This window comes from Aphelocoma coerulescens, chromosome 4 (genome assembly GCF_041296385.1).
Source record: "Aphelocoma coerulescens isolate FSJ_1873_10779 chromosome 4, UR_Acoe_1.0, whole genome shotgun sequence".
Taxonomy (NCBI): domain Eukaryota; kingdom Metazoa; phylum Chordata; class Aves; order Passeriformes; family Corvidae; genus Aphelocoma; species Aphelocoma coerulescens.
Window position 1 is genome coordinate 25,567,009 of NC_091017.1, and position 141,841 is coordinate 25,708,849.

At 44.0% G+C, this 141,841-nt stretch overlaps 5 protein-coding genes and 3 long non-coding RNA genes across 14 annotated transcripts; 2 read left to right on the top strand and 6 right to left on the bottom strand.

The window, feature by feature from the left end:
• Positions 1–9,022: 9,022 nt before the first annotated feature.
• Positions 9,023–43,062, bottom strand: LOC138109543 (uncharacterized). 2 transcript variants are annotated; one of them, XR_011150552.1, is made up of 3 exons: positions 42,688–43,062; positions 41,464–41,538; positions 9,023–11,070 (listed from the first exon to the last, which is right to left on the bottom strand). It is a non-coding gene; the product is annotated as an uncharacterized lncRNA (long non-coding RNA). The 2 variants fall into 2 exon arrangements; XR_011150553.1 differs by lacking the exon at positions 9,023–11,070 and adding an exon at positions 40,501–40,959.
• DAPP1 (dual adaptor of phosphotyrosine and 3-phosphoinositides 1) lies at positions 25,452–48,111 on the top strand. The gene is made up of 9 exons (XM_069013149.1): positions 25,452–25,513; positions 33,036–33,158; positions 37,168–37,301; positions 39,971–40,101; positions 41,401–41,448; positions 41,684–41,746; positions 43,702–43,787; positions 44,312–44,399; positions 45,348–48,111. The coding sequence occupies exons 1-9, from the start codon at positions 25,452–25,454 to the stop codon at positions 45,396–45,398; spliced, it is 786 nt and encodes a 261-aa protein (XP_068869250.1). The 3' UTR covers positions 45,399–48,111.
• On the bottom strand, positions 47,481–52,594 carry LAMTOR3 (late endosomal/lysosomal adaptor, MAPK and MTOR activator 3). Its single transcript, XM_069013150.1, has 7 exons — positions 52,491–52,594; positions 52,181–52,234; positions 51,939–51,973; positions 51,225–51,283; positions 50,213–50,346; positions 49,037–49,100; positions 47,481–48,335 (listed from the first exon to the last, which is right to left on the bottom strand). Exons 2-7 carry the CDS (start codon positions 52,187–52,189, stop codon positions 48,262–48,264), a joined length of 375 nt encoding a protein of 124 aa, XP_068869251.1. The 5' UTR covers positions 52,190–52,234; positions 52,491–52,594; the 3' UTR covers positions 47,481–48,261.
• A 1,503-nt stretch (positions 52,595–54,097) lies between these two features.
• DNAJB14 (DnaJ heat shock protein family (Hsp40) member B14) lies at positions 54,098–82,231 on the bottom strand. 2 transcript variants are annotated; one of them, XM_069013151.1, is made up of 8 exons: positions 81,873–82,084; positions 76,016–76,190; positions 66,405–66,550; positions 63,215–63,400; positions 62,765–62,859; positions 61,990–62,099; positions 60,563–60,735; positions 54,098–58,900 (listed from the first exon to the last, which is right to left on the bottom strand). In XM_069013151.1, the coding sequence occupies exons 1-8, from the start codon at positions 82,003–82,005 to the stop codon at positions 58,776–58,778; spliced, it is 1,143 nt and encodes a 380-aa protein (XP_068869252.1). In that variant the 5' UTR covers positions 82,006–82,084; the 3' UTR covers positions 54,098–58,775. The 2 variants fall into 2 exon arrangements, with proteins under 2 accessions (XP_068869252.1, XP_068869253.1); XM_069013152.1 differs by lacking the exon at positions 76,016–76,190 and having other exon boundaries at positions 81,873–82,231.
• A 1,173-nt stretch (positions 82,232–83,404) lies between these two features.
• On the bottom strand, positions 83,405–85,580 carry H2AZ1 (H2A.Z variant histone 1). 2 transcript variants are annotated; one of them, XM_069013155.1, is made up of 5 exons: positions 85,443–85,580; positions 85,019–85,096; positions 84,526–84,639; positions 83,950–84,079; positions 83,405–83,798 (listed from the first exon to the last, which is right to left on the bottom strand). In XM_069013155.1, the coding sequence occupies exons 1-5, from the start codon at positions 85,443–85,445 to the stop codon at positions 83,737–83,739; spliced, it is 387 nt and encodes a 128-aa protein (XP_068869256.1). In that variant the 5' UTR covers positions 85,446–85,580; the 3' UTR covers positions 83,405–83,736. The 2 variants fall into 2 exon arrangements, with proteins under 2 accessions (XP_068869256.1, XP_068869254.1); XM_069013153.1 differs by lacking the exon at positions 85,443–85,580 and having other exon boundaries at positions 85,019–85,144.
• Positions 85,581–92,274: 6,694 nt separating this feature from the next.
• Positions 92,275–101,141, top strand: LOC138109546 (sel1-repeat-containing protein YbeT-like). Of its 4 annotated transcripts, none has more exons than XM_069013156.1 (5): positions 92,283–92,733; positions 97,237–97,378; positions 97,535–97,580; positions 99,140–99,226; positions 100,307–101,137. In XM_069013156.1, exons 1-5 carry the CDS (start codon positions 92,605–92,607, stop codon positions 100,401–100,403), a joined length of 501 nt encoding a protein of 166 aa, XP_068869257.1. In that variant the 5' UTR covers positions 92,283–92,604; the 3' UTR covers positions 100,404–101,137. The 4 variants fall into 4 exon arrangements, 3 of the variants coding, with proteins under 3 accessions (XP_068869259.1, XP_068869257.1, XP_068869258.1); XR_011150554.1 differs by lacking the exon at positions 92,283–92,733 and adding an exon at positions 95,423–95,721 and having other exon boundaries at positions 100,307–101,134; XM_069013157.1 differs by lacking the exon at positions 92,283–92,733 and adding an exon at positions 96,306–96,856 and having other exon boundaries at positions 100,307–101,136.
• Positions 101,142–111,643: 10,502 nt separating this feature from the next.
• Positions 111,644–119,573, bottom strand: LOC138109547 (uncharacterized). The gene is made up of 2 exons (XR_011150555.1): positions 118,728–119,573; positions 111,644–117,283 (listed from the first exon to the last, which is right to left on the bottom strand). It is a non-coding gene; the product is annotated as an uncharacterized lncRNA (long non-coding RNA).
• A 2,468-nt stretch (positions 119,574–122,041) lies between these two features.
• On the bottom strand, positions 122,042–128,635 carry LOC138108983 (uncharacterized). Its single transcript, XR_011150178.1, has 3 exons — positions 128,507–128,635; positions 123,674–123,754; positions 122,042–122,642 (listed from the first exon to the last, which is right to left on the bottom strand). It is a non-coding gene; the product is annotated as an uncharacterized lncRNA (long non-coding RNA).
• Between the last annotated feature and the right edge of the window lie 13,206 nt (positions 128,636–141,841).

Below are 141,841 nucleotides of genomic sequence, written 5' to 3' on the forward strand. Positions count from 1 at the left end.
CGATCCCCGCTGGTTATGCGCAGCCCCTGCCACAGGGCCTATGTTTGGTCCCCGAGCTGAGTGCGTGCAGCGGCCGTCCGCAGGCATTTCTCACTGGGCTTACAGTAAAAGCCACCTAAAGTGCCTCCCACCCCTGGCAATGACAAGTGGGATCAAGCAGCCCTCAGAGCGAAGCTCTCTTGGGATGGAGGGGCTATATATAGGGGAGCTCAATAAACACCATTATGATCCACATGCGATGTGCCTGCCCGGAATTAAGGTCACATCCATGCTTTTGTGTGTGTTGCTCCACTGGCTCGCTTGGCTTACAAATTAAAGAGTTGCAGGTGAGAAACTGGCTACATAATCAGGAGTTATAACTCCAGCCTGTTTCCATCTGACAAAACCTTTTAGTCAGTACATGAGGCAATTGCAGAGGAAAGTAAGAATAAGATTTTTAAATCCACGTGTAAAATCCATTGTAAAGGTCAGGTTTATAAGGAGACCATCCCAAAACGCTAATGACATGACAGTTTTATGAGGCTGGAAAATGATAGCTTGGCAGAAGCTGAGTAATACTAGAGCAAGGGATTTATTTAAATTGGACTACTTTTATTTATTTATTTTTTATTTTGTCCTTGATCCTTCCAGATCTCACAGAGATGAAAAATGTGTAAGTATCTCCCCACATTCAGCTGATAAGTGAGGTAAGAAAAGGTTATTTATGTGAGGCATTTTTCTGTAATTTTGCCTTCAGGAGGTTTTATGTATTTTTCTGCAGAATATGTTGGCGAAAGTTATACAAATTTATTGCTGATACTTTGCAAAAAATACATAAAACATCAACTCTTAATAGGTAGCCTTAGAAACAGAAATAGCAAGAGTTTCTACCTGTACTTTTAACACAGTTTTAACTTAGAGAAACGGCATTTCTCCATAGGACAGGAGGACAATCTGTCCAGATGAGCTTGTAGTCAAATATATACAAATAATAGAGATGCATGTTCACCCTAAGAATAAGCCTTTGTGTATCTAACCAGAGCGAAAGTACTTTTTCATTTGCAATATAAAAATCTCTCTTAATACTGCTTCTCCAAAAAGCAGTATGAACACCAAATCTGGATTTGTTGGTTTATTTTTTTTTTACCTTGTGCAATGAATTAACTCACCCTCTAGAAGACTGCAAGCACCTGAACACATCCTTCATCAGCTGAGCAGCTCTCATCATGCTGAAGCTTAATGCAATTTTCATTAAGCTGCAGTTTCAGGTTTGGCCTCAAAACATACCACATCTATCAATCAAAATATAGCTGTAGAAACGCTGTAGCATATTATCTATCTATAGTTATACCAAACATACAATAGCTAGCTATAGCTATGCCAGATATTTGCTTATACACTTCTGCATTTCCCACAATTCTTTAAATCAACAGTGAAAAATAGGAATATTTTAAAAAATAGGAAAAACAGGAATATTTTAAACACAAAAATGGTGTATTCTCTTTTCTGCAAGGAGGCTGAGGTTCTCTCTCCAGGTCTTCTACTTTCCTTTACCACAGCATTTTGAGAACACAGACGGTGTCTTGGCACCTGGGGGTATGGGGTTTAGTAGGGTGCTCTGCACAGAGCGTGCAGGCCTGATCCTGTGAGGTGTTGAGTGCTTCCCAGGAAGCGATGAGCTCTCTGAAATCCCTGTGACTCAGATCCCCAGGCCAGGCAGACACTGACCACATCTCCCCCAACACCCTCCTGGGAATCCTCCCCGCTGCAGCGTCTTCAAGTGTTGCCTTTAGCGAGGTTCTCAATTAATAAATTGATCATCCTGGTAATGAGGCAGGGTGAATTCTGGGCAAATGCTGGCTGCTGTGGAGCTCCCTCTGCCAAAATACTGAAGTGTTTGTCCACTTTGTGACTGAAGTGTGTTTGGATGTATTTGCTCAGCTGTGAGGGCTGGTGTGCAAACCCTCTGGGGCAATGGGCTCCCTGTAGAGCCCAGCTGGATGCTGGGGTCATTTCTCTTCCCTCAGCCCCACAGCCCAGGGCCAAACCAACCCCCATGGGACAACATTCCTCCTCCAAAGAAGCCTCTCCTGCTCAGAGGCTCTTGCAGTTGCCAGGTTGCTTCCTATCCCTTCACCTGCACCAGCACACCATGGCCAGGGGATCATGGAACTGAGCATGGATCATATTCTGCTTTGGATAACTCTCAAGGCTGAGGGAAATAAGAGGGAAAGCCTTCCCTTTCCTGTCTCTGAATGGTTTCCAAACCTCCCCGCAAATCAGGTTTGGGAAAAGAAAGCAAAAAACCCTCTCTGTTTCAGAAAATTTGAACACTTAATAACTCTTTCTCCTCTTATGAACTATTTGCTGAACTTTACCCAAATTAGCAAATAGGTCTGAAGTGTTCAGTAAATAAAGTGTCCAGCAGGGAATTGTATTTGGCCACGCTCTAGTAATTGTTTTCTTTTACTACCAGTACAAGCCTAGATGGCACAAAAGGTTGCTACCCAGTGACACAAGTAACAACTGTATTAGCTGCTGGCTGCAGGGTGGCACGTAGCACAGAGATACCCGAGATAGCTTTGAATTGGCTAGCTGGGGTGCTGGCCATTTGTTCACCTGCAAAAGCAGAGCAGTTAAGTTGGGATAGCTCATCTTTGGATATCTTTATGTGAGCAACTTTTCCTCATCATCACAACACAATCCCATCTGCAACAGTGAAGACCCTCGAGGGTCAAACCTGAGAATGTGCTCCTTGTCAGAGAGATTTTGTTTGTTTTAGAATTTGTGATGTGAAAGAGATTAAAAATAAGTTAAAAAAAAAAAAAGAGAGAGCCTAGATTTTTTTTTCACAAAAGGTATTTCACACCTGCTACTCTGTGCTTCAGAAGACAGGAAAACTAAAACTTCAGCTGAGTTTTATCCCTCTACATATTTCCATTCTGGTGTCCTGACCCTGCCAGAACTAAGCCCAGAAGGGAGAAAATGATTCTAGAGTATAACTTTTCACCAAAACTTACAGAACAACCAGCAGAGTTCAACCCACCTAAAGTCCCAGCTGGTCTATCATTACCAGACAGTAATTAGCTTCTTATTTCAGACGAGTCACTTCAGTGCATAAAGGCATGTATTATATACATGTATATACATAAAGGTAAACTTCCTCATCTGGCTGTAACATGCCCTTGCTTCCCATTTACGTGGAAAAGCAAATGTTGTTTCCAGAGGGACTGATGTCCTGAGCCATTTTTCAGGACTCAGAGAAGTATGTGATATACCAGAAAGCCACTGCAAGGTCTCAATAAAAAGATCAACTGGATGGGTAGCTCTATCCAAACTAGGATCAGTGATCTGGCTGAGCCTATGTGGTTAAAGGGAAAGGAAATGAAATCCACTTTGTGCTTTGGGCTGTTTTATTGAACGGTATAAAACCATATGAGTGGGTTTATATGGAAAAAAATGTGGTTATATATAAGCTCAGTGCCTGATACCTTGACAGCACTGCAGGGATATATTTAGCTTGAATGAACTCCTGAGCCCTGGTTCGAGTGCATTCAAGTAGGACATGTTGCTCTCCATGCTGGAAAAAGAGGAGTCCATTAAGGTCTTTTTCTGGTGCACCAGCAGTTCAAGCCACTAAACTTTCCGTGCAGTGAGTCACATGAATTGAATATATAAAGCAAGCAGAGAACACAGCATAATGATTTTGTATCCCTAGCTGATAAAAGGAAGCACATGCTGATCTTCTTGGACAAATCACTGCTCTCAGCTGAAACCTCCATACCTCCTCCTGTGAGTATGTTGAAGAGGATGGGCACATAAAGTGATTGGGCAAAAGTCCAGCATCACTTGACAACAAAGCCTTACTTAACACGTATCCTGTTGTGGCTGTACAGTTGTTTTACTGATCAGATGCAGCCAAAAGCAGTTACAGGGATATGATGGCAACCTGAGAAGAGCTATGCAGTGATGGAGAGAGTACAGCCCATAGATTGAGCCGAGCAGACCAAAGCTGATCTCTACTGTACGTGGCCAGGCTCTCAAGTTACACCATTTAGGCCATTGCTTACCAGGGCTGGTAGAACTAATCACGTATGTTTGGGGGAAAGGCACGATTTAGCAGATCCTTACCCAGAGGTTCATGTTCTCTCCCTTTACCCAGAAATGATGGTCATCCGAGGTTACAGGAGAAGCAGCTGGGAGGTAGCATGCAGCAGCTCTGCTGGCAGCTGCCTTCGTCTGTTAGGCAGCTTTTCCACCCCACAGCACACAGTGCTTCAGCTGGCACAAAAGCCAAACAGGCAAGGCAGAGGCACATGTACAAAACCTTTCTGCCCCCACATGCATTAATGCCTGCTGAGGACAAGGCACACTGGGCTTTCAAGGGGAGCTCTCTTGGCACCAGTGTGGAAGAAGGTCATAACATTCTTGTTTTTAACAAAGTAGTTTGGTTCCCAAGCTTGGTTACTCAGGAAGTGGTTGGGGAGCTGAAAATTCAGTAGTGCCACAGTATGCTGCTGCAAGAGATGAAGACATGCTTGCCCTTTATTACATTCTGCCCAGATCTTGTTTTCAGATATCATATTTATAAAGTTAAGTACTAGGAGCAGTGAAAAAACCACTTAGTAAGAACATACTAAAAAATGCATCTATGTTAAAAGAATATCTCAAAAAGGAAACTACTAAAAGTTCAAGAAATAGCTTTTTCTATGGTGCTTATCAGAGGGTGATATGACCTATGACTGAAGCCAAAAGCTGTCTTTGTTTTGGGAGGACACCACCCTCCTCCTCTATTAGCAATAAGAAAAGTCCGCAGAGCTATTGGTATTCCTGATAATGCTTTGATTCACCAATTGATGGAATATTCTGAGTTGGAAGAAACCCACAGAGATCATCGAGTCCAAAGTTTTCTGCAATTGTATAGCCATGCTGGGGTTTTTTTTGTGCAGTTTTTCCCTCCAAATGAATATCAATAACTGGGAAAATGAAGGTAGAATTTCCTGAGTGATCAGCTGACCTACCAGAATACAGCTTATCTGATCTTCTCTAAGCCAGAGTGGCTGTCAGTACTTTATGGCTGTAACGGCTGGCCAGTGAAGCAGAACAAAAGAACAGACTTGTTAAAAAAATTTATATTGAAAATAAGAGATAATTGGTTGCCTACACAGAAGTAAAACATAGTGAGAACAGGCCTTTTGACAAAGTTTATCTGACTTTTTTTATTTGCAAATTAGAGAAATAAAACTAGAGCTTGGGCTTGTATGTGGGTACTTCCCATTGATCAGGAGCCCCTGAAGGAAAACTTCTCCCACTGAATGCCCTTTCTCCCATTTTGACCAGAGGAACAGCTGTTCTGTTGGTTTTACAGCAAATCTCTGAATTTACACCAGTGTGAAAGCAAAATTGCATGCTCGCTCCACCTGCTGAATAACCTGCAGCACTGGCTGCTCCAGCATTTTCACCAGGCACAGATGGATATTTCCACCCAGCTGGACATTACCTGACCTAAGTTTCTAAACAAAAGAGAACAGCACTGTGCCAGGTTGGATTTTTATTGACCAGGCAGCATTTTAGCAGCTCTCCTCAGTCTAATTTAAAATGCAGTGTACCATAGCAAGAATCCCCATTACCACCTTTGTGCTGGACAGGACCAAAGAATATCTCAGTAAAAGACAGGAAGAAGAGGAAGTGAGATGCACAAAATGTTTTGCCTTAAGAATCTGGTATTGTCCACAATGTCTTTGGTCACATTAATGTGGTTTTGTCACCCAAGTGTTGAGGCAGGGATGCAATAGCTGCATGAGGTATTTATAGAGACACTGTATAAAGATCAACAGATGTTTTCAGCACAGCCATGTACTCCAAAGGTTACTTGAGAAGTCAGAGCATTAGAAAAAACCATAATTCAGAAATTCACAATAAAAGCCCTGAATTGTTGAGGTTTTCTAGAGGATCTACCAGCTGTTAGGCTAATTGTGTTGTAGTCCAGCTGTTGGAGGTTACTTCCATTTTGATCAATATTGGTTTAAAACATGAAAGTGTGGAAAAAGTAAGCCAAAGTTTGTGATGCAGTCAATAATCACAGCAACACCTCAGACAAGGTACATGTTAAATTCTTGGCTCTTGATTAGAAATTAATTGTGTTGCCAATCCTAAACACTCAAAATTGAAAATTAGTCAGATTTTTTTAAACAGTGTAGATAGACATACTGGTCTGGAGCATCCATTGGTCACTCTCAAACTCTACTATTAAATCACAGGTAATTTTTTAATGAGAGCTGACACTGCAAACCAACCTACATATCAAAATAAACCACCCGGTTCTATCACCATCATGGCAACATTGCAGTGCAGCTGTGGGTTTTCACTATAAAACATACAGTAAGTACAAAGTATCCCCTTCAAAATACGGCAATTTTGGTGACAGACTTAATGCAGAATGCTTCCAAGGTGAGTTTCAGCTAAGTCAGTACAAATGCATAATTACTGGTTTTGTCCTTGAAGCTGGGTTTATTTTACCCAGTCTTGTTTGGTGCTAAAGACCCGTGCCTGATTTGCAGGGTGAGCTGTCTAAGCAGTAAGTTATTTCAGACTGCTTTAATCTGCAGGGTAAGTAAATGCACCATGTTTGCACAAAAGAGTAGGTAGTACAGGCTGAGCAGTCCTCAGGCTTCTACACGGTCAAGGCTTTTTTATAGGGACTAGGAGCTAAGTGTAAAAATGATCATCATTATCACTGTTAATGAAGGATGAAAAGCTCAAGCTAACCATGTGGTAGAGCCATCAGGAAGGATGTCAAAAATTGGCTAATAAAATTTAGTAAGTGTGAAGTTCATTTGATCTTTCCGTATGGAAAGTGAGGTCTCCGTACAGAGTACGCTCTCAGACCTGCCAGATGGGAGGAAATATCTGCTACAATACATTCCCTGCTCTCAGTTTAGCATGTTGAACAGAACAGAGCCTGTGCTTTCACACATCTCTCGTTACATCTGACAAGCAGCATGGATAACCATCAGGGAGAATACTCTGACCTTCATTAGACATTCACAGAATCCTGAGCCAGAAGCGGCCAACTTTACCAGCATCCTGATAAAATCCACCTCCTGCACTTGAAGGCAGCCTAGAGCAAGGCTGTGCTTGGGTCCTTTGCACGGTCTGCTTATGCAGTGGCGCAGAGGAGAGGCAGGTAAAAAGTTTCTGTCCAGAATGTCCCAGTGAGCCTTCATCAGGTGGTCACTATCCTTCTGCTGCACTTGTCCTAAACTGCAGTCCTTGTTGCTTTAAAACGTTCCATATGGTACAAAGAGACAGAAGGTACAGTTTTCCACTGAGGGATTAGAAGTGACCCCTGCTCAAAAAGCTTGACTACTTTTGCCTAGAGTGGGGCAAAGCCAAGCTGCCTTCGCTTTTGAAGGGTGGGGATGGCAACTTGCTTCATTTGAACCTTTTCAAATTGATCTCATAGTCTCATGGAAAATCCCAAAGAAATTCAGGTTGTTGTGGATTTCTCCAACACCTTCTTGTCCCTCAGCTGTAATTTATGGCTTATCTTCAATTTAGATGTTTGCCTCTTACAGGCAGATTACTACAATACTGCATGATGCAACTACATTTTAAACAAGCCAACACCTGGCATTCTCCTGGATGGGGCCAGTGTCTGCAGGGACCTTGCAGAGTCCCCTGCTAAGTAGCAACAAGGGAGATGCATTTAGGGGCACCTAAAGGGCAGATTGGCACCTGTGGGACAGAAGAGACATCTGTTATGCCCATATTTTAGCAGCACTAATCCAGGTCAGGAAGAGCAGGTTTGAAGCCCTCAGGGTTTAAGTCAATCATATTGAAATGCTGTGGGCGGTGGACGGTCTAATCAAGGTCTTCATGGGTCGTGTTCATTCAAGGCAGAAGACATTTGGGAATTTTAAGGAAAGCTAAACCCTTGCCAGCCATGCCTGGCTGAAGTAGGTGGCAAAGGGGAAGAGAGATCAGTTGCAGCTGTCTTGTCTTAGTGCAGGAACGCAGGGGTGCCTGTGCAGGAGCTATTTGAGAGGCTCTGGCTCTGGGCACGGGAACAGCGTGCATGGCAAGAGGTACACAAGGACACCCATAATGTTCCCACTCTGTGCAGGGCAGTGCAGGATGAGAGTGTCCCCCATCCTTACACATTCATACACCTCATGACCTTGCTGTGCAGCAGCACAGACCCCAGGGACAAGGACTGTGTCCCACTGTAACCACCACATGCATTCAGCCAAGGCAGCTCCCTCCTGCACAGTGCTTGGGTGTGGTGCCTGTATTGCCACTGACTCCAGAGCCAGCTTACCTGATGTTAACTTTGGCACCTTGACACCCTGCTCCCTTGCACGTGTGATCTTCGCTCATTGGAAACTCGGAATTTACTGTCGGTGCAAACAGCCTCAGTAAGGCTCACAGAGGCAGAGCTCAGGCAGCTTTTCTGCCTACAGCCTGGGAAACCATGCTACATCATGACTTGCCTTGCACTCCCTTCTCTAAGGAACCAATATATTTCTTAACATGCCCCTCAGCGTTCAGCAGGCCAGCCCAGGTAAGTAAATGCTACTGTAATAACACTTAGTGCCCACTGTACAGCACTGTTCATATCCAAGGGCATTTAAAATATCGAGTTTCTGCAGCTCTGAGGTAGAGACATTTATGATCCTTATATCTCTAGGCTGGAAAAAATTTCTGAGTATGGCAAAATGTGTGCAGAAATAATTAAAGAGATTATGGCTAGAAAGCCACTAGCATTTTGGGGAAGAATGTAACACATAGAAGTTCTCTGAAAGCAGCAGGACAGACCAGCTTTGGCCACATTTTTGATGAGAAAATCTTACATGTCTTGGTACAGAAATATCCTTTTCACTGCTCTTACAGTTTATGGATGTGATCACATTTCATTCATTCCCTTTACAGACCACAGGGTGGCAAAGATTGCTTGGTGCTTGGCTTCTGCACAGCGAGATGGCAAGCTGGAAACCGAGGTCCTCAGCTCTTGGATTGGTGGAGCCAAATGGAGCTCCCACTGTCCTGGAGTGAAGAGAAACTGCAGCCACAGCAGCATGAACTCCATTGTTTGGACATGCAGGTTACAGGCCCTTCCCATGGGAGGGACACAGGACAAGGAACAAAACAAAGATTCAGATGCTACAGCAGAAGATAGGATTCCAGGTGGAGTCCATAAAAGGCCAGGTCTTCATGCATTCCAGGTCTTCAGAGCCTAAATTGGACTGATGGCACTTCAAGGCCCCGCTGATGATTCATGCTGCAAATAAACTTCAGAAGGCAGCAGGTGCCAGCACTCATCAGAAGATGAAGTGCAATTGTTTTCTAGTCAACAGAGTAATTTGAAAAGTATTTGTGCCATCTTGCTAAAAACACAAACTGTGTCACTTTTATTTTTAGGTGCAGATATCCGTCCAGGAAGAAACCACAACCAGTTATGTCACACATAAATAAGAGCTACCTGCTGATACCATCACAGAACTTACTACAGTGCTTTTTTAAATGGCCAGCTACCCAAATCCAAGGTTATGTTTTTCCTTGCCACACGGCAAGGTATCCAACTTACATCTCGAAACTACCTGCTTTCTCAGGAAGTAAAATACTCCCTGGGATGGAGGTGTTGGGGAGGGAAGAGAGACTACGGGGAGCAGGGTTGCAGCCCTCCTCAGCACCCTTCTATCCCACACATTTGGCTTTTTAATCATAAAAATTATCCCACACTTATTTTAATCATGAAGAAACCCCTAACAACTCCTATATCAGCAACAAAGCTTGTGCTACAGAGCAGACACGTGAGTCTTAGCAAAGGATATGTGAATATACTTGTATACAAATGAGAAGGGTTAAGTCAAAAGAAAAAAATTTCTGAAAGACTTCCTTAACATTGTCCTTTTCTTCTTGTGTCATATGCTATTGACAGTACTGATTATCCATTGTCTCACACTTCCAGTCTTAAAAGGCTGTTTGACCCTCAGTTCTTTCTGAAAATAACCATATCATTCAAGGTTCTGAAATTATGCTTTCACTATTGTTACAAAAAACTAGCATTTTTCTACATCCTCCTCATTATTTTGGAAATTAGGTCTACAAACCTGGTGTGAACAAGCACTACTTAATTAATTCATTAATCCCAGTATGTTTTCTGACTACGTAAATAATTTTGAATACATAACTTATTTTGAATACTTAACCCAAAGATCAGGCACAAACCCACACATATCAGTTACATTAAGGATTCATAGCTGTGGTTTAACTCTTAATGCTGGGGGATTAAGAGTTAAGAGCACTGATGTCATTTTGTCCTATTTTTCCTCTGAATTTTTATCATCATCCTTGCTTTTTATGGCTACATAATGAGATAATTACGACAGAACAACTGCACTGACAAAAACTGTTTTTAAAAACTCATACAAGTGCCCTTGATAGCTGCACAGAGAGTGGGCAAGAGCCTTATGGATGGAAGTTTGGCTGGATGATCTCCACAGGCCCCTTCTGACTTTCATTTTCCCCTAATATTTTTATATGCTTGTTTATATGCCAACATTTAATATTACCTTTCTGTACATGAGTTCATCCAAACAGAGGTACCCCCACAGGGCAGACAGGCCTTGGAGGCTGGCATTGCTCCACTCCTCCTGTGCCTTGTCAGACCAAGCTCTGAGGAAAGGCACTGCGCTGTTCCCTAAATATCACATGGGCCACGTCCCTGGGGAGCCCACCAGCAGTGGCATCTGGGAGGATGGGCACACAGACCTGGCACCTATTGGCATGAAGTGTCCTGCAGAGAGAGCCAGTTCCTCCAAACACCAAACCTTGCTTTCTCCTTGCAGTGCAAGGACGTCACCTGAGGTGCTGCTATACATCATCACATCCCCTGGGATGAAATTCTCCAGCATGGGGGTATGCTTGGGATAAGAAGCACTGAGCAGGGTCTCCCCAGCTTGTCCCCTGCCGTCATACACCTCTTGTCTTCTACCTTTGTCTCTGTCACTTCACAGCTGTCAGTGGCCTCCTGACCCTGCTTCTGATGGAGTCTCACATTTCTGAAATCCCTTGTCTTTTCAGTCCAGCCTGTAAAACAACAGGGATAAGCCATTAGCACTTTGGCCTCTGTTAAAAGTGACTGTTCTCCCAAACGGGCCCTTCTGCACCATGATGTGGAGAATCATGGGCACTGTTTACATGTTGGATTAAGCTAATGCCATCCCTGTCCTGCTTCCCAACAGTGCAAGCAACGTGTAGTTCCTGTGTTTTCCAAGGTACAGTCCATCTTGGACACAGAACTATAAAAATAGAGAATTCTCCTGTTCCAAATGCCCACCAGCTTACCACCTGCCCAGCACCCAGGCAGCACTTTACAGGTAGTCTGGTATGCCTGCATCTTCCTCACACAGCTTTCCCTCTGTTCCCTTTCTGCTGGTGTTTCCCTCCTCCTGGGTACACACACACATCAGTGAATCCACATGGGGACTTCTTTGTTATACTACATCATTTTGTGAGCTACATATTGCAGTGGAACCTCAGTTTCTCTACCACAGATTGTATACTGCTCCAGAGACACTTAGTGTTAAGGTTGAAGATCTATATCATTGTAATTAAGCCAAAGATTAAGATTTTAATTCTCATTCTAGTGGAAACTTGTATTTCCTACCACCATTCTTGAAACAGTAATACTATTTCCTACTTAAACCCAGGAGCAAATCCATCAGATATTCTTAACTTATAGATTGCATTAGGATCCCCCAGATTGACACATGTTTACAAACTCCCTTTTTTATTTCTCCACAATGACATTAGCTTTGAGGAAGAGCAGCTGTTTATACCATGACCCACAGATACTGAAAGCTATTTAAATATAGCCTGGAAAAAATAATTTCTAGGACTACAGCTACAGCCAGTAATGAGGCTGTGGGCTTTCTCTTTTGTTATCTGCCTCTCACCTCTCCACTCCAGGTTATTTATTTCTTCCATCATTCCTTTTTCAGTACTTCTAGTTCCTATCTCCCCTGTCATTACTCTTTTGATAGTTTGTCTGGCTCCTGACCATCTGCCTGCAAGTTTGATGATGCCTGTCCTGTGCTGCAAGAAAACATCTGACCTGTCCTTTGCTCTCATGTTCCCCAAGAGTTCACAAACTGCTTTCAGCACCCAATACAAGCGTATTATTGTACTGCTTCTGTAGCCTGAGGCTACTCTCATCTATCTTTCCTCTGCTGGCATTATGGAAACACTTGTCCAGAGCATCATTTCCACCCCTCAACACAGAAAGCTTCAGTGATTTAAAGGCTCTTTCTCCATGTGGTATCTCAAAGGATTTTTTTCTGAGTGGTATCTCAAAGCATATTTTAAATGCACATAATTTTCCTACCCAACAGTTCAGAATTAGATATATTTTATCTGCTCTAAAGTAACTAGGAACAAAATACTGTTCTAATGCTTAGTTTTAAAAAAGTTATGCCATTGCCTGCATTTTTCTTTAGGTAACGATTTTTTTCTTCTTCACTGCTGCTTTAGTGCAAGTCATAAAAGCACTCACAGTGAAATTGTTGGTTAAGAAGTTAAAAGGTAGGAAAAAGGAGCGTGCTTGGAAGACCGTTTTCTGCCCTCATTAATTTCTGTACGCCTTCACTTCCTCTCATGGTACTATTCTTTTCCTAATTCCACAGAAATGCTCAGACTTTGTTTTTTATTAATGACTTACAGTGGCTTGACTTGAAAGGCATTTTTTATCCTGTCTTCATTGAGAAGATAGGGGCACAGCCTGGTGCAAGCAGGACTTGCCTTCATTAAAAAGGCAAACCAGAAGTCCCTGGCTAATCCCCAAGACACGGATGTGACCCTCTGAACCTCTCATTCTTTCCACTCACCTCCCGTGGCCCAAAGCAAGGCAGCCTGGAGGTCTAGGGGGAAAGTCAAGAACAGCAGCAGCCACGCTACATATGTTTGGTCTGCATCCTTTATTTTCTGTTCCTTCTGGGGTGAGGCAAGGATGCTGTGATAAGAGCACAACATCTAAATGAAAGCATACAACATCTACCTGAAATCCTACCTGAAACTTGCCTCCTCGTTAGAATATAAAACAAACAAAAAAATCCTGACCAGGTGATGAGAAAAACTGGGCAACTCTGTAGCTGTCAGACAAAGAAGGAAAATTCCATTTTTCCACTCCTCTGGCTTCAGACTTCACGTGCTAGCCCCAGCTGCAGAAATTTAAATCTGGTCTTTAAATTTAAGTGACAGGCCAGCTTTATGGCTTATCTGGACAGTTGCAACACTATCCCAAGTGGAAGGGGAGGGGGTTCAGAGCAATCACTTAGTAGCGCTTGATGAACTCTAAGGAAAGTTTCAGGACTCTCATACCCCTCAGAAATTACAAACAGTTATTGCTGTCTCTACTCTTTCCCCACTCCCTTTACACTTACTTTATTTCATATCAGAATATTAAAATTATACTCAGAATTACTCACAAAACAGCACGTGCCTTCATTTGTGCATAGAGCATTTGCCTTTCTGATGAATGCTCCCCAAAAAGGAGCTCAGAGAGCTCTGACTGTCACCACCACTACCACCATCACCCCTCCAGAAGCCTGTGTTCACTCTCCAGGGCTGACTGTGACTGGTTTCCCTGCTCAGGTGTCCATTTGCAAAAGCAGAGGTGGGTGATGCATGACTGCATCAAACCTGTTCTCTGTACCACTTGGAGGTGAGCCAGTTCTGCCCAAAATTAATAGTATGTTAGCAGGCCCATGAAGCCTTGTTCTCTCCTTCACTGCTATAGGAGCAGCAAGCCTTACAGTCCACATCTGCTGTGGCACAGATCAAAACAATGCTGTCATTGACAAAAGAGGTTTGTCCCAGCTTCCCTCAAAGAACACGCAGGCACTGAGTCCGGAGGTGGGAGTTCAGCGGTGGAAGAATTGGTGTCAGAAAGCAGCTCAAAACTCTCCCACCACAGAAACCAATTGCTAACTCATATTTGTGCCATCCTGGGGCCTGCCAGTGGCAGGAGTGACAGATAGCTGTCTGGCAGTATTTATACCACAGCCACCACTGCAGTATCTGGGGAGTGCAGTATAAATACAGACCCAGCAATAGCCAGGGAAGCCCAAAGAGTGGGCGAGGAGGGTGAGTGGCCAAAGCAGCTGAGAGACGTGCTGATTCAGTGCATCTCCCTCAGCTGTCCTCAGCAGCAGGTTGCCATGGATTAGAAGCTGGGAAGATTGAAAGAACTGATCTTTCTTTTTTCCACTCCCCTTTAGCAGCTTTCTCACTCTTCACTTGAGCCCACAATGTTCTTCATTTGAGTCCCCAACCACAGCACTTTGCATTACTACATAAACACATAACCATTTCTTCTTAGGAGATCATTTGGCTCACACCTGCCAGCCTGCAGCACTCAAAAGATGAGGTCAGAGTTGTTATCCCTGCCTTACAGATGGGGAAATCCATGCAAAGGGAAAACACAGAAAGCACCTTTCCTCAGAAGGCCTGTAGCTCTGCTCAGAGTAGAGGTTTATGTTCTCATTCAAAAATCCAGTCACAGGACTTTTAAGACAACAGGTAGAAACAGGTTTAATGAAAGGGAAAAGGAAATGTTCATTCAAGTAAAACCCCTGGACATGCATCTCTCAGTCACATGTTTAATTTCTTCCCAACACACATTAAAGACAAGTATTTTTCAACTGTCTGAACAGCTGACTTTCAGCAGTAGAATGAGTGAGAATTTGAAATACAAGCTTTGCAGGTTGATTTCTTTCTTCTCTATAAATAAATTACAATTCTCTATTCCCAAAGGAAACCTTTGAAATAAAATATAGGCAGGGAAGAATCCCTCACACAGACAGGGGATTTGCAACAGGTTTTTGCAGGCGTGTAGCTGGCATACAGGATCTTCTTCCCATCTAGTCTAACAATGCTTGGGTACCCCTCCTTGCTAGAGCAGGAAGGGCACTTTGCCCTATTTTCTCCACTTGGGATACTGTATTTTCTTCTGAAGGAATGTGACTGCCACAGCAGCCTATCTACTTGCTGCAATTCCCACAAGAAGGGTTTCTTTTTGGACTCTGCTGCTCTGCAGGAAGCTGGACTTGTCAGCAGCACCCCAGTACTCAGATTAAATACTTAGCACTACTTTTTGTCACACCTTCAGAGCCTCTTGTACTGATGGAAAGGATGGAATGAACTGTTCCTGAGGGTAAGATCAGATTCAGGAGAGTGAGATCAGATTTGGGAGACCCTTTTCTCCTGCAGCAGTGGAAATGGGGGAGTGCATGGACTGCACTTACAGTGCAAAACTTACCTATGGCTTATGGAATTATTACCATTTGACCAATTCGAGCTATTTCTTCCCTTGAAAAAAAATATTCTGCTTTGATATTGCTGGAAAACACTAAAATGACTACTCACCTCTTTGCATTCAGAAGGGCATATGGACATTACCTCTTGTGAACAGCATTTTTCCATCTTTCCTGGCTTGATTCACTTAACAGCCTGGCTAAGGACTCTCTCTCCTTGGTAATTTGGCACTCCAAGGTCTTTAGCAGATCACCATGGTGATCTGAAAACCCCAGCTTTATGTGAGGCCCTTGTTTCTCTGTGTACAATCACTGGGAGAGCTTTTGGGAAGATACCTTCTCAGCCCACTTCTCTGAGTAAGGTGCCACAGCACCAGCTTGCTTTGCCTTGGCTTGACTGCAATGCATGCTCAATAATAGTTTGCAAGTACAGGATATCTTTCCAAAATATCTCAGTCCTAGTCATCTTTCCCCCATTTTTGCAGCAGGCTTTAGTGGCAATTTCCACAGCGACTTTGCTGTGAATGCTACTTGTTTGCAAGATAAAAATCTGTAATAAGAAACACCTATTTATCAGCCTGACAATATGAGGGCTCCCTGAAGCCACGGGGTTTGATCATGAATGATCTGATGCAGCCTTTATTTCCCTGCAGTGTGTGCTCCTGTAGATTACCATCTGCTCCTGCATCAGTCTGAAGGGCCTGACAGAGCCGCAGTACCAGTTATGTGCCAGCTCCTCCTGGATAAGATTTCCTCTTTGCTGTTACTCACCAGTGTGAGTATGTGTTTATGCTTGGACGTCCCTGAAACAGCTCTGCTTCAATGTATTGTATTTCTATACGTTTCTAATGTTAAAGCAAAAGAGAAGGACAAAAAATTAAGGGGTTTTCTGGTGTCAAGCTGTTTAACTTGCAAAGAGTATAGTTTACACTCCCTGTATTTAGATCCTAAAGGAAGCTTTCAGTACTTAACTACTGGCTGGTGGCAGAGAGCAGCCAGCTGAACCTTTCCACAATGTGAAGCAGCCCAGAAATGTGAGCAGAACCTGCCACTTAAAAATCCAAAAAGCAGTTTTCACCTTGAATCCCAAACAAGCAAAAGCTCGTTTTTCAAAGCGCTGATAGGAGCTGCTGCTGCCTAGGTTATTTCTTGTCACCATGATAGCAGATGAAGAATCAAAGTGACATTTTCCTTCTTGGCATCAGCTAAACTGCCCCCACCTTCACCCTCGCACCTGACTCCACAGGTTTTTTTTTTCTGGAGATGCTGATTAAGATCCCTATTTGTGCGCTGGTGAGACATCTCCAAGGTATGCTGGATGTGCAGCTCCCCTTCAATGAACATGATTATGAACATGCAACTGTTATTTAAATGGATTTTTATCACTTGCAAAATATGCCACAGAATAACTGCTGTTCAGCTTCTTGGAGCTTTGTTACATCCAGCCCAATTGCTACAAATTTGTTGTCTGCATCTTTGCCAGAAACACTCTGATGTGACTTGTAACCGATACAGAAGTCAAAATAACATTCACTAACTCAAGCAGATAAACATTTTGCTCTGTTCTGAGATCTCTACATTGAATCTACATTTTTTATGCAGAGTGGTTTTGCTCAATGAACTTTTCATTTACAGAGTTTCAGTTTATTTCTGTCGGCCTCAGGAGTGCTATGAAACCTGTACAAAACCAACCACGAATTTCAGCAGCACTTCCTAAACAACTGAACTTCATTTTAGCAGTTTAAAAATAGTTTTGATCTCATCAATGCTTTTCTCTGCCATGCCATTTCCATCCCAGAAGACAATGACTTTCAAGCTTTCATTAGTGATACAGAAAGGGATTTCCTTGTAAAAGCACCTGGGTTCTGCTCCTGGCTTGCTTGGCTTTACCAAGCCACGTAGCCCACCTGGGCTTCTGACTAAGTATCTCCAATATTTGGTGCTATTCTGTGCCCAGTTTTGAGCCATGCCAGAAGCACAAAAGCTCACAGATCTCTGTCTGACGCTGGCACACCCTGTGAAACCCTCAGGTGGCACATTTCTGAGTCTTTCAAGTAAAACAGCAATATACATGTGGTGAAATGCTGCAGGCGCCTGCAGGAGTGCAGTAAAGCCTCTTTGCTTTGGAGGATGTTCAGAGTGTGACTTTTACCTGGTCCTCAGGAGTGTGAGGATGATTCCCAGAGGCAGGATCCTATGATCGCTACAGAAATACGGCAGGAAAGCCTTCTGATTTATATATGAATCTCTTCTGATTTTTGTATTTGTGCCATATTTAATTTTTACCCCAGTTAGTAAAATGCTTTCTGTGGGTATAGCATATATACTTTGGCCAGCACTATGTTTTTTACAAGGCTGCAAAGATCTGGGTTATTATAGACAAGAAATGTAGTTTAAATAACTGAAATTTCCCGGATATAAATGGGAGGTTTTGCCTTGTGCATAATTACACTTCTCAATAGATTACAGGCCACGGGGGTTTGGTTTTATTCCAGCTCTGGCAAACAGACTCCTGGACTATCAAATCCTTTCAAAGCAAGAAAAAAGTTAATTAAATTCTAGCATTCATAAAAATAATTATGTGCTAGAGAGCTAGCACCTTATGAATTTCATGTTTCAAACTTAGAATTTCCTGGGAGCTCACACATAGCCCCATCCTTCTCCAACCCATGACATGACCTAAATGTCAAAACTGGAGAAATGTCAAGAAATAAAGAGGTCCCAAATTCTGGTTCCAGGTACTACAACTTACAGTCTGTCAGAACTGAGAAAGAAAGCCAACTCACATACTGAATAAACATGCAAATTGAATTTCTGAGTTCAAAGAAGAGAGTCTTGACTTCCTGAAACCAAATCACGCCATAATAACAATAAGACCTCCATGTTTCTAGGAGTCCCCTCCATTTTCTTTACAGTATCAAGGCTGTCTCTCAAATCTCAGTTTCCTTAATTCTTCATCTTAACCCAGAAAAATCCTCACTGGTTCATTCTTGGGTCATCCACCAATTCTCTCTTTGTTCAATTACAGCTTATATTTCAGGCACCTGTACTGCAGGATACAACTGTCTTTTGATTAGTTTCGCCTATCTGCAATGAAATTAGATCAGTGGCTGGACTTGGAGCACACCCACAGTGTTGACAAGGTCTGAGCTATATCAACTTTACAGCAGTTAAACACGAGTGCAACCTGCTCTGCTCTAAGGTAACAGAACCAAAGACCACTACCTGAAAGCTGTATTTCGTTCAAACCAGAGCCGGTCTACTATGCCAAAATCATGGTGACAAGGACACATCTGAGCAAGCTCCCCAGCCCCTCACTACTTTGCTTGTTTATGTCAATCAGTTTGGAGATTTTTAACATTGGAGTTATGTTTATCTGAACTGGTTTTCAAGGTCTAATTATAACACGTGAAGTGGGGTGAGATCGCTGCTATGAAAGTCGCAGTATAAATAAGAGGGCCTGACGGGCTGATATGTTGGCACAGGCCAGACATGTGTGTCACGTGGGTGCCCAGTGCAGCTGTTGAGGTCCATGGTACAATAAATAGCTATAGGGAAGCAGCACAGTCATGCAGGATTTTTTAATACCCCCTACTGTGCTACTTGGCCAAGAGCACTCGCCTTGCAAAAAAAAAAAAAAAAGGAAAAAAAAAAAAAGAAAAAAAAAGAAAAGACAATATCTTCAATTTAAATACAGAAAAATGGCAACCCTGGTGCTTTTTGAAGGCTCTGCAGGAGAGTATGGCATAGTCGCCTGCCTCCACTGCCTTCTTCTCTTTTTTCACAATCCTCCATAGATGACCCAAACTTGGCTTTCCCCTCACCAAAACCAGCAGAGGACATGCTCTCATCCCCTTGAGCAGGGAGAGTGTGCCAGGCACAGCAACATTTACAACCTCTTCTGCCATTGCAGGGGAGATCCACTTCAATGGCCCCAAAATGGGCATGCACACATCATGCCTGGAAGCACGGGCAGATGGACAGCTCAGGTAAGACCAGGCTTCTGGAGAGGATCTCTATTTATAACCTGGGCCCTGCCAGGAGAGTGCTCTTGGGTGTTAATGTGACAGAGTGTTGGTTTTTAAAGTCGCTGAAGTGCCTGAACCTGCAATGCAAGACGAAACTGCTGCTGGCTTGCAAATGGTCACTGATGCCATGTGCTGGTAGGAGAAGCAGCCATCCATACCAGGCATTTGCAGTGCATTGAACACCCATTAGACCAATTAGAGTCCACAAAATGCTAGTTATAAAGCTCCTGCAGCATTTCCAAGGTTAGACTCTCATTCATTTTTGAAAAAAATTGACCTGCCACAAGGCATGTGCATTTTTAAATTAGCAACTAGCAGTGAACAGTGCTTTTGGCAAGGCACTGGAAAATGCCTGGCATCTGTAATTCCAGCAAGATCTCTTCTGGGATTCTATTATGCAGATGTGAACATAGCATGTTATACTCACATAATGTTAACATATTAACCCATGCTTCCTCTGCAAGGAAAAGGCACGATAATTGCAATCACTGTTCCCAGAAAGCAATCTGCATCCCCTTTTTGACCCAGATTCTCAGTATCCTGCTTTATGCATCAGCAGTGCCATAAAGTGCAAAATGATGCAACATTCAAATGTTTTCAGAGCAACTGACATAATATAATTTTATTTGGGTAGAATAATTTTTCTCCAAAGCTCCTTTCTACTCAGGTCTTGGTACTACTCCTAAAGCTTGTCCCTGTATCCATAAACAGTTGCATAAAGTGACAGGCCTATCAGATTTGATAGTGCAGAGATGCATTTAATTAATATTAATACTATATAATGTTATTGTATTATGTATTATATCTTAATTATTTATTATGTATATTATTTGTTATTCATTACATGTTATTTGAACATAAACTTTGAAACCACAAAAAGCAAAAATTAAAAACCCCAGCTTATGAACTGTAATAAGATCACACAACAAACAGTTTTACAAAACAAGTAAAACTGTTCTCAACCTTTTTTTCCCTTACTCTAGTTTGAATAGTTTCATTTTGTATTTTATGACACTTTTACCTAAGCCTAGCTTTTGATGAGACTTTTACCCAAGCCTAAAATCATATGCTGTGTCTCCATCACTTTTCATGAATGGTGGACACCTGTGTGCGTGGTCAGTCCTGTTCTGGATGCAGTCTCTACCTTAGGCTCGGCAAGAGGTACTGTAATGCTGTCTGTGAGGAGCTGGGAGCCAGGACAGAAGTGGAGCTGGCACCCTGGGCTTTACTGCAGGACAGAGTTGTGGGTTGGCTTCACAGGCAAGCAGGAATCCCTGGTGCAACTCCAGGTGTGAAGACATTCAGGTCTCCAACCTGAAGGTGCTCACCACCCCAGATCACTACAGCCAAGAGCCATCTTTGAGGGTGTCTGGAGAAGCTCCTCCTCTCTACATCTTTAATTACTGGGTAATCTCGGTGCACAGACTGGACAGCCAGGTCTGATTCCTCTTGGGCAGAGGCTGAGCCACCAGCAGGTCACTTGGCTCAAGGCACCACGTGGCCCACAAGAGGAGCTGCCCGTCTCCAACCTCGCCCCTCGCCCTGGCCTTTGGCAACAAGACCTGCTCTCCCTCACCTCCCCATATGTGCTGCCACTAGCAGCCACTGAAGCCCACATTTTCTAATTTAAAGATAATTTCTAGATGTTTAGGTTTATTTCTTGAGATTGTCTGGATAGGAAAAGAATTTGAAATACACATAATCTATTCAGGGAACATGACATAGCTCTAAAATGGGAAGTTTTAAAGAGACTTTGGCTGTGTCTAAGAAGACATGAAAAACAAATCGAAGGCTTCAAGCACACATGTATATTAAACAGTGGACTGACAAAGTTCCTAGAAAGTTTTCCTTGTAGAACTGAAACTGGAAACACATAATCTTCACATTGTTATCCACATTATTGAAACTGTGAAAACTAAACCACGTGTGATAACACAGCTGTTCTAGCTAGAGGCATTTAATCTCCCACCATCATCTCAAAATATACATGCTCCAGGCTCCTGGTTATGCACACAGCAATCAAGGACTAGGAAAAAAATGACCAAGCATCAAGGGAAACTTCCTGTACTTTTTACTTTGTGCCTGTTTAAGTTCAGAAACCAGAAAAAAAATCCTCCTGTACTTAGCCCTAGAGGAGTAGCTGCATTTCCTAGAGCAAACAAGAGGAAGAAAGTGTATTATGTTAGAAAGGATAAATATGTTTGGTCCCAAAAGTCACATCATGAAGAGTATGAAGAATGCTGGGGCTTTTTTTTTACTAAGGGCAGAGTTAAGAGACTTATAAAGCTGAATTATTAAATAAATATCTCTGGGATCCCATACATAATCATATTCCTATAGGACATGGCTGGGCCTGTCCTACTTGGCATGAAACTCCACAAAGGCTTAGGAGGTCATGGCTGTTCCATTTCTTGCTGTGCCTAGGTGGAGATGTGTTCCTAATCCAAGTCTGGGGAATGAATCCTGACAGCAACACAACTACTGTGATCTTTAGTTATAGAAGCCCTGCCCAGCCCAAACTGTGGAGAAAATGGGGCAGGAACAACACTTCCTTTTGCACAATTGGTCTTCAAGCCATTTTTCCCTAGGCATGTGGGTATTTTCAAATCCCTTTTCTCACCAGTGTTCTGTGTTTTCTCTATGAATAGATTGCAGACAACATAGGGCTAGCTGGCAGGTTTTGGAAATGTGTTGACTGTGGTCATTAGAAACACACCAAATAAACATGCCTCAGGTACCCCAAAATCCACAAAGTAAGCTCATCACTATGCTGATAGCTAGTATCTGAAGTGTTTTCCAGCAAAAAGATTGTTTCCAATGAACACTCCAAGACAATCTGTGCCACATTCAGAAGGGAGCAATCAGGTTAATTTCAGAAGATGGTATTAGCGTGCATCCTGTGTTTGAACACAGGGGTAAGATTTCTGTAGTTGCTTTAGAGGGTTTCACAGAATCCCATGGGATCATACCTGAGTGTAACAGGGATTAGATGTCTTGGGCACTGCAAAATTGTCAGATGCAGTTAATTTAAAAGGAATAAATCAATGGGCAATGCTCTTTTGTGTAGGAAACCTGTGCTCTGCAGGTGCCCACTCTGCTCCATCCCAGCCTGCCCCTCATCCCAATCATGTTAACAGTGGCTTTGTGTTTCTTTTACTTTTGTTTGGGTGAAATCACTCCCTTTAGGGTTTGCTTGGATGGTTCACAGCTATCTGTAATCTATTCAAGTTATTGGAAGGTGAAATGGTAAAATGAAAGAAATTAAATTTTCAATTCTTTCCTGCCAACTTCTGTCAAGTAACTGGAGTTATTTAATTATGTTTTTGCAGCAATCATGTCTATTTATTAGTCACATGCCTATCTAAGCTGAATTCTCCTTCATTAATTTATATTAAATAAAGTATATCTTAAAGTACAAAATTACACCTGCCTTAAAAAAATTTAAAACTTTCAAACAGTTTTAAACAACTGCTGCATAAAAACTCAAAAACCTGGAAGAACTATCATGATCCTGGGACCTGACCACTTACAGGAGACGTGTGATATAAGCTCACCTAGCAATCCCACAATTTCTGCCCAAACAGAACGTACAATCTCCAAACCCCACTAGCATAAAAGCAAACACCTGCTGGACTGAGAGATCTGGTGGCTGCACTGTAAAGCATTCACTGGGTTTTAAATCTGCTGGTAAATGGGGCATTCTGGAATAACCTAGTGTGACACATAACACAAGGAATAATGTATCGTACGTGTATCAATCATCATTAGCCTTCTCCTCCCCATTTTGATGGCCATAGCTCTCCTTCTATTTTTCATGACCTAAAGTTAAAGCAATAGGAGTTTGGCATTTGTTTCGTGTGAGATAGCACAGCTATTCAAGAAAGACTTCAAGAGACTGCTTTTTTAAATTAAATCACATTTTGGTTTGTAACTGACAGCTGTGAGGGGATGAGGAGAAAGCCAAACTGTCTTTTGGGGGTGCTCTGTGGCCAGAAGGGCTCGGGCTGAGCTGCAAGCACCAGAACACTGCTGCTATCTACAGGTCTGCTCTGCACAGCACTCCCACTGCAAACGGAGCCAGTCCTCCCACAGGGATGCCCGTACTTGGGAACAAGACCAAAACAGACACTGAAGTATCTGGCTTTGGGGAAGTGCAAGCTGGCAATCTGTAGCCTTTCTGTCCAGTGGCTAACCTGTGTTAAAAACCCAAGATCCAGTGGACTTTGCTAAAGGGAAAGCCAGTCTCTGCTGCATGAGAGCACAATTTCTGCATTTTTTTTTTTTTTTTTTTCTACAAATGAAGAGGGAACTTTGCTCTCTCAGGTGCAGAGTAAGAGGAAGCATCTGCTCCCAGATGGGAACCCCCTCCCACCACAGCACACTGGTGCACAAAACACAATGGTGTACACAGAACTGGAAAATACCTTTGAGCCTGCATTGCTGAACTTTGAAGACCATTTGTGATATAACTAGAATTTACTAAAATTTAGTTGCTTGGAATTTAATTAATTTTTCTTTCTGTGCCTTTTCATCTGTAACCCAGAAATTTTCATAACTGCTTTTCTGCCTCTATCAGTAAGACAGACAAGATAACCTGGAATGGGTTCATCACTGCTGAAATCAAACAGCAGCTTCCAGAACAGGAGAACAATAATAAATAAATCTATCCAGCAAAAACAAGCAAACAGTGGAGACATCAAAGTATCTATTTAACCAAATATTGTGGATTTCAGAGTCAGGTTACCAAAGAGAGTATCAGATCACAAGCTTTCAACAAGCAATAGAGGAAGGGGCAAACTCAGAAAGAGGAAAAAAGTATTTTTTGCCACTAAAAAATGATTTTTCCTAGTAAGGAAAAAAAAACCCAGTTTATTTGCAAAATCTTTATCTACAACTGAATGTCTGCCTGTTGACATGAACAGTTAAGCACAGAAGCAGAGCACCTTGCAGCCACAACTAGAAGCTCAAACAAAGGACAGTCTCATCTGGCACATGGAATCCCTCTGAAGCTTTTCCCATCTGGGAGGCTAGAAAAGCTCTTTCAAAACTGATTCCCCAAGACCAGCAGGAGCTGCAGGCTAAGAAATCCTGTTCCAAATGACTCCTAGCACCACACTGAGCATACAGTTCATATGACTACTTGTGGGAAAATAAGTAGATGTTCCATCCTCTTTAAATGCCAGTTTTTCTGGAAACAACTTATTTTCAGTACTGGATACCTGGTGAAAACTTCAATATGGATGGAAAAGAACACTCTTTTTTTTTTTTTTTTTTTTGTGGAGTCCTGTCTTTCTGTCAAAGAATTTTAGTAAGGAATTTGCCACACCTATAATGATTACTGCCCATGAAGTATCGGGGAATACAAATAAGCTCTAGCATTGCAGGAGATCGTTTAAGCATAGGAAAGAACAGACGCCAAACAACGCTCAGAAATTCCTCATCCACTGAGCTCACTCCTCTCGATACTTCCGAAGAGGGAATGAAGTTGTATCTTTCTGGCAGTTTATGTTCCTATTCCTGTTTCAGAAAGACAGCGTGAGCCCTTCAAAGCCTGCACGGAGGATCACCACGGAAATCAGCGGGTCGGGATGCCAGGGGCGGTGGCAGGCAACATCCCCCTTCCCTGGTAATCCAGCGGCAGGTCCATGGAGAGCTGCGCTCGGCGGGGCAAGCCACAACCCCCCTGAGCTCTGGGGGCTGGCTGGGGACAGGACTGAACACCTGACACTTACAGAATAATCCACAGATTTCCTCGCTGAGTACCTTGACGGACACAGAAGAGGCGAGGGGCATTCATTGATTGATTGCAGGAGAAAAACGAACGGACAACGAAATCCTTTGAAATACTAACTTCTGGGATGTGCAGATGAAAGCAATGAATTATTGTGGGGATAAACCAAAGCGTTAGCAGTATGGGAGCGTGGCGGCGCACAGCGGGCACAGCTGGAAGCCGGGGGGCTCTGGCCGCTCCTGCCGAGGAGGGGGGGTCTCCACCTGGGGCCGGGGCGCTCCGGGGCGGGGAGGCGGGCCGGGCCGGGCCGGGCTGGGCCGGGAGGGGATGGGCCCCGCCCGGGGAGGTGCCGGCCCGCACTTCCTCAGCCCCGCGGAGGCGGCGGAGCAGCTGCGGATCATGGCCCAGCTCCGGGAGCCGCGTCCCGCCGCGCCGCTGGACCGGGAGCTGATGGCGCTCGGGTAAGCGGCGCTCGGGGCCCGCACCAAGGGCGCCCTCAGTGACCGCCCTGCGGTGCCGGGACTGGCAGGGTGGGAGCTGCTGGGTCTGGCTGCTGGATTTCGGTGATGAGCGAGGGATGAGGTAACGCGGGGTCTGTCTGAGCGAGGTTGCCAAAGGGCTCCGTGGGTGCTGTGGCCCCTCGGACGGACCCAGCGCCACGTCCCGGTGGCAGGGGTGAGAGGCTGGCACAGGGCACGGGGAGAAATAAATAATAGTTAGGAAAACGAGAGCGAAGACACACGTTTCAAATGTAGCGGAGAGTTGGCGGCAGGGGTGCAACTTCCCTCAGCGAACCTCGGTGGCCTTGAAGCCATCGCCATCGGAGAGAGCCCAGGTTGTGCCGTGCCGCTTCCCTGCGTTTCCAGGGAGCATCACATCCAGAGGTTGTCCTCAGATCCCTGTCCTCCCTGTGGCATCCCTTCAGCTGCCTCCTTGTAGCTTGGCCTGGGCTCTGGACTGGAGAGCTGCTATCCTTGCTGGGCCCCCGGAAGCAGCAGGATTCCCAAAGGTGCCTGAGGCTTCAGGAGGGAGAGCAGCGGACAATTCACAGCCACTAGGAGGACATCATACTCACCGAAAGCAAAACCCCAGGAACAAAAAGGAAGGCTGAAGGTTGCAACAGACCCTGTTCCCTGTCTGATGTGACTCGCCCATTTTGTCTGCCAGTTAGTTTTGGTTTTTACAGAAGGAAGGCTTGGGTCACTGTCACCGGCAGCATTGCCGCGGGCAAGAAGGAACACGGGCTGGAGGAGCAGCACAGATGGGTGTAGGTAGGGTGGGATCAGTGGCAGCAAAGCACAGGGGAGGCAAAGCAGAAGAAAGGCCAGTGATCGTTCTGACAAGGCAAAAAGGCTCGGGTGTCACCTCTGCATTCAAAAAGAATTGTTGAAAAAAGAAAAAGGTGTTTTGCTCCCTGAGTACTTGTGGATTAGGACCAACTCATTGCTTATTTTTGCAATTCATTCACTTAGTGAATAATCGGAGCACAACAAAATGACTTGGAATTGCTATCTTCACACTGCTGCTACTTCCCAATATTTAAAAGAAGCTTTTAATGAAATGCTTATTAACTGAAGCACCTAACACTTGTGAAACTAAGTAAAGTCACTTTCCAGTGGTACTCAGAGTAGCCATTATATACTTTTTCTTTACATCTGTAAGATTATGCTCATCCTAAAACAGTATCTACAGGGAAGAAGGAAAGAAAAATTGGTTGCAGCTGTTCTGGGAAGCATGATTCCCAATTACCAGGCTTTTATTGATTTACACTATATGGTCTGAGTTAATATATGCCAGTAACATGTGCCTATAAACAGCATGGACTTCATCCCCATAGATGGTCTTGTAGAAATGCAGCTTGATGTGGTACTTAATGTGGTACCCATAAGAAGGAAAGAGTACAAATGAGAAGGCTACAAATATGCATTTTTAAAGCTGTAGCTACTTTCTTTTACTTCCACTTCAATGGAAAACCTAAACTTTTCACCCTTTTATAGAATACTACATATCTCCTTCAGGGAAGTGTGTTAAGTTAAATGCATTAAAGTTAAATAAGCAATGCCAGGCAAGGAGAGTCCCTTCCAATTATTAAACAAGGCCCTTTCTTTTCAGCTGGTACTAAAGCCACTTTTTTTCTTCTTTTTTTCCCCTAAAGATGAAAAAGAAGTCCTCATGCAGCAGACATTCTTGTAGCATAACCTGAAAGATGTCTTAATGTTCATACTTTTTCAGCTGTGACAAGTAGGTGTGTCACTCTAGACGATAGAATTAAATTTGCAGTCATCACAAGGGTTTTCCATCCTAAACTTAGTCCCATACTCTCACAGTGCAGAGTGCCCCTGACAGCTGATGCAGTATCTAACACAACTGAGACCCAGTTCTGGTGAGGAGTGTGTGTCCAACAGAGACAGCTTCAACATTTATGTACCTTTGGGGGGGAGATTTGAAGCAGTTTATTTTAAAGCTTCTGCTTTCTGGTTCAAAAATCAAAGAAGTTAGATGAGGTTTAAAGAAGTGTGAAATGGGAAGGACTTTACTCTTAAGAGAAGAGGCTGAGTATCAGCATATGCTCATAGTTTACCAGGTTAGCTGCTCAACAGACCGGAAAGTTGCAGCAGTATAGTAAAAATTCAGATTACAGTCAGTTTCATTGTATTGAAATGTATATGGGTGGACCTAATGCTTAATGAAAAGGAAGGTCAAAATCCAAACACACTGTTCAAAACTTGTTGCCTCACCCATTAACTTTGTCCCTAAGTCTAGCAAAATACTTAAAAGGGAACACTGAAGTTTGCCAGAAGATACATAAGCACCATGGCTTAAAGGAAAAGGAAACTGACAATGAGATTGTTCTCTGAAGACCTCTTTGGTTATTCCTGGAGTGAATCCATTTTCCAGTTGCCTTTATTGCTGTTAGAGCTGAAAGGACAGAAGGAATACTGCAGTGTGGAACTCCTGTGGCTGAGCACGTACTGCGTCAGTTTGGGGAATTCCACATTGTTATTTGTGCAAGAGATGAGAATGTGGAATATCTCGTCATCTGAGTAATTACAGGCTGGTCTGGTAGCACAGGTTCCCTCCCAATACAGCATAGTTTGGGTGACACTGTCTGTTGAAAGTGAAAGGCACAGGGCAAGAGGCAACAAATTTTTGTAGCCTTTTTTCCTTCTACAGTCCAAACTTTCTTTGTCACCCCTTGCAGCAGAGCTTTTATACTCTTCCAGGTTTGACAATACCATGACAGATGATATTTGTAAGACTGGACAATACATTTCATGCTTAGTTTGAGTAACAGAAGAGAAATTAGGTCACAGGCCTAGATTAGGTGATAATAAAGTTGAGGAATTGAGGAACACGTTAGACTGGAACAGGGTAAATTGTCATAAGAATTTTTTCATCTCTATTTTCTAATTTAAGCAAGAGAAAAATTAAAGTGACTAGAAAATGGGCCAAATAATGGGTGAAAATCAGAACGAAGGCAGTTGAAAGAAGGGGGAGAGAAAATGGAAGTGAAAAGCAGAAGCTGAGCTAGTGAAAGTCTACAGTTAGAAGACAGAAACCTTAAGACTGGATACAATGATGTTATTTCCTCTTATTTCTATTTTAAAATTATTTTTTCCCATATGATGGCATCCTTGCATTCCAACAGAGTACTTTATATAGGTGCATGATTGTTTCAGTGTAACACATTGAAAGGATGTCTAATAAATACTGATTTTGGTTGCCTGACATGTGTAACTTCTGTCTTAGAGTTCTTGCCCTTTTGTAGATTCTCTAGAGCTCTGTCAACTCATGCACCATTAAAAACATTGCCCAAACTTCACTTTAGTGATGTTGGGTACAGAGAACCCTTTTGCAATTTTCAGATGATAAGTAATGCTTCTAGGGTTTGATATTAGGAAAAAACTTTTCAAAAAATCTCAAACTACTAAACTTGACAGATAAGAGCTGGAAGTTGCTGAAATACAGAGTGCCAAAAATAGAGAACCAGTGAGTCAATTTTATAGTAATTTCTGGATGTTACGCAGTTTGCACATAAAAATGGCTCAGAAGAGAATTATCCAAGTCACTCCACATCCATCCTTTCATGGATGAGTGTTTGTGTTCCTTGTGTATTCTATTATTATTTAAAAATTAATGCACCTGATACCAGCTACAAGTTTATTCAGCAGCCCCTATTTACACAGGCAGAAATGTTTTGCAAAATACCCATATGGTTTCTTTGAAAACAGCATTATCAGAAATGACAGATGCCATACCTAAGGGCTCTCTGATCTGCAGGGGACATAGATATGAAGTTTCATTAACACTTTTCATTGGAACAACTTGTGTTGTTAAAGAAGAAATGAACATTTTGAGGATGATGTTCTAACCTGAAGAGTGAGTTTCCCACCCCAAACATTGCTGTAACATATTCCTGATTTCACCACAGTGCAGGTAGTTTTAGTCACTGCATTAGCTACACAGAGATCTTCTTAAGAAGAGATTTTACCGTGAGTGCATCCTGTTCTGGAGTTGTGATGATTAGCACAGCTGCAGGGGCACAGCTGGCCAGCACAGACATGGTGTGTACTGTAGCAGCCACCAGCTTATTCCACGGGGAAACCCCACTGGTGACTGGATGGGCAGACCTTCAGGGCAAGGCTGTGCGCTCTGATGAGTTTGAGCTCTCTGGGGTTGTCTCACTTCCTTCTCCTTTCCCATAAAAGCCGTGTCAGTAAAGTCCTTCCTCTAAGGTCACCAAAGCAGTCTGACCTAAAGAACAGGCTGATATCTGAAAATGCTTTCTTTTTCAAGGGCTAACAAAAGTGATCTCACTGGCTGTGCATGCCCATCCTAAGACAGGCTTTCACTGGCCATTCCAAAGAGCAGGAAGGACAGTGTGGTCATTCAAGAGCACACACTGACAACACAAATGTGCTTACATGGATGGGATAAAGAGATTTAGTGTTGTTTAGGATGAAGTTAAAGTAGCAAGAATGGATAAATGACAGCAGCTATAAATTCTGAGCCTGAGATTGCTAGTCAAATCATAGAAAAGGAACCCCAAAAAGTTGACTACATAGATTTTTTTTTTTTTTAATAGGAGAAATGAAATAATTAGAGAAATCTCCCAGATGTATATATATCAGACAGGAGGGTATACAGGGCCAAGGGCAGCCAGCAGAAGTGGCTTTGAAGCTGGTAAGGACTTCCATCTATCTTTCTTCTTGTATTTCTTCAGAGAAATCTCAATCAAGAACCTCAGGCAATTTTTACACTTCTGATTATTTTCATTCTGAAAGGTGTCAAAGTACAGAGCATATTTCTGGATTTTTTTGTGAATACAGGACTCTATAAAGATGACTTTTGGAAGGACCTTCAGAAACAGCCTGATTATCTAACATTATTCACCATGGTTCAAAAATCAAAGATTAAGCTTTATGAAGGACTTTTTAGGGGCTTCAAAGAGATGGGTGTTTGTAAAGCATTTTAATTTCCTTAATGCCTCATTTTAAGAAGGCATGAAGGTAGATACAGTATTGTGTTTTGTATCAACAGTTTCCTGCCCCAGGTGTAACTCAGAAGACAACCAAAATGTAAGCTGAAGGTGGACTCCTTTTACAGTTTTGCCAAATAAGCCATAACTCTCATCTTGATTTGCCTGCAAATTTCAGAGAACTGCTTAAAAGTTATTTTCTGAAACAGATAAATAGAAGGATTCTCTCTCTGACAAATACTTAAATTTACCTGAAGCATACCTAGTAATGTCTAACCACAAGACTGTTTTGGCTTCTTTTTAGTCCTGTTTATTTCTACTTGTATTGTCAGCTCAGGCTTGATTGTAAGAGCAGACTGCATAGGTGTGTATTTGTTTACCTTCCTGGTGGTCTGTGGTGTAAATTCTAAATTTTCTAAAGCATTTTAAAATTTTACCTGTGTTTATGCAATTGGAACGAAGCTTGTGTGACCATTTTCACAGTGGAATATCAAAGTAACCTGATTGAACCATCTGTCACAGTCAGGAAGAGAAAAAACCCAAAACTATGTGTAACAGTCCCTTTGACACCAAGATCTGCATTACTGTCTCCCATCCACTTCTATTTTTTGAGCTGAACAAGAGGAACACAGTAACGTTTGAGAGATTTTTGTCTGAGACAGCATATTTAGGCAAGAAACTGGTGAAGCCTTGTCAGCAAAGTTTTATAACTGCACTTTCAGACAACATTATTTTCCCAATCAAGGGTTTTGTTGCTGGTTTTTTGTTGGTTTACCTATTTTTTGCATAGTAGGAACATTCCATTAGTCACTAGCCTTTTATGTGTAAGGATAGTGGATTTAAATACAGTATTTTTGAAACTTGACTTCTTTTAAAATTTTAATAAAAGGCTTTTTTTTGGAAATAAGGTAACGACGCAGTTATGAGCAACTTCAAACTACGACAACGACCACTCAGATTTTCTCAACATCTGCTTCTTTTGCGCAGAAGTGAGCCAAGCAGCCTTACGAAATCCCACCCAAAACACAGTGCTGCATTCTCAGCTGCAGGTCTGGCCATGCTGATACGATCCTCTCCACATCAGGACAGATCTGACCTTTGCCTGTTACTTACTTGGGCAGTTAATCCCAAAGCGGATTTTGGCTAACAGGTGTTCTAGAGGATGACACTTTGATCTTTAAATATTCATTATTTTATTCTACTGTGTGATGGACCACATTCTAGAGCCAAAGCAGCAACACCCTGCCTGTATTGAGTTTCACATGGATCTTGTCTTCCTCTGGGTTAACAGTCTGCAGTCTCTCATAAAGCAATTTATCAGCCAGCTGGCCTTTCAAATAGGCAGCCGTCCAAATTCACAGTTAAAACTTTGTGTGAGATGCCAAGTTTGGTGGAAACTTGGGATGAACAGCTAAGGAGAAAGAGGATACAATTACACCTGGTTTCATTTTGAAGACTGCCACGATGCAAGTTCTGGAAAGTGCTGCATGGCACTCCTGCTTTCAGTGAAACTGTGCTTCTTTGGCTGAAGCAGTGACCCGCTTTGATCCCAACGCTACAGGCACACAGAGTTTAAAGGAAGGGAAAGGCACCACTCCACAGACAGACAAGGGAAGCTTGCTCCCAGCAGAGCCTTGGGTCTAGTATCCCTCCCTCCGCAGCTCCAACCTTTTATAGCTCCAGCTCTTTGTGTTCAGTCTCAGGTTCATTTCCAGCGAGATCCTTGTCTATTGTAAAAAATCGGGTGTTTCTATTGTGGAACATTCTGGATGGAAACAAACCCATAAACTACACTTCCTGGACTTCTTTGCAGGATTTTTTCCCTGTGATTTCCTTGCAAAAAATTTTTCATATAAAAATGAAATTAATTTTCACAGAAGATAAATTGAAACAGTGTTTAGATGTTTTCCTTTGCTGCTCAGACCATGTGTGGCCAAGTGGTAACCACAGCAAGATATCTTAATTTTCACTGAAATTCTGACACTTAATTTTGATCCCTTTAATTCTAAGCTTAGGCAAGCATGTTTAATTGCAGATCTTGGCAGTGAAGATGCATTGAGGGAAGTACAGAGTTTATGAGGAGTTTAAGTGATGCCTGTTTGGCCAGAAGAGGAAGTGTGCCAAAGAATATACATATATCAGGAAGTACAGCTTCTGAAAATAGACAAAGGATTCTGTATACCCCCCAAAACTGCTTTCACCTTATCAGCACCAGCACGGACCTGGATAATTTGTTGCTCGTGCAAGTAGAATTTGCAGAATTTTTTAGATCCAGCAAAACAGTCAGCTGTTTGTACAGAACTCTGCATCAATAAAAATGTTAATTTTTGAGCAGGTCAAAAGGAGGCCACTAAAAGTGGCACAAATCTGTGTAAACTGTGAGTGCCTGTGAGGAGGGTGGTAACTTAAAATTGTAGAGGAAGACTGCAAGTAACCCTGCTCCAAAAAGCAGCAGCCAGTTAAGAGCTGAGTGAATGGTGCTTTGACCCCTCGTGTCTCCCCAGGTGGTTCCATGACAACCTCACCCGACACGCAGCAGAAGCGTTGCTGCTCTCCAACGGGCAGGATGGGAGCTATCTTTTGAGGAAGAGTAATGAAAGGGAAGATTTGTACTCCCTCTCTGTAAGGTAGGGTATGGACAGAGTGAACTAATCTAATGCTGCACTTACTTCCATGTTTGAATGTCCCATGCTTTACAGGTTTTATTTTCCTAGGGCTTAAACAATTTTGAAATATATTTCTATTGGTATAATCCCACTGAATGACATTTTGTTAGAGGAAAACATTGGATTGGATTTGACAATCGCTCTCATTTTTCCAAATTATGAATTTATCTTATTGGTAGAAAACATAATTCTATAGAATGGCTGTAAATTTTCAGTCTGCATGGTAAAAATCTGCACGTCAGTTAAAAGAGCTTAAGAAACAGCTGATTGGAGTAAAAAACTTTTATGATGAGGATAGCAGCAAACAGTTAACAGGTGCTAACCACACTAGTTTGTGAATCACTGTATAGGAACCATCATCTCTGAAGGATGATCCAGTGATTGAATGGATGGTTTTACTCCTCTGTTGTGGGCTAAGGTTCAGTCTTAGCCAGGTCTGCATGACTGATTTGAACAGCATCTTGCAAGTGATAGATACCAGGGCCTTGAAGTCAATTACAGCAGTTTAGGACACAACTGTCCAGGATACAACCAATACAGAGCAGAGGTAGCCTGGCCTGGATATTTCACTACTGAATCACATTTAAATGATCTCCAAGAAGGAGAGAAGCCACCTATTTTAGCGAGGCAACCTAAGGACATATGCAATAGACACACAAGGAAGTCCATGCATGTCAGCTGGGTGGAGCTAACCAGCCCTAAATACATTCGTAGCCTTTGGCAACTGTGTGATACAAGCAGCCTTTGAGACCAAAATTTTAAGCTGGTGCATTCAAGCTCATTTCTGCTTGCAACCAGAGCCTCTGAAAAATTTGTGGCCACAACTCAGCTGAACCACAGTAACTTTTTAAAGTAATTTTGGTCTGTGTGAGGCTACTGGTTATTTACACCCCTGACAGGAGCACAGCATATGCCATAGAGATTGTGGCTTTCTGCATATTCAGTACCAGAAGCTGTTACAATTTGGAAGAGTGTTGCTTGGGAGCTGAGAAAAGTGGAATTCGCACAGACCCTGTTCTCCAGAAAAGGCAACGATGAGGTGTTTCACCCATTTCTGATAGACAATGTAGGAGCAAGTGTGCCTATACACACACTGTTGAAATTATTACCACTATAGGGAGCTCTATTTACAAGGAGCTTGGGGAATGCCTGTCAGATCTGAAGGTGATGTTACAAAATGAGTATTCAGGGTAGCGATGACTGAATTGAGCGCAAGTGTTGCCAAAAAGAATAGTGGCATTTATAAGTAATAGCTTTCCTTAAAAAAAAAAAAAATTAATTAATGATTGTTTTGCTGGTTAATATTTTTTTACTTCAAAATGTAACTAAGCACTATTTGAGATAACTACCTCAAAAAATTAAATAAAATTTATATGTATCTTGAAGGTAGTTTTAAAGAGCTTTCAGGAAACAACTTATTATAATAAACTGAAATTTAAATAGTTCTTTTAATAGGAAACAGAAGTGTTAGTTAATGAAAATAAATTTGCTGCTTTAACAGATTCTAGTCTTAGAAGACCTACAAAAGTCTATTTTGAACCCATTCCAATCTCTTGTTCAGCTCTTCGTGTAGTGAGAGTTAGCTACTGCATTACCGTATGAACTGAACAGCCCAGTCTGGAGTTTGATCTTTTATTCTGTTAGTCTCTGTTGTTTCTGGTGGTAAAGCTCCTTTGAATACTGATTTTGATTTTAAAATGTTTTACAATTTTCCTACTGTTTAATTTTATGTTTTCTTTTTTGACTAATATTAAAACTTAATTTTAGAATAATTCAGTTTTGTTCTGATACACTTCTGCAGAATACAACTTCAGGATAACTTCAGCAATTCTAGCTGTCATTTTCCGTCTGTCCTAAAATGTCTTCTGTAGCTTTTACTTTACTTTCTGCCTCAGCCTTACAAGGAACTTCAGTCATTATTATGGTTTGGGGTTTTTTTAAGGAAAAAATGCTTAGACATCCCTTGAGGTTTTTATTGACAGCTGTAGAAGAGAGATTGCATATTGCCTGAAATCCCCTCCCCCATTAGCCAGTTTGAAAAGGAAGTAGGAAGCAGAGTAGAATTTGCTCTCATTGCAACGTTGTCTTGTGAAATTAAACAAAAAGATGGAAAACCCTGTAATGGCAGCAGAGTCACAGCAGCTCCTCCCTGCTGTGGAGCATTTGCACTTGGCTTGTTGTGCCCCAGCTGACTGTAGCACAAAACATGTGTGAGGCCCATAGAGGCATCTTCTACAGTGTCATAAATACTGTTCAAAGATAAATATTTAAATACCTGTTTGAAATCATAATCTTCTTTGGAAGTGGCAATAAACAATGAAAGAGACTATAATTCATTTTCTTCACCACATTTTTTCAGTATATTTGCTATATAAGTTCTTCATCAGACAGAGTTTACTCAACTATTTTGGGTGCTAGTAAAATTAACAAAAGTAACTTTTTCACTGGAGAAATACTTGCAGTAAGTGCTTCACTGTCTTTTGAAGTCAAAATAATTGCCCACCCAGGAAGTGAGACCTTGCACACTTCTCTAAATGCCATCAGGTTTCATAAACAAAAGCTGTTACTTCCCTTACAGAACAAGGACCCTGATTCATGTTTGTCAGTGCCCATCCTAGTGGAACCAATCATCCAAGTACAGAGACAAAGCAAACAAATTCTAAAGCCCTAGGTATTTAAAACTAGGTTTTTAAACTCCTATTTGGGTGCAAAACGGAGACAGCCTATTTTTCAAAGGGAAACAGAAGACATTTTCAATGAGATTGGGATGCTACTTGAAAAGCAATACACATAGTCGGAACTGAAGGCGAGATGATGGTGATGAGGGTGTGGGTTCGGTCGGGCCCGGCTGGAGATGGACGGATGGAGACGTCTCTATAAGCGGGTCTTTGGAGCATGCAGTTTATTGCAGAGGGCGTGGGTACAGAGGCACTGCTTAGAGCTGCCAGCTGCAGCTCCAAGCAGGCCCAAGGTGTAGGAGAGAGAGAGATGAATCAAGAGCAAGAGGCTAAGAGCTAAGAGAGTAAAGAGCAAGAGAGATGAATTAAGAGGAGAGCTGAATTAAGAAGAGTTACTAAGAGCGTTACTAAGAGGAGAAGAGTTAAGAGAGAGGAGTTAAGAGAGAGGAGTTAAGAGAGGAGTTAAGAGAGGAGTTAAGAGAGGAGTTAAGAGAGGAGTTAAGAGAGGAGTTAAGAGAGCGAGGAGCTTGTTACAATACAATAAATCATCTTCTGTAGTGAATATTCTAATTCTCACTAGCCAATCTAATACAAGGTACAAATCCTATAGCATTTACATACAGCCTATAAGAGTTCTTACATTACCATAGAGTGTTACATTTTAACTTCTAAAAACTACTCCTTGGACCCCTTCTGCTGAGCTAGTAGGGTCTGCTCTGACCCTTGGACCTGTCTGCAAGCAGAGGGTATTGTTCAATCAAGAGGGGATTACCTTCAGCCGGCTATACCATTGTTTTCTAGTTGTTCAGTAACTAAGACATCATATCTCAAAGATGGCCTTCATTTCGATGTCGCTTATAGTTTTCATATTCCCAAAATCTTTTGTTAGGCAATCATATTTATAAGGCTTTCCTGTTTCATCTTCCCCAACACACATACTGAGTACACCATCAAGACTAAAGTCCAGTAAGTGAAGGGATTTCATCCTATTTAGGCAGAAGGCTGGAAATCTTTTTTGTGAGTCTTTTTGCTGATGCAAGGGTTAAATTAACCTACTAGGCCTTTCTAGGCTTTCATCATCTCATATCTGTAAATCAGCAATTAAAATCTGATGCTCAGATGTGTTGAGTGTTAGTGAGGGACAGTGATGGCAGTAGTATAACTACTAGGACAATGATCATCAACCTGTGATCTGGGTCAGATTTGCTGCAGTGAAAGCTGCTATTTAAGGATTGTACATGCCAAATGCCTTTGGCATTTATGTTATGACAAATTTTCCTCTTTTATTTTAGGGGAAAAGATTCCGTGAAACACTTCCATGTTGAACATACAGGAACTTCATTCAGATTTGGATTTAATGAATTTTCTAGCTTGAAGGAATTGGTCATGCATTTTGCAAACCAGCCTTTAATTGGCAGTGAAACAGGTAAGGAGAGCCATATTGTGTGTGTGAACACATTTATAGCCATGCTTCACAAAGACCTAACTAAAAGGAACTTCTGATGTGTTAGCAAATAGATCTTTTACTAAAGTGCTCCTCTTCATAAATTCACATTTGTATTAACCTCAGGTATCTAAAAAAAAATTCCACTCCAAAAAAATCTTTCAAGTTCTTTGAAGATAAACCACACATAATCTTATTGGGCTTTTGCTAACCAGGGCTCTGAGCTCCTTTTGATTTTTGAGAGGAGGAAGCATTTCAAAATACCGGGAGACATTCCGGTAGAACAGAACATTCTCAAAAATGGCAAAACCAAAGCACAGTGTTAGTGAGGAAATAAATATTCATCTATAAAGTTGAAATCCCCCAGTAAGAATAAATGGAAAAGCAACCTAAAATTGTTTTGTTTCACTATTCTTTGTCCAAGGACAGAGTCTCCAGTGTTATGTTCCTCCTTCCTGTAGGGAATGTGTTTTTAACCACCTCTCCTGTTCTGCCTACAGTGCATCACCATGCTGATGCCATCTGCCATCACAGCAATTTGTCTCACTTTTAAGAGGAGAGAGAAAAGCAGAGGTTTCTTTAACAACCAATGTGCTGCCTGAATTAAAGGTCAAAATATTAAACTTGATTCCTACAAGTGAACTGAACACCATCAGATTAGAATCCCTGGAGAAACAAAGTGGATATTCTCATGATAATGCCAGTTTTATGTTTAGCTTCAAGTGTAAGAGTTGAAGACATGTCATTGCAAGTTAATGCCAGAAACTTCAGTATCCTCTGTGGCAAGTGTATGCAAATAACTCAGAGCAGTACTAATTATATATGCAAGAGACCAGTTAAGTGATAGCTGGCACATGCAATAACTGTAACATGTCACACACCAAACATGCACCAGTACTCTGCTAACACAAACATTAAATTCAAGGGCTGCTTTGCCACTTTCTTCATGCAGTTGTACACTCAATATGGCACTTGTATCTTTCAAAACACTCTCTTTTCAAACTGCTTTCAAGAGTGGTTCAAACACAGAGCTCCTACATGTATCCTCTGTGCCAGTGAGCTATTTTTCCTGTGAAATCAGGCATGCACCCACAGGCCTAGCTCTGTAAAGATTTCAGAAGACATAAAACTTGTATTTCCCCATTCCTCACTCCCTCACTGCCTGTGTTACAGACATTAGTAAGCAAGACATTGGTTTTATCTGATCTCTATGGATGGGATCAACACTTGTCACCTTAAATTTTCCTAATCAGATTCTGCTGGCTCTGTGAAACCTCTAAGTCAGATGTGCTACAGAATAAAAAAAAAATAAAAATATAACAACATATTAAGAAACCTTCCACTTTACCATACCATGGAAAACAGTAGAGAGGAAGAGAAAGTTAATGCTCGGGCAATGTTCCTTCAGATACAGGTGTCAAAGTTCTCCTGGGTCATAACCATCTCTTGTCAAAAATGGGGTAGGGGCTCAACAGAGTCAACTCCAAGCCAAGCATCAGCAGATGCAGACATGGCAGAATAATCTTGCTACAGTGCAGCTTTTGCTAGACCTTGTGTATAATTACCAGATTATTCTGTACAAGTGTCTTTGTGGAGGGAAAAAAAAGTCCACAGAGAACTTATTAGAAAACAAATACAGTATAAAATGTTAAATTAGTCCTTCTAGTTCTGAATGGGGCTTTTTGCCCCTGGTGTACAGATGATGACACCCTGATTCTATGCAACAGCTTAGGAGTAGTTTCTCTAGAGTGCTGATGGAGCTGTTCTCAATTTTATTTTAAATGGTAAAGCATTATTTTTCTGCAAGGCCAGAGAGAAATAAACCAATGTTGACTTTCCACCTACAGCAAGTTGAATAGATCACATTTGCATACCCCCCCATGCCTGCAAACAGATTTCAGCTGGTTACTTAAAATACAACTTTTTCACTTCTCTTTTTAGCCCTTCCCATTACAGAATACTTTAAAATTACTCATACATCTGTAGGTTTCAAGTACAACTTGTTACCAATTCCAGCATCCCTCCTCTTTAAGAACTGCAATATCTGCATAAAATGCAAATGGAGTAGCATTTGGTATGCCGTGACATTATTTTTAAAGAATGGAGTTAGATGGTGGAGCAGTTACTATTTTAAGGGGGTTCTTCACTATTTTGAAAAGTGTGATAGATTCACTATTGAGAATGCAGTTTTTTCAGGGAACATGCAATAAACATGATCTTATTTGGGGAAAAAGGAGAACAGCTATAATGAAAATGTTTAACTGGAAAGAGCTGTGGTAAGAACAGTTGAAGGTGATGGTAACATGGCTTTACTGTTGGGAAGCCTGTGTCCAAAGCGCTGACAGATTGATTTAAGCACCAACTAGTGGGATGTTGGCAAACCCAATGGCTGTTATAGCCTCCTATCTAGTTTAGCAACCTGCCTAGCCTCCAGCCAGCCTCCTGGGGAGCAAGGGAATTTAATGAGTCAAGAGATTCCATGCAAGCATTTGCAAGGGCAAAGGTTTTGAAAAGGTATCATATATTTACAGTTTTCACGGTTGCCTTTTTAATTTCAGGAAAAGGTGAAGTTAACCATTCCTCAGAGATGTAGCTACTGACAAGTTGTTTTCTGAGGTGGTCTTGCCTTACTCCTGCTCTTTTCTCTCCAGGAACTTTAATTGTATTGAAGCATCCCTACCCACGGGAAGTGGAAGAACCTTCCATTTATGAGTCTGTCCGAGTTCACACTGCAATGCAGACGGGAAGGACAGAAAGTGACCTTGTCCCAAATGCTCCCTCAGTAAGTGGTGTTCTGGTGGGAGGGGTGCTTCTGGCCTGAGTCTAGCATGATTGCAGGAGTGAGCTATGGAGTAAGACTGGTTATTAATCCCTTTATGGGTTTGTAAATACAGGAGGTCTTTGCCAAACAAGGCAAAACAAATACAGATTTGCTCAGTACAGTCCCATGGCAAATAAAGACTTTTATAATTGTTGTCACTTCCATGCTGTCCCTGGGAAAACATTGTCTGCGGCTGACCTAGGTGAATATATGAAAGATTTTCATTCTCATGTTATCTTTTAGAATCCTTTATCATTATTAACATTATCATGAATTAAAAAAACAAATACACAAGAAAATCATCATATACATTTGGGCCAGCTGTTCTGACATTTGAGACTCTCTTGGACAGCAATTAGAGTCTCTAAATCCCTTGTAACTCATATCTAAGTAAGACAGGTGGTTTCTCCAGAACAGTTTGCTCTGAACAGAGAGGAAAGTATTTTAATTCTATGCTATATTTTTGGGGAAAAGAGGAAGAGTTATGCCAATATGGATTAATGAAGTTGCTAGAACAACCACTTCTGATGTGTCTCATAACCAACCCTTCATTGCCAAGTTACACTTTAACCTCCAAATAAGCTTGACTTCCACATACCACCAATAAAAAGGTAATATTTTTTCAAGAACAAGTGGTAACTTGGCAAGATTTTGATTTTCAGAGCTCTGCAGTCTCACAGCCAGGTCTCTACACAGAGTTTCAGTATCTGAGAAGTCATAAGGTCCAAGTGCCACTCATGATGCCAAGAGAAATAGTTCAAACCCCAATTTTTCTAAAAGCACATTGAACATAACAGGTTTTTCCCCTCAAGCATGGGCCTGTTTGAGAGAAGAGAACAGCTCAGTAAAACAGTACTTTCCCCTGTTTGCATTTGAGGAGCATTTTCTGGGGATAATTCCACTGTCAGTTAAACCCCGTCTGCTTCTGGTCACAACACGTACCGAGGCTACCATCCAGCTTCACTAAATAAAGTAACTGCAGCTATTTTGCTGTTTTTGGTTGAGAAGGTGCAGGCCAGAAGCCCACTGAGGGAGGCACAGTCTAGGGGGCTGCCTTCAGAGCCAGCACAGGTCCATGTTTACCCTAGTGGTGGATCCAGCCACCTGAGGGGTGTGTTGGAGTGAGGGCAAGTGGCTGTGGGGAGTTTCCCAAAGAACAGGCTGCTGATCCATCTTCCTGATACAGGAGAAGAGGGGGATGTGGGAAGTAGAAGCAGAGCTCAGTCTCTAACCCAAATCCCTTTCCTTGTTACTTCACAGCTTGGTACCAAAGAAGGATACTTGATAAAACAAGGAAAAATAGTCAAGGTAAGGAAAACTTACTCGTTGCTTCCACTCTGTGATCACCCACAGAAGCTAAAGACAGTGTGGGGCTGAAATTGGTTCACCTATATTTCCCTGCAGAGAGGAACAATATGTGTTTTGAGCAACAACAAAGCACAACTGTAAACCAGAGCAAGTGAGCAGCTTTAAAAGTTTTTCTTTCCTAAGAAGTGTCAGTAAACTCTCCCAAGACAGTTACCATCCGTTCTTGATCTTTCAGAACTGGAAGACAAGGTGGTTTACACTGCATAGGAATGAACTTAAGTATTTCAAAGATCAGACAGTAAGTAGCAAACACCAGTTCTACTGTTTAAACACCTCTACAGGCAGCTGCAGCCTCCTTGTATCTCTGGCTTTTCACATCTGTATTCACAGCTTCGCAAGCTAAAGCTTCCCATACTGTCAGAGGGCTAAAACCTGTCAAGTAAAGTCAGTTTTGCTGATGACTTCAACAAGAGAAAGTAAGTTTTACAGCTGGAAAACATTTACTGTGCTCTGCCAGTCTTAGCTACTGAATAGAGTTTGCAGGGCTTTTTTATACAGAATCACAGAATAGTTCAGGTTAGAAGGGACCTCAAGGAGCATCTCCTTCCAAGCCTTCCATCACAGGCAGGGACACCTTTCACTAGACCAGGTTGCTCCAAGCCGTGTCCAACCTGGCCTAGAATACATTTTTGGGTTGCTTTGTTAAGTGGATTTTAAGCTACCAGCGCAACACAACCTTTATTGGTAGCTTAGCCCTAACAGAGAGCATGCAGCTGAAATGGTTCTAAAAATACTGGTAGTATCCTTTGCATTCTTCGATTTCATCCTTTTATTTCAAGTGGTCTCACAATATACATAGAAAACCATTCATTTAAAAATTCCTTCTGACAAAGCTTAACCTGCGGCATCTGGGAAAAAACCTTGGGTTCTTACAGTCACTGCTCCATTTCTATCTTAATCTGAGTAAACATAAGAAACACCTCTAGAGTTTCTTTGCCCTTACAATGCCTCTGTTTGAGGTTCATTCATAAACACAGCAAAACTGTTCTCCTCTGCAACTCTGCCATGCCCTATTTCAAGCCTCTGAAAAGCAGACACAACTGTCTTCTCTCACCAAACATTGCCATTTACAAACAGGTTTTTGCAAGGCTTTCCATCAGTTTTTCTTTCAGTTCAAGACAACTTGAATTAAGTTTGCAGGATAGCATTTCCAAGAGCAGCACTCCATTAGTGACTTACCAGGCAAGGAGGTGTCTCTGTCAGGAATACAACCTCCTTCCAGGCAGCAGCTCCAGTGTCTCCTGGCACTCCTGTTGTTGCTGTGAGGTTGCAGGTACCTACAGGTGAGCAGCTTGCAGCTGACCCTGGGATGGCATTTGGTAGCACACCACAGCACAAAGGGGCTTTCTTCTAATGTAGGGTATTACTAACAGCCACTGAGCCAGCAAAAAAATTAAGGAAAGATAAGAAAGCAACAGACACCTCCATACACCTGATGAAGGACCATGGAAAACAGCTAAGGGTGTTTGGGCAGAAAGCAATTAAGCTGCCTCTTCTGAGAGGCATCTCCTAAGGGAGATGGGTTGCTGTTATACACAGTCTATGTCCCTGCACCTGGGCTTGTCCAAAGAAACTTTTACATATATATATATATATATATATATATATATATACACACACACACACACGTATGTGTGTGTGTGTGTGTGTGTGTGTGTGTGTGTGTGTGTGTGTATGTGTGTGTGTGTGTACACTTTTCAGGCAGCCAAACCTATCACTCCTGCTGCAAGCACTGCTTTAGCTCTGCTTCTGCATTTCTCCTTACCCAGCTTCATCCTTTTAAGGCACTAAGGAATTAATTAAATCTCCAACAGCTGGCTAGGTCTGATAAGACCTATACCATGCCTTTGTTTCTGAAAACGATACCAGATTTGTTGCTGTGTTAGTTACATTATAAGGCATCAGCCATGCCCTCAGCAGCCTCCATGTAGCTCAAACATTCCTGCAGTAGAGATCTCTCTTGCTTGTCCAGATGTGAACTGTTCTGCATTTTTCATATGAAACTCACTTCATATGATAATAGCACTGATGTTATGCTTGCTAGTTTGGGCTTATAGTGTTACAGCTATGGTAGCTATGCCTGGAAAAACCTATGAAGGTGCCTGTAAATGTCTAGATGCACTGAAGATGAACTGAGATAGCCTTATCTTCTGTTTTCTTGTGTCCACATTTTAAAACCACTTTCTTTTCAAGGCCACGGAACCGATTCGAGCACTTGACTTAACTGAATGCTCAGCTGTGCAATTTGACTATTCCCAGGAAAGAGTCAATTGTTTCTGGTGAGTTGTAGTACTTTCTCCATCTTGCTGAGAAGGTCAAAATAGAAAGGGAATTTTGAAATGTAAACAATGCATGCTTCTGAAAGGTCCCTTGGTGGTTGTGACCCTACTCATCCTCTAACTCACAAGTCTTTTCCTGTCAGCTAATCTGTCAGTCCTGCATGACTTTGCCAAATTACTCCTGGCAAAAGGTGGGCCCATGTGTAGTGGGCATTTCTAATTCTGTAAGCATCTGTAATCATCACCTAGACTCATGCATGGTGGGGTCAGACACTGCTACAGGTCACATGGTAACCTCTTCTGTGCCCAGATGGTCTTTTATCCTGATGGACCTGGGGCAGCATCTCCCTGAGCTGTAAACGACTGTCACCCATTCTTGGTTAACTCCCTGGTGACTGAATGGGAGCACAGCCTCCCTACCCTGCTCTGTCTAAGCAACTGTTGGTACAGGCCAGCTGAGCTCAGTTTTGGGGAGAACTGCCAGATGTGTTCTAGCAATTTAAGAAAGCTTCGTTTACTTACAGTTTGGTGTTCCCACTAAGGACATACTACCTGTGTGCAAAAACTGGGATAGAAGCAGATGAATGGATTAAAATACTGCGGTGGAAACTGGTAAGGTGATGTGTGCTGTTAAATGGCAGCAGCTGGTACTGCCATCATAAACCCCCCCAGGACTGTGCCACCCAAGTGCTACAGTGCTCAGCACCTGCAACAATGGAGTACTTGGCTGCCAGGCCAGCTAGACTGGAAGACACCATTTTCACATAATCACAGAATCAATTAGGTTGGAAGGGACCTCTGAAATCAGCAAGTCCAACCTTTGATCTATCACCACCTTGTCAGCTAGACACCCAGTCTTTTTTTAAACACCTACAGGAATGGTGACTCCACCACCTTCCTGGGCAGCCCATTCCAATGTTTAACAACCCTTTCTATGAAGAAATTCCTCCTGATGCTGAGACTAAACTTCCCCTGGCACAGCTTGAGGAGGCCATGTCCTCTCATCCTGTCACTGGCTGCCTGGGAGAAGAGGCCGACCCCTACCTGGCTACACCCTCCTGTCAGGGAGTTACAGAGTGATAAGGTCGCCCCTGAGCCTCCTCTTCTGCAGGCTAAATATCCCCACTTCCATCAGCTGCTCCTCATGGGACTTGTGATCCAGCCCCTTCCCCCCCACTGGCCTTTTCTGGACTCACTCAGGCACCTTCCTGAACTGAGGGGCCCAGAACTGGACACAGCAGTTGAGGTGTGGCCTCACCAGTTCCAAGCACAGGGGCATAATGTATCTGCCTGCAAACCCACTTCAGCATTTTTGGGATGCACTTTTAACAGGCATGCTCATTAGTAAGAAAAAATTACATCCATCTCTAAGGATGTTGTTATGTGCTGGTAACCACGGATCATCAGCACAAACTGCATATCCTAGGTCACGAAGGCAGGAATGAGAAGACAATGTAAAGGCTTGAAAGCACTACTTCCTAAAAACTACCAGGAACTGGGTTGGTTGTACTCACCCCCACACACACAGACAAGCAGTAATGGATTGTCTTTCTGTTGCAGTCACAAATAAGGAAGCAGCTGGAGGAGCGCAACGCCACCCTCAGTTCCTAGCTGTGTGCCAGTGCTCCTGCTCCACTGGCAGGAACCGCCTCTCTCCCAGGGGAAGGCATTGCTTACCAGAGGGCAGCTTCACCTCTCCAGTGCTGTCTGTGCCCCACCCAGATGTCACCCAGCTCTGCACACACGGGATCCTGCAGCTCTGGGGCTGCTGAGTCACACGTGGGGACAGTTGCAAAACCACAGTGTGGGTTCGATACACGTGGTGTACACCTGTAATGCACTTAATTCAAACACCTGCCAACCAATCACAGAAGTGGTCACTGCTCAAAACTTTTGTGGTTATTCAGAGCACTCTTAATAATTTATTGCAAGCTCCATCACAACTAACCGTTGGTATCACATTCTGTAACCGTGAGCCTTTTATTTAAAATGGGTCCTTTCTGGAAACATTAAATATCTTTTTATTACCTGTTTAGGCTTTAAACCAAAAGAAAAATGACAGAAGTAAGTACATTTTGTAAATAGTATCTATATTGCAATCCAGAGAGTATTTCAAGGCCCTTTTCAACATCCCAGATGCCATGACACTTAGATCTGGTTAAACACATTTTTACCACAGTGATGGCTACAAGTGAACACTTGTTTCCAACAGCATCTGTAGGTAATGGTGAGCAGCATCCTGCAAGCACACTTGTATACAAATCAGGGTTGTGAGAAACAGTAGCTGCTTCCTGGCACTCATAGCACGCCTGTTTAACAGCATTGTGGCTCACCACAGAGACAACAAGTGGAACCCCAGGACATTGGTGCTGTACTCAAAATAGATGTTCCATTTGGAAGAAAAGTTTGACACACTAGTGAGGCTCAAGACCAGCTTGACCCAGCTGCAAGATCCCCTGAGCAATCCTGTGCCTCCTCAAGGGGCGGGGAAAGAGGGGGGACCCTCTCTCCCTACATAATGCTGAAATTTATGCTGAAACAGCATCTGCAAACCTCTCCTGCTATGCAACACTGCGGCCTGTGTTTGGTAATGCTTGTGCAGCAGGTGTTTGATAACTGCCTTTACGGGGAGAAGAGTGCAGAAGAAGAAGGCAAAAGTACACTGGAAGAAGAAAAACCTAGACTTGGACCTATGGATAGCATTTTATTTCAGCTTAGAAATTCAAAGTATTTGTAAATATTTTTATACAGACTGTTTTCTGAGTAAAATGTCATTATAAAACTACCAGAGGTCTTTATATTCCTATACTGTATTGTTAAAGCTTTGTCCTCCTTTCTCCCTTAATGAAGCTTTAACAAACTGGCATCTCCCATTTAGTTAAAAACCTTTGCTGAGTTTGTGTGAGAAAGAGGCAGCATAAGGGGAAGAGAGAGATTATATTCTCCAACAGCATCACTGTTCTGTGAAAATGGAGCTTGTAGGGAAACCACAAATGCAGCCTTCCCTTTTTCACACCAACAGGCTGCCTCACAAAACACTGGAGACATTATTCAGCACATGGTGTCACGAACTGAAGCCAGTGAAAGAAACAGCAGTTGGGTGGCCGTGGAAGCTGTCGCAGACAGATGGGTTGAGCAGCAGCAAACAGCAAAGGGAGGCCTTTGCTGGAACACAAACATATTTTGCCAGAAATACACACACTTTCCAGCTGCTCCTGTAATGACCAGCAACAGAAGTCCCATTCCAGCTTAGTTTAAATGGAAGAGGGTTGACTGACAAGCTGTATTCTCTTTTCGAGCCAAGAACTCCCAGTTGTCATTTCCAGCACCACTGTTTCCCCCCCCATCCTGCCTGATGCACCAAACGTGGGTGAGGTGTGAACAAGGGACCACGGCATCCTCTTTCCCAGCCTGGGGCAGAGACCTGCAGTGCTTGGCAGCTGTCACAAGGGGACATGGGAGGGAACAACGGGGTGGGGCTGAGAGCACAGGATTGACCCCCAGCAACAGGATCTCTGCATTGCCCTAGGACTCTGTATCATTACTGCCCAACTGAGAGACACACTGGTTAGTTTTCAGCCTGTAAATTCATGGATTTTGGGCATTTACAAACAATTAAGAGACTTGTTCTCTCTATAGACAAGCAGATGTGCTGTGGGGTATTACAGTGCAACAGAAGAGTGGACCAGGCTCTGTCATTTAAAAATACTGTATTTTATTTATATTTATTTGCTTAAGAAAACCTAAGGGTAAATAAGCTGAGAGTGTCACCAGTGATGAACCCACACAAAGACTATGAGACATGAGATCTTCACAACCATATTACACAAAAAAAACCATGAAGAAGTGAGACATTGGGTGCTTTTAGCTAGGCATCATGAAAAATCCCTAAAGGAACAGCTTTTATAGAAACAGCTTTCTTCCTAGTGGAAGCAGGATGCAGCTAGCATCCAGATTAGTAGCACTCCCTTGCCAAAGTACCACCCGTGTAAGAAAGCTGGGACATTACTGATTGTACCGACACATCACCGCTGACACATGCCCTCGCAATGCCTCCAACCACATCTTTGCTCACTCTCTCCACCTGGTCTGCTTTCCCACACGTAGTGGTGGCCGGCCTGAGGACACACCCTGCCATGTGCCTGGTGCCCTGTAAAGCAAGAGATCTGGGGGTTGCTCCTTTGAGCCAAGGGCATCGCGCCAACCTGGCTCAGCTGGCTGAGCTAAACTCCATGGGAGCTATTTTGGTGGGCTCTCCAGTACTGCACAATACAAGAAGCATGGCCTAAAGTCACATCCACCTACAACACACTAGTAGATCTTTTCAGATTCAGTACTATGTACAATTTACTCTTACTTAGTATACTAAGGAGCTGTGGTATTTCTTCCAAGATGTGTTATTTGACTGATGATTATTGAATCTTTCTGTCCACTGGGCTGCAGAGGAATGCTGCACTCTGGCTGTACCATCAGGCTAAGAAACTTCAACAACCTGCCTCAGTTCTTCAAACAGGGGTGTGAGCTCCTTCTCTAAACTTACAATCAGCCCTGGAAAGAGAAGAGACAGAATATTTCATCAAACATCACTGAGAAGCCTCTCTCCAAAGCCCGCAGCTCTCTCCCCCTCCCAGGTCACAGGCAGTGTTTTTCAAAGCCTGAAATGTCCCACGTGAGCCACTCACTTTCCTGTCAACAGTGGGCAGCACCCCCAGGCAGGGTGTCTAAAGCCCCTGGCACTAAAAGAGGCACCCAGTGCAGCACACCTCTCCCCCACTACTGTGTTGCCACTTCCCATAGCTACTGAGGCCCAAGCAGCTGTGGCAGAATTAAATCCCTTCTGTTCATATTCATTAGCCAATGCCCTCATGAGCAAGGCTAGGGTCTGGCTGAAAGATTTCCCTATCCCACAGAACTGAAGACAAATCTGCACGTTCCTGCAGAATGTTAATTGACTGACAGAAAGAGACTGAACAGCTGGTTTGTACAGCACAGTACCTGCCAGTGCAGCAAGAGCAAGGTTAATCACAGGAGAAATATGCATCTAGAAGAATAACAACTTCAGCAAGCCACCTAAAATCTGTGAATTTTGACTCATACCTTTTCCTTCTCACCTTCACAATATGCTGACAAAATTCACAGCAGAGGCAAAGTTAATATAGCTTGAAGTGAATTCAGGGAATTTATTTTCAATTATTAAAATACTTGAGCCTTAAAATAGTGCAATATTTAAAATAAATGAGAAGACATACCTGTGTTGGCATTGCTGCTGGCAATGAAACTCACTACCAAAGGCAAGCGATTGAACTGCACCACCTGCAAGGACAGAGAAGTGCTCAGCCAGCAGCTAACACATGTTCGATGTCAGGGCTCTGATACACAAATGCTTTCCACCTAAATTCTTTCTGAAACAAGCAGCCTCCTCAGTTTAAAGGACAAACAGGAGCAAGAGCCACAGAGGTGGCTTTCCAGTGTATCTATTTCTTAAGATTCAGGGTTAAAAACACCAACAGAACTTACACCACAGTACAGGGAGCTGCACATGGAAAACCTGGCATTTCCCTCTGCCTCCACAATCTACAGTGTGTTGTCCACCAGAACCCTACCTCAGCTGCAACTCCTGCAGAGTACACTGGAGACCACACCCTCCACAGGAAACAGGAGGGCAGGCAGGTTTATTTTTCTAAAAGACTGTTCCCTGTACAGAAGTATCTGCTCTTCTATTAACAGGGAACTGGCACCTTGGGCACAACAGCAAGCTAGAAGCATTAAGAGAATCAAAGCAATGTATTAATGTGTGCAAACTAACGCATTCACCCATTTATTTTCCAAACAAAGCTTGACACACTGTAGGCTAAACAGCTGGTCAGTTTACTGCAGTCACAATAAAAAGCTCTTAAGACCACCAGAACTCATGAAGGAGCAGAAATGCAGTAGATGATGGGCTTCTGGACACAAATAATCAATTTGTGAAAAATGTGAGTGTATTTCAAAGCTTTCTTACCTCAAAGCCATACTGGCAGCAAGATTAGCTATGAAGTAGGCTGCATGCACTTAATTAATATTAGGTGTCCCTAATTATAAACAAACACTGTTTATAAAAGAGAACATAAACCCTTCATAACAGATTCATAAGACTATATGAGCAACACTGCAAATTCACAATTACTACCTGTTCAGAACACTTTCCCATTTTCAACCAGTAAATCTCAAGTTTTGAGAAATATAAGAGAAGTTTAATAAATAGTGTGAAAGTTTGGCTTCATGATTTAAGCTGTGTAAGAAATAAACCACAATTACTTCAATAGCAGCCTAGTGAAAATCCACCTTAAACAACTTAAAGAGCTTAAACAACCCTCTTTCTCTTGCTCAATGTAATGTAGGAACAGCTCAAGTCACTGAGGACAAGGCACACTGACATTACTCACCTGGTATGTATTGTAATAGCAGATGATACTTTTGTTTTTAGAGAGTCCTAATTTACTGCCCTGATCTGTGGCAAGGGCAAAGGTGGACAGAAAGCCAGGTCGCAGTGCATGTTCTGGAGCATTATCATTGGCAACTAGAACAAAACAAGAAAATCCTTATCTTTACATGGTGTCTCTGACTGCATCCCAAGCCCTCATCCAGCTTAGTGCTCTGCCAAAAGCTGATCTGCTGCTGGGGAACATGCAACACATCTGAGGTGCTCCCACAGGAACACAAGACAGTCTTCATGAGCAGTACATAATTTAATGCTCTGTGTATGATCAAAGCTCATTATACCAGCATCCTTTCTAGGAAAAGTCTTTTCCTTTAGGATAAACAGCCTGTGCTGATGTCCCTTTATTTCCATGTCCTTCACTGCACCCATTCCAGCCTTTGAACTGATTACTGGCATACAATCACTTGAGTGCAAACAGGTGAAGATGTGCAAGTTCTGCTGGGTGTTTCAATACTTTGGGGCATTAAGCAAAATAAGTCCACAATACTTAAATCTTTGTATTCCTAAACTATTGTACTCACAACCTGAAAACATCTGAAACAAGGACTGCAGAACATAAAAACCAGAGTACCAAAAAAGCCAACTAAACATGTGTAAAAGCTGGATACAACTCTTTCTGAGCACAGACCAGCCCAGCCAACAAAACACTGCCAAGCTCTCTCTACTACTTAGTATCAATCTGCATATGAGGGACTTGAAGATACAAGGACCTTAGCACTCCAAACCCCTATCACTGAGGAAAACTTCCATGGACTACAATTACTGAGGGCACAAACAAAAGGACATATTTAAAGAGGTATATAATCAACTACTGAACTTTAAATAGAACTCCAATTTAATTCTACCACCTGGGATATTCAGCTATTTGGAATAATCATGAAAATTTTTCTATACTTCTCCACCCCCTGCTGTTCAATCAGGATTTCAGCTAGAGCACAGTGAGAAGCTAAGGTTACCTTTGATAACAGGCACACCATCTCTATCTGAGACTACAATAGCATGAAGACCTTCAACACTAGGAGAAAAAAAAAAAAAGGAAGAAAAAAAAGAAGAGACACTATTTAAAAAGCACAGTAATTAGTAGGAAAAATTTTTTTGTGTGTGAACGAATGTGCAAGGAAGGGGAGAACATTGAAAAAAACTGATGCCTTCACTAATTCAGCAATTGTCCTGTTTAGTACAGGTAGTACAGGTCTGGTGGCCCCAATAACAAGAAGGACATGGAACTGCTGGAGCAAGTCCAGAGGAAGCCACAAAGTTGATAAGAGGGCTGGAGCACTTCCCCTATGAAGGCACACTGAGGAAGTTGGGGCTGTTCAGCCTGGAGAAGGGAAGGTTGAGCGGAGACCTCATAGCAACCTTCCAGTGTCTGAAGGGGGTTTACAGGGAAGCTGGAGAGGGACTCTTCATCAGGAACTGCAGTTATAGGACAACGAGTAATGGGTACAAATTGAAAACCGGGAAATTTAGATTAGACATTAGGAAGAAATTTTTTACTGTGATACGAGAACAGGCGAGCCAGGAAGGCTGTGGATACCCCACCCTGGCAGTAGTCAGGGCCAGGCTGGATGGGCTCTGAGCAACCTGGTCTAGTGGGAGGTGTCCCTGCCCATGGCAGGGGGTTGGCACTGGATGGCCCTCGCCGCCCGCCCCGCACGGCCCCGCGTTACCTCGGTAGCTTCTTGTACAGGAACCGCTTCAGGTCCTGCGGGCAGAGACAGGCGGCGCGTTACTCACGGCCGCTCGGAGCGGGCAGGGCGGCTCCGGAGCTCCCTCCCCGCCCGGCCCGGCCCGACCCGACCCGACCCGGCCCGGCCCCAGCCCAGCCAGGCCCGACCGCGGCATCCCCCGACCCCACCCCTGCCAGAAGCCAACCGCCCGCGTCCCGCCCGCCCCGCGGAGCCGCACTCACGTCGGCCATGGCTGGGGCCCGCCCGGTGCTGCTGACGCCGCCACCTCCGCGGGCCTGCGAGACAAGACGAGAGGCCGCCCCGTCACCGTAGGCGCGGCCGCCGCCTCCGAGGAGGGGAGCGGCCGGAGGGAGGCCGCGCGTTCTCTCTCTTCCCGAGGCCCGGCCGGCCGCCACCCCCCGCCCGCTGCCGTGGTACAGCCGTTCCCAGCCACCCCGGGAAGGGCGCGCGGCTCGGCCGAGACTACCGCGCACCGGGAGGGGGGTGCGGGAGGCTGCGCTGCGTTGCGTTGCCCTGCCCGCCCGGCCGTACCTGTCCGCGCCCCCGGCGCGCCCCGCACGGCTCCGTCGCCGCTTCCCCTTGGAGCCGCTGTCACATGAGCGACGGCACCGCCCTCCCGGCCCCGGAACCGCTTCCCCGCCGCCTCCGCCCCGGCAGCAAAACAAACCAAAACCAAAACAAACCGTAGCGTTTCAGTTAAAGAAAAACAACAACAAAAAAGAAACGTCTGTTTCTGCCGAGTAGAGTCACTGCCAGTTTTACTCTTCCAGTGTTGCCTATTCCCCCTACTTTTGGATCTAGTCCATCAAACGATGGAGCTGGAGGCTAATAATATAACAGCTAATGTGAAGAAATAAAATAATTAATTTAGTAGATCCCTACAGTGTAACAATGGTAACTGCATATCTGCCTTTAAAGTCTTGTATCAGAAAGCAGGACCCTCGTGGTAGATCTAAAAAAACCCCCAACCCTGCTCAGCATGTAACAATGCTTTTTCTCTACAAAAAGAGAGCTGCTACAGGCCAAGCACAGAATCACAGAATCAATTAGGTTGGAAAAGACCTCCCAGATCATTGAGTCCAACCTTTGACCGAACACCACCATGTTAACCAGACCGTGGCACTGAGTGCCACATCCAGTCTTTCCTTAAATACCTCCAGCAACCGTGATTCCATCACTTCACTGGGCAGCCCGTTCCAATATGAAATCACCCATTCTGTGAAGAATTTCTTGCTAACGTCTAACCTGAACCTCCCCTGGCACAGCATGAGGCCATTTCCTCTCATCCTGTCACTGGTTGTCTGGGAGAAGAGGCCGACCCCCACCTGGTTACACCCTCCTATCAGGGAGTTCTAGAGGTAAGGTCCCCCCTGAGCCTCCTCTTCTCCAGGCTGAACACCCCCAGCTCCCTCAGCCGCTCCTCATAGGATTTGTGCTCCAGACCCTTCCCGGGCTGCGTTGTCCTCTACTCATTCCTGTACCTCAGTGTCTTGTAGTGAGGGGCCAGAACTGGACACAGCCCTTGAGGTGTGGCCTCACCAGAGCTAAGTACAGAGGGACAATCCCTGCCCTGGTCCTGCTGGCCACACTGTTTAATGTTTTGCCACCGTTGATCAGCACCTCAGGTCCTTTTCCACTGGGCAGCTTCCCAGCCACCCTGTCCCCAGCCTGTGGCACTGCCTGGGGTTGTTGTGACCCAAGGACAGGACTTGGCCCTCAGCCTTGTTGAACCTCATTCCGTTGGTCTCAGCCCATTGATCCAGCCTGTCCAGATCCCCTGCAGAGCCTTCCTATCCTCCAGCACATCACCAGTGCCACCCAACTTGGTGTTGCCCATGGATTTACTGTGGGTGCACTCAATCCCCTCATCCAGATCATCAGTAAAGATACTGAACAGGACTGGGCCCAATACTGAGCCTGGGGGACACCACTGGGGACTAGAGCATTGTTGATACCTGAAGATTTTGCTTAGATACAAGTATTAAACTAAAAATTTAAGAAGTGTAAATTAAAATAATTATTAAAAAATATATTTTCACTTGGAAATTGCTAATATTTCTGAACATATAGGTCCAGTGAAGTTTCGAAAACGCCCAAAACGGAGATAAGCCACTTCTTGCAAGTAACAGAGGAAAAGGTCATTCAAAAGAACAAATTTATTTGAATACTGAGAATCCATACCTCCTTCTTAATCCAAGCCATGCACACACAGCAATTTGATAAGGACTTGGTCATATTAGAGAGATACTTAAAAGAGAACCCCATAAAGTATCACATGTGAGCTTCTGGTAGTATTTTGAAAATGCTACCTGGGACAACCTTGGTCTCCTCATTTATTAAAATATTCCCTACTATACACTAAAAATGTTTAAAAATGCAACTTTTTTATTATTTGCAGGCATGATGCTCAGTGATCGATTTTACTTCTTTCCCTGTAACATTTTAAATAAAAGCTATGCAAAAGCATCTATGAGGTGGCTCCTGTATTGCTATTAATGGAATTTATTCTTCCATCCCAATGACAGTCTTTCTATACACAGAATAAACCAGTACTGAAGGGAGAACTGTATTCTGCATGAGGGATAATGTCATCACTAGACAGTGTATTTCAGTATTATTTCTAAAAATGTGGAGAAGCCCAATACTCAAACCTAATTCCTGCAAGACTGAGAAGTATGGGAAGTATAGTTTATAATGGTGTCTTGCTTTCAGCTGGCATAGGGGAGTTAATTTTGTTCTTGGTAGCTGGTACAGTGCTGTGCTTTGGATTCAGTATGAGAATAATGTTGGTAACACACTGATACTTTGGTTGTTGCTGAGCAGTGCTTACCCTAAATCCAGGATTTTTCAGTTTCCCACGCTCTGGCAGTGAGCAGGTGCACAAGAAGCTGGGAGGGAGCACAGCCAGGACAGCAGACCCGAACTTGCCAAAGGGATATTCCATGCCATGGAGCATCATGGTCAGTGTACACACTGGGGAGGTTGGTCAGGAGCTGCTGACTGCTTGTCAGGGATGGGCTGGGCATTGGTCAGAGCATGATGAGCAATTGTACTGGGTATCACCTCTGTTTTGTGGGTTTAATTCCTCTCTCTTCTTGTCTCCCTTTCCATTACTATTGATTATTGATATTTGATTTTGTTTCAATGATTAAAGCACTGTCATCTCGACCCACAGGTTTTACCCGAGTTCGATTCTCCTCCCCATCGTGCTGTGGGGATGTGAGCAGGTGGCTGCACGGTGCTTAGTTCATAGCTGAGGCCAAACCACAACAAATGGCCTATTTCTTTCCTATATTTATTACATTACATTACATGTAAGTAAGTTATAGCTTGAGGGTTTTATTTAGTATTACCTGCTTTTTTAAAAACCAAAATGCTATTACTATTACACTTTCCTTCTCTTTGACAGAGCTACAAGACATCAGAAGAACAACTGCTTAAGGATGAATGAAATTTTTGAACAAACAACCTTAAAAAATATTCTTGCTCTCCCATTTTAATCCTTCTGCAGCGTTTGTTAAAAAAGTATATTAAAAATATTTATAATTTAAAGTTGCCTCTGCTGTCTATTTAAATGCATCTGTTATATTTTCTGTGCTGTAATGTTCTACCATTTCTTGGAAACTTGTAAAAGAATAAAGACCATTTAAAAAAAGGTAAAAAATTCCAATTTAGACTTGTTTTACCCAAACAGAGAACTTGCAGGGAAGTGTTCATCAGATGTGAACACTGAACTTGCTTGTGACTCAGGATGCTCCATAAATAGAACACATACTGATGTTGTATTTCAGCAGATGCAAATCATCTCCTTTTTTCATTAGGCTATGTCAGAGTCATGGCAAGATTTTTCACTCTTTGCATGGCTTTTCTGCCTGCCCTTTTAAAGGAAAAAAACCAAGAACCCATGCTTGTGCTATCTTTAATTCTAGATTAAATGAAAGGTAATGACTAAAGAAAAACAGTAAGGAGCAGGTAGCTAAAATGTTGAGAGATTTTTAGTCAGGCTGTTCAAAATCAGTTTTGTTTTCCCCTTTTCTTTCCAATATCTATTTTAATGAGAACTTTGCCTTCTGAAGAAAGGTCATCTGAAAAGATTTAAGTACTCCATCCTCTTCAATTTGCATTTTGCTCATGAGAAAATGAATCCTGAACTTTCCAGCAGACTCCTTCAACAAATCCAGGGAAGATATTGACATTTCTGAAGAAAAATACCCTTCAGACTTGAATGAAAAAAAAGCAACAATCATGAGGAGAGAAACACCCACTTGAAATATTAAAAGAATGTTTGCAGGCCATATTTAGAGCAGCTTAATCTTTATGCTACAGGAAATCACAGCAGCCTTTTGCACACTACTACATATTTCAAAGTGTGCAACTATTTAATTCATTAAATACTAAGTAGCATACTTCCACCAGTATAAACATATTATTTCCTTCTCAGAAAGTGCCAATTGCAATAGGTAGTCAAATAAAATGTAGCAGTCTAGGTGTCACTTTTAAACTCCTGGGATGTTTGTGTTGCCACAGGGCACAGCCACCACATTGTTCCAGTTTGCAGAGGAACTGATAGCAATCGAATGAAGCTGACCCAGCTCAGCATCCCTCCATTTCCCTACTTCTCACCTGCAACAGAAGAGGCTGCAGGGCACACACAGCCCATAGGATTATTATAGGCAGCTTTGCTAAGACCATCTGTTCACTCTGACTTCACAGCTCCAATATTTGATAAATGTGTTATATATCCTTCTTCCTGTTAACTAAAAGATCCCTTGCAAGCTCAGACTCATTTGTAAACAGGAAGGCCCAAGTACTTGTTAAAGCCTTTGGAACAATTTTCTTCTATTAAGAAGACACAGGAGTACCAGGATGCACTTTGATAGTTGGTTTTCATTAATATAATTACAATACATTCTGGACAGTTACAAAATCTGGGGAATCATGTTTTCTCCATAGATTTTGATTGCATATTTCAAACAATTGGATGCCTTTCCATTACGTCTGAACCCTTTTACCATAGTCTTAGTAAGGACATTCGGTACAGCAACCCTTTTTTGTTGTTGTTGTTTCAGCAACTTTTAGTTCTGTTTTGTACCTCAGGCTTTTATGTCCACCTTGAACGCTGGTTTTGCTGCTAAGTCAAAAGCCTGCAGCCAGTCTCATGTTACACCAATTCAAGAGAAGACATTTCCACTGGGACAGTTTAGAAAAGGGATATATGCAAAATGTTTTCTAGGTCACTTGGAGCAATAGCATTTAGCATATTTGTAAAGTCATATCCTGCTCTAGATCAGAATTGCAATGAATTCAGACAAAGTATTTAAATTTTCAATTTAGGAGAAATATTTGGCTCCACATAAGCTGATAGCATTGTTCAAAGATAGCAGTTTTCTCAAACAAAATATACTGCCCATAATACAAGCTATCTGGCATTCTCAAATACAAGAAACATTCCCCTGCATAACACTGTTAAAATGTAAAAAACATCAGCTACTGAACCTAAAAACATTTTCAACACACTTTGATAAACTTTAAGTACATTGTACTTAGCTGCTTCAGAACACCTCTTTGCATCAGCAGGTGTGGCTACATATAGTTTCCATTTCCAGGCCACTGAGTTACATGATCTTCTATGTAGGAGCCAAACAGTAGGCTTGCTCATTTCTAGGAGGTCAAGTCCAGCTACATTCTGGTCCCAAAAAATGCATACCCTACCTCTTCTGACAAGTGATAGGGCTCTGACCATAGGAGCACACTGCAAAGCAGCAAAGCATTTAAATAGTTGGCAAAAGGGTTGAAAGGCACATAGCTTGTCCTTAGCAAAATTTCCCTGCTCTACTTGCGGTGCCCATGGAGGAATCAGTGTTGGGACCTAGCTTGAAATAAAAAAGTAGTAAGAAAATGGAAGCCTGCCAGAAAAATAATTAGGTTGCCTTTTTTTTTTTGTGTGTGAAGATTTTAGTGCTGCATGTTTTCCTCTACCTTTCCAGTGAAAATTAAGGAAGCTATGGATGCATGTTAACCATATGTATGGACTTACTACTACTGGAATACCAAATGGTAGAGCTGCTGTAAACTGTTGCAAGTACTAAAAGCAATGTTTATAATGGTCTGTACAGCATTTGCAAATATTTACTTTGAAAAGAGATTAGTGTAGTTCTTATTTTTCTCAGCATTGCTTAGAAATGCTAAAAAACTACAACAGCTAAACTGCTACTCTACACCAGATCAATATACCCCAACAGATATTTAGGAATATATGCCATTATATTTAAAAATACCAAGTTCCTCTAAGCAGTAAACCTAGAAGATTTTACATAGAGTTAGAGATAAAATATTAAAAATTATTGTTTCAACTCCACACACTTGACATCTGAATAGGAGTGATGTAATCATACTATTTATTCCATCAGTGAGACAAAATGTAGTATGGAACTAAATTTCTGAGATTTTTAAATAGAAAGTCATTTAACTCGTATATACACAAAGTGTTCTTTCCACAGATATTTACATGGCAAATATGTTAGAGGAGAACCACTATGACTAAGTCTCTACAAGTATAGCATCCTTTCTGAGCTATTCTCTCTGCTGAAAGAATTCACAGAAGCTTTGAAGTAAAATCTAGACAGTTAAAGTTACCTATATTTCACAGTAGGTAAAGAAGCCGTTAAATGATATTTCAGCATAAGGTTTCTGGAAACAGCTACACAGTAGAGTTTTACATCCACCCTCTTTTCCAGCATTCATGGTGAAACTACATCTCTTCTCAATTTACAGGAGAGATAACAGCATACGTAAGATGCAGGGTGTAACTGTAGCTCATCCTCCTCGGTAGAGGCTGGTCAGCCGTTCTAACTCTTTGCAGTTCTCCATGGACATGGACTCTGCTTTCTTTCGGAGGCGGTCATCTCGATATACTTTTGCTGCATAAAGTAAGTCTGTTTCTTTAAGGACAAAAGAGAAAAGATTTTTCTGGTTACAAACTGAATACTTGGCACATGACATGGAGTCGTACAAAACACCTCAGGTTTGATCCTTGCCCTTTTCTCCTTCTATTTTAACTTCCCTCAGTCATCACCTAAACAGCACTGCTACAGTTTTCCTTTGCTGGATCTTTGTAACAATTCCATCTTTTTGAGCAGGTAAAGCTGTATCAGCCTTCCAGCTCCCTCAGAGTTCATACAGAAGTATCTGATTAAAGAGAAAAAACCCCACCCTATCACACAAAAATCCCCAGCAATAACAAAACAACAAAACATCCCCTACTTTTCAGGCCTCATTAAACATTACAAATACAGGCCTCTCTCAGTGATCTTGCATATTATTGATAGCTCTAGCATGTTGCCTGTGCCCCAAAAAATCCAACCTGAATGTAAGGCCTTTACTTCAACTGATGCTGATTCAGACTGTCAGTCTTCAGAGCTATTAATAATTAAGAGCTCTCTGTATTATACTGGTGCTCAACAGCTTGACGTTGCTGAGCATTTTAATTCTGTAAAATCTTTTTTGTCACTTCGACTCAATTGCAAGGCATTCTTAAACATCAATCAATATTGGATAGATTTTAACTGTCAAGGAGATTTAACATACAACAGGTATTTTAAACCCATAAAACCACAAAATCAGCTGTTTCTATAAACATAAAAAAAACCATTAGGGGCCTCTTAACTCAAAATCGGTTTGGATAGTTTTCACAACCTGATAATTACAAGTAGCAGTCAACTGGACTGCAGAGACTAAATCTGGGCAGGAACATGTGATCTGACTTAGAGAATTGCATTCGATTTGCTTCTGGCCAGTTTACTGACAGTTCATGAATGAATTATTTTTCCAATAAGCTATGACTGAAATTTACCACCTGGAAAGTAAAAACCATCTGGTTTCAACACTGATGTAATTTTAGGAGCGCTGTTCTCACAGAGCTCACAAAATGGTCACAGGTAACAGAATAACTGGCTAAAATTGATGCAGATTTAGAAAAGGCTGGTGCTCTTCAGTGTTCTTATGCTTTAACACTGAATTCTAGGTTTCTGAAAAGAAGTAACTCATGTATAATACTAGATGGGAGAAACAGATGGCAAACTAAACCCCCTTGTTTTACAGGAAGTGCTGCCTGTCCTTGGTTGCCTGGAAAAGCAGTGTTTGTACATACTGTGGTCCAAGGCAGATTATTTTTTCATCTCTCTGGAAACACCTATGTAAGTTTCTGGTATGTTTATTTACTTATATAAAAGCACCGAGGGAAATGAGCTATTGCCATGAGAAAGTAATGTGGAAGACATTAGAATTCTTAGAAATCACGGTAAGTTAAGGACAAAAGCTTTGTCATTATCAGAAGTCTTTAATTTTCTGAGAAATGGTCACAAATAATAAAGCAGCAGCAGGTTAAAATTGCTGGTAATTTGCAAATGGTTGTTAGGTCACTGAGTAAAATTCAAAGACTAAGTGACACTGGGGACAGTTTCAAAGTGAGAAACAGCAGGGGACCTTACACTTACTTTTGCATTGAGATGTTGTAATAATACAAGCACCTCCTTCTTGCCTGAGGCAATTTATTTTTACAGTAACTCATGATTTCATGAAATTACACATATTACCAAACTTACTTTGTTGCCTCTCCTTCCAACAGTTATTACGAATGTTGGACACATAATCCTCTTCCACACTCTTTTCCACTTTCTGTAATGACACTCCTTTGTATTCATTTCTAAAGTCCTTGTTGACGTAATAAATGACACCCAAGTTTTCTGTTTGCATTTTTATGGTCTGCCCTGTACTTCTGCAAAAAAAGAGGTGGGGGGAGAGAGAGACTAAGTATTACTTTGATTATTTTTTTCCACCACAAATAGACTATTAAAAAAATATTGCCATTACAGAATAATACCAGAACATTACTGAATTTGCCATTTTGAGACAGATAATGAAAGGAATGGCTCTATAATCTGCTAGAGAATAAAATTACTGCAATTACCTGATCATTAAACTTCTGCTGCTTAAACACTTGGTCTCAAAAAAAAAATCCACTTTACTAAGACACTTATTTCATACCTCTTTAGGCAAATAAAAGTTTAATAATAGAAAATTACATTCAAACTCAACAGAAAGAGAAACAGGTCACTATTCTGCAGCAACCCAGTACAAGCATCTCCATTCTAAAGTGTTTGCTGCCAGCCCTGATAAATTCATTTTCCTGCTGGCATTCTGCAGATTAAAAATCAAAGATTGGATACAAACATTTTGGCAGAAAAGCATTTCTAAGCATCACAACAGCTTAGTTGCAAAAGGGAAAAACATCTTACTCCAGAAACAGAGAACTCTGAAAGACAGGAGAAAAAAAACCTTTCTGTTGTGGGGCTGAAAGCTCTACAAGGAACTGAAGGACCTTTAAAAAAAAAAGGACCTTTTAAGGACCTTTAAAACCATTGTGGTGAGTTGGCTAAGTCTACCAGCTAGCTGCACGCTTGATTCAAATTATTTATTTCTCACAAGAAAAAAAGGTTTAAATATCCTACTGTACAAACCAGGTAAGTTTCACAAGTAGAATTCTTCACGAGAAAATGAAATTTTACCATTGCCTAAAATGAAGCAAAGAACAGACAATCCTCCCAGCCTTCATCAAGTTTAACACTTAAATAAGGATGAGAAAGTCGCTTTCAAGTTCTTCACTTACTACAAACACAGATTACCCGTGTAAAAGAGTAATGAACCTTAGCAGATGTCAGGTTTTGATGAAGTATGTTGGAGATGCAAACACCTTTGCAACATGCCATGTTGCATGGACCCACTGCCTTGTACAAGACCTCCTGAACTCCAGGTACTGCTGACCTCTTTTCTCCATTACATTCTCACAGCATGTTCTTTGCACCTAAATTTTAAGTTTTGTTCTATTTCATCAATACCTTCCCTCCCCTTCTTCACTGAGGGAAATCACAGAACAACTAATGGAAGACTCTCTAAAATGCTTCTAAGTGGGAGAGGGTGATTACAATACCTTCCCCTCTGCTTTAAGGTAACATAATTAAGCTTTACTTACGATCTTGGGTATAAGGAGTAAGGAGGGTTAGATACCATCAACTGGCTCAACAAGGAGACAAAGATCAACACAATAATAGGCATCAGCTGAATGACCATAGAGAAACCTCCCTAAGGAACAAAACAGATTCAGGTATTTCATAAATCATCAAACAAACAGGTAAATTTGACAAGATTTAATGCTAAGTGTGACTTTTTGCTTTAAGCCTCAAAAGCTGCTAGGAAAACAGTAACTGCAAACACTGTGGTATTGCCTGAACTTTCAAAGGCATACACAATATTCAGAGTCCTCAAGATGCAAGAGTTCATGGGTTAGCACATACACACAAGCAACTACTAAATAAAAGCTGGATTCATCTATGTTGTATGCCATGATTTGGTCTCATCTATACAGTGATACGTGATTATACAGTGATATGTGATTATACAGGACTAGAGATAATTCACATAGGTGAATACTGAGCCGTAAATTCAATTCTTACCCTCGGCCCAAACAAACTTTTTAATGCATACAAGGATTAGTAGCCAGAATTAGTGGCATATTTAGGTTAAAAATACCAGTCACCAGTAAGAGAGTGACATACAACAAGTTTACAAAACCAGGCCATTACCTTCTCATTTGCATGCCTATTTACCAGTCAGTAAGCCAACCACCCGCTGAAGTTTAAAATACCTAACTGGCAAGTACAAATCCTCCTCTACAGTAAAGAGCTCCTATACAATCACACCAGTGAAAGCAAATTTCATAGTTGAAAGCCAATGGTGCTTAAACTTACATCACCCCTCTCTTCCTCCCTCTCGTGCCCGCTCTGACGGTGCTGGTTCGGATGGCTGTAGCCAGCACGACCATTAGAAAATGAGTGTACGTTACCTTCAGGAAAGAACAGCCACATTTAAATCATGTACAAAAATACTATTTAGAGGTCAGTAAAGAAGCAACATAAAGCACTTTACATTACTGCACAACAACACATAAAATGACATTAAGGTATCTTACAATTTCAAAGTAGCTTAAAATAAATATTTTAAGCTCTATGATAGTAACCCCAAAGAACTGAACTGGCATTTTTGGGATTTAGCAACACTTGGGGGAAAAATAAACTGATGCAGATTGAAGAGTTGGGGTTCAAGGCTGGATGGAATAATTATACTGTTTTGTAACGTCATAAAATCTAATGTCACTCTGGGAAGTAAATCTCGACAATCACACTGATGTATACAAATACCTGTTGGAAAGGCCCCTCCAAAGAACATGTTGAATAGATCCTCTGGAGTAATATCTGCCTCACAACCTCTATGGAAGTTGAATCTGCCATTGCTAGGGTGATTGCAAGTTTGCTCTTCGCTGCCTGTAAGGTCATACTGCTTTCGTTTTTCTGGATTACTCAGCACAGCATATGCATTTCCGATTTCTGAAGCAAGGAATAAAACACAGCTCCCATAAATGCACAATAAAAGCTATTCCAGCATGAAAATTGCAATTTCAAAGTCAAAAATAGGCAGCAAACGATGTAATTTACTGTATGTTACAAAACAACTACAGTAGAACAAGGTCCAGAAACATCTCTGCTTTTCTTAGAATAGCTTCCACAAAGTTTCCCACCAACGCTATTCAAAGGCCTTTTATCCTGTTAAATGAGGCAGAAGGCAGGAGAGCTTTGTTTCATTTTCTAGGGGAACACCTACACCTGTGGAAATGTTCTCTGTCACTGCAATTACAAAGAAAAGCATCAAGCATTACAATGAGACTCTGAAGCTGGCTAATTGCAAAGTTCAATTTGCTCTAGCAGCCTAGCTTTAAAAACCACAGTAGACTCAGTAGGTTGTCTTTGGTTTCATTTGGTAAGTGGTCATTTCTTTGAATGCACCAGCTTCACTGTCTGCAAGAGCGTGAATGTATTTTTCTTTGTGCTTCTGAAGGTATTGTATGGATTACAGTAATAACACCAAGTTCTGCATGATGTATCATAAGGAGTACAACATGCATGTGTGACAAGAACGTGTATTTTCCTAGGGCTGTCAATATGACCTCAGTGTTTGGAGGGCCTGACCTGGATGCTTGTCCCTGTTCATGCTCTGGTATCACAAATAAACAGCTTCAATTTTGACAGTAGAAAGGAAAAAACCTAAATAAGGTAAGCATGGAAAAAATCAGCACGAAAAACCACATATTCTGCTGACTTTACAAGTTTTTTCTCATTGTGCACAGACATAATGATAATGCTCTTGCAGACTGAAGGAAAGTTTCTGTTGCCACTTGATGAACTTGATCTTCACTCAGTCATATCTTCATTAAACCCCTTCTGCTTTCCTTTCTACTCTCTCCTCCAGGCCTCTCCAACAAAAGGCTTCTTTTGCAGCCAACCCACCCAAGGCACGGGGATTATGATTTTCAGTGTTGAAAAGCCATCAGTCATCAAAAGTTCGTGAAAGGTGCAACACTATAACCTCAACACAGGCAAATAAGACTGCGGCTTTATAATTAATATTTAAAAAATTATCCAATCTAAGAAAAAGTTAATGAGTTATTTAGCTATGTGTCTTTTAAGATGCCCTTAGAAAAAAACATTACCAATTCCTTTAAGTGGAGAAAACCCAAAGAAATGAAGCCAGATATTTTGCACTGAAAGCATGATATAAACTGACATCAGGTATTGCTCTGTTGCTCAGTACAAGGATAAAATTGGTAGTAAAAATTCAGATTTTCCCAACAATTAAAACTTTACAGAGATAGATCAGGTGACTGCACATAAAGTGGAGACACCATACTGTCACAATATGCCTGTCTGTTATTTGCTCTTGATTATCTGGTGCTAATTCACAACAGATTTGATTCCAATATAATTTTCTTTAAAAAAAGGACATAAAAATGAAAGAAAGCCACTGCTCAAAAGTTTCAAAGGAAAGATTTTTGATTAAATTGGTGAAAAGACCAGAAAAGTCATTATATTTGCACAAAATTTTAAAAATCACTTCAGTGAGACTGCTCAATACAATAGAAGAGTAGTACTAGGTAGGTCAAGATCTAAGTACCTTGCCTATCATGAAACTCAATTCTGTTTTATAATGTAAGCTTTCCTTAAAATAAAGCATTATTATGAAATAAAAACTATTATTATGAACTCATTTTCTCAGATGGATGTCAAAAACTGATCAGAAACCTTTAAAGGAAAACTAAACCATAAATTTACTCAGCCATACAGAAGGATTACATTAATTTCAAAGCAAGAAAATGCTAGCTGTCATTAAATAATTTTTGGTCAACAAGATTCCCCTACAAATTTTTCTGTTCATTTACTCATCTGGTGAAGAACCAGAAAGTGAAATTAGGCTGAAGAAATCAGACTTGTACAAAGTGCTCATATTAAATAAAATATTAAGGAACTGTTTTTTAACATTTTAAAGATTATTTAAAATGCTATTAACAAGGAAGAACTATTTTATTCCTAGGGCCTGAGACAATTTTATAAGAATAATATCTTTTTTTTAGATAAAGACATCACATAGCTGTATTATATGAATTAATAGCAATCAACTTCCCTGCTCTGCTGTATCTACTTTTCACCTGGAATTGTTAATATATTATTATAATTACCTCATATAGTCTGTATCAGAAGTCTTGCTCAGGGCTTTTTTTTTCTTTTTTTCCCTCCCCAATTTAAGTGTTTTATCCGAATGATTTTTTCAAATGTCTGCATGTAAACCTCGCACAGGAAAAAAATAAAAAGATGTACCACAATCAGATTGCTTATTTATGCATCATCATTTTTTACAGATTCACATTTTTCTTCATCTGAGATGAAGGTGTAGTTTTCTTTAAAAAGCTTTTCTTCAACAATTTCCCTTGTGCAGGGCTAAGCTGAGCAGCCTTAAGCAAGGTCAAGTCAGACTGTAAATTTTACCTAAAAAATGGTCAAAGGCAACTACTAGTAAGGCCATGTTTGAACTCAAGTGTTTTTGTGCAGAAAAAGTAGTAAAACTACACACATACAAGAAATTCTAAGGAAGAGGTAACTTAATGTGGCACGTGATTCAGTAAAAACTGCATTTTCCTATGAAGGATTACTTTCTTTTTTTCTAGCTCAAGTACAGTAAAGCTTCAAGGTACTAAAATTCAATGATTACATTAAATCAACAACAGTAAAAAAGTGCAGTTGGGTTTCACAGATCAAGTATTTGTTCCCTGTACTGAACATTACAGTCAATTTTCTGAAACCAAGCCCTACTGCCAAAGTCCATGTTATTTATCTACACTTCATGACAAAGGTCAAATATTTTCTTGAATAAAAATGTCAGTTTAACAAATAAAATATACATTTACATTTGTAAAAATACAAGTGACCAATGCAGATGAATATGTTTTAATTGGATGAAGTTTAATAATAAAAGAAATTTAAAGTAAAAATGTTTTTTTACTTTTAAAAGCCTCTGTTGCTCCAGGTGCATGGTTTTTGTCTGGGTGGAATTTCAAAGCAAGTTTTCTATAAGCCTTCTTTAGGTCCTCTTCACCTGCATCCTTTGACACTCCAAGGACTTCATAATAATTTTTACATTTCTTTATACTGCAAAATAAAATGACGTAAAACATTGCAAACAAAAAGCTGTAAAAGTAATGTGTTAACACACAGCTGCAAATGAGGTCATACATTGCACTGGTGCATTATATTACATCTTTTGCTTTCAATATAAAATATTTTCAAAATATCCACTCTAGAAACAAAGAATGTTATTTTTTCATAAAAAACTCACTACTGAGCTTATTACGTACATTTCTCTTACCTCTACTTTAGAACTACCACAATTGTAAGAAAGGGTTTCAGTTTGCAACTAGTGTAGCATTTCCTCATCCACAATTATATTAATATTGCTGTTAATAGTGCTTAAAAAGAAGGTTCCAAATTGACTTTGCAGAACTAGCAGGTAGGAAAATCTGTTTTGACTGTAAACAGCAAATGCACTTCAGTATGAAGGACCTAAAACAAAGCAAACAATGCCTCCCTTTCTCCAAACAAAAGTCAAATCATATCACCACTCAAGCATTCATTTCTCGGGGAATAAAACGTGAGAATGTTTCTGCTGCTGGGAATGTACCTGGATCTTAATAATCTTTCTATAAGCGTTTATGTAAATTCAAAGACAGCAGCTCCAGCAATTACATATTTAGCTCATCTCATATAATCAAATGTAGCATTTTTTTAGAACTTTGAAAACTCAGAAATATTCTTTTTGTAGGCTGTCTCATCCAGACAGGAAAAGCACAATCTGGAAATGAGGTAATGATTTGGTATACTTTACAATAGCCCAGAAGCAAGAAAGAGCAGTTACAGAAGAAGAGAGAACAGTAATTCTATGTGGGCAGGAAGAACTGATCAAACCAGCAAATACAGCTTAACAATCAAACCAAGTTACCCAGGTAAGAATTTAGAAAGTTAGAAAAGGCTGAATCCCAAACTTGCACTGCAGAAATGAGGCACACTGACATTGGGTGCATGCCAAAAGAAATGGGCTGGTCTGAGCAAGAAATAGAAATTACATCCATAAATACTTAAACTTTGTGTGAGTCTCTTCACATGGCTGTAATTGTATCTGCATTCTCTTAAATGCACAAATTTTTATGTAAATATGGGTTTAATGTTGCCAAGACTATACACAGAGCAGCCAAGCAGAAAACAAGGGGGCAAGCAAGCCTTTGGCATTCTCATGAAGGAAGTATGGGTATCCTGTAATTAAGGGAATGTGAACATCACAAGTACAACCACACGATCATGTGTGGTCCTTCTTACTCCACAGATTGATCCAATCAAGTTTCATTTGAGGGATCCTGCTTCCTGTGTTCAAACGCAGGAGCTTTTACGGAAGCTTTGGTGTAATGCTCACAAGAGCACTGAATTGAATGTATGCAGGCAGCTGCCAACACAAACATCCTGTGAAATAAATATAGCTCATTATATTGAAGTAACATTTAATAAGCTCCAATTAGGAAGCTGATAGAGCTAACTAAAAAGAACACAGTGAATCCAAGAAAGGATGGAAAGAAAATACAATAAATTATACTCTCAAGTACAGGAAACTAATATTTTGTAATCTGTACAAGAAGAAAGAATTTCAGTGTAGTACAGATTCCTTAATCCACAGCCTCAACACCTGGATGACTTATGAACTGTATCAAGAGCAGGTAGCTTTATTTAAATGTGTAACAGTATCAAATTAAGCTTTTATTTCATGAAATTGCTATCTCAGCATCCAATCTAAGTTCTCTTCAATAATTCAGTTTCTGAGTTATCTGTTTGTGGGACAGACTCTTCAGAACTCTGGTTGATATAAAATTACATAGGAAGCCTCAATGTTTAGCAAACTTGTTACTTTTTTAGCATTAAACTCTGGTGTGAAACATTCATTCAAGTGTTTCTAAGCACTGTGCATCCTCAACAACTCTCTCCCTCAACAGCATATGGTCATTTTTAATGAAAAAAAACCCAAACATGGAAGCTTATTTATTTGCAGACCCAATATACATTTATTTCACTCTAGGATGCCAAGAGGAGAAATATGGGGAAAAAAAAGAACAACTCAATAGTTGCCAACCTGTTCTTCTAACTGCCCAAAACCCACTTAAGAGTTCCCTCCTGCTCACAACCAGTGGGTGTTCCACAGCGGACAACCCTCATGAGAGAAGCAGCAATGTTGGATATCAACCAGATGTTCAGGTCAGCATGTGACACACCAGCTTCCAACAGCACAATCTGCTTAGAGACAGTACATCAAACCAGAGCTGCCCCCTGATGATGAAGTGTAGGGAGAAACCTGCTTTGTGGGTCATATAACACTTGCCCTCCAAATGATTAATGCAATCACCTCCGTGCAATAGCTATTCTGAACCTGGCCCACAAATGAGGTATTGTTATTATCAAGAAACGTGTTCAGACAAGGTGTAACACATTTCTGTCTTTTCTTTGCAAGTCTTTCCTAGTGGTAAATGAAAAATTCTACAAATGCAAATGTGGAACATGCATATGGAAATTTTGCAGTTTAGCAGGACTTTGGATTAGGCAGATCAAGCTTTAAAGCTAAAAAACATTATATGATTCTACAAATGCACAGGAGCCAAAAACCGTATCTACACCTGGAATTTTCAGCAGTGACCTTATGTTATGAAGCCCTTGCTACGCTCTGCCATTAGTCAACAGTTTTACACCATTGCTTGACCACTTCAAGGCAAAAAGCACCTGGACTGTGAGCAGGTAGCATCTTGTTAATGCAGTTTCCTCCTGGGAGGGAGTCAGTGACTTTTGCCAGGAGGTTCCTGACACAGAGCACAATTCAGGGCGATCATTACAGGATAAGAGCTCCATTTTTTCTCCCCTCAGCTGAGTCCATTTGAGTTTTGCACCAAAACTTGCACTGGGGATGATGGGACAAGCAAAGATGATTAGAAGGTGCTTTCCAATTAAACAAAGTTATCAGTGTTTGTGATGTACTCCCGAGAGGCAAAACTTTAATGCATCACCAACGCAACCTGGTAAGTCAGTTTATCACAGGACAAACTGTGGGATCACCACAACTCACCAGGACTCAGGTCATACACAGCTGTGCAGCCACCAGGCTTCTCTAACACTGTTGGAGCACACAGCCCACCCCACCAGGGCCTGAGATGCCCCAGCCTTCCTCATCCTTTAAGAGATGGGGATCATGGGCTTTGCACAGAGATGCTCCAAGTCTTCTTCCCCCAAATTCCACTCTCCTGATGAGAAATTTCTCTCCAGCTGCTGGAAGCTGTTGGAAGCCATGGTCAACTTGATCCTTGTCCCTCAGAAGACACAGACCTTTTTGGACCTATTCCTCACCTCTTTTCTCTAGTAGACTGACCTCTGAAAATCCTCACTCAGCCAGAATCCCTCACACGCACCACTGAATTACCCTCTGGAGACCTGTCATGGGAAAGCAGGTGGATGGAAGGATCCACTCCTTTCTCACTTCTCTCTTATTACAGGGCACACAGATCAGCCAGTAAAGGTAGGGAAAAATTAAGAGTAAAACCAGTGGAGGTTCTGGAAAAACTCCATCACTGATTTTATTGCTGGCTTTTAACTGCACCTGAAACCCCTGCAATGCTCTCAGCATGCACAACTTTCTGAATGCTGCATTTCAAATTGTTGTTTTCTTGGTCTTGCTGCCCTGAAGGCACTGCAGTTCCTACTGCTAATTTTCTTGCATATATCAGCTCCACACAAATGTTTCTTTTTAAAATTATAATGTACACATCACTTGCTTACTAACTGCCCATTTTGTATTGAATGGGTTATTTTTGTTGTTCTTTATTTCTGGCTTATTTGAAGTTTGGTGTTTTCACTTACGCTTTGCTGGGGGTTTTGGTTTTTTGTGAATTGCTTTTCTTGTATTTTTCATTCCTGGTTGGATCACTTCTGTATCTGAATTACTATCAAATTATTTTTGTTGTTCAGGTAATTTCTCTCCTTGTTGAATTGTCAGTCCCCTGCCAACACCTTGGCACTGTCCTTCTGATGAACAGATTTGCTGGCTCTTCCTGAAGTAACACCTGACTTTTATAGAATAGACTTCTCAAGCAGCATGAGAACAAGTGATGGCCTGCATTCATCCCCAGTCTGTTGACAGAGGTATCTCATCAAGACTTGCAAAGCTCCACTACCCCAGCCTGCAGCTGACAAGGCACCTGCAGCAGAACTGGCCAGCCAGCTTCAAACTGCAGCACCAACAACTCTGCTGGATGCTGGGCTGCTCTCCATGCTCTGATGGCTGACAGCAGAGGAAGCCCTTCAGGTCCTGAAATGTCTGTTTTCACCTGCAGAAACCCTGGGGCTACCACCACTGGTTCTCCTGTGACTACAAAATGATGTGATCCTGCTGCTGTGCTTGTCAGATCACTTTTCAAATCTACAATTCAGATTATGTCAGCATTGCCAGCTTTTATCAGATTAACAAAAGCTATCAGAGATGCTTGCATTTCTGTATCAAATACCTGCACCAACGCACAATCATGAAATTTGGAGTGTGATGAGGTATTTCAAAGGGTCTCCCAAAGCCTCTGTCCACATGCACAGGAACAGCCCAAAAGACAAATATTTCAACCAGAAAAAGCTTGTCAAGGGAGCCACAATTATTTCACCCAATGAGCAGCGCAGTGAGCAGCAGTGTGAATGTCAGTGACAAAGAACCCAGCAAGAGGAAGATATACTGACTTCTGATCCTAGTGTTGAGCAGAAAAACACAGTAAAATGCAGACCAAAATCTATACAGGTCAAATTTCCAATTATGCCAGAGAGCCTGATGCAAATGGTATCTTGCAGCTGAGTTGGGAATGTGCCAATCACAGTTTGGGTGACATAAGCGTGGCCTGCAAGAAGTGCTCTAGATAGGGAAGAGAAGGTCACAGCATTGTCAAGGAACTCAAGCTGGTACCAGCATATTCCTGGTTTCTGAAACAAATGCAGCAGAATCCCAGCTCTCTGTTGCACTGATAGATTGAACAACACATTAGGTGCTTGTCTTACTAGCTTGCTCTTGGATGTACCTGATCAGTTTGTTTCCACTGTGTGCATTATATGAAAAGTTCAAGGCTGTGTTGAACACAGCATACTTTTATCCAGATTTTATTTAAGCTTTTATTTTAGTCACGAGCTTTCTGATGAAGTCCATCATGTCTTCTGTGACACTTTTCCGTGACAGGCTCTATGACTATGATTTTCACCCTAATTTCTCAACCATTCAACTGGATATTTCAACAATTCATGGCAGCTCTACAGCCTAATTAAAGGCTTGGCCCGATTTCTTTGATTTGTTGGTTTGTGGGTTTGGTTTTTTTAACACGTTGATTGCTCTTATTAATCCACTTCCAGGTAATTATCTTCTCAACCCCAAGCTAGAAAAGAACAATATATCTCTTTTTGCTAAATTTGCAAAAGTCTCAGCACAATCCCTTGATAAAGTCCATCATACAACTTATACTCCTAGTTTGATCCATGAAATGTGTAGAGGCAATTTTTTGGTTCACGACATGAATTCAAATTAAGCTACTGATTATTCCTGACCACTACTGGATTACACTTAATCCTGCCTTGCAAGGTTTCTACAGAACTCATGCCTCTGTTAGTTTGTTTTGGTTATACCTCAAAGATCCAAACACAAAATTTCATTCTTGTGCTTTCTTCCAAGAAGCAGGCACTGGAAAGGCAGGAAAAGAAGTATTCCACCACAGTTTTCACAAGACAACAATCCAAATTCAACATACTACTAATCATGGCAGTTTTCTTTCAGATGTCAAAAAGGCAATATGGAATATATATGCTATGGCTTATTCACAAAAAAAAAGACCAAAGAGATCAAACACCATATCAATTTTAAGATCAATTAAAGACAGCCTGTATAAAACATACAACATATATATATATGTAAATATATATATAAATCAGAAACTTTTTTTTGAATATCATGCAGCAGACAACAGATAATACACACATCACAGCATAAAAAGAAATGGGAAATATTAATACACAGAAGACAAATGATCCTTTTGTTTATATTTCATGCTAGTCCACAAGAAGGGTCTGCACACGTGGTACGAGTGGGCAGATACAATGAACAGGATTTTTTTGAAAGTAATTAAGAACTTGGTAACTAATCCTGCTCAGTACTACTTCAGTCACTTTAAGTGAACTAGAAGAAAGAAGAGTTTACATTTTTACAAAAATGTTTTATTTCTTTATCTCAGCAAAAAATGCTAATAACCTACATGAAACAGTGAAGGAATTGCTTTAAAGCAAAGACCACAAAATCCAAAAGCAAATTTTTCCCTTTTTTGTGTTGTGCACATGATTCTCACACATTTGTCTTAAACTGGCATTGTTTGGGTAGCTTTCAGTTGCCTAGAGACTTCTAGGGCACTTGCTCTAAAAAGACATTAACTCTACTGTGGGTCCTCCTGCGAGTCTCCTGTCAATATCTCCCCACATGCAGGTCACCCAAGGGTGTTAAGGCAACTTGATCCAGTTCTCAGTGACAAGGTAAGAATCATTAAGAAAAAGATGCATGTACTACAGATGGTATTTTCAAAGCATTTCCATTTAAAAGCAACAAAGTGCTGTGGTATCTCTCAAGCTTCAAACTGTCACACTGAAAGAGAGAGCATGGCTCTCACAAAGAGCAGCATTACCCAGCACTTATGCAATCAGAAGAAATATGTTATATCTTATGCTTCTCCCTGTTGAGCAACTTGCAAGCTCATGTAATACTCTACAGAACTGTTATGGTAACTTGCTAGTGATCAGTGTCCCCTGTGTATGTGGAAGAAATGAAGCCAGCACAGAGGTGCTTGTTTGTACTCATACCTACTCACATTACTAGAGCAACCCTGATGAAAATTAGTTAAAATTAGCTAAATTAGTTACATTGCTCCAAGCGTGTCTTCACTATGCTTCTTAAATCTGCTGTCACAAGCAAATTCAAAATAGCTGGACAACTCCAGGAACTCTAATCAGTGATCCAAGCCAGAGAACTCAGAGTCAGTCCCCCTGTCTGACAGCTCACTAAAGCTTACAACAAAAGCATTGGAAATGGCGTGGAAGTGTATTTAAAGCAGGAGCATTTTCCTGATTTCTTCATTCACTTACTGAACCAAGAACTCCTAGAGGGAAGAATACTTGAGGAAAATGACCACCTTTCGAATCACGCACATGCAAACCAATTTTGTTTGTCCAATATCAAATTCATGCTGAGTGTCAGAATTCACTGAATTTTGAAGATTTTGCTACCTTGCTGTCTACAAACTTCTTCCCTTACACGAAGAAAAGACAAAAATTGGGCATGACATACTGTTTAAAACCATCTCTTTTCACACACTTTCTTTAACCAATTCAAACATCTGAAAACCATTCCACTGTGGTACAGCAGAAGCATACGGTGGTGACAAGCTCTGTTCTCTAAAGAATACCCTCCACAGAGAGGCATGTTTCATTTAATTGGAAAAATGTGGGGCCTGACTGAAGCAATATCATATGCTGCCTGTCATGTTTCCAACTAGAAAGCTCATTCTCACTGCAGTTTAAACATGAACTTTCTCTCAGTTATCATCACTGAATGTGTTACATTTTTCCATTAAGTTTTAGCCCATTATTTGTGTTTAATTCTGTTCTCCTTGGCAAGGAGCACACATTTTTTAATTCTTAACCACAAATTTTTGAAGTGGTTTGTTTATGTCATTAACTAACAACATGACAACCATTTCAAAACTTCCAAGATGAACTGGAAACTTGCTCTGTTGATCACTGCACATCTAAACAAAAATTCAGTCTCTCTCCAAAGGTTCATGAACTGCTATATTAAAGGACAGCAGCTTACCCAAGCTAAGGTGAAGATACTGTTTTAACACGATTTTAAGTGGTATGTAAAACACTAATAAACATGGGTTGTTCTGTAAGGTATTACAGTTGCTTATTTTGCAAAGATCTCGGTAGGTTTTAAAACTCCAATATTCAATATTCTTGAAGCACTGTTGCATCAAGATTATCCTCAATGTGCAACTTCTTGAATACCCCTAACTCTGGTCCTGATCTCAACAAACTGGATTAAGTTTATATTGCATCTAACAAATCCCTTCAAGGAAGCAATACCCAATACCACAAAAGCCCACCAGAGAAAAAAGCTGGCTCTACAACACCATTTCAGTCAAGACAAAGTAAGCAACATACCTTCTGGTAAAAAAAACAAACAAACAAACAGAGAGCTCTTGCAGAGAGCCTGATGTCAAAGCAGACTGCAGCTCAGAATGGCACGTCACAAGTGAGTGACTACTGGCGCTAATAAAGCCCTCTTTGCAGCAGCTTTCTGGGAGTAAGTTACATGTCTTATTTTGACCTAAATTGCATTTTATAGAGAACTTCTTTCTGGATATTTTGTCTCACACGTGTGTACACACACACATTCTGCATTCATTTTAATAGTTGATATAAGGTGGCCAAAAACGTACAGGCTTATCTGGGTTTTACTTTAGATGTATCACAAAAGGCAATAACATTAATTAAGCAGAGATGATGGTAAATGAAAAGCTCTAGTAAATAACATCAAGAGGATAACCATGTGAGAGCTGCTGCTGTCTACCTGCCTGAATGCAGAGCTTCTCTAGCAACAAAGAAAAGCTACTTTTTTCCTCACTGTTAGCACAGCTGAACAGATTATAGAACTTCAGGAAGATCCAAAGATACTATCAACAGTAACATGCATTTCACAGATGCACAAAAAAATCCCCCACAAATTTCTGTTATGCACAACAGTTCATCCAATATATACAAACTAGGAGACAGGGACCTCTTGATTTCCCTTCAAGCTTCCTCAAAAACACTGGGGCTAGGCTTATCTGAAAATACAAGGGTTTGAGGCATGGAATTTTGGAGTGGCTATACCCATATTTCTTTAGCAGAAACCCAGAGCATGTATCAAAATTTTTCTTGCTCCTACAGCCAGCAAGTGTGCAGTGATAACATGACTTAAGAGTTACTTGCTGCAAAATGACATTTTTATTGACCTTTGTTTCTTCTTCTTCTCAGATATCTTTACTTCCAAACCAAAATCATTTTAATGCTTGTCTAAGACCAGCCTGTACAGCAGGATTAGCCTGAAATTAAACTTTAGGAGTGAGCGTGTATTTTATGTATAAAAATATTTAATAGAAACACTGGCCTGCAAGTTGTACTACAGAATTTTCATCACTTCTTCCACTTACCATGAGATCTACTTAATAACTATTTTGAGTATTATTTTTACATAAAGTAGCCTTGATAGTTTAAAGAAAGGAGTAGCATCTTTATTGCAGAAAGTGATAGTGTCTCCTTCGGTGTTTAAAACCAGCAAAACTCTCCTCTTCCTTCTAGTCAAAGTTCAGTAAAATTAATCCCTCTGAGCTAACCTCGAATTTCTGTGGCTCCTTCAGATGCTAGAGCTGAAAGCATAAATACATAATACACAGAATGAAAAGCAGTGACATATTTAAGCCATACCTTAATACTCCTTCCATTTGGTCTTTGTTGTAGCCTTTTCCACTTTCACCTGCAGCAGATGCATTGCTCTCCTTCGTGCTATTGGGCTTACTTTGATCACTGCTACTGGCTGGTTTTCGGCAGTAAGCACCTCCTCCAGCAGTACTTCCATTCTTCATAATAGCTTCCAACAAAACTATAAAAACAACAGTATTATCATAGTATCATTACAGGTATTAGTGATTAAGTCAGGGCTCCCAAGTATTTTAAATGAGAGCACCACATTACAAGACTAGCTGCTATATCCTCCTTCCTTATTGATTATCACTTTGCAAATGTTTCTGAAGCCCCTCTAGCAATTCCTTTTCATGGCAAAACTATGGAAGAGTGTTTCAAAATTAGTGACTGGACTCCTCCCCTCCATCTCTGCCAAGGTAATGTAACACTGGAGAGAACTTGTCCAGCTGCTTTCATTTCTAGATGTTTTCCAGAGGCACTGAACCTGTGCCTTGGGGTGAAAACATCTGAACACCTGAATAAGCAACTGTAAATTGAAGAAGAGTAACTATCCTTACACCCTATAGAAACTGCAAATTATTCCACACAGAGATCAAGCCCATCTCCAAGACATTTCAGTTCCTATAGTACATACCTATCTGTAACCTGAGTCATTAGTGGCCACAAACTGATGCTCTATTCCTTCCAGGCAATATCAGCTGAAATTCAAACCACTGTTAAAATGCCACAAAAAGTCAGGACCAGTAAGCACATCCAACTCAAGACCTGAATCTTGAAAACCAGTTTGTTTTTGCTAGTTCTTGAAATCCTCTTTCATTCCATGTCCCAGCGGATCCCAAATTTAGCAATCTTAATAAACATTATACACAAGGTCTGGTTTTTCTTTCTATATATAAGCCTGTATTTTGGGGGTACCTGTCTTACCAATGAACCAGAAACAATACCACTCTAACATAAGGGACTGCACACAAAGTATAATATAAATCAAAGATTATTAAATAGTCCCGCTTTCCTGAAAACAGATTCCTTCAGAGCAAGATGGCAAACTACACAGGCCAAATTTGTTTCACAAAGAAAATTAAAAATGCACCAGTAAAAACTGCTAAGGAAAAATGTCCCATGCACTGTGAAAGCATAGCACTTTCTTCTAGAAATCTAGTGGGATGAATCCTTAAGAATTTTCTCCTAAATTTAAAAAAAAATTCTCCTCTGCCTAGCATGGTCTTTCTCAAGAGCAGCAGAAAACTGGGATCCTACACATCATAGCTTGTATCTCACAGGAAAGAAAAGTGGTGCTTTGTTGAAAAGGAGAGCAATCACTTCTTAAAAACTCTCCACTATTTACTTTTACATTCACTTATTAGTGAATAGGTACTCAGCCTGAACAAGAAAGTCAGCTGACTTCAGAGCTGGTCCTGTGCTCTGCCTGTCTCTGCAAGACTCATGGATTGATCAGATCAGGCTCTTTACTGCAGATATAAGGAAAAAACTAAGCTTTAGATGTCTAGTAACTGAGGGGATGCTTTCACTACAAATGAAATCTGGAGCTTGAAAACAGGAGAGCTACAGTTGCATTATAGGTTATAAATGAAGTACATATTCAATATTTGCAATACTTTATTCTAATATCCTCCCTTGTGGCATATAAAGTTGTGAGGTAAATGAAGTAATAACAACTCCAACAAGGTGACCAGGTCTGCAGATTAAGAACTAATCAAGAACAGAGCTTTGAACAGACAGTGCCCTCAGAATGAAGCATTTCAGTCCAAATGTGCTCCAAACAAGTGCTAACAGAAAACAAAACAAAAAAATAACTATTTTTCTATCCAGTGAATATGACATTTAATAATGGTCTCACATAGAATCCTATTGAACATGTGGCCCTCTTGAAATAATGCTTACTCAAAAGTTTTGCACTTCCTAGTTTTATATTGGTATTGCTCTAGAAATTTCTCATCCCTGAACCAACATTTGTGCAGAAGCTGTGGGAGCAGAAATGGCAGAAACACAGGCATGGGCAACAGTTTGCATTTTTAACATCCAATGTCTCTTCACAGCAAGTGTAGCTCTAAGTCTCTTAATGAACAGGTTTGGCTGCAGTATACTTTAAACATTACTAATCACCTTCTCAGACCTCATTACAGAGCTGCATTGCTGAGAATTCAATGCAGGATGCTTAAAAAAATAAAATTCAAATATATCAGCGTGAACTTCTTAAAATAGCAGGACACAGCATATACAAACATACTATTGTTCTACACTGAAAAAGAAAACCACACCAAGGGTATAGGGCCATTGTTTTCTTCAAATAAAAGATACAGTTGAGATATTCAGAAAGAACTCTGACTCCTCCATGAACTGCTGGTGGTAAAACCAGCTGTTAGAACTGTAGTACTAACAGTATACTAGAGAAAACTTCTGTTGTGCATCTAGTATTTCAAAATAGGGCATAAAGGGAACCAAAGACTTATTTTGTTAGCAGGTAAGACAACGAATCTTATCTCTGAATGTGTCTGAAGCCTCTCTTGTGTGTACTATTACCTGCTGTTGAATGAAAGATCCTTGGACTACATTTAATTCCATTATGCATTGAACATGACCCCCTCACACACACTTTCACTAATGGAAGAACTGTTTAATTCAGAATTTGTCCTAATGCAACAACCTAAAAACTAAGCTGACATGCTCCCAAAAAATTTGTTTTTAAAGACAGCATCGGGGGGGCAAGAAAATCTTAAGAAACACTGAAAAATAAAGTTTTCTTTAACATTGTTTTCTGCCTTCAAACAGAATGGCACCTAAGTTTGAAAAGGACATCTTGTCCTCTGTTATCTTTAAATCCACTCTTAAAAATCTTTTCCAGACAAGCGATTAGGTTCCATTCAGTTGCAAGAGGAATCATTAGCAAAAATCAAAATCAAACAATTTTTTGAACAGCTGAAGCATAAAACGATTTTCTAGCAAAGAATGACGTCAACATGAACACTGCTACTATGAAGTCATTAGCTCAGTATCATTAAATAAGCACTGGCCTTACATTTCACACTAGTAAAGCCTTAAAATAGCACTGCTGCAGTCAGCGTATTTCAGGCAGAAGCTTTGTTTAGCAAAACCAAACTTCACTGATGACTGAACTATGCTGAATGCCCTTTAAATGTAAATGTTGCCAAAAGCAGATCACACATAGTATTGTTTTAGAGACAATAGTTAAAACCTATTCTCTGTCCTTTTGTAATCCACTGTAATATCAGGAGGAGGAAGCTCCCATCAGTAAGATTCAGCATTACCATTCTCATTGCTTTTATGACTGACAGAACTTCATTTGTGAAATGGTGGGCAATTGTTCTCAAAATGATGCTAAAGGTACAACATATGAAGAATCTGCAGCTTCAGTGAGAAATTAGTTCAACTACCTTCTAACCCACACTCCAAAGAGAAAAATAAGTGAGCAGAGTGACAACTGGAGCTGTATCACATTGTCCTAGCACCATATAAACCCAACACATTATGACTGTAAAATAAGAATTTGTGTTAGAACTAAATGGGCTCACAAAACCTTAACTGCTTCTTTCTCTCTGGTATGTGCTATCACACATTTTTAATTACCTGAATTATGAATTATGGGTTGTATTTTTTTCTTCAAGTGGACTCCCCACTAAAAGGTGTCAATGAGTGTAGTAGGAGCCCTGGTTTGACTGACATTTGATGGTTTCAGCCCAAGAGCAGGCTGAGCCACCCCAACAAATGAGAGCAATTTAATTTGTTCTTACCCAATGTAAAATGCCAGTTGTATTTGTTGCACACCTTCCAGAACCTGTCCTGAAAAAAAGACATTCTGTGTCCTTGCACCTTACTGCACTTTTATGAGTGCCTTTTAAGTGCCTCAAACTTTAAAACCAAAATAAATTCAATGAGTTGGTGTTGTTTTCGGAGGAAATGAGTTTAAAATACTTAACAACCTCCACAGCTAGAAAACTGAAGCACAGAGACTTACAAGTCTACAGAGTCTCCTAATTTCTAAGTACCTAGTTCAAATCAGGCCTAGGGCCTGAATTTTTTCAGTGATATTAGGGCATCTGCAATTCTCTTTAGCTTCAGATAGAGTTTTAACTGCCCACCAGTTCCACAAACCAGGCCCTTGTTTCAAGCTGAATACCTGAAAAAGGAAGCACAAACAATTAGCTGGTCACTAATGGAAATGGAGTGAACTGACTTATTTAACACCACAGAGAAATTCTGTGAAGCTTCTAGTTTAGACAAAATTCCCCAGATTACAGCCCACTACCACAAGGCCATCTTCTTTTCCCTAGGTCTGTGCCTCATTTGTGATTGACTTTGCTAATTTCCACAGTGAATAAAACAAGTGTCCTACAGACAATAGCCTAATTAGCCATCTATTTCTTGCACTGAATACTTTATAATGGTGGTTATGTAGTGGCAGTCCTACTTAAAAAAAAACCCCAAATGCTCAAAACAAATCAGGTGAAGATTTTTTTCCTGAAAGCTACTCTAACTCTTATTTTTGAGATATAAAATTATAATAAGCCGTGTGAAGCAGATGAAGCTATTTGCTCTCCTTGGTGGAAGAAGCTGAATTGAAATCCTCTGCCTTCCTGCCTCCTAACCAACACAGAAAAAGCTCCAAGTATTTCCACTCATGTCATGTTCTCAAGCCACAGAAATTTAGGGGAATATGGCAACATCCATGCTGTCTTGCAGAAGAAAAAACAAACACTTGAAGAATTAAATGCTAATTTAAAAAAAAGCGCTGGTGAGACCTTCATTTATTGTTTGCATATAAAAAGTAGTCATGAGATAAGAGGCCCGAAAATGTTCACTGCATCTTCTCACAGCAACTTCCAGTCAGGATTTTGCCTCAAACTTACATTCCAGAAATGGCAAATACTGAGGCCTTTAAGTGGTACAGCGCACTAAAGTTGTTCCTACTCCTTCTTCAGCATGGACCACGTAAGTGAGAACCAGAGGAACGCAACAAGTCCCTGCTGCGTCCAAAGGTGTTTTGAACTGACTTCTGGCACTGTGTGACAGAAAGACACCAAGACAGGTAACAGTTCTACATACACTGAAACCTTACTACTGTTCCTTTAAGAAAATTATTTCTAAACACCTTTTGCTAAAAAGATGCTAAATATGTTTCAAGTTTTTCGTACAGAATAGTCAGAAGAGCTAATTAAGTTTTAGAGGAAGCCACATATTCCATTTTCCCTAGAAAAGGTAAACCTGTGTGCAATTCCTATATGGCTACTGTACAACCAAAAGGGAACCAAATCCAAGAAAACCCAAACAAGTATATTTGAGAATGAAGACACAGTCCACTCTGGAGCTGCAGCTCTCATTGCAAGCTGTTAGAGAGGGGTAATTTACAGTGACAGAAGAGAAGCCAACCCAGCCTGTCTCGGCCTGGGGCCTGAGATGTCCTGATGTTAATCGGGGCTAAGCCTCGTCTGTATGGCTGCGTTTATACTGATGGCTGAAGGGAGGAGGGGGAATGCAGGCGAGCAGCTGGGTCGGTCCTGGGAGACCCCCGCTGGCGCCGGGGGACGTGAACCCACTGCTCCTCAGCGCCTCACGCCAGTCATGCACTGGCGGGGGGAAGCCACCTGCCCTGAGCGCTACTCCTGGGCACAGACTGCGGCCTCCTTTCCCAGCCGAGCCGCGCACCCCGCCGGAGCCCCCGGGCTGGTTTTGGGGGCCGGGTCCCGCTCGCCTCAGCCTGCAGGGCCCCCCCTGCGCAGGCCCCCCCTGCGCCCGCCCTCCTGCGGGCCCCGCGGTCGGTCTGGCCTCGTCCCGACGGAGCCGGGCCGCGGGCAGCGGGAGCGGGGAGGGGGCCGGGCTTCACCTCGGGCCGTCTCGGTCGGGTAGAGCTTCTGCGCTTTGCTCAGGAAACGGAGGGCGCGGTCGCGGTTCCCAGCCTCCAGCGCCTCCCGCGCGATCCCGATGCACTTCTCGGCCTCGTCCCGGTTCCCCTCCATGAGCTTCTCCTTCCGCCGCCTCCGCCCGCCGCAGCGCAGAGAGAAGGGGCCCGAAGCCAGAGCGGAGGCGGGCGGGGCGGAGGGGCCGAGAGTGGCACGGGGCGTCAGGCGGGGCTCCGCTCACTCCGCAGGGCTCATCCCGCCGCTGCCCCGGCGCTGCCGCAGCCCCAGCGCGGCGCTCGCACCGGCGCCAGCCCGGCCGCCCCTTCCGGGCCCCGCCGCGCATGCGCCGCCCCGCCCGCCCGCGGCTCCGCTGCTGCCCGGCCTGGAGCGGATGGAAGGGCCGGGAGTGCTGGGATTGTCCCAGCCGGGAGCGCAGCCGCCCGCACGGCCCCGGGAGGGAGCCGGCTGCGATGGAAAAGTACCGTGCGCGCTGCCGCAGCACTGCAGCCCCGCACAGAAGTAAGAGGAGCCCACGCGATGCCACTGCTTCCCGTGCCCTGACTATGCCTTAAGGTACTCATTAGCTCCTCGTAACGGCTCACTGTAATTAGGGACAATTACAACCCAGCAAGGACTGCTTAGCCTCGAAGGAAGCACTCAGTGCTGATCCAGGGAAGCACCGCAGCGCCAGGAGTGCAGTTAGCACAGGTCTAACCAGCGTCTCCGATCTAGGTCACCGCCTTCCAACTACAGTGCTGCAGCAGAGATTATTGCCTGCAAGAGCTTAGGGACGCACAAGAGCCTGTTCACAGCAGAAGCATCTCCATTTGCAGTAGTTCACCGCTGAATGCAGCTCTGGAAGGCGGGGAGCTTGCTACCTCCAGCCACACACAGTAACCATTCATTCCCTTCCGCCTCAGCGAAAGGTTTCCCTTACCACAGCAAGCGGCAGGGCTCTGCTGTACGAAATGAACCGGCAGAGTGGAGGACAACTGAAGGTGTGTCCAGAAACCCCTGTAATCCACTGCTACCGAGGATTCTACTGCATGACACAGTTTAAAGGCCCCTACAGTCCTGCCCCTGCTTTCATGGATGTCTGTCCAGAGCTTTTGCAAGCTGAAACAGTAAGAGGGGCCAGGCCCTAACATGAAATTATGTGAAACATGGAATTTTAATATCCCTTCACCTTATCTTTCCCTCATCCATGACAGACCCTTTCCCTTTATGAAGGCTGACATTTGACTATAACCTGGCCTTAAACAGCATCAGACTTTTATGTGCCATGCTAAAGACAACTTCAGCACACAACAGCAGGTTCAGTTGGGAAGAATGTAGCTTTACAGGACAAAGCCCTGTGCCCTTTTCACTACATTTATTTACTAACTGCAGTATTCTCAGGCTGCATTTTGAGATGCCCCAAGCCCAGAAGAATGGGTTGTTAGTTACATGCTCGTGGAACAACTTCAAGAGCTATACAGTGGAGACCACATTTTCCAGTTAGTGGAAAAGAGACAAATCACTCTTGACATAACATTTATTATTTCCACTCTAGTAGATGAAAAGTCTGTACAAAACCAAACATTTCCTTTACTTAAAGCAATCTAAAAACAGTCAGCTCAATTACAACCCACTACAAACACAATAGCTTCTTTGAAGCCATGGTAACACTTAAATACGGTTAAGACTTCAATGCAGAAATTTGGTTTGTTAGAAAGCTCAAGAGAGCTTTAGCTTCTCAAAGTTAAAAAAAGGCAAAATCGTGTTTCACAGATACAGTCCACTGGAATCACCAACACTGGACAAATTAAGTACTTCGAGTCCTGAGATAACAAGGAATCCTGGTATCCTTTAGACAGTCTTCTGTTGTCCTTTCTTGCCAATGAGAGACTTGTGGATATGTGGTATTACACCTAAGAAAGAACAACAATTAAGACCATGCTACTTCTTTTCAATGATTTCCCTAAACTTCATGCTTCAAATGAAATGACAGTACTAAGGAACTTCAAGTCTGTGACAGTTCATGCCACCCAAGTACCCACAAACAGCAAGCAATTGACATACCACCACCAGCAATTGTTGCCTTGATCAGAGAATCCAGCTCCTCATCTCCTCTAATGGCAAGCTGCAAGTGACGGGGAGTGATACGTTTCACCTTCAAGTCTTTGGATGCATTTCCTGCCAGCTCCAGGACCTGAGAAAAACCATTTTTCATCAGTTACATAATCAAGTGAGACCAACTGCACAGTCTTAGCTGTTTAATTCTCTGTTCCAAATACACCGTCACTGTTGGTGACACCAAGAGAGCACAATGTGTCTATTGAAAGGGCTCCTCCTTTGGAGCTCTGAATTTAGTTTTCCCAGTATTAGAGCATTTTACAGCAGGTATGACATGCTGGAATGGCCCATTTTAGAAGTTTTTTCCACACACTGCATTTTTCCTACAAGTCACAGTGCAGGATCTGCACAAAATGCAAAGGGTTTATATTTCATGGTCTTCTGATGATGCATGCACTTAAAACTGTCTCAAAGCACACGGAGAGTTCACAACCCAGTCCAAACTGTCAGATACAGTAAGCTCTGGTGATTATGCCATTTGGGAGTTGACTGACTTGCTTGCACTCCTTGCAGGAATTTTACCTCAGCTGTCAGGTACTCCAGGATTGCAGCACTATAGACAGCAGCAGTGGCTCCTACACGCCCATGACTGGTTGTCCTAGACTTCAGGTGCCTATGGATGCGGCCAACAGGGAACTGGAAAATAAGAGAAGTATGAACAGGCTGTGACAACAGAAAGCCTCTGCACAAAACCACATCCGGGGCAGCAGAATCCCAGTGGCAGAAGCACAGGCTGCATTCCAAAACTTGAGAATCCAGTTAAGACACTGCATGCCAAACTCACATCAGCAACTTCACGATTTTCAACACAAGCAGTAGCAATGGCCACAAGGGAATTATTTTCCCAGCTGCACAGATATGCAAGTGTCTAAAACTGGCCGGATATTCTAACGTCTGATTTGCGATCCTTACATCATTCCAGACAACAGGCAGACAGCAGAGTGTGAAGGTTTCACACTGTACAAACAGATGGAAGGCCAGCCTGTCACTCATCCATGCCCCAGCCCCTGCTCACCTGCAATCCAGCCCGTTGAGAACGGGAAACTGCTTTGGTCTTGGTCTTCCCAGAGTCCTTCCCAGCTTTCCCGCCAGCCTGGCAACGCCAAGAGAAAAGCAGGAGCTGACATTCCCCACCGCGCATGCGCCCCGCCCCCGCCACCCCCACCCTGCGCAGAGCGGCACGCGCGGCTGCGAGGCGCATGCGCGCCGCCCGCCGCACCGCGAAGCACAGGCCGCTCCCCGTGCGCATGCGCGGCCGCCGCTCCCCGTCCCCGGGGCGCTACTGCGCGTGCGACCACCCCCCCCCCAACATCGCCTCCGCCCTCCCCCCACCAGGACCGTGCGCGCTGTCCCCCACCGTCAGCACGGTACTGCACCGCCCCGGCCCAAGCCACGGTCGCCCACCCCCCCCCCCCCGAGCGGCCCCCGCGGCTCCTCACCATAGCGAACCGGAGCGCAGTGTCGCGCAGGGGATGGCTGAGGCAGAGAGCGTCCCGCACGCACCGAACCCGAGCGACAGCACCAACCTACCCCGACCCGCCGCGATTCAAACTGCGCCCGCTCCCGCCTTCCCCCGGCCCTTTATATCCGCACCGCGCGGCCGCATCCGGGAACCCCGGCCCAGCCGCCAGCCAATGGCCACGGGCGGGGCGGCCGCTCTGCCCCAGCGACAACCAATGGCGAAGCGGGGCGGGGCCGGCCGCGCCAGGCGGGCAGCGGGAGAGGCCCCGCCCCCATTTAAAGAGACAGCGGGGCTGAGGGGGTGTCTCGGTCCTGTCACCCCCGGTGTGGGGGCTTCTCCAGCTTCAGCCCCCTCACAGGCGCCGCCGGCCTGCGCTGGGGATGGGGCTCCGTGGGGTCACCGGCGGGAGAGGCCCTGCCAAGAGTCACTCCACTCATTTCCCCGGGGTTCTTTATCGCCAAGTTCCGCGCCGGCTCCGAGCCTCGCCTGTGTGCTCAGATGGCACCAGAGCCGCCGCACTGCCGGCGAAGCCTTCTTTCCGCAATGGAGTTAATTGGCTTTTGTGTGCTAAGCGCCCCAGGAGCAGCCTGAAGGAGATTATCTTCCTTCAGGGTTTGGGATGAGGGGCTCTTGCACTGCGTTGCCGAGGACACGAGGCTGCCCAGGGGCGTCGAATAAAGCTCCCATCAACTCTTCAAGATTCCGGGGGTGGGGAAGTGCCAACAACTCTACACACGTGGGCTGACTTTTCTTTTTACCTCTATCTTAAGCAGGGGATGCACCAATACCTAGGGCCTCAGACTCTTTTGTGGTGCCAGATATTTCACAAACTACAGTTAAAAGCAGTTTATCATGAATTCTGTTCCAAGTGTAACAATCAATGCAGTGCAAATTTCCTCATCTTGGGCACTTGGAATCCCTGCCTGTGTTTCCCTAAAATGAAGCCTTAACCTCCTTGGTTTTTCGGGGTGCCATTTTCAGTACATTATCATTTAACCTCAGAGCTCAGCTCAAGGGTGCTCTTGGTTAATCCAATTCTTTCAGCTTCAAAAAAGTAACAATTCATTGTGCTCTTCCAGAACACTGTAAGCCTGTGTTATCTGAGTGATTTGCTGTCCATTTGTGAGCATGCAATGAGCTCAGGGAGAAACCCTGGCCCTTAGATGGCTGAATAGCTCTTCAGAGGGAAGATGAGCTGGATCTGTCATGCACTTTAACAATCTGATCACAAACCCACCACTTTAGTAGGTGTAGCTTGTATTTCCTCTACCTTGATATTGAAGGCTCCTGAGCACAATTACAACCAGACATTTAAAGGGAGGTAGAGCTGAGGGCATAAAGTTCTCATGAGGATTCTGTCCTCGCCATAACTTTTCCAGTTTTTTCAGGTCTACAACAATTGAAATACTTTAAGAAGCTTTAAGACAGGAGGATATGTGCTGATCCCTAGAGCTTCGCTTAAAGGTCTTTCGAGCTGTTCACAGAACTAGTAAAGATTTAAAACTTTGTGGCTCTTCTCCAACGTCTGACTGCAAATACTTGGTCCCCTGGCTACGAAGGACTCTGCTTGAATCTCTATGCAGCCTAAGGCCACATCATCAGTGCCTTCAGCGCCCAGTTTCAGTTCGGGCATTTAGTAGTCCCAGCTGCTATCGCCTCAGGATGGGGAGACCTACTTCCAGGCACATTCACAGAGAGGCAGGACTGAATTGAGAGCAGACACTCCTACATGCAGGGATCTGGCAGTTTGTTTTTATGTAACTGTCTGGTGCTTCTGTCTATTTGAAGCATCAGTTGTTTTTATTCTCCTTCAGCAAGAAAGAAGATAAGAGGGTTTGAAGGATTTTGGTTTTTTTTTTAAAGTTTAAAAACAAACCTCAACATTTTACAAAAGCCTGCAGAAGTTAAGATTTCATTCAACATGCTGTTTAAAAGCAATTTCTGTTCAAAATCAAGAATCCATTTGCCCTTTACCTTGCAGGAAAGGGGAGCCAAGTTGCAGGCCATAAGACCCCTGTGGGAACACCATTCAAGATGTAGGAAGAAAAAAAAAAATTTCTCTTTGGTTTCTGTCCACAGAAGTGCTAGGAAGAGGAACAAAAAGGCCTCCTATGAGATAGAGATAATCCCTGCCACGGACATTCCCTGGTTCACACGTGAGCTTTCCCGACGGCTCCCTCTGGCTGCACGCTTTCAGCTGCTCGGAGCTCCTTACAGCCGGGATTACCCAGGCAAGGCATCCTAACACCAAAGGTTAAGCTAAAGCAAGGATGTATATTTATCATACAGATCAGGTTAGGGACATGTCAGGTAGTACATGAAACTAGCCTCAGATCACCCTATGTCAGCTAACAAGACTCTCTCACAAGCACAACCTGAACTCCCCTCTCTGTTGTTCAAAGAGATAAATTGAAGCAAACTTAGGTACACAGGAACAATCCCAAAGCAACTTCAGACCCAGCTGTTAGCGCAAATAACTCAACCTCAATCCCACATGCACAAAAGGAGCCAAAGGGAGCACTTAACCACCTCCATCTTCCTAATGGTATTTGTACCTCAAGCCTATCCCCAAGCGACTGTTTGTTTCCTTTGAAGGCCACAGCGGTGAAGGGCTTTGCATCATTTACCCAGCCCTTGTGCCCCTGCTTTATTACTACGAAGTTTTTCTGGTGCTTCTCCTACAGATGTTGTGTGGGCACTGAAGTGCTGCCTGTGTTGGGTAGCCTGTGCCTGACCTGCTGTTGCTGCAGTCCCTCGCACACAGCCCAGCGGACGGGCTGCTGCTGCGTTGTCCTGGACCGCGGCACTTCCCACCTGCCCCGGGAAGCCGGGTGGCTTTGCTGGTGCCCTGCTGGGCCGGCTTGGGGCAGGTCCTTGCTGAGAGGCCGCCAGCCTTGCACTGTGAGCTCCTGGGTAAAGGTTACCTCTGCCTTGGAGACAGAGTTGTACCTGAAGGACCTTCAACCGCCTGGATACCTTCTCAGACCTCAGGAGAACTGGGGTGTGGTGTTGCTTTCTTTTCTACTCTGCCTACTACTTGGTAATATTTCCTTGGAAAAAAGCACTTATTCCCAATTGCCTCCAAAATAGAAACACATTTTCTAAAGCAAGTACTACTTCTCACCCCTCACTATGAACATGATGTTATTTGGACTTTCTTGAATTAATTTTTTTCAGGATCTGAGTTTCTGCAGACGTCGTGGAGATCATCTTTAGTAGACTGATGAAGCTTTTCCCGGAAATCTCTTTGTACCACACCCTTCAGAGCTATACAATTTCTGGATCCCGCACAAGTTTAAGTGGAAGACACATGTCTAGGTGCTCAGCTCTGCCATGGTATTCACAGGACATCTGTGGAACTTCAAAAGCCAGGCAGCAGAAAGTATTTGAGAAATTAATTTTTTTAGGTGACAGCTACACAGTTTAGTTTTTAGTATACAGTTTTTAGTCAGAGGTTTTAGTATGCCGAACTTTGAACTAACTCCCCTTAGGTGAGTAATATAGTTTGTTAGGGTTTTTTTTAGTCACCACTTAAATGAATTTAGGCTCTAGGTTTTGTGGTGAGATGAATTCCAGTATGACTTGTATTTGCCCCCGGGGTTTTTTCCCATTGCAGAGAGCTTCCCTTCTGCCTTTTTCCAGGATCTCTATCAAATAACAGGGTTCTGCTCGGCTGGGTCTCTCTGCTGGCTGCTGTATTTGGATTCAGGAAAATCCCACCCTCTCTGGCTGCTCTGTTGTATTGTTTGTAGTGATGAATGGCTTCAATTGCTCGGCTTAACAGATACATTTATTAATCTGTTTGTTATCTCTAAACAGCTTCACTCATTGTAGGAATGAGATAGAGTGTGAGATATGTGCTGAAGGGATTACCATAGACATGATGGCCTGCCGATGGGGTGATAGTTTATCTATAGGTTGCAGGTGATTCTCATCACTGCAATCCAGCTGGAAGAAGGAGTGACACTAAAGTGTCACAGTTCTGTTCCGCCCTTGCCCAAGACACACAGCCTTTGTAATTTCTCTTTTTGTAACTCCCAGTATTCCTCATTTAGGTATAAAGTGTCTGCCCCTCCCCTTTGTGACAGCAGCTAACAGAATATTTGACTACATTCTCACCTCCACTTCTACAAAAAAATGTAATTCCATATTTGATGTACTCCATGGCAGAGGACGAGAATATGACCACCTTGCAGACAAGTCAAAGGGCTTACTCCTGTCTCCTTCCCCAAAGTCGGGATGCCTCTTTAGTAAGATTTACACCTCTAGAACATACCTGGAAACACTTGTACATAGTACTATATATTTATATTTTGCACGTCTAGTGAATCTATCACTGCCAATCTAAAAGTATCTACAACTTGTTGTTCCAATAAACTGCCCTGTTTGTGAGTCTGTGTTCATGCAAGTTCTTCTGAACCCAACCAGATTTACAGTGTCTCATTGGGAAGCTTCACTATTTGTAAATCTCTGATTGTGAATGGGACTTAGGATGTAACCCACTTTATTGGTGCATCTGGGATCTTAATGAATGCAACTTAACTTACAGTGCTGAATTGGTTATAATAAAAAAATTAAACCTAGCTGCACCCAGCCTCTCTAAGGACTAGCTGGAAAACAGGAAAGTTTATTTTCTGATAAATGTCTATACTCTTAACGCAACACAAATCTCTGTAATAGTTCTGCAGTTAACACTTGCATACTGATTTCAGAAAGACTTGAACTACCCCTACATCTACACTGTTTTTCATGGTACACCCTTGTATTTGCTATTAATAGTGTCAAAATGACTAGCCTGAATAGATTTTTATCTTGGTCTTGTTTAGCCAGTTCTGAAAGGAAACTACAGCTAGTTAGGCAAGGTGAAGTCTGTCAGAGATGGTGACAGCCAGAACTCCTTAACCCCATCCTTCCCGTTGTTTTACACCAAAACTTATCCCTCAACACTCTCTTGTTGCTGTTTGCTTTGGTCCTCCCCCTTACCCATATCTGAGCTCTGTTCAACATAGTAACTGAAGTTATATTTACATGGAATTTTGTGTTGACTACAAAGTCATTTGCAAGTGCCTACTCCAATTATGTTCAAGTTGGGGAGCTCTCAGGTGAATCTAATTTGCCTTGTGATACCTATGTCCCGAGGACATTGTAATCAAATAGGCTTTTACCGGCTGTAGAAAATTTGTTACACCAATTTCTTTTCCTAAGAAAGCAACCTGGAAAAAGTGAAAAAGAAATGGGAAGAAAATTGCATTTTCCTGAAGGTGGCTTGTTCCAGGTTTTCAAACAAAATGAAAAATCTCTACACAACTTGTTTTGTAAAAATGAAAGGAAAAAAGAAATGCCATCTGCTCTTTGGAAGTCCAGAGAGAAAATTCACTGGGGGGCTTGCCCTTTCCTTGCCAAAGTCATTGCAAGTAGAAGGGATCTTAGAAGGATTCTTAGGTGGTAGGAGGCAGCTACTACAGCTATCATTTATTCCTCATGGTGTAAATTGGGTTTTGTAGAGAAGTAACTGAAGCTCACAACTGGAATGAGATCCTGTACCACACCTGGCTTGTGACACAGACAACTGGAATGAGATCCTGTACCACACCTGGCTTGTGACACAGACAGCCTAGCCCTCACTGAATTATACATAATTAATAATATGTTCTCATTTTTCGTCATCTGCAACAAAGAACTGCAAGCCCCAGGGCCTGTTTTATACTGAGAAATCACGAGTTCTCAGAGCGAGTTGAGGTGTCAGTACAAATATAACTGTTACCAATGCACCTTCACAAACAACAATAAGATTAACAGAGTTCACTTCTGCCAAAATTTGGGATTATAGCTAAGGGCATCTCATTCCCAAGAAGAGTAACTCCCAGAGAGGTTGGTTTTGTTTTTTAAAATTTAAGTTTTAATAATTGTACCTAAAAAAGAAAAAAAAGGGTAAGTAGGTAAGTAGACTCCTCACCTTCTTTCATCCCTTCTTTATTGTTTGCTGCAGTGAAGGGCCTTGTTTTGGACATTTGCAACTTTCCTTAGTGCAGAGGTTTGCACTTGGAAGTGTTTGATCTTGCAGTATGACTATTACTGCTCAATTAAATTTGATATACTGTGAAAACGAGTCACACTTTGATCAGGGCTATAGAGATGAATCTCTTCAGCTGTAATGGGGCTGTTGACTGACCAGATGAAATTGTCCCAATGGTGGCAGCATAACATAAGAAATAAAATACGAAAATATGAAGGGTTTCCTCTTCATAAGGTTTTTTAGGCTGAGTCATCATCACCAAAGAGGTATCAGTGTTCTCTGGGGGTGGGATTGCCGTTAAAACCAAAGCACAGCACTCATATTGCTGCAAATTTGGAAAGAAAAACATTTTGTTTTTCGCAGTCAGGAGACCAGGCAAGGTCAGCATTTCACACGAGATGGACCTTACCTGGCAGCCATCTGGTTAAGATCCTCTGCTAGGACTTTGGAGCAGGAAAGATAACATGCATTAGGGATCTTGTGGTAAAAAGAATTTTTTTTCTTAGATGTGAAAGCAAAACAAAATCTAGCATGTAAAATTCACTAGGTGAGGCTGCTGCAGATGAATAGGGGCATAATTATGCAGCTATAAAATGACTGGCTTTAACAAGTAAGCTCTTTTCTGGCTTAAAAAACCCCTCCCATCCCATCAAATTTTGTGGGGATTTTGTATGTCCTGGTAACTTTCTGATTATACATCATTGCATCTCTTCTAATTTTCTCACCTGGGCCTGGGCCTGCATGGTCCTGCATTTGTCCCAAATCCATGCATGCAAAAAGCAGAAAAAATGCAAACAAGTTTGTCAAATACAACAATTTACTGGTGAGGCCTTGCAGCACTTGGGAGCAGTCTGAAAGAAGAGAAATATTCAGCACGGGGAGAGTTAAACATCGGTGGTTTGAAAGGCTTTCGTCAGGAGCATCTTCTTTTCTGTGACTTCAGGGGGATGTGTATCCAATCCCTCTTATCTTAGTGAAGCAGCTGGGCTTCTGCTACTGTAAATCAGGAGCAAAACCAAGGGATGGTGACGGGTAAGAGTTACGGCAGGGTGGTGGTGGTGCCTGGTGAGAGAGAGCAGAGCAGCTTAAAACGAGGTGCTCGGACTTCCTGTGGGAGGGAGAGATGGGGGACACGAAGCCTGCAGTGCGGTGGCGACAGCAGGGAAGGGGCAGAGCTGATACCTGTGGGGCAAATCCTTCTCTGGGGGGTGGGAACCCCCACCCTCCGAGCTTGGCATGGAGCAGCTGGGAGGTAAGTGTGGGGATGGGCTCAGGGTGGGAGTGCTGGCAGTGGGTGTTATGTCACACCCTGCCTCTGAAAGCCACTGGTGCCAGAGTCAAAGCCACAGGAGCTGTTTGCGCACCACAGCCTCTCAAAATTGCAAGGCTGGTGATGCCTTTCTCAGTTTGAGGAGCAGAGGCTTTTGCTAGCACACAGTAATATGGCATCTTCAAGGGCAGTGATTATGGGTGGGATTTTTAGGCATTCCTCTTGGTCATAATTTTGATCCTGTTCACCTGGCTTTGGCACGTGGGTGATGGTACAGTCAAAGTGCTGGAGCTGCTGCATAGGAACCGGGTTGCATAAATACACATGCACGGCCTGATTTATCTCCCTCACTGCCTGATTCCCCAGCAGAGCCCCAACAATACCACTGGGCTTCCCTGTGCTTTAGAGCAGCCCTAAGGATGCAGGGTTCAAACATGCAAAGTAGTCTCTGATGAGTCACCACAGAAGAAAAGGGTTTGATGAGCAACTGAGAGTTGTCACTCAAGACTACAAAGGTTGTTTCAGGGCAGTGATCTGCTTCACATCTCTGCACTGGGCAATGCAACAGGTTGCCCATGTTCCTTCCTGCATTTGAGGTAGAGTAATACTTGTTGCCCAGCTGGGGTCCCTGAGGAACTCTTGGATCAGGGACTGTTGGTGCCTTTAGTCCCTGGTGCTGGCTGTGAGGGCAAAGTGCTGCAGACAATCAACCTGGAGGAAGCCCAGGGGACTTGCAGCTCCTTCTTACATCCCTTCTGCAGGGAGACCTTACTTCAAAGTGCCCCCTCCACCAGCAGCTGTGTTTCCTTCCTCTCTTGGTCTTGGAGACACTTAAAATAGCACAACGTTTACCTGAACTCAGATGTAACCACAGTGGAGGACAAAGGAGTATTTTTGCTAATGTCTCTGCTTGTGTGGGACTAGCTGTGTGCTTGCAGATGCCTTTTCAGATTTGGTGGGCAGCCAAGCAACAGCTGTTTGTGGTACCATCTTCCTGAGCTGGGATCAGTGCAGTCCAGTACTTTGTGCACCTGCCTTTTGTCATGCATAGGTCTCAGTTTTTCTTGCTGTTTAGGAAAAGAAAATAGAAAAAAAACCCCAAACACAAACAAACAAGCAAATCAGATTAGGAATGCTCAGTGGGGGATTTCTAAAGGAACTCCCTTGTAAAATGTGAACTTGCCCTACATGTCAGTGCCTACACAACTGCAAAAAGCTGAAAGCCTACCCTCTGCTCCGTTTTGTTGGGACAAAAAGTGAACATCCAGAGGTTCCTGGGCCACCTGCCTCAGAGGAGCCAGACACAGCATCTCTGCAGCAGTGAGGGTAGAGGCTGCCATCAGGGCATGGCTGATCATGATGGACATCGTTGTGGAAAGGTGGTGTCCCACAGAGAGCATATATGTCAGGCTGTCCCCCCATGGCAGTGGAGCATGGTCACAGAGGTTTCCCCTGTGACCTGCAGCACCTGTCCCACCATATCCTTTCCCCTTTCACTGACTTGGTCATTTGTTCGCTGTTACATGTATTGGCTGTACCAGACTTGCAATAGAAACAGCTCCTCCAAAATGCCACATTTCCTACTCCTTTCCTGAGGCTTCAGACAACCTATCATGGAGCACAAGGGAGACACCGCAGCTGTGGGCATCTTGCAGGTCACAGATCTGCACCTATAAAAGCATGGCCACTGCCTCTTGCAATATGGTGCACCCTATTTCCTGCAGCTGCATGAAACATTCCCTGTCATGTTCCAGCCCCAGCCACTGCAACAGTGACAAAATATCACAGTAACAGCCCACGGCCACTGTGTGAAACCAGACCCTTACTCATCAGCTTTTGCGCTGCTTCAGAAACACTGTCCTACCCTTCACCACAGGTCTGTACTCAGCTTTGCCTGAGCTGGACCTTTAACATCAGCCATGTTTCCAGCAAGAAGCACTTCTTACCAGGAGTATAATTTCCTCCTTTTAAATATGATCAAAAGCATTCAGCAATAACCAGTTTGATCTAGGACTTGCATTTCCTCTTGGACTTGCTATTGGCTTACAGGGATTTACATTCCCATCAGCACTTTCAGAACAGCACCACACAGGCTGAATGGGGGTGTGTGTGTCCAAGTTTCCTACATCCCTAAGATTATCAGTCAGAAAATCAAATGTTGGAGCATTTGTATGCCATTATTGCTTACCTATTTTTTCTCCTTAGCCTAATTAGCTAACTAGGCTAATTTAATCCCCAGCATTCACTAATCCCAATTAGGGATGGGCCCAAACCAGGACCTGGGTCCCAATTAGGAGATAACAAGCTCTTGGCAATCTGCTGCCTCCAGAAATCCCTGTAGCTGATCGTGGTGTGTGGGAGTGCAGGAGCCCCCATGAAACAGCAAGGAATTGTAAACCCACATCACCTCTGTGCTCAAGCTATATAGACAACTGAGCAGCAGATCAGGATCTAAATGTGTCATTTACTTTGCAATGGTCTGTGTATATCTCGAGCACTATACCCTCTCCCGCTACCCCCAAAAAAGTGAGGGGGAGTTGGTTTTTGCACCTGTCTGTATCAGTTGCATCAAACCATCCATAGTGGCCAGAAGAGCCCCTGACTATTAAAGCTCTTATATCTCATCATCCTTTGCAGCTGCTTCTTGTCCCCTTGGCTCATTCTGAACACGACATGGTGACAAACCCACACACATGCTGTAGCCACCATGCACAAGTAGCTGTAGCAAGAAATTATGCCCAGATGAAAAAGTGACCTTGTTCTGCAACAGCTGTGGTCAATTGGACAGGCCCTGGAGCTTACTTCTGACTTGGCTGTTGAAAAGGGCTACTTGTGTCTGCTCTCCTTCTGCATGCACAAGGGAGGGACTGTGGCATGCAGAGCACCTGCAGGCACTTCAGCATGTCCCCATAAACATCAGGTCCAAGAGTCCATCACTATTTCACCAAAGCTACAGATCTGAAGGATGAGGTATGAGTGGTTCCTCCAGATCCCACACCACTGACATGGTTTCTTTCAGCACAGAGTCGCAGAGAGAGACTAATCAGCACTTGCCTCCTTGATGTTTTCAAAGAACCATGTCTTCCACTTGGGACTGTACCTGGTCTCCATTTTCCCCTGTACTAGGGAAGGGTTTTACCTTCTACAGGGCTGGCACCACTGGCAAGACACGCTGCATTCCCCTGCAGGGAGACAAAGGGCTTCTGGTAACCTCTGCGGGCAGGAGGTCTCCTACAGCCTTTTCCTAAGTATGTTCTTCTTCCCCCAGCCAGGGATATCTGACTCTGCCAAGATGCGGATGCATAAGTTGCCAGCTCCTCTCACTGGAATCTAATAGCTAGCTCACTGACCAAAGAAAATCCAACTTGGCACCAAAAAAAGCAAACAGTCTAATTCTGGTCTCTCATATTTTTTTCCCTGCTGGTGCAGTTCATCAGACTTTTCACTGATTTATACCTTGGATGCAAGAAGAGTTTCAGACTCAAGGTTATTCTCCTGTCAGGTATAGGCATGTCCTCACTGTAACACAGAATGAAAGGATTTAGGAGCTGCAGATGTTCACAAAGGGAGAGAGACATGGAGCTCCTGGAGCAGGTCTGGCGCAGGGCAATGAAGATGATTAAGGGATGAGGACAGGCTGAGGAAGCTGGGCCTGTTCAGCCTCAAGAAGAGACAACTGAGAGGGGAAGTCATCAACATTTATAAGTATCTGAAGGAAGGATGTCAAGAGGATGGAGCCAGGCTCTTCTCAGTGGTGCCAAGCAGTAGGACCAGGGGCAATGGGCAGAAACTGATGCACAGGAACTTCCACCTGAACATGAGGAAGAACTTGACTGTGCAGGTGACTGAGCACTGGAACAGGTTGCCCAGAGAGGCTGTGGAATCTCCCTCACTGGAGATATCCAAGAACTGTCTGAATGCAATCCTGTGCAATGTGCTCTAGGATGACCCTGCTTGACCAGGGAGGTTGGACCAGATGACACCCTGTTGTCCCTTCCAGCCTGACCCATTTTGTGATTCTGTGAATGTTCACATCTGAATGACAATTATGTGGGCAGTGATGGGCCACAAGTCCCCAGGTGCCTGGAGAATGAGGCTCCTTCTGGTATGTGTCTTTGATGAATTGTTTTTAAAAGCCTGGTGGCACCTTAGGGGTTTTTTCCCCATTTTCTTCAAGAGGACCACTAGAAAATTAAATGATTGTAGTTTCCTTTGCTGTAGCAGAGCTTAAAGGGGAAATTAACTCGGGAGTTCATACACTGCTCACTGAATTCAGCAGAGCCTTCTCTGCCAGCTTCAGTGGAAGTTCTGGAACCGGCTCTTTATCAAAGGTGACTTTGATTTTCTGTGGTTGTGTGGGCCTTTCCTCCCATTTCTCTGTGGGGAATAGCCTTGGGAGGCTTCAGAACTCAGATAAAGTATTTGCTGTAGCTAGCCCTCAGCTTATTTTCTTCCTTGCATTGTGACTGTTCCTCTCTTTTACAGTTGGCAGCTGTAATCACTGCTGGCCTCCTCCTGCTCTACATCCCGTTGTGCTATGAGGATTTCCATTTCCATGTGGCTCATGTGTATGCTCGTCTGGGGTACCCCAATGCCCAGCACATCCTAGGACAGAGGTATTTGCAAGGTAATGTTTCTCCAACCCACGGCTAACTTGCTGCCAGAGTGTGAGTGCTTATAAGCCAGAACCACAAATGTGGCTTTGTGGTACCAACACACTGCTGGATTTGGACACTGTATGTTATAACCTGTCTGTGACTTTGTTGCCTTGTCTCACACCCAGGAGCTGGAGTGGAAAAAAATGAGGACATGGCCATGCACTGGTTCAGGTGAGGCACAAAAATCTCCCAAGAAATTCCTGCCATGGGAAATTGGCTTCTTCTGGGGAAAGGCTACTGTGGTATGGGAGGAGGAAAAAGCTGGCAGTGCTTTGGGGGGAAAGCTGCACTGAGCTGTCCTGTGCTGGTGGGAAGGAGGCTCACAGGTGGCAGCAGGGACAGTAGGAGCTCCTGACTTCTCACTGTGGGTTGTATTATACACTTTGCTCCACTTTCCCCACCTGCTAGTATTACTTTTTTTAATCAGTGGGAAAAAAGGAAGTGTCTTGGCTGTGAGAGTGCAGAGGGATCCTGGTGCTGCTGTGTGGCTTTATGGGAAGGTTTGCACTGCAGGTGGGCAGCAGGAAAAATGCACAGGTGCAGGATGGGAGTGAGCCAGGAGCTGCTGAGGCAACAGGAAATCAAGTTACAGCAGTGTATTATTTTCCTGCTCTCAGCACACCCTCCCAAGAGGCTTCTGCCACGTAAGTGATGCAGCCATGCCTGTGTGTGCATTTGCTGTGGTACCCATAGTAGTTACACTCGCGGTGGAAGCCTGGGCTGCATCTCCCAGAATACTCCCATTCTTGGTGAGAAATGGGAAGGATTAAGGAGAGGGAGATTTACTATGCTACCCAAAAAGCAAGGGGAGAGAAGTAGGCACATTGGATGTTATCTCTGCCTGCTCAAGGCATAGAACAGCATCAAGCTGCAGGACTTTTAGGGTGGAAATAACTATGCCTGTGGCAGCAGGAGGTGCAAATCAAGAAGGCATCATTAAAGACATCCATACCTAGAGAAACGCTGAAGCCTTCATGCTTTTCTGAATAAGGATGTTTCCCAAATCAGGGCCTGAAATTTCAAAGGAGTCATATTTCAAAAAGTGAATGATACATAACTTTTTCCTTATTTGCTCTGTCATGGTTTAATTTCAACTAGCAACTAAGTACCATGCAGCTGCTCACTGGTTTCTCCCCTTCTCTCCCAGTCCTGTGGGATGGGGAGGAGAATTGGAATAAGGTAAAACCCATGGGTTGAAATAAGAGCAGTGTGATAATTGAAATAAAGTAAAATGTAACAATAACAATAGTAATAAAAGAGAGGAATAAACTCCAAGAAACAGAGGTGATACCCAGTACAATTGCTCATCATGCTCTGACCAATGCCCAGCCCATCCCTGACAAGCAGACAGCAGCTCCTGACCAACCTCCCCAGTGTGTACACTGACCATGATGCTCCATGGCATGGAATATCCCTTTGGCAAGTTCAGGTCTGCTGTCCTGGCTGTGCTCCCTCCCAGCTTCTTGTGCACCTGCTCACTGCCAGAGCGTGGGAAACTGAAAAATCCTGGATTTAGGGTAAGCACTGCTCAGCAACAACCAAAGTATCAGTGTGTTACCAACATTATTCTCATACTGAATCCAAAGCACAGCACTGTACCAGCTGCTAGGAAGAAAAGTAACTCTCTCAGCCAAAAGCAATTCCTACCTTGCTTGAAAACATTCAAACTCAGGTTTTTTTCTTCTGTATTTCTCTTACCATTTTCTGTGCTTGTCTCTTCCTGGCTGTAGGCAAGCTGCGGGGCAGGGCCATCCCCACTCCTCCTTCAACCTGGCAGTGGGGACACTCAGAAACATGACCATGGCACTTGAAGAAGGGTAACCTGAGATAATCCTCTTCCTTCCCATTACAGCTCAATTCCCAGCTCCTCTTGGGGAGGGAGGGAAACCTGGTGCTCTAGGTACTCCATGCATGAAGCTACTCCAGCATTTCTAATGCCCTCTTTTTGTATTGTCAGTAATGCAGCCCTACCTGCAGCAGGGAAATGGAAAACCACAGTTAGTCCAAAGACATTTTTAAAATTAGGTGTCTCAGTACCTAAAATGCCTGTGGTCTGATTGCATATGTTTTTCTATGATGATTTCCCAGTGAGGGCAAGGAACAAGACCTGTACTGGTGTAGAAAGAGCTACTGAAGTGACATATGAATTTTCTGCTATAAAGACCTGCCTTTCTCCTTTAAGGGAGTTCCCTTTTCACCCTCCTTCCATTCAGTGGGGTCAATGAGAGGTTTCCTGCTGACTGCCTGGGGGTGGGTTGAAACTGCCTGGGATGAGTTTCTCTCCATGATGTGCACGTGCACACACCACACACCAGTGCTCCCAGCAAGGCCTGCAGACAAAGAAGACTTGCCTTGTGCTTTGTACAGTCACTGTGGAGGCTTGTTCTGGGGCTAAGTGAAGCTGGAACAACTGATCCCATCACAGTGAAACCCAGCCCTTTTGTGATTTTGTGTATTGTTTCATTTTGAGTCTTTTCATTTGCTCCAAGACTGAAAATTAAAAATGAGGTTGAAAAGAGCAGTTGTAAGCTAAACAAAGCTAAGAAAGCATTGTTTGGGTAAACCTTGTGATTTGAAGCCAGTGAATTCTGTTTCAGTCTCCACTGCATATTGCATGATCAGACTCACATATTGGTGGTATTTCAAGAACTCCAAAGCTATTTGTCGTTCAACTAAGAAGAGAAAATCACCAAACCTAGAACATACGAGCTCAGACCACAGGAAAAAGCAGAAGGAAAATCAGATCATTTTCTGAATAGGGGAAAGTTAACTTTACAGATGTTTTCAGATTGAGTAGCTCTGTTCCTCTTAAAAAAGCCAGGGTAATTAAAATTTAGCTAGGACTGAATTTAGGACTTCCTCCTAGATTTTCTTGATGAAGGTTTCATGTCCTTCAGGAAAGTGGAGAAACTGCTCAGTGTGGCAGCAGCCCATGGGCTCCAAGAAGCTCAGCAACTTTTGGAAAACATCCTCAAGAGAAGAAACCTTCCCTGAATGACTGCTGCAACACCGATGCTCGTCCAACCTTGCCTTCTTCTGCACTCAGCAACCCCACTTTCTCCTTGCTGAGTGTCTAGTCTTTAGGTTGAATCACTCATTGGACATTACATTTGCTTTGTGCTGCATGTCCATGGTCAGATCTATGGCAGTCATGTGCTGCTGCTCCTTCTCCGTTTGCTTCCTGCCTTTCCACTTCTGAAGACCGCTGGAAAGGGGAGATGGAGAAGATCAATAGCCTTCAAGGTTACACTGATGATGGGCATATGAACATTTTTGAAAAAATTCCCATCACTGTTGCACCAGCTCATCTGCTAATGCTAAGTTAGATCCAAATATTGGTCTGGGCCTGGTGCAGTGTAGTTGCATGTTTGTGCCACCTTTCATGCTCTGCTTAGGCACTACAATAACTGATCACGACTAAGGCTTTATCACTGTAAATCAGCATGACATGCATGCGTGATCCATTTGTGCTGGAAATGACAGTGATTTAATAGGAAATATAAATGATGCTCTCACTTAACAGCTATTGTTCCTTATCAACATTACCACTGTCATTCCAGTTTTGGGGAAAAGTGATTCAATTTAATGGAAGCTGCCTTCTTTTTCAGGGTGGTCTCAGTTTAAAACCACAGTGAGCAATTGCATTTCATGGGAAGTGCACTCACAAAACAAAGACTGGCAGAGTTTTGCTAGAAATAAAATAGTTTCCCAGGGCTTTTGTTGGTGTTCAATGTTTCCCTTCTTCCTACCATGATTATTCAGCTCACTTGTTGCATGATACAAGGTCCTGCACTCCCCCTGGATGCCTGAGGCCACACTGGTAAGCCCAAAAGCAAGGGGCTGCCACTGAGCAAGCCCAGGGTGGGGTCCAGACTTCAGTTTCTGAGAATTGCTACTGTGCCATGACTTGTAGGCAAAGGGATGAAGGATTTTATCCATGCTCCCATTTTCCTGTCCCCTCTTGGGTGCCAGGCCCAGTATCTTTCTAGGGTGATCCTGGCAACAACTGAGGGGCATCCCACAGGCACAGCATGCCAGCACCCTGCACAGTGGAGCCTGGTGGAGGCTGTGTGGTGGCCACACATTAAGGGATGGCCGGGCTTTGCCTCTTCTCTGCCTGGCTGTCCCCAGGCTGGGCTCCTCAGGGCCAGCTCCGCATCTTGCTCCCAACAGTAGAAGCCAAAGAGGAGACCTGTGGCCTGGCTGTCCTGCCTCTCTCACTTGTCCCTGGCAGCATGCTGCAGACCAATGCTCTCTGGTGCAGTGCAGCTGCCTGCTCCCCCCACTCATCTCCTTTCTCTTTCCCTTCTGCACTCCTTCCCACACAGCCCTTTATTAAATCTGGTACCACAAATTGCACAGCAGAGCAGAGCTCTAGGTGAGTTTCTGTTTTCTACTCCTCAAGTAGAAAAACAAGACAACATTTGCCAGCTCAAAAAGGAGCTTATTTCCATGGCCTCTGCAGTGGCTGTGGACTGGTGCCCTGAGCCAGGACCCTTTGAAGACAGGGGAATATTTCCCTTGATGTGAGGCTCGTGCTGCATCACGCCTCATACCCTGCTCTTTTGTTTCTCATATAGTAAACATGCATGAGCTGTAGCTCCTGATTTGGAAACTAGACCTATGCTTTATGTCTCATATGCAGAGAGATGCACCAATTAAGTGCATCAAGCATCCTTTTCCATGCCTGGGAGCAGGAAAACCTTGTCTTTGTCTCCACAAAACAGCATCCACCCGGCGAGTAACATGAGGAGCTGTCTCAAAAACCCCACTGAAACCCAGAGTCAGTGTGTGCTGCCACTCCTCTACCCCCAAAATAATCCTCCTTGTTTTCTCCATCCTCCCTAACCACAGCAGCCAATGTCAGGGGGACATCCAAGCGTGGTTGCAGAGAGTCATATCCTGTTGCACACTTTGTCAACCAGCAATGGCCAAATCCACACACCTTTCCTGTTGCCACCGGCTCCAGGATGATGCTGTTAGTGGCCCAGATGTGACATAAGGCACTACCTCAGTGAGCTAAGGTGTACTAACCTAAGTATGTGAGGAGCAAATATGCTGAGAGCCTGGTGAGCAGGGTCATTGCATTTCACAGTGTGCTGGATTGCCCCTGGCTGGATGCTAGATACCATCAGAGCCACTCTGTCACTCTCCTCTGCAACTGGACTGGGGAGAGAAAATATAACAAAAGGGTCATGAGTTGAGATAAGGACTGGGAGCCATCACTCACCAAAACAGACTGAACTTGGGGATATTAATTAAATTTATTACTAAAAACATCAGAGCAGAATAATGAAAAGTAAAATTTAAAACCAGCTTCCTCCTCATCCCTCCTTCCTTCCGTGGCTCTACTTCCTCTTCTCCCAGTGGTGCAGAGCGATGGGGAATGGGGGTTATGGTCAGTTCAGCCCAACTGTTTCTGTCACTGCTTCCACCTCAGGGAGGGGAGTCCTTCTGGTCCAGTGTGGGATCCCTCTCAGAGGAGACAGTTCTCCATGAACTGCTCCAGTGTGGTCCCTTTTCATGGGGTGCATGAAAAGTTCCCTTCTGCTCTTCTCTGGCCACAATTACATCTGTCCAATAACTTTTTTTTCCCTTCTTAAATATGTTATCACAAAGGCATTACTATCATTCCTGAGTGGGCCAGCCTTAGGCAGTGGCACATTTGTCTTGGAACCAGATGGCATTGGCTCTGTCAGACACGGGGGAAGCTTCTGGAAGCTTCTCACAGAAGCCATCCCATAGCCCCCTCACTATCAAAATATGGCCACACAAACCCAGTACACACAGGACTTAAGAAATCATCTTTTTCTGTCCCCCAGCCGAAATGAGACAGTAGGCTTTTGTATGCTCATCAGTTTTTCCACCTGAACAATGTCATTGCCCAGCATCAAAATGGCCATTAGCACCAACCATAAGATTCTGCAGCTAGCAGGCAACAATCCAGCCTCAAGGTGCCTTCACTTCAGTGACAAGGTATAATTCTTTTGTTTGCTTTCCCAAAAAAAAAAAAAAAAAAAAAAAAAAAAAAAAAAAAAAAGCTGCTTTGGAATATAAGGTATCAGCTGTAATTTCCTTATTGGTGTACATGGTCTTGTACAATGGGAGAGTGACCAGTGCTCTCCAGGTGGCCTCTTTTGTAATAAAGAGCAGTAAGAGCTGGACAATAAATCACAAGCAACCTTGCATATGATTCAACATAAAGAAAACAACTTTTACTTTAATAAAGTCAGTTATAAAACAGCAGCAGGAAGAAGCCATTGCAACTCAATGTGGAGATAAGATTTTACCAGAAAAAGATGTTCACTGTTTTCCTGCAATTTGCAGGATCAGGGCTTGCATTTTTATCCTTGCACCACCTGCCCTTGAGACACAGGTGCCTCCCACCCTAATTGCTGTCCATACAATTTCACCCTGGATTTTCTTTCAGTTCATGGTTTTGCAGTTGATGACTGAGAGTGCACACATACACATTCCTCCTGCATTTTCCCTTTTTCTCCCCAGACCTGCTTTGCCATGGCTGTGCTGGCTCCTGGTAGGTGTGGGCACCCTGTCCCCTCTTCAGGGAATGGCCCCCAGTTGTGGGGCACTTGTCCCAGACAGCACTGGCTGAACCTCCCTGGCAGCTGCCAGCCCTCCCCTCCTTGGCACTGCCTGTACTCAGGCAATTAGAAGGATTTTCTTTCCCAAAACACAGCTCTAATTACATTCTAATTCATCTTATTTGAAGTACAGTTTGGTAGTATTTCCATTATGCAAATATCAATTTATTATCCTCACATTATGTTTTGACTACAGTTGTGTTGCTAATTAGAGGTAATTTAAGTGCTTTTAAAAACCCCATCCTTTCCTCTCCATGCACCCTTACTTCCTTGCAAACCCCACAGTGCAGATATTTAGCACGGAGTCAGTGATGAAAACCTGCAGTTATCAGCTCCTTTTGCATCACTCTAATTGACTTTCATTATGTTGGAAACCACTTAGAAGGCACGATTTTTTCTGATTTACTTGGAATCAGGGATGGAGACATGAAAGAGAGGAAGGTAACTTACTCCAGCTGCATTTCTAACACTTTTCTGCCCAGACTTCCAAGTGCATTTGGTGTGACTCTCCCAGTAAATGACCATGCTGTTGCCTTTGGCTGAGAGGCAAAATTAGAATTACATTAATGCTGGTCTAGGAAAGACAACACATTCCTGTCATAAGAGAGACAAAAGCTGACTCCAGGAATCTGGCAGAAAAAATTCTAAACCAGGCTGTTGTGGAGGTATCCGTGTGTCCTATTTAGTCCCACCAGCGGAGGCACTAGGAAACCAAGAAAAACCCCTGTGGTAACAGCAATTCCCGTCTGCCCTGGCTGAAGGCAATGGGAGGACTGTAGGTTTTGGTCATGGTGATGCCTTAAGAGGCCTCCCAGAAACAGAGACTAGACAGGAGTAAGGGAATAAAAGTAGGTATTTATTTGAAAGGCCTTCGAAGATACCCCCTGGGGAGCCTGAAGCTATTCTCAAGATGGACAACAGGTCACAAGTTCTTCACTCTTTTATAGGTTTGGTTCATTTGCATATCAGGGTTAATTCTCCAATTAAAGCTTCAGTTTTCCCCTCAGCTTGCCCCCCCCTTAGCGGCTCTTTGGTTTATACTTTTGGGCCTAGGACAGGCTTGGTGTCCTTGGAAAGAAGGGCCGGAGAGGCTTTGTTATGTCTACCTAGCACGAGAGAGCAGAAATTAACAGGCTACAAGAAACTTCAGAGTCACACACCAAGCAGCACAGAACTTGAAAAATATAAAAGTTAAAACTAAAGGCATCAGTGGAGGCTGCCTAACTCATTACGGGCATTAGAAAGTGGTCAGTGGAGATTTTTTGGGGGGGCAAAGGAGGCAGCCATGGGGAGATGTGTGGGAATAGGGACTAGGCAATGGGAGTTTATGGAGGGCTAACACAGTCTGTCACTGACATCCTTAAAAATCTCCACAGGGTTACTCCTCCCAACCCCTTTTACAATAACCATTTCTTCAATCCACTTTTCTTCTGTGGACTTTTCTGTTGGGCATGTAAGGTGTGTCTGCTGCCACAGCTCAGGGCAGGGAGGGATCCTACCTGCTATGCAGGTGGCTAAGAGGTTTCTGCCTCCCAAAGCATCTCCAGGGCTGTCCTGGCTTGATTTGGCTGGCATGTTTGCTGACCATAGAAATACTGTTTTACCAAACATTTTGAGGAGCTCTCAGAGCTTCCCAGAAAAATGACTTTTAGCAGAGGGAAGGGAGTGTTATTGCCTCTAATAAAAGCCCACTAGAATGATCAAACCCATACACGGCTAAAAAAGCTGTGCAGCTCTGGCTTTGAAGCGCTTGCTTCAGCAGTAGCTGAACATTAGGGGTCCCCAGTGGACTTTCAAAAGCTTTGTTAGGAAAAAAAAAAAAAAAAAAAGCAAAAAAAAGAAAAAAAGGGCTGAAGCTTTCCTGAATTTGTCTACAATATAAATCCCAATACCCCACCCACCTACCAGGCAAGCTCTGTTGATACCAGGGGCAAAACAACAGCATTAACGCTCTGACGTAAAATGAAGACAGCAGCCGCTGTGCTGTGCCTACAGAAACCCAGGGCTCTCGGAGAGGGCCTTTTCTTTCTGCCCAAAGTCAAGCTTCAAAGCCTCCTGCTCCGTTTTGTTCTTAATTGCAAGTGCTACTGCAGTAGGAAGGGTTGTTTTTGTTTTGTCAATCCCCTTCCCTGCTTTTAGTTTATTTTCCTCAGGAGACATTATCTTTCATTTGCAGAGTGAATTCAGGGTCCTGTAATGGAGACTTAATGGGCGTGGGCAGCTTTAGGGGAAGCTCTGCTGTGGCACTGCCACACTGCACCAAACCTCCTCCAGCTGGCAAGGAGCCGGGCTCTTCCCGTGGGAGAGGAGCCAGCAGTGGGATTAGGCAGATCATTTGCACTTTTTGCATCCATCAGATGTTGAAAGGGCATGGGACACCCCAGCTGCCCCCCCATACAAAACACAGCGGGCCCTTCACTGGCACTGAGATGAAGACCACGGCTCAACTTCCACATGGAGGAAGGGAGTGTTCTAAACATATATTATATTGGCTTCTCGCAAAGTATAAAGGTCGATATTATATAATGTTAGAAATGCTTTTTGCTGTGTGGATGTAGTTTTCTCTCTTTTTAGCAAGAATGTTAGCAAGTGTGAACAAGTAAGATAACCTCCAAGCGAACAGAGGATGAGGCCCAAGGAGCTGCTAATCAACACCTTGTCCAGGGAGCAAAAGGGCCCAAAGGCTGCTCTGCCCGGAGAACGGGCGGCCAGGAGAGTCCGAGAGCCGCTATCCCCGCTCTGCCTGGAGAGACGAAGAGGCCCAAAGCTGCAATCAGCCCTGACTGTCTGGAGAATTAAGAGATCCACCCTACCATCAACTCTTGCCTAGCAGGCCCAACCCCAAGAATCACGAGAAATAAAACCACAAGGCAGAAGACTACGCATGCTCTAAAAAGGCGGAACCAAGGAGTGGCCATGCAGAACAGCTCCGGTGTAGATACAAAAATGCTGCTAGCGAGGATTTTCTTGTTATTTTCTAAGTCAGTGAGAGACTTTTCTCTCTCACAGAAGAGGTAGCAGGGAATGTAAACAACCCAGACACCTGCAACCTTGAAAAGTCTTGTTTATGGTATAGTAGAAAAATATTTTGACAATGGATGTTTTAGGATTTTAGCCAATCACCCCCAAGGGGTGGCTGGCCCTTTGTCCAATTAGGCTATGAAGAAAAAAGTCTATAAAAGAGTTTGTAAAATAATTAAATAAATCAATCTTGCTGCACAACTCCTGCCTGCTGGATCTTCTCCTCCTCCTCCTCCCTATGGCTGCGGGACACGGTGCTATACCGTAGGAACCAGGACTGCGGTAATATTTGGTGCTGCCCGACGTGATCTGCACTCTCTGACGTGTCCTGCTGCTGCGAGCCAAGCCGAATTCCTCTAGAGGTACGCTGCTCCCCTTTGCCCCCGGGACCGGGAGGTCCGACAGAACTGAGAAATGGCAAACAGCGGCTCACAAACCGAAGCTGCGATGCTGGTCTGGAAAGGTGTGTTTAGCATATTGCGCACCTCCATTCCTGAAAACTCAGTTTGGGAATTATTAGACTGGGCTACTTTAAAAGGGATTTCCATGGACAGAGATAGTGCCCTGGACTTTGCCTTATGGCAGGAACTCGGATGCGCTGTCCGACAGGAGCTCCCGACTGGGGACTCAGCAGCGTTAGAATTATACAAAACCTGGCGTTCATTATTTATCCTGCTGACAGACCTTGACTGTGATAGCAGGGCTGGCTCGTCTATCTCGGTGATGAGTGACGGAGGAACGTCCGAAGGGGGCCCCGTTGACTGGGTTTCCGGGGAAAATGACAATGGATTCAGGAAAACCCCCCCGGCTCCACAGGCAGAGCCTGCGACGGCTCACCCTGCACAATCGCAGGACTCCGCAGCCCCCAGGAACCCCGCGCCGCCAGAGGCGGGGGGGTCAGAGCAGCGGGAGGGCGCACAGCCTGCCTTTCCGGTCGGCTGGGCAGCGGCCACGGCTTATCCAGTGCCTCAGATCAGCGGCTTAGCCACTTGGATGCCCAGAGAGGCTCCTAGCTCGGTTCCGTACGGACCTGGATCTAACTTCTTAGCCGGCGTAGCGCCGGGCGTGCCTGCCCCGGGACTCCCTGGGTGTGGTCCGCTGCCCTCCCTGGCGCTGGACTGTTCTGCGCAGTCGCAGAACCGAGCCATCGACCTCTTAGTGCAGCATTTGCCTTTGCTGATGGAGCTGCCAAATTTATCCCGAAGGATGGAGGAACTCCTCACCCTGTTAGAGCGGCGAATGCCCGAACCAGCGCCGCCCGCGCCCCCCCCGCCATCCGCGGGAGACGCGGCTCCGAGCCGAGAAACGGCGCGGCCGGCGGCGAACCCGGCAGCGGCGCAGCCGCGGCAAAACCCGGCAGCGGCAGCGGCTGCGGAGACGCGGCCAGAGACGGCGGCTGCGGAGCAGCGGGCAGGGGCAGCGGCACCCAGAGCGACCCCCGAGAGCGGGCCGGCGGCAGCAGCGCCGGGCGCGGCTGGGGAGCGCGAAACAGCAGCGGCAGCGGCGACCGCGCCGAACGCAGCTGCTGTGCCAGAGGCGGCGGCGCCGAGAGCGGCTGTAGCCTCAGAGACGGCGACAGCAGTTCCAGTACCAGTTCGGTCGGGGCTGGCCGAGACAGCCTCCCGTATAGAAACTGGTGCAAAAACTGCCACGCAGCCAGCTGCAGTCTGTCCTGTCTGTTCTGCCTCTAGCGAACTTAGCCAAAGTGCCCCTCCACGTAAATTTCTGTTCACTCCCAGCACCCCAAAGTTGCCTTTGCCTGATGATTCCTCGTCAGGCAGTGAGGCAGATGAGGTGCTGGCCCCAGGTCGTCAGGCGGCTGTAGCCGCGTGGCGAAGAAAAAGGCTGCGCCGGTCTCGCCCCTGGACCTTTCAGGACTGCACAGTAACAGTGCGTCCGACGCATTATAATCGCTTCTTAGAGTCCCTTAAGATGCGAGCATTGGAGGAGGGTGACTGGAGGTCATTAGAAATCCTTGGAATGCCATATAGATCTGAGGATTCTGGGGGTAACGGGGGAGCTGTTACACTCCATCCACAGGCGGTGCCAGAAGTTCAGGATGGTAGTGCTTTCCCAAAAGGGGAGATCCAAGCTTTCCCAGTGTATAAGGCTCTCCCAGATTCAGGAGAGCATGACAAGCATGAGGTAATTGCCTGGAAAGTTGCCCAGGACCTCCAGTCCAAGGTGGCACAATATGGGCTAGGTTCTGCTGAGGTTATGCAGATAATAAGGGTGATAAATACGGATTTGCTTTCTCCATTTGATATCAGACACTTAGGTCAAATTCTATTTCAACCTGTACAATTTACAGTTTTTGAGAAAACCTGGAGAAAGCTGGCCGGCAAGACTGCATTAGCAAATATGCAGCTCCCTGCTGCTGATCCTAGACAGACAGCAGGAGTGGATGCTTTGATGGGGACTGGTCCCTTCTCTGATCCCAGTCTACAGGGTAACTTGCCCTCTAGCATCCTGCAGCAAGCCCAACAGGTCGGCATGGCTGCCCTGTTGAAAACCATAGAGTTGTCTGCGCCCAGAAAGCGATATACTGAAATAGTTCAAGGCAAATCAGAGTCATTCCTCTCTTTTGTAGAGAAAGTCGCTGCTTCTCTCGAGAAGCAGGTTGAGGATGACGGGTTAAGACAGATGTTGTTAAGGCAGTTAGTGAGGGATAACGCAAACGAGGAGTGCAGAAAAATCATAGATGCCTTACCAGGGGACCCTGAGGTAACAGACATGGTCGAAGCCTGTGCTAAGGTGGGATCTGGGAACCAGAAAAGGTCTGCCTTGGCTGCGTTCCTGCAGCCTGTTCACGCATCTTCTGGTCGTGAACCAAAGCCACCAAAACAGGTGAAGAGACGGAAGCGGCCTAAGCCGAGCCAAAAAGAGAACACACCGATCCCCCAGTGCAAGAGGTGTGGCAGGCCAGGCCATTGTACGGGCTACTGTAGATCCCGGACTCATGCCGATGGTCGGCCTTTGTCGGGAAACTTCCACCGGGGTGCAAGGAGGGGGAATTGCTCTCCGATGCAGTCGCTCCCCCAGAGAGTGGCACAGGTACAGGCACAGGCCTACCCAGCCACCCTAGAGACAGCACCCAGGGATCAGACGGCACCCACGGATCAGACGGGTTTGATGTCCACACCGCAGCCGCAGTCGTCTTAGACTCTAGCGGTATTTATAAGGTTCCCTTGGATGCATATGGACCCTTAGCCCAGGGATCCAGTGCGATGCTGGTGGGAAAATCTGATGTTGCCCATCAAGGAATCTTAGTGCACTCAGGAGTTATTGATTCTGACTTTAAAGGCCAGATTTGCGCTATGGTCTCCACGCAAAAACCCCCTGTAACTATTCCTGAAAAGACCTGCCTTGCTAAATTAGTGCCTTTTAAGTCTTGTGTCCCCAGGGTAGAACAAATTCAGGAAGATAACGGCAGTGGATCTACGGGACTTCCACAGGCCCTCTGGACTGCAGACATCTCTGACCAAAGGCCACAGATGACATGTACCCTGGTCCTGCCAAGCGCCCAACCACCCCGGATTCAGCTTCGAGGTTTGATTGATATGGGTGCTGATGTAACTATCATCTCCTTCTCTGCATGGCCTCCCTCATGGCCTTTAGCCCCGGTGGGATCGGCCATCGCAGGATTAGGAGGAACCACACAGAGCTATTTAAGTGAACGGCCTGTGGTGGTGAAGGATTCAGAGGGACACACAGCTACAATTAGGCCTTATGTTGCTACCACTTCCTGTAACCTTTGGGGACGGGATGTGTTGGCAGCTTGGGGCGTACGGATTGGGACAAATTTTAGCAGGGGTCACTGTGTGTAAGGGCGCACAGTATCCTACACTGCCTTTGTGGTGGTTCATTAACACACCAATCCGAGTCAGACTCTGCTCAGTTAGTTGAATTAAGGGCTGTTACCATGGCTTTTCAGCGATTCTCACAGGAACCTTTGAATTTGGTTACTGACTCTGCTTATGTAGCAGATATCACCCAACGCTTAGATTGTTCCCTTCTGAAGGAGGTGAATAATGCGGCTCTGTTTTCGCTGTTGCAAACCTTGTGGTCTGCAATTCAGGCTCGAGTGCATCCGTATTACATTCTGCACATTCGAAGCCACACCAATTTACCAGGTTTTCTAACGGAAGGCAATGCCAGGGCTGACATGCTGGCAAACCCTGCATGGGTAGGGCCTCAGCCTGACAAAATTGCACAAGCCAAGGCATCGCAGGGTTTCTTCCATCAAAGTGCACATACCCTGCAGAAGCAGTTTCATTTAACGCCAACCGAGGCGCGCGACATTGTCAGCGCTTGTGCTGACTGTCACGGACTCGCTGCGCCTTTGCCAGCGGGAGTAAACCCCAGAGGGCTAAAAGCCTTGCAGATTTGGCAAACGGATGTAACTCACGTCCCAGAATTTGGTCGGCTGAAATATGTGCACGTGTCTATTGACACTTTCTCCTCAGCTATGTGGGCTACTGCTCACACTGGAGAGAAGGGCCGTGATGTCATTGCCCATTGGAAATTGGCTTTCTCAGTCCTGGGCGTGCCAGCTTCTGTGAAAACCGATAATGGTCCTGCCTGTCGGGAAAGGCGCGGGAGACAAGCTCATGATTTCATGATCGGCAAGCCTCGATTTTATTGTCTTTTCATCTCTTATTTATACAACACTTAAACAGCTCATACATATTGCAAAACCTGAGCTCACGATTGGTCATCTTCTCTCGTGGGAACAACACACCCCGCGGTGATGGTTTCTTCATTCCAATCTGCTCTGGCTTGTGTCCTGTTGGACACCTTGATGATAAGAAACCCCTTTTCCCACGACAGGCTAACTCCTACATCCTGCAAGGCTCTATCTTATCATGTCCTCTGCTGCGCAGCCATTCCTCAGATAAGCTCTCTACACTTCCCCCGTTTTCTTTATGTGCTATCATGCTCAGAGTTGTTGTTTTTAGCAGTACCCTCTTGATACAAGTTAGAGCGCAGCTGAACAGGACTAATCCTACCAAAACCATAATCAATAAGAGAAACAATGTTTTTACCATGCTTCTTACCCAACCACCCAATCCCAGTTCACTGACCAGCCCATCTAGGCCAAAGAAACCTGTATCTTCCTTAATTTTTTGAGAGTGATTTATAAGCTGTTGAATCTCTGCATGAATAGAGCGAGAATGATCATTTAGATCCATGCAGCATAATCCCTCAAATTCTTCACACCCGTGTCCATGAGCTAACAACAGAAAATCAATAGCAGCTCTATTTTGTAATACAGCATGCTGGACTGTGCTTAAATCATCTGCAAGTGTGGACAGTACTCTACTTGTTCCATTTGCTTGCTTCACTACCCAGCAGCTTAATCTCTCTATATTGCGATGAGCTCGAGCTGCTGCCCCTCCAGGCAAAAATAGTGATGAAAAAATTACCTCCCACTTGTTCCACAAGGTCAATTCATCATCACAATTTGATTGGAGGGTCTGGGATAGGTCTCTGCGCCATCTGGTGGGGTGGGTTTTATTTGGGTGGTGCTGTGGAAGGGCTAAACTAAGCTGTCCGATTGTACACGGACCGCCAACGGGCAAGGTAGGGATGCCGGACCAAGCACGATTTCCGCAAATTAGAAAATATCCAGGGGGCAGCCTTCTGGGTATGACTGTGCCTGGTGCAGGTTTTTCCTGTGTCCTACCAGTGTGGTTGCACCACGATTTTTCCCATTCTAAACTGTTCCCTATGGGAGACAACCAAGTAGGAGTAGATACATTTTTCCAGCAGTTGGTATGCGTGCCTTCAGAGCAGTGTGAATTTCTGCTATCTATATAAAAGCAACTAGTGGCGTTTAAAGAATCAATCAATTCAATCTCTTGCGGCTCAGGCCCGAATGGGAGGCGGTCATCCCATACATCATACTGCTCGAAACTTTCAATGATGTTATTGCCAGTAATTCGGCCTGATCGGAACCCTGTATCATTGGCGGCTGACCTGAAATGGAGCCAAGTTGTATTTGTTAGGGGGACTCCTATTAGGCACGTAAGAAAAGGAGTACTTGGGGTAGCTAAGCTGGCACAGAACGTAGTTGTATTTAATTCGTGTGCCAAAGATACCCAAACATTTTGCCTTGGATCGAATAGCTTAGGAGGGTATCTATGCTTGAGGGCCAAAGTGCCTGGGACGCTTAGAAGACCCAATACGGCGAGTATACCGGCGGCACACATTGTCCCAGTCACGGGGTTTAACCTGCCACAGCTCTGGGACATCAAGGCCTGTCTTGCAACGGGCTTCTAGGATAGCGGAACGTTTGTTAGCTAATATGCTTTAATTCCCACCGCAATTCTCGTAGGTGGAGGTCTTTGATATTTTCTAGTAACGCTAAACTCTGATCTAGAGGTACTCCCGTTAGTTTACCAAGATTTTCCTGAGCTGATGCTCGATTCCACTGAAACTCACAATTGAGACACCTTAACCCTGTGGACACTTGTCGCTGAAAGATCCACCACTGTAAATTACAACCTCTGCAATGAATTCTAACCCAAGCTTAAATGGCAACAATTATAACAAACAATGCATGAGCGTTGGCAATGTGGCAAAAAGTCCGCGTATAATCGGGGAATGAGGGTCTCTTCAATTTCCCGTTCAGAGTCTATTAGAAATTTAGTATGGAATTCCTCTTCGGTGTTATGTAGCACTTGTGAGACCACCTGTTGGAGTCGTCTCTTCTTCCTCTGTCGCGGACTGTCCCTGCGTATAAGCTGGCTTAGTCCATTTGGCAGGGATCCACTGCGGTCCTGTCGGGGTAGAAACACAAACATAACCTCTGCCCCAGTACAAAACTTTGGCTGGGTCCTGCCATAATCCTGACTGGGGGTCTTTAAATCTGACCCACACTTCTGGTTGCGGATTAGAAGGTGGGGTAAAATGGATTATGGCAGGAGGAGACTGTCTATCTCCAAAAATGCAAAGATGATTTAAAACAAATAAGCATTTCAGTAGTTTGTCTTGGGTATTAGGAATGTCAGGATATTTTTCTAGATACTGTTTTAATGTACCGTGTGCTCTTTCCACAATTGCTTGACCCGTGGGGGAGTGAGGAATTCCCCTTTTGTGGACAATATTCCATTGGGTCATATATTTGGCTATTCGCATACTGCAATAGGCGGGCCCATTGTCTGTTTTAACTGTTATAGGGACTCCCATAATAGCAATACAGCTATTCATGTGGCGTTCAACATGTTTGGCTGTTTCTCCTGCTTGAGCAGTTGCCCACATAAAATGACTATAGGTGTCTATAGTAACATGAACATATTTTAGCCGTCCAAAGCTGGCGACATGAGTGACATCCATTTGCCAAATTTCGTTAGCCTTTAGGCCCCTGGGGTTAACACCTGCTCCTAAACCTAGCCCCTTATTGTGGAAACTGCACACGGGACACGCTTTAACTATGGCTTTTGCCTCTTCAATTGGGATACCAAATTCCCTTGACAAGCCTTTGGAATTCTGATGAAAAATAGCATGGCTTTCTCGCGCCATTGTTTGTTTCGGGAGAATATTTTGGGCAAGCGAGACAAGTTTATCTGCTCTTTCATTTCCTTCACCCAGGCCTTCATTCCACATGTGGCTGCGAATATGGAGAATGGAATAGGGGTGTGACCGTTCTCTTAGGGCGCGTTTTAGTTGCAGAAAGAGTTCATAAAGCCTTTTGTTTTGTACTTCCTTAATGACTGCATCCTCAATTCTTGAGGCGACGCCCACTACATACAGCGAGTCCGAAACTACGTTTAAGGGTCCAGTGAGGTGGGTTACTGCCCAAACGACTGCAAGTAATTCTAAGGTTTGCAGGGTATCATCTGACGAGGCGTTTATTAAATGCTGATGCCATTGCTGGTCTTGTTTCCAGACGACGGCTGCTTTCCTTGTCTTTCTTCCGGCGTCTGTGAATGCAGTAATGGCATTGTGGATAGGCTTATCTTCTCGCAAGGGTTTTGAAATCCAGTTCCATGCTCCTATCCACTGTAATGCCTTGGGAAACAGGGGACCGGTCTGAATTTTAGCTCCTGAGGACAACAGCGCTTCCGTGAGTGATGAAGAATTTAGCAAGTACCAGTCCAAGGCAGGTTTTTCCATCGGGAGATTGATGCACTCAGGTTCTTGTCCTCCAATTTCCAGAATGCGCAAACGTCCTTTCTTAATTAAATTAGCCAAATTTTCAAGTTTTGTGGTAATAGTTTTTCGCTGCTGCAACTGTGGTGATATCCATTCTAAAACCGTCAGCTCCCCCGTTTTCTTTAGCTGCGTAATTGCGCCGAGGAGGTGAGTTTCAGAATTCCAAATAGTAAGAGAGAGGGGGATGTCTGGATTAAGACGCGAAACAAAACCGTCTGTGATACAGGTGGTGATTTGTTGTAGAGCTTCTTGCTGCTGCGGCGTTAGGTGTACCGGTGCGCATGGGTCTGATCCTTTTAGTAAGGGACGGAGCTGGTCTAAAAGAACATTAGGGATTCCTACTATTGGCTTTAACCACTGCAGATCACCTAACAGTTTTTGAGCATCATTTAAAGTGGTGATTGAGGCTTGGATATGCAGTTTTTGAGGCTTCACTCTTTGATTGGTGATGACCCATCCTAAATACTTCCACGGGGAGGATATTTGAATTTTGTTAGCAGCTATTACTAAAGACCATTCTTGAAGAGAGGAGGTAATAAGCTGAATTTCTGTTTGGTCAAAAGGCTTCTTCTGCGCAAACAAAATATCATCCATATAATGATAAATGATGGTCTGAGGTAACTTTTGTCGCAGTGGCTGTAATGCTGCATCGACATACAATTGACATATGGTGGGAGAGTTGCGCATTCCTTGCGGCAATACAGTCCACTCAAAACGTTTGTCTGGTTCACCACGATTGAGAGCAGGCAATGAAAAGGCAAATCGCTTTGTATCATCTGGATGTAGTGGAATTGTGAAAAAGCAATCTTTTAAGTCAATAATGAGAAGAGGCCAATCTTGTGGCAACATTGCTGGATTAGGGAGTCCTGGCTGCAGCGCTCCCATAGGCTCCATACGAGCATTGACAGTTCGAAGGTCTTGTAGCAGACGAAACGTGCCATTTTTCTTTTGGATGACAAAAATTGGGGTGTTCCATGGGCTTGTCGAAGGCTTGAGATGTCCTTGTTGAAGCTGCTCATTGACTAGAGCGTGTGCTTGAAGCAGATTTTCCCGTTTTAAAGGCCATTGCTTAACCACTACAGGGTTATTGTCAGTCCATCTTAGTGGCAGCGGGAAATTCCAAGCAACGGCCCTTAGCAGAAATGGCGATCATCGGTAAGCACAAAACTCATTTGGGCCAATACATCTCTTCCGATGAGGCAGTCGACTGTGGGGGGTAGAGGGGCGATAGAAAAAGTTGCGGTAGTTTTCTTGCCCTCAATTTCTACAGTTATCAGCGGAGATTTGTGTGCTAGTTTCATTCCTCCGACACCAGTGATGGCTGTCATTGCTGGCAGAAGAGGCCAATGTGAGGGCCATGTGTTCACATCGACAATGCTGGAGTCTGCCCCTGTGTCTAGGAGGCTCTGTAACGTGATTGTTTCTCCTTTATAGGTTAGGGCACACGGCTTCCGTGGACAGCTATTAAGATCGATGGTGAGCAAGGTTAGTTCCCCAGTTGAGCCGTAGCCTGTATGAGCATTTGGTTGAGCCTGCAAGGGTTGCATGCCTTGTGTGGCTTGAGGCAAAGGTACAAATTGAGCTAGTCTTTGGCCTTTAGGAATCCTTACAGGTGGATGAACAGTATAAGCCAGTATGAAGATATCACCCTGTGAGTCAGCGTCCACCACGCCTGGTTGAACGAATAGTCCTAGGGCAGTGGCAGATGATCGGCCAAGAATCAAGCCTCCTACTGGTGTACCATTGAGGCAGATGGGTCCTGTTAGTCCTGTAGGGATGTTATGGATTTCAGACGTCAGGAGATCACAGTCTACTGAGGCTGCCAAGTCCAGGCCGATGCTGCCACTTGTTGCTGGCTGGAGGCAGGGCAAGGGTTTGCAGCTGCTACTTGTGTCCCTGCGCGGCTGCTGGACGCGCTGCTCCGGGAGTTTCCCTGCTTCTTGTTGCGGCAGGCATTCGAGTTATGCGTATTGGATTGGCATTTGTTGCACCAAACTCCGGATGCTGAGCACTCCCGACGAAGGTGACCCGACTGGCCACATCGATAGCATCTCATTCTGTTTCTCTCTGGAGGCAACCGGGGGCGCGTGGCTGCTGCTTGGAGGGGAGCAAGGGCGGCCATTACCTGCGTCTGAGCACTAGCTGCTTGTTCCTTCAATCCCTCCCCCAGCTTTTCTAATGCGTGGACTAAAAAGGCTTGAGCACCTGAGGGCAAGGTCGCAGCTTTATCTAGTAATGCCTGAGTGGTCCAATCACCAGGTATAGAGGTAATCAGAGATCTAGTGGCAGGATTGCTATTTTGCAAAATGCACTGTCTTAAAATAGCATCTTGCATATGATCGGGTATCCCTGCCCTAGAGATAGCATCCATAACCTTATCAACAAAGGAGCTTAACGATTCATCACGACCCTGCTTGATGCTCATATATAGGGGGGTCCCTCCCGATGTCCTGACTTTATCTATTGCTCTCTTAGCTACTGCCATTGCCTCCCTAAGTTTATGTGGCCCTAGTCCAGCTTGAGCTTCAACTCTGAGATACAGGCCCTGTCCCATAAGCTCGTCTACAGTAAGGCCTGTTAAGGGATCCCCTTGGGGTCTGGGGAGATTAGCGCTACTTGCCGCTTCCTCTCTCCACCTTGCCTCAAAAAGCAATCTCTGAGAGGGGGTGTAAATGAGTTTCGTGATAGCCAGGATATCGGCAGGCAGGAGAATGTGGGCATTAAAAAGATAATCTAACATCTGCTTAGCTGGTTCACTAGACACCCCAAAGTTACTGACTGTTGCTCTCAGCTGGGACAGGAGTTTCCAGTCGAGATGGGCAAACTGCGCGTTCTGACCCCCTTGCGCATTAGTAGTGAAAACAACAGGGAAAGCCATCGCTTCTTGTGCCGCTGCTAGGAGCTCGGAATCTCCCCTTTCCATGCCGTCTCGGGCAAGCGCCTGCCACAACTCTCTCCTCCTTGCTGCCATAGCCTCCGCCGGGTCAGATTCTGCCCCAGGGACAGGCTCCGTGGCATTAGAGGGGTCGGGCGGCAGCGGCGGGCATGAGGGGGTTAATGCAGAAACGGCGATTGAAGCGGAAGGTGGGGGGGCAGGCAGGGGGGTAGGCAGCGCGGGGGATTGACTGTCAGTGGGGGGTGGCTCTGGAGGAATCTCAATAGTGGCAAAGGCGGGGGGGTTGGGGGCTGTAGGGAAAACCGAGGAGTCATTATCTTGGTTACGGGAATGCGCTGTCTTAAAACCTATGACTGCTTGCTTCTTTGCCTGCACTAACAGTAACTCATTATGAACTGCTTTCCAAAGTTTGCTTATTTTCTTGGCTGACTTATCATCGTCTAAAACAAGGCTAAAAAGTTCATCCCCGTACCTCCGCCATTCTGCTAATTCGTGAATGCTGTGAGGGTCGTTAAAGAAACCATAAGAACGCGCGTGAGTTAGTAGGGAAGGGAGGTCTTTTTCTAAGTTAAAAGCTTTAAAGTGACGCTTAAGAAGAAAAGCTTTAAATAAATCCTGTGCTGCTTGCCTATCCATACTTACGGTACCGTTGCTAGCCCTCCAGGCTTCGGCAGCACGTATCAGCGAACCCACCGGTGTGGTCGTTCGGGCACGGAGACGGAAACAGTTGTTCTCCGCTCTTATTGCCGTCCCTCTAGCTGCAGGACCTGAACCCAACGCACCTTTCCTTGTGGAAGTGGGGGTAGGGGGGGGTACATGACGTGCCTTCTGTTCGGGCGTCAGATGTCGGGAAAGGCGCGGGAGACAAGCTCATGATTTCATGATCGGCAAGCCTCGATTTTATTGTCTTTTCATCTCTTATTTATACAACACTTAAACAGCTCATACATATTGCAAAACCTGAGCTCACGATTGGTCATCTTCTCTCGTGGGAACAACACACCCCGCGGTGATGGTTTCTTCATTCCAATCTGCTCTGGCTTGTGTCCTGTTGGACACCTTGATGATAAGAAACCCCTTTTCCCACGACAGGCTAACTCCTACATCCTGCAAGGCTCTATCTTATCATGTCCTCTGCTGCGCAGCCATTCCTCAGATAAGCTCTCTACACCTGCCTACGCCTCGGAGAAGACACGGCAGTTTTTACACCTATGGGGTGTAGACCATACCTTTGGTATCCCACATTCTCCTACTGGCCAAGCCATTGTTGAATGCGCTCATGGTACCTTGAAGGGTGTTTTGGACAAACAGAAAAGGGGAATGCATGGAGAAACCCCACAGAGCCGACTAGCAAAAGCTTTGTATACAATTAATCACCTTACAGTACCACAAAATTCAAATAATCCTGTTATTCTGAATCATTTTTTCTCATTGCAGTCTGCAGGTGACAGACAACTGCCCCGGGGAAAAGTCTGGGTGCGGAATTTACTCACTAACCAGTGGGAAGGCCCACATGAGCTTATCGTCTGGGGTCGTGGGTATGCTTGCGTTTCCACAGATACTGGGATATGGTGGCTACCTGCAAAATGCGTTCGCCCTGACCTACGGCACCAGAGGCAGAACAGGCAACCTCTGAATGATGACCAGAACGCCAATCATCCAAATGGCGACCAGAATGTAGATCATCAGCCTAATGACTCTTCTGATGATGACCAGGATGTCAACCATCAGGCAGATGGTCCTTCCACAAGCAGAGACTGAACTTTAAATTTCTTGTTATGGAGTCAGATAGTTAAAGCCTTAAGGACATATTTAGAATTAATAACTGATGTAGATTTCTATTTGGCATTAATAGTAGAGTTGTTATCTTATAAAACAAAAAGGGGGAATTGTAGTTACAAAAATGCTGCTAGCGAGGATTTTCTTGTTATTTTCTAAGTCCGTGAGAGACTTTTCTCTCTCACAGAAGAGGTAGCAGGGAATGTAAACAACCCAGACACCTGCAACCTTGAAAAGTCTTGTTTATGGTATAGTAGAAAAATATTTTGACAATGGATGTTTTAGGATTTTAGCCAATCACCCCCAAGGGGTGGCTGGCCCTTTGTCCAATTAGGCTATGAAGAAAAAAGTCTATAAAAGAGTTTGTAAAATAATTAAATAAATCAATCTTGCTGCACAACTCCTGCCTGCTGGATCTTCTCCTCCTCCTCCTCCCTATGGCTGCGGGACACGGTGCTATACCGTAGGAACCAGGCCTGCGGTAATACTCCGGGAAAAGTTTTAATATGGATGAAGAACAGACAGTAAAAATGGTATAAAAAGGACTCACCTCTAGCATCAGGTGTGTGTCTCTTATTGCCTTTATATTAAACCCTTTAAATTCTCACAGGAGAGTGAACCTCGTTTTTCACAGGAGGGCAGAAGGCGAGGCCAAACACTGGCACTCGTGTTTGGATGGGAGCAGCGAGGTTCTGCCCAGCCCACCTTAGCACTGGTGGTATTATGGAGAGTGTCCCCTCTTTCCTTATCACTCCAATGAGTGCACAGGCCAACACACTGCCAAGCCCCAGCAGATTTCACTGCTGTATGAAGCTGTTCTGCACCAGAGAGGTCGGGGCCTGGGAAGTGGTGGGCTTTGCCAGACAGGGGGATCCCATGCAGGCCCAAGCAGGTCACATGCAAACACCAGGCAATCACAGAGCATCGCACACAGATCTCTGCATTTTGTGGAAGCCACAAGGCCTGGAAAATGTCTCTGTGTCTTGGGAACCCTGCTCAAAGCCCCTGACTATGGCATTGGTGGGGTTCCTGTATCTGGTAAGGGAGGAGATCTTACCTACAGTGCAGACAGCTTCAAGAAAGCCATTTTGTTAAACATCCCACTGCTGAATAGCAGTGCTTTAAGGAGACCCCCAGAAATGGAAGACACAATAGATTTGTCTTCCAGAGGCTAAAATAAGTGTTATGGTAAAAGTGTCTGACAAGACCTGACAGCACTTTAAAGGGCTGTCATTTCAGTGTCCCACAGCTGACAGCTCTGTCATTCAGCTCTCAAACATTACCACATATGATAACCCACATCGCTTTCACTTATGGATTAAAAAGGTACAAGTACTGTAATACTATGTCCTTAGTGCCCTAAGAATTTCTTAAGGTAAGACAGATGCAAGATGAGCTTTGCATTTTTACTTGGTTCATGTTCTGCATGGGATTCTCCCTGGCAACTGGTCCCAGAAGGATTTAGGACCTTTTGTAAAACCATCTCTGCCACATAGTGGGTACTGCTGGGACAGCACCTGGCAACATCCCCTCTCCTTTGGCAAATTCCTTTTTTTTTCTTTTTTATGGTAAAAGTTGCAAAGGCCTGAAACTACTCAAGGTTATCCAAAGCCTGGATGGGGCAGTGTTAATTAAAGGTGGGTGTGAGCCCTCAGGCCTCCCTGGGAACACATCTTGGCACGAGGCTGAGTGGTTCAGGGGATGCTGCAGCTCTCAAGAGCTGGCAGTGCACTGTCAGCCCCAGTGCAGCTCTGCATCACAAGTCCACAGCACAAGCCCAGCCTTACAAGCAAACACCAAGGTGTGTCTGGCCTCATCCCCTGCCCTGGATGTACAGGGGGGAAAAGCAGTGCAATGTAAAACACCAGGCTGCATGGAAACCTCCATCACAAAATAAAATCTAAATATTTTAAGGTTGTGTCAGTTTCCCTGATATTATCAAGGGGCCTCTGAGTTTCCTGCTGCCAAATTATCTTTATAATGAATTAGACTGTAGTTCTGCCTCACCAGAAGAAAGGTGTGGATCCACACCTCAGGGAGCAGAGTTTTTCACTGGACAGTAAAATATATAAAGAATACTAACTCTAAATGCAATTATCCTTAGGGTATTCCCAAAGGCAGTAAAGCATCTGTGATTCTCCAGCTCTGTGAAATTTATCACTACCAGGTATGTCAACACATACTCTTCAGCAATCAACAAGACCTGTTTGGGGAAAGACTTAAGTGCAGGCAGAATAAGCATCTTCCAGTGTTATACATCTTAACTGGGACTTCCTGAAAACACAACGTCATCAAGCTAGACATTTTGAACCAGGCACCACCATGTTTTCAAACCCATTTCCAAGCAGCTGTTTTCTCTCAGTCACAAGTTGGAGATCAGGGCACCCCTGCTAGCTGTGAGCTTTGCCTCACCCCAGTAAACAAGGACTCACTACCTTTCTTTCACACTTGAGGCACCGGGAAGGAAAGGCACAACACCTTCCCCCCAAGCCTCCCTTAGTGTTGTGGATAATTGCCATCTGCTTTCCAGTTTGCTCATGATTAGGCAGGGGGATCAGATAAAAACCCACTGCATGCCACACAAGGAGTCTGGAAAACACCTACCTGTGACAGGTTACTAATACTAATTGGCTGCGACTGTGAAGGTGGCACCTCTGCAGTTGTGGACCCCCCAGTTCATTCTTCTCTGCTCCACCAAGTGCCCTGGTGCATGTCCTGTGGCTCTTCTAGAAGAGCATTAAGATGGAGGGGCTGCTGAGTTGAAACCCAGAGAAAGCCCTGGGCATGGGGAGAAGGAAACAAGACCTTCAGTAAAGATAAACAAACTGTACTTCTTTTTCTCCAATCGTACTATGCTTGCCTTCAATATGGGGTTAATAAGAGGATTGAAGTATAGTCGCAGTATGACCCAAAATGAGTTCACAAAAGGAATTGAATTATCCCTTAGGAAAAGAAAAATATCTGGGCACTGTTTGGAAACTAAAAGCAAAATTATCCTCTGTAGCTGGGGTACAGCAGCAGGTGGCTATGATAGAAACAAGGGGACCCCCAGATGCACACTTTTAATCTTGTCTGCTCAGGGAAGGATTGGTAGATTTTGGGAGAAGAGCCTCTCAGAGGTGGAAAGTGTTTTCTCAGAGTTCAGAAAAAATAGATGAATTGCGATGACAGCCTCTACCTGTTGCTACCACACATCCAATACTTCTCCAGTTCCCCATAAAACAGCCATTTAATTAAGGAGTCAGCTTGACAAAATTAGAATAAACTCTGCTGGAGCTCATTGATGACCAGATCCTTTTTACTGCCAGTTTTCCTCCAAAATGAATAGCAGGCTATCATAGACTCCATCATAGATGACTTTTGCCTGGCTCTCCTATTTGCCACTCACATCAGTATGGCTGACTGCCTTAAAAACAGCAAAATCAGCCAATTTTCCCCCTTTCCCATATGACTCATCCAGCACAACACTGATTGGTACTCATTTGTTTCCCAAAATGCCTATGTGATTGTGTCCAAGTTAGCAGCAGCAGCATTTTTATGAAGCACTTTTAGCAAAATGTCAGTGGCTTTGCCCAAGCTCTGATAAATATCTGCTTAAGATGAACTGAATCCAGCAGGGACTTTACCCCAAAGTCTCAATTCAGCAACACAGCTAAGTCCACACTTAAATTATTTTCTATTAAATTATTTTGCAAAGTGGGATGAACAAATGAGTCAGGGCCTTGAGTCTCTGGCATGTTCAGCAGTTCCCAGGCTGTTTGCCCAAAGCTTACTGACAAAACAGCAGTAACAACTGTAACAGAACTCACCTTTTCAGTGATGAGGAGAAAACCCAGTTGCACACATCCTCCTTCTTATATGAGGTGGGAACCAGACCAGTAAGTAGTTTCCTGTACCCATTGAAAGATAAGATTTGGGATAATTTTCCCCCTATGTATATAATGGATGAAAAACTGTAGCATGAAAAGCCTTTTGTAGATGCTCCAATGTTTAGAAAAAGCTGGCTAAAATGAATTCTCATCATCCAAAGGATGAGTGCTCAGCAGAGAGATGGAAGAAAGGTTCCAGTGCCACTGAGGACTGGCACAGCATTGCCAGCCCAGCTGGTCCTTTCCTGACCACCTTTACACCTGGCTGTACGAGGGGAATGAGTTTTGTGAATAAAACGCATGTTCACAACCTGTCAAGGATGCAGTCTGGTGCTCCATAAGTCCCATTTAATAGCTAATAAAATTCAAACCAAAAACCAGAATCCTGTTGGATAAGTAAATACGAAGCCACTGTGATGTGTTTCCATGCAAACTTTGCTGGAGCGGTGACAAGTTGCCACTCAAAGACCCTGAAGATCCCTTGGTTTCTTGCCTGTATACAACGATGGCACCTGCCTTTGCCATCCTCATTCACGTATAGAAATTACCTGCCTGGAAGTTGGCAAGCACTCATTTACCCAGCAATCCCAGCTGATCACTACCTTATAAATGGGCAGCTCAGATAGTGCAAAATTTCTTTTCAGGTATTTCTTCTGTATTCACCTTGGCTCCTGAGGATGGGAATTTTGTGTATGTCTCTCTCTGCCTCACCACCACTGCTGTAGCACCCAGGTGTCTTGGCCAAATAGCAAGACCACACTGCAGCAGATGAGCAGAGCTAAATCTATCGTCCATTTGTCCTAAAGCTTGCTGGAAACTCCTCTTAAAGCTTTCTTGATCTAACTTGCTGAGACAAAACAACCAAGGCAACTCCCATCTCCATAACATCAACACTAAACTGAGCCAGTCCTGGCAGGTAGCAGGTCTGAGCAGTAACCTGGGGACTTCAGGCACTGCCCTGATTCAACCAGACAAAATAACACAGCCCTGATAGGCTTTAAGCATCTTAAAACCAGCAGTCACATAAACCTCAGAGTTCACTGATACATCTACTGGCATCCTGTTACCTCTTACATAACAGCAAGGGCAGTTTTCAGTGTAGCAGAAGCACAGCATGAATCGGGGGCGGGGGGGGCAGCAGCACCTGTGAATGAGATACACACCCTACATCATAGTGCAGGAACTATTATTGTATTTCCTAATTCCCAGCTGCGTACACTCCTCTGCTCCAGAAGCCGTGGACACCAGCCACGGCTGCCTCAGGCCTTGCAAAAGTAACACACCCAATTTTCCGGTTTGCTCTGACCACCGTTTGCATCCCTGTGGCAAAAGACAACAGGTTGGGGTTTTTTTTTGCTTGATGCAGGAAAACACTGCCCTGAGGAAACCCTTTAGAGTTCCCTTTCCTCTTGCATTTGTTCAGCATAGAGGCACAGGGTACTTATGTTGGTGAGAGCAGGGAAAACCAGATTTGGGCAGAGGGGAAGACAGCAAGAGACTACAAATTTTCTAAGCCTCAGCAGAAGCATCAGGTGGTTACAATGACTCTTCCCTCAGTAAAGGCAAGTGGCAAATGTCTTTTGACTATCTACCTTTGAATAAAGGTGCTGCAAGAGGAGGCCTGTGCTTGTGTCTGCTCTCTAAATAAACCAGCCTGAATGTATAGTTTACATTGCAGGGTCACAGAGCATGGGCTTTTCCCAGATGAGGGCATTTTATTAACTAAAGAAATGCCATGAGACCAACAGTAATCCACCCAGGATGCCTGGAGCAAACTCTTCTTTTGTAAATGGATAAGGAAGTTACAGGTGCTTTAATGCCCACAGCTATAGAGAGAGCACCTGGTTGCCTGTGGCCCAGGCATTCTGGTACCAGAAATCTGGGATGTGTCTGTAAAACTGATACAGCAGTGGCTGAAACTGCAAACAGACTTTGGGCACAAAGGAGACACAGGAGAGGGTACCCCAACAAGTCCCCTCTGAAGTCTGAAACTCAGGGAACTGTAAAGGCTGTTCTGACCATTCAGGTACTCATCTTTCAGTGCAAGTAATCTGTTCACACACAACAGCTATCAGAGGCACCAGGAACAGATACATCCATAGGTCCTTTCTCCCTCACAGGTACACCTGGCTGAAGGACCTCTGCTGAGAGGCAGGGACCCTGCTGATGTCACATTTCATTACTTGGATCTCCTGGTCACCTCTTTCAGCCTGGTTTTCCTCCTCCAATCCCATTAACCAGCCCACTGCCATACCTAAGAGAAGTCTCTAAAGCCATAGCATGGCAGGATGTCATTTTGAGAAGAAAAAGCAGCGTGAAGGCCCAGTTTCTTGAACTGCTCTACCAGCAGGTTGCAGGGTAGATGCTCCTGCACAGGGAAGCCCTTTAAGAACATTACCTCATCTTTAGGACAATGAGTAGGGGATGAGTGCAGTGAATGTTGGAATTTCAGGAGAGTTTTTCTCTGCTTGATGTTCTGTTTGCCAAAAGAGAGGTGATGGGTGGTTCCTACCTTGGCAATGTATTGTTTCTGTCTTGTGAGCAAATCTCTCTTCTTTCCTTCTTTCTGATGGGCAAGGGCCATCGTGTCCTGCCCTCTCCAGAGGATGAGGAAATGAATTCAGTGTGAGAAGGTAGCTGAAGGGCCACCTCATCCTGGTAGCCAGCTCAAACAACAGGATTTGTTTCTCACTTCATGGCATGAGGGTGCCTCATGCTGGTTTCTGCTCTCCAGTTCTGAGCAGGCTAATGTACTTCAAACTGAAGTAGGCTCCTCCAAGCTTCGCATGGCTCTGATTACATAGCCTCTGCAATCTTGAGTAATTATTATTGCCAAGGGCTCCTCAGAGTTCAGCACGAGGACTGCCAAAATTGCAGTGCTGCAGAGGAGTCCCCTCCCTCAAAACTCTTTCTGACCCCAAGTGCTGCTGGGAGAGTTGGGAAGGGAAGATCAACTCAAAATAAGAAGGCTGGATAAAGAAAGAAGGCCTTTCTTCAGTTTCAAGGGTGCAGCACTAACACACCATTTTTTCGTGTTGCTTGCAGCACATCTCAACTCCACTGTTCATGAAGCAGCTTGACAAGGGAGGAGTTGTTGTCCCCACTGGCTGGGACTATGAAGCACATCCTTGGTAGTGAGCAGGATTTCACACTGCAGACACCCTCTGTTGAAAACTAAAAGTGTAGTCTCGAGTGTCAACACAGACAAGTTCATTTCTTGAATCTAAGGGTAGGGCTATGCCAGCAAGCATAGAAATGAGGGTGGCAGAGGAGGCTAACAATTCATGGCAGTGCAAAGATCCAGCCCCTGCCAATGATATCCCACTTGAAGACACTGCTTGACACTAAAACCTACTTGCACTGGGGGCTGGGGTGGGGAGTGGGCACAGGATATTTTCCCATAGCTTGAACCACAGCTCAGCTATGACTCTTTTGCAGCAGCTCAGGAGAAAAAGGAGAATTGCTGGATATTTCAAAAAAATTGAAGAGAGAAGACAAAAAAAATCAGACACTGGTTTGGGGACAAAACCATTAGCTTGAGCTGTCAAAGAAGAACAGAGAAACCAACAGGGAGGCTCTGGAAAAAGCCAACAGAGGAAAGGTCAAAATACTGATGCTCTGCAGTGGAGCTAAGGGATGGATGCCCAGGGCAAAGCCACAGACATGCCTCAAGGCCAGAAGGCTTAATCCCTCTGCCACAGGAGCCGCCTTACACTTAGTCCTGTCCCTGAGCAGTGACAGGGAAAACTGCAGGGTCAGGAATGCCCCTCTCGCGAAGGGCATTCCTCTGATGCTGCCCCTCCATTCAGTGTCACTCCATGCCTACGGAAGCACCACTGCAGGAGTCTGCAGAGCCCTCCCACTGCCTGCGTCCTCCACTGCCCTCCGCACAGCATGCTGGAGCTAACTCGCCTTTGAACTGCACTTTGTTGAGCTGTGCTTCAGCAAATTAAACTATTTATTAGTCCAGGCTTAATGAAGCCATTCACCACTCAAAAGGTTCACCTGGAAAGCCCACAGCGTTACCCTTGTGGTGGGGAGGCTGTAGTCAGTGCTGAGAGCATCCCTGTGCAAGACCCAAAACACAAGCAGTGGCTGTGCCACTGCAGGCAGGGTTGCCACTGTCCTGGGTGCAATGCTCAGGCCCCATAGACATATTTGGGTTCTTCTGGTTGACTGGGGTTTTCTACAGGGTTCTTTCCTGAAAGTCTTTAGGCAGCCTGATGATTTGTAAATATTTTTCCACTGAGAGCCATTGGGGTAGATGGGTGGCCAGAATAGCTCCAAAAGAATAAAAAATACTAGTCCATGGCTCATTAAACTAACATTGCTGCTCATCTGGAGCACAGGAAACTGCTCCTCCAGACCAGGAAGAGAAAAATCCTCATTTTAAGCACCAAAAGGCTTTCCATGGTTTTTTTCTGGAATAACTGCAGCCACTAAGGAGTAAATTCACTTCCAGGAGAAAACACTCAGGAGCCCACAGGGATTCCCAACTGCATTATAGGGAAACAAGTGCCTCAAAAATTTACAGGTTTTTAGGAAAATAAATGTTTGTTTTGCCTCTCTCTTGAAGAGAGAGAGAGAGAGAGATAAAAAAAAAACCCCAAACATTCAGGCAAACAAGTCTATTAATATTTACATAGAACATAGGCATATATTTGCTCCATAATGTGTTAGCTAGAGAACAAACCATCTGCAGCCCTCCACCCAAAAAAAAAAAAAGGACTCCCAGGTGCGAGTACCAAAAAGTCCTGCTAAAAGCCTCCTGACCTGGTACAGCTCCAGACCAAGAAGGAAAGAACAGAACCACCCTACCACTACTCCCTTGGAAATGGTTCATATTAGCAGTGGGGGCTTTGCTCCTCCCTGAAGCCACCTGTGGACAACTCCCATCAGAGCCAGCTGGTGCAGCTCACCTAATCACAAGGCTGGGTTTTTCCCCTTTATTTGAAAAACAGCTTGATTGGGCTCCACGTGGAGCATCGTGCTCCTGTTACTTATGTTATGGTTTTAAAGGCAGTCACAGTGATTCACCTGTGAATGATGTTTACTGTGTCCCAGTAGTCTGCCAAGGTTTCTGTGCATGACCTTGGTCCCAAGAACAGAAGTGACAGGTAAAAATGCCCAAGGAAGAAAAACGGAGAGGTTTTCTTATTTTCAAAATATTTTTTTATTGTTTTTAAATAAAGTTTCTGCTTAAGCCAAGGGAAAATCTGAATTTGTGGCCTGTCCGCTCACCTGTGTACGGCAGCAGCCCTGGCCCCTTTGTGCACCACTGGGCTCAGGACATGTGGCTAGCTGCAATGAAACACAAGATTCAGGAGACCTTGTTTACTTTCTGCCTTCCTCAAAAATTATTACTGATATTTTGTGGAGTTGGTTGAAGTATTTAAGAGATTGAAGGCATTGACCATGATTTCTGACAGTAGATTCAAAGCAGGTTATAGTCTCTCTCTGTGAAGTTTTGCACTGCTGAATTAGATCAAATGCTGATGCCCTTGGGGGCAATAAAAATAATTCCAGCTTGTGACAGAAAATGAATTATAATTCAGAATAATTCTTAGTAGAAATCATATATTGTTTAATTACAGCCATAACGGCTATTTGATTTTGAGATAAGAAGTGGTTACCATAGTGACCCAATTCTTAAAGATGATTTTTGCCTAACGCTGTATAAAACGCTTTATGATACCTGCCTTCACAAGAAAGCAATTTACGAAAATGAGTTTTCCTGGTGTTAGGCCTGGGGTATGAACAAGCAACATAGGCTATATATGGAAAAACATTCCCCATTTCGTTACTGCCTGAAAAGCCCATTTCCCTGCAAGCACACTCATAGATGTTGTCTCAGATTCAGAGCAAGCTACAAATCTTGCTCAGCTTTCAAGACCATGTAGACTCTGTGGAAGAATTTCAAACCTTTGAGGAGTATTAGAAAAAAATGAGCAAAGGAAATCAGAGACAGAGACATATTTGTTCTGCAGAACAAGCCATCCCCTACTGCCTACCATCAGGGAGGGTAAAAAATGTTTTTACTTACTCTGAACAGTCTTAATATGTATTTCTCTAATAGACCATCCATCAGCACTTTGAGGAAACATACCCTGAAGTCACAACCATTGCTAGAGTCAAGCAAAGGCACATTTTGACATGTGAAGTAAAATGCAATCCTCAGTGAGACTAGTAAAAATTATCATTATTCAAGAATATAATCTTTTTGGGGCTTCTTTTGGTAATCCTTGCTATTTCCCTGCATCCCTATGGTGGATTTAGAGGGACTGGTCTGCAGGGTTGCTCTAGAGAGTGCAGACCTGCTCCTGTGCCAACCTGTGTGGGAAGCCAGGTGTCTGGCTGCCTCCCACTAATAACCCACCATATGTCCCTGGCAGCCTGGGAGGGTGATGCATCCCATTTTCACTTGGGTTGCCTGGTAGTGAAACCTGCTTGCCCATGGGCAGGACCCCTGTGGGCAACCACAACCATGGTCATGGGACTGAAGGACTGGGCTCGTCGCTGGACCTCTGCTGCCTTGTGGAATCCAGTTATTTGTCTACCTTCAGATCAAAATAATTTTGGTTAATAAAGAGAGTGAGTCAGAGAGAGAGGCAGCATTGATCCAGCTGGGGTGGAAAGCAGGTTTTCTCATGCCATTGTAGGTTTTCTTGTCATCAGTGATTGCCCTGCAGTGGACTACTTTGATATACAATATCCTATACTACATTCACCCTTCTTAAATTACTTCATGGCCCTTGCTCTGATCCTCAGGATAGCCCTGATTTGGGAGAGTACAGAGCTGACAACCCCTGTCCAGTGAACTCTGGGTTTCTCACTCCCTGAGGTGTCTTCTCCTGCCAAAAATTCCTGGCAAACTGTAGCTAATCATGTGCAAAACACTGATGCTGTACCTCCAGGTGATTAGTATACCAAGCCAGCTCAATTTGGGCTTAGTTTAGGCTGTTGGCTATAAATAATCTTTTCTTTTTGGAAGGTAATAGATGAAAACTTCTTCCTTCCTGAAATGGAAAGGCAGTGGGTGTTTAAAGGTCTTACACCTTGCTTCAAAGCTGACCCACATGGGAGGAGATGAAACAGGAATGTGGCCTTTGCAGCTTCCCTGGGATGTGCAGTGAAGGGGCAGGAAATTTCTCTCCCTCTCACCATTGAGCGATAAGTATTTTCAATAGGATCTTTAATTAAAAAGTGTTGGGCTTTACAGTAAAGGTCTCCCAGCCCCTGCTGCCATTGTTCAGTGGGGATGAGGGAGATCAAACCCTAGAGCCTTCAAATGTTTGACTTACTGAAAGCTGCCCCTCTTCCTCAGTGCTCCCCTGTCCCTTACCCATGATGACACATTTCTTCTAAAAGCCATCCAGTCCTGTCCCAAAATGCACATGGTACTGAGTCCACTCAGACAACCTCAGCTGTTTAAACACTTTTGCTTTCCAAAAATGTTGGGTCCAAAGGGCAGAGGATTAGATAAGAACAATCCTAAAGGTGATTTAATACTTCGTATGAAAATGCTAATATGCTAAAGCAATTCCAAATATGAATTTAATACATAAATAATTAAGCAGCTCCTACTGGTCTCAAAGCACTGAGTATGAGAAATGAAGGATGCAAATATGATGACCGGAACAAGCCTGTGCTTCAGGTCCCAGACACTGGACTCAGAAAAGTGGGAAGTCATCCCCACCCATTCTTAAACACTCAATGTGTTGCCAATTACCTAAAACCAACAGTTATAATGGAAACATTTTTGTGAGAAATGATCTTCCTCATGTAAAGCATGAGCTTAAAATATCCTTATTCAGCACTGGATGCATTTCCACCCCTCTTCCCACACCAGAGAGGGCCCATGGGACCAATGGCTGAGGAGCAGCCCTGCCTCTGGCAGGCCTGAGATGGGTTCCCTGTTGCTCTCAGGAGCACCAGCCCATCCCTCTGAACACAGGTCCAGCAGCAGCATGGCAAGAAGAAAACTGAATATTAATTCTGGTTTTTTGCTGTTTTACCTTTCGTGACAGAGCAGGTCGGTCCCTGGGAGCAGAGCAAACCCCCTCAGCCCTATTACAAAATTCTGGCAGAGGAATAGTTGAACATTTGAAAATATCAAGACTTCAGAGACTTGAAATAACAATCTGAATGGCTACACTTCCAACAGTTTGGAAAAAACCCCACAAACTTTATTTTATTTTAATTGCTGTTTACCTGGGTTAAAGTTAAAACACTCTCATAAGGGTTAAAACAGCAACAGACTAATAAACCTGGAGGAGGAGGGTTAAGGCAGAGTTTAAATTTCTCTTTGTTTTGGGCAGGTGTGTTTGGGTGGGCTTTCTTTTGCCCTCCAAGGGCTCCAGTGATCCTCAGGTTCCTGAGGCTGAAGGCGGAGGGAGGTGCAGGTCTGCCCCACGAGGCCCCGTGAGGCCCCACGTGCAGAGCTGTGTCCAGCTCTGCCCAGCAGCAGCAGGATGTGCCTGTGGAGCAGGGCCGGAGGAGGCCGTGGGGATGTGTGGAGGCCTGGAGCACCTGTCCTCTGCAGGCAGGCTGGGAGAGCCGGGGCTGTCCAGCCTGGAGAGGAGCAGGGTCCGGGGAGGCCTCACTGCAGCCTCCCAGTGCCTAAAGCGGGCAGAGAGCGATGGGAGAAGGGCAAGGGTTTTAGACTAGAAGATTGGGGAGATTGGGATCACATGTTTGGCAGAGCTGTGAGGGTGCTGAGACATTGGAACCGGCTGCCCAGAGAAGCTGTGGATGTCCTGTCCCTGGAATGTTCCAGGCCAGGCTGGACAGGGCCCTGAGCAGCCTGATCGGGGGGGTGGCAGCAGAACCAGGTGATCGTTGAGGTGCCTCCATGGCGTTCTGGAGCTCCATGGGTGTGCGAAACGGAGACCCGTTACTGGGGCATGGAATGTTGGCACCGGTTGCCAGGGGCACTCCTGCTCCCAAGCTTCTGTTGACACAGAGTCTGCTGAGCCAGTTGACGGATTCTCTGCTGCGCAGCAGACGTGGAGCATCCGTCTTCTCCATCCCAGGTGGGAATAAAGACGATTTGCTGACTTTTGAGAGCCAAAATCTGGACTGACTATACAGGTGAGTGCAGACAATTCTTGAAAAGGCTTCTGATGCTGAGGGGCTGGTCTGGGCTGCAGGATGGGCTGCAGGTGGGCTCAAGTACTGGGGTCACGGACTTCCCCTCCAGTTATGGACAGAAACTGGAGACTCAAGAGTGGGAGTCTTGGGGCATGGGGGTATTCAAGAGAACAGGCATTCCAAATAGTTGATCTCTTCTTTTCTGATAGGTTTGGAAGAACAGTTTTCCGGAACTGTGAAAAATCTGCAGTGGGCTACCGGGAGGAACATAAGGGATCTCTTCCCTGACATTCCTTTTTTGGTGTTAGTCCCACTTGCTTTGCTGGTGGTTTTAGATCACAAAACACCATGAGCTCAGTAAGTACTTTACTACTCAATGCAAATCTGATTCTTGAAACATTTTGCAAGGGACTTCTAGAAAAGAATTCAAGAGTTTGGAGCAAATGCACAGAAACAGAAATCTTTCCAAACTTCCTGTGAGTTCCCGCTTTTGGATACTGAAGGTTCTGAATCTCTGTGGGTGCTGGCAATAGTTCAGAAATGCTTACAGTGTGAGTAACAACATGATGGAATTGGGAACTGGTCTCCTCATTTTCAAGCCATTGGACAGGCTGTTTGTTGATGAGGCAACATGTAGGAGATGAGGGGCGATGTCTTTTCCCTGATGCGATGTGCTAAGGTGAAAATGGTCCATAGCACCATTTGATGCATATTCCAGCCTTTGCGGGAATGTTTTCGGTATCCTCGTGTGCTGTCATTGGTGCTGCAGAACCCGAGGGCCGTGCTAATATTGCTGCCACAGAAAATGCTAAGGCTTTGTTCTCTCTCAGCATCAGCGAAAGCGCCCTGGAGGACCGCTTGATTCCACTCAAGCTCGGAAACGGAGCAGGCTGCTGCCCTCCAGTCCTGGTGGAACCTCGCAGGCAGAGATAGTAGAGCTTGGAGGAAGTGGTACACTTGCTTTTGAGCCTGGTAAGAACAGCAGTTGCCTCTGGAAGGTTTGGGTTCATTTGAATGTGTGCTTTTGCCAGTTTCTAGGCCCTTTACTGGGGAGGAAGGGAAACCTTGGGGTTTAGGAAGCACCTGATATGGCATCCCTAACAGCAAGCCTTCTGACAACTGTTTTGGTTTGTTCCTGAGCTCAATACACTGGCTGCTCGTGGGAGATGAGCTCTGCAGCAAAGGTCCTCAAGTGCTGCTCAAACACCTGAATGTGTGCTCTGATGAGCTGGTGGTCACCATAGATGCCACAGGGGAGGGTGGCAAGCTGAGTTTGGGATCTCCCAAAGTGGATGAAGATAAGGAAAAGTTTGTCTTTAGCTGTGCCCCATCCCTCAAGGGAACAATCTACAGTATGGTAAAACTGTAAAAAAAAAGGATCCCCTCTAGTGTTGGTTGGTTGCTTTTTTCCTTTTGTGTGCTAAACATTCCCCTGTGTGAGATGAATCATTTCTTGCTGTGAAGCTCCCATAGCTGTTGACATCCCACAGAACTTGGGAGGGGCTCAGCTGCTCTTCCTCTTGCACTGCCCCTTCAGAGGACAGGGCTGGTAGTGCTCCCTGTGGACTGCTGGGGCAAAGCTTGAGTGCAATGTTGGACGTGCTCCTGAAAAAAAGAAACCCAGGGCACAGTGAATCCAACCTCAGCCTGCTCCGCACTGGCAGCCCTTTTAATTCCTCTGCAATCTCTGATCTTGATTCTAACGTTCTGTTTTTCAGCTGATGAAGAAGTCGTCATAGATCTCACGGGCGAATCTTCTGAGCCTGAAGTCATCGTTATCAGTGACGATGAGTCTGATGTGGTAAGTAGTGAATGGCACACTCCCCTCCATCTTGCAGTCAAATTAGTTTTCTTGCCTGTCTTCTGGCATCTTACTAAGTACCCTGGCCTCAAAGGTTGGAACATGGCTCTGATTTACCACATTAGACACAGTTCCCAGTCGAGCCCAAACACACTCATGAACACATCAGCATCCCTGAGAATCGCTTGCAGAGAGGGGATGAACAACCTAAGAGAGGTTGTTGCTTCAGTGATTTAAAGGAGAGCACAGGAAGCCTTTGACTTCTCAAATGAGAAGTGTTTTAGCTGCAACATCAGTTTAAGGTACCCCTCCCACTGAGGTGTAAAACACAACTGCACCTTACTGGGGTGCAAACTAGTTCTGTTCCTTATTCCAAGAAGCCTTTAACAGAGTCACGTTTGTTTGCTTTTTTAAATTTCCCCTTCTATTTGGAAGGAATTGATTTACCAAAATATGGGTATTGATCTAATATCGACACCCAACTAAGACGGACATATACTCTCTAACAGAGTAGAGTCAGAAAGTGTATGTTTATTCCAGTGCCAGGCAGCTGTGCAGGATAGCTCCCTGATGTGCACTGCAAAATTACTAGCCAAACACAGAGTCTGTTTAATTAAAGAGGTCTTGAATATTCAAAATACAAATGCATATTTATAACATTGACACCTTCCATTCTCCTCTTCGTATGGTATTTAGTTTGAAAGTCATGAAGCATGCGTAGTTTGTTCTTTGAATTGCGTTGGCTGTCTCTTTATTTGGGGAGTGGTCTTAAAAGATGAAGTAAAGCTACTCTCCCTCACTTTGACCTTTCTACCTTTCTGATTTTTGACAATACAAATCACTCTTAGGGGACTTCCAGTTCCTCCTTTTGTGACTTCTGAATAGGCTCTCAGAGGTGGAAATTAGAAATTGTCTCCATTTCTTTGAATCTATTTATCAGGGTTTCTGTTTCTCGTTAAAAGCACAGCTAAACAAATAGAAAAGTGACAGGCAACTAGCTACCTACATCTAAAAACTTCTTTCAGGTCTGGCTCTCTTTAACTACTTATTAACACTTTATCAATTCCAGCTGGGCCATCTACTTTAACTAATTTCAACAAAGCTATCCCTTAACTAAAATCTTAATGTTTCTTTTAAAATCCATGTTTCAGAATATTTTTGATCCAGCCCACAGGGCAGTGTGTCTGCTCAAATTTGGGGTGCCGCTGCTGCTGTGCAAAGCAGAAACATGCAGCAAACATAGCATGGGAGCTATCTCCTGAAGAGCAGCTTTGGGTATGGGGTTTTATGTCTTCAGCAGCTCTTCATGTACTAAGCAGTGTTCAGGTGAATTAGCCAGTTTGGGGGAGAACGAGGGAAAGAAACAGCTCCAGCCCCAATCCAAGTAGGGACTGAAACAGGGGAGCAGGGAGTACAGTGTTCAGGGTGGTTCCTAAGTGCCTCCATTTCTATCGCCCTGCAGGACAGGGAGCAGAGCCAGCAGCAGCCACATCCTTCCAGAGCATCAGAGAATTCAGCCGAGGCCCTGGCAAGGGATGATGAAGAGGAACCAAGAGAAAATGATGGGTATGTGAGAGAGAAAGTATCTACTATCTAAACTCCAACTTCAGATATGTGGTAGGAATAAGTTTTTACCAAGCTTTTGGCTTCTGTGCAAATACTTCAGACCCGGAATAGAGTGGCCTGCCTGGAAGAGAATTAAAATAAACCCAGCAAAATCCAGCAGAAGCGTTTCTTCTCTGTTTGTGAAGCCATAATTGTATAGAAGAGAAAGGCTCGACATGCTGAAATGCTGGCAGTACATAGAAATTGTTGCAGTGGTTGTGTTTCTGGGCTGGGATGTTGCTTAATCAGAATAGGGCAATAGGTTTTAAGTACCACCGTTTTCTTTGTTGGTAACCCTTGGTGCCCAGTGAAATAAATGGCTGCACGTTCTTTCTGGTTCTGTTCCCTCTAGTGCATGGCCAGCAGGTCCTGCTATTCCTGTGACGAGGGAGGACAACAACTCAGAGGTGCAGGACAGGGAGCAGAGCCAGCAGTCTCCACTTGGTTCCAGGGAGGCAGAGAATTCAGCTGAGCTGTGGGCAGGTTACAATGAAGAGGAGCCAAGAGACAACGATGGGTATGTGACACATGAAGTGTCTCTCCAAAGTGTAATTTCTTACATACAGTTGACACAGGATTTTGCCAAACTGTTGGATTCTGCTTGATTCTGTGTGAAGGATTCTGATTTGGAACATAGTGGCCTGGAAGGGAACTAATGGAAAAGAAAGCCCTAAACCCAGCAAAATCCAGGAGAAACCTTCCTTCTCCATTCAGGAAGTCATTCTTGAATGTTTCTTACATTATGGATAGCGACAGACTGAAATGCTTGCAGTACATAAAAGCTCTTGTACGGGCTGTGTTTCTGGGCTGGGATGTTGCTAAATGAGACTAAGGGGATGTTCTGATTTCTGCAATTTTATGTCTTGGTAACCCTCTGTGCACTGTGAAATTGACGGCTGCATGTTCTTTCAGTTCTTTGAACTCCAGTGAATGGCCAGACCGTTTTGAGAGTCCTCCGAATTCGCAGGATGACATCACGGATGTGAGGATCATGTTCTTATAAGATGTTCTTATCATTTCTGCTTCATGGGAGGGGAGGGGACAGAGGGGGAGCTGCACAACTCAGTTGTCGTAGGTGGGATGCTGTGGGCAGCTGGCTGGAAGCACAGCCCTCGCTGTGAAGCTCCAACTTGCACGTCCCTCCACGTCCCTTCTTGGTGGTATCCCTAGAGGGAGAAGCCCTTGTCAGGATGGCACCGGCAGATCTGTGTGTTCCTTGTAGTTCTAGCATTGACTGACAGACTGCACATATTCCAAGTTCTGTTTGCCTGGTGCCAATAGAGCAGCTATCTGCAATTCTTTGCCCCAAATTCCTGTAGTTGTGGTTTGCGTTCCTCAGGAACTGTTCATCCAACATGAAGTGTTTAGGGCTATGACTGCAGAAGTTGCCCTTTTTGGGGCTAACGAGGGAAAGAAAAGGTTCTAGCCCAAATCCAGTCAGGGATCTGAAACAGGGAAGCAGGACAGAGTGGTTTCAAGCAGATCCTAATCTGTCTCCATTTTCACCCCACTGCAGGACTGGGAACAGAGCCAGCAGTACTTGCTCGGCTCCATCTCATCAGATACTTCGTCTGAACCTCTGCCAAGATTCCTTTTTCTGGAGCCAAGAGATATTGAATTGTAAGTGACAGATAAAGTGTCTCTGCAAAGGCTAATTTCTTGTCGCTGTTGTCCTCAGGGACGGCGGCAAGAATCACGACATAATTCCAGGGAAGAATAGCTTCCTTTATTTGTTTACAGACCAGCTCATATACTTTGGTCCAAAAGAGTGGCTGGAGGTCATTGGTCCTTTGACCATCCACCTCCTAGAATGATTGGCTGAATGCTACAACACCCATTCTCAAAATACTATTCTCAATGAGCCATAACAATATCCACAGTATTCCCCAACAACCTGCACCTGCAAAAATAATTTACAAAATAGCAAACGGTTTCTCAGCTAGTTTGCGTGAGAACAGAGACTTTCACAAGAGGGTGCAAAAAGCTCAAAAAATATCTCTTCTAGCCTTTCTCAGCATCCATAATTTCTGATATACAGCTGACACAGGATTTTGCCAATCTTTTGGGTTTTGCTTGATTCTGCTTGAAGAATTCTGACTTGAACATAGTGGTCTGTCTGGAAGAGAAGTAATGGAAAAGAAAGCCCTAAACCCAGCAAAATCCAGGAGAAACCTTCCTTCTCCATTCAGGACGTCATTCTTGAATGTTTCTTACATTATGGATAGCGACAGACTGAAATGCTTGCAGTACATTAAAGCTCTTGCACGGGCTGTGTTTCTGGGCTGGGATGTTGCTAAATGAGACTAAGGGGATGTTCTGATTTCTGCAATTTTATGTCTTGGTAACCCTCTGTGCACTGTGAAATTGACGGCTGCATGTTCTTCTGGTTCTGCTCCCTCTAGTGAACCGCCAGGAGGTCTTGTTAGCACTCCAACTAGGGAGGATGACAACGCAGAGGTGAGGATCCACATGTTGTTGTCTTTTCAGATTTGTGGGAAGGGAGGGGAGAGAAGGGGAGCTGCACAACTCAGTTGTCTTAGGTGGGATGCTGTGGGCAGCTGGCTGGAAGCACAGCCCTTGCTCTGAAGCTCCAACTTGCACGTCCCTCCACGTCCCTTCTTGGTGGTATCCCTAGACGGAGAAGCCCTTGTCAGGATGGCACCGGCAGATCTGTGTGTTCCTTGTAGTTCTAGCATTGACTGACAGACTGCACATATTCCAAGTTCTGTTTGCCTGGTGCCAATAGAGCAGCTATCTGCAATTCTTTGCCCCAAATTCCTGTAGTTGTGGTTTGCGTTCCTCAGGAACTGTTCATCTAACATGAAGTGTTTAGGGCTATGACTGCAGAAGTTGCCTTTTTGGGGGCTAACGAGGGAAAGAAAAGGTTCTAGCCCAAATCCAGTCAGGGATCTGAAACAGGGAAGCAGGACGGAGTGGCTTCAAGCAGATCCTAATCTGTCTCCATTTTCACCCCACTACAGGACTGGGAACGGAGCCAGCAGTACTCGCTCGGCTCCATCTCATCAGATACTTCATCCGAACCTCTGCCAAGATTCCTTTTTCTGGAGCCAAGAAATACTGAATTGTAAGTGACAGATAAAGTGTCTCTCCAAAGGCTAATTTCTTGTCGCTGTTGTCCTCAGGGACGGCGGCAAGAATCACGACATAATTCCAGGGAAGAATAGCTTCCTTTATTTGTTTACAGACCAGCTCATATACTTTGGTCCAAAAGAGTGGCTGGAGGTCATTGGTCCTTTGACCATCCACCTCCTAGAATGATTGGCTGAATGCTACAACACCCATTCTCAAAATACTATTCTCAATGAGCCATAACAATATCCACAGTATTCCCCAACAACCTGCACCTGCAAAAATAATTTACAAAATAGCAAACGGTTTCTCAGCTAGTTTGTGTGAGAACAGGGACTTTCACAAGAGGGTGCAAAAAGCTCAAAAAATATCTCTTCTAGCCTTTCTCAGCATCCATAATTTCTGATATACAGTTGATACAGGATTTTGCCAATCTTTTGGGTTTTGCTTGATTCTGCTTGAAGAATTCTGACTTGAACATAGTGGTCTGTCTGGAAGAGAAGTAATGGAAAAGAAAGCCCTAAACCCAGCAAAATCCAGGAGAAACCTTCCTTCTCCATTCAGGAAGTCATTCTTGAATGTTTCTTACATTATGGATAGCGACAGACTGAAATGCTTGCAGTACATTAAAGCTCTTGCACGGGCTGTGTTTCTGGGCTGGGATGTTGCTAAATGAGACTAAGGGGATGTTCTGATTTCTGCAATTTTATGTCTTGGTAACCCTCTGTGCACTGTGAAATTGACGGCTGCATGTTCTTTCAGTTCTTTGAACTCCAGTGAATGGCCAGACCGTTTTGAGAGTCCTCCGAATTCGCAGGATGACATCACGGATGTGAGGATCATGTTCTTATAAGATGTTCTTATCATTTCTGCTTCATGGGAGGGGAGGGGACAGAGGGGGAGCTGCACAACTCAGTTGTCGTAGGTGGGATGCTGTGGGCAGCTGGCTGGAAGCACAGCCCTTGCTCTGAAGCTCCAACTTGCACGTTCCTCCACGTCCCTTCTTGGTGGTATCCCTAGAGGGAGAAGCCCTTGTCAGGATGGCACCGGCAGATCTGTGTGTTCCTTGTAGTTCTAGCATTGACTGACAGACTGCACATATTCCAAGTTCTGTTTGCCTGGTGCCAATAGAGCAGCTATCTGCAATTCTTTGCCCCAAATTCCTGTAGTTGTGGTTTGCGTTCCTCAGGAACTGTTCATCCAACATGAAGTGTTTAGGGCTATGACTGCAGAAGTTGCCCTTTTTGGGGCTAACGAGGGAAAGAAAAGGTTCTAGCCCAAATCCAGTCAGGGATCTGAAACAGGGAAGCAGGACAGAGTGGTTTCAAGCAGATCCTAATCTGTCTCCATTTTCACCCCACTGCAGGACTGGGAACAGAGCCAGCAGTACGCGCTCGGCCCCATCTCATCAGATACTTCGTCTGAACCTCTGCCAAGATTCCTTTTTCTGGAGCCAAGAAATACTGAATTGTAAGTGACAGATAAAGTGTCTCTGCAAAGGCTAATTTCTTGTCGCTGTTGTCCTCAGGGACGGCGGCAAGAATCACGACATAATTCCAGGGAAGAATAGCTTCCTTTATTTGTTTACAGACCAGCTCATATACTTTGGTCCAAAAGAGTGGCTGGAGGTCATTGGTCCTTTGACCATCCACCTCCTAGAATGATTGGCTGAATGCTACAACACCCATTCTCAAAATACTATCCTCAATGAGCCATAACAATATCCACAGTATTCCCCAACAACCTGCACCTGCAAAAATAATTTACAAAATAGCAAACGGTTTCTCAGCTAGTTTGCGTGAGAACAGAGACTTTCACAAGAGGGTGCAAAAAGCTCAAAAAATATCTCTGCTAGCCTTTCTCAGCATCCATAATTTCTGATATACAGTTGACACAGGATTTTGCCAATCTTTTGGGTTTTGCTTGATTCTGCTTGAAGAATTCTGACTTGAACATAGTGGTCTGTCTGGAAGAGAAGTAATGGAAAAGAAAGCCCTAAACCCAGCAAAATCCAGGAGAAACCTTCCTTCTCCATTCAGGAAGTCATTCTTGAATGTTTCTTACATTATGGATAGCGACAGACTGAAATGCTTGCAGTACATTAAAGCTCTTGCACGGGCTGTGTTTCTGGGCTGGGATGTTGCTAAATGAGACTAAGGGGATGTTCTGATTTCTGCAATTTTATGTCTTGGTAACCCTCTGTGCACTGTGAAATTGACGGCTGCATGTTCTTCTGGTTCTGCTCCCTCTAGTGAACCGCCAGGAGGTCTTGTTAGCACTCCAACTAGGGAGGATGACAACGCAGAGGTGAGGATCCACATGTTGTTGTCTTTTCAGATTTGTGGGAAGGGAGGGGAGAGAAGGGGAGCTGCACAACTCAGTTGTCTTAGGTGGGATGCTGTGGGCAGCTGGCTGGAAGCACAGCCCTTGCTCTGAAGCTCCAACTTGCACGTCCCTCCACGTCCCTTCTTGGTGGTATCCCTAGACGGAGAAGCCCTTGTCAGGATGGCACCGGCAGATCT

Excerpts from the sequence above, each read along its gene's own strand:
- DAPP1 (XM_069013149.1), top strand. The coding sequence starts at position 25,452 with ATGGCCCAGCTCCGGGAGCCGCGTCCCGCCGCGCCGCTGGACCGGGAG. Across the intron at positions 41,747-43,701 it reads AGTATTTCAAAGATCAGACA|GCCACGGAACCGATTCGAGC; the intron begins GTAAGTAGCAAA and ends TTTCTTTTCAAG. Across the intron at positions 44,400-45,347 it reads AAATACTGCGGTGGAAACTG|TCACAAATAAGGAAGCAGCT; the intron begins GTAAGGTGATGT and ends TTTCTGTTGCAG.
- LAMTOR3 (XM_069013150.1), bottom strand. Across the intron at positions 51,284-51,938 it reads CTGTACAAGAAGCTACCGAG|TGTTGAAGGTCTTCATGCTA; the intron begins GTAACGCGGGGC and ends TTTTTCTCCTAG. Across the intron at positions 48,336-49,036 it reads CAGCAGCAATGCCAACACAG|GGCTGATTGTAAGTTTAGAG; the intron begins GTATGTCTTCTC and ends TTCTCTTTCCAG.
- DNAJB14 (XM_069013152.1), bottom strand. The coding sequence starts at position 82,231 with ATGCGCGGCGGGGCCCGGAAGGGGCGGCCGGGCTGGCGCCGGTGCGAG. Across the intron at positions 66,551-81,872 it reads CCCGACCGAGACGGCCCGAG|TATAAAGAAATGTAAAAATT; the intron begins GTGAAGCCCGGC and ends TTTATTTTGCAG. Across the intron at positions 60,736-61,989 it reads TACTCCTTATACCCAAGATC|AAGTACAGGGCAGACCATAA; the intron begins GTAAGTAAAGCT and ends CTTTTTTTGCAG.
- H2AZ1 (XM_069013153.1), bottom strand. The coding sequence starts at position 85,144 with ATGCGCGGTGGGGAATGTCAGCTCCTGCTTTTCTCTTGGCGTTGCCAG. Across the intron at positions 84,640-85,018 it reads CTCAACGGGCTGGATTGCAG|TTCCCTGTTGGCCGCATCCA; the intron begins GTGAGCAGGGGC and ends CTTATTTTCCAG. Across the intron at positions 84,080-84,525 it reads TGGAGTACCTGACAGCTGAG|GTCCTGGAGCTGGCAGGAAA; the intron begins GTAAAATTCCTG and ends GGTTTTTCTCAG.
- LOC138109546 (XM_069013156.1), top strand. The coding sequence starts at position 92,605 with ATGGGGGACACGAAGCCTGCAGTGCGGTGGCGACAGCAGGGAAGGGGC. Across the intron at positions 97,379-97,534 it reads AGGACAGAGGTATTTGCAAG|GAGCTGGAGTGGAAAAAAAT; the intron begins GTAATGTTTCTC and ends TCTCACACCCAG. Across the intron at positions 99,227-100,306 it reads ACCATGGCACTTGAAGAAGG|GAAAGTGGAGAAACTGCTCA; the intron begins GTAACCTGAGAT and ends CATGTCCTTCAG.